At 40.5% G+C, this 124169-nt stretch overlaps 1 protein-coding gene and 1 long non-coding RNA gene across 2 annotated transcripts; both read right to left on the bottom strand.

Annotated features, from left to right (window-relative positions):
* Nucleotides 1–5186: 5186 nt before the first annotated feature.
* Nucleotides 5187–6175, bottom strand: LOC124794939. The gene is made up of 2 exons (XR_007016630.1): nucleotides 5587–6175; nucleotides 5187–5471 (listed from the first exon to the last, which is right to left on the bottom strand). It is a non-coding gene; the product is annotated as an uncharacterized LOC124794939 (long non-coding RNA).
* A 10-nt stretch (nucleotides 6176–6185) lies between these two features.
* Nucleotides 6186–61204, bottom strand: LOC124794938. Its single transcript, XM_047258652.1, has 4 exons — nucleotides 60314–61204; nucleotides 40886–41062; nucleotides 13685–13813; nucleotides 6186–6878 (listed from the first exon to the last, which is right to left on the bottom strand). Exons 1-4 carry the CDS (start codon nucleotides 61183–61185, stop codon nucleotides 6713–6715), a joined length of 1344 nt encoding a protein of 447 aa, XP_047114608.1. The 5' UTR covers nucleotides 61186–61204; the 3' UTR covers nucleotides 6186–6712.
* Nucleotides 61205–124169: the final 62965 nt, after the last annotated feature.

The following is a 124169-nucleotide window of genomic DNA, read 5'->3' as shown; positions in this document are numbered from 1 at the left end:
ATACATTTATCATGCAGCACAAACTTTTATAATGTTGGTGGCAAACGGGTGTAAAATATGCACCTCATTTTCTGCTACAAATTTAACCACAAATTCTAGATTATGCAAGTCAGGCATTAGGATGAGTAAAGTTTATCAGACAACACCTGAACAAAGTGGATATGAATATAATTTCCTTGTGCTGGTACACTGCCATATCACTACAACTAAACTTGGCATTTTGTGACATGAGAACCATGCAATATCTTCTTTAGATGTCAGCTGTAGGTAAATGCAACCAGTTTTATTAACAATGTGAAGAATGAATCATCGACAATCTCATACAACCTTTACAAAGCTCTAGGTGCATACATTACTATGTGAAAGAGAGATCCTAAATGCAGGAAAATTAAAGGAGCAAAGAGAAGTAGCCCGACAAACATCAAGAGCTAAGATGACAAGTCAGTTCTACTACTACTACCACCACCACCACCACCACCACCAATGACGAAAAGGCTGAAAGATGGAATGAATGTATACAAGTGCTACATAAAGCAAAGGAACTAGAAGACAATATCGTAGAAAGGGGTGAGGACATGGATGAAGATGAGATCCTGGCAAAAGAATTTGGTGATATATATGAGTTACACTAATGAATGCAATAATTGCAATACCGAAGACAGCAGGTGCTGACAGTTGTATTACCAAACCATCAGTATAATGTCATGTTTGCAAAATAGTAACATCAGTTATTTACTAAAAGATGGTAGAAAGCAACCTAGATCAGTTTGGCTTCTGGAGCAATGTAAAAACATGTGAGGCACACTGGCTATATGACTTATCTTCTAAGATCATTCACAGTAAACGAGTCATAGGACGTGAAAGGAATTCTGTAGTTGAGAAGGCCTGTGTTACTCAATTTTTCCATCGTGCAAACAATTACAGATACCTCGCAGAAATTTGGAAAGGGAATTAATGTTCAGGGAGCAGAAATAAAAACTTTGAGGTTTGCTGATGATGATATAGCAGTCAGAATAACAATGGACTTTAAATATATGTGGAACTGATGGTTTCTTGAAAGGAGGTTATACCGTGACACCAACAAAATTAAAACAAGGGCCAAGTGTGTTCGAATTAAATTTTATAATACTAAGAAAATAGACTAGTAAACAGAGCACAAAAAGTAGTGCATACGTTTTGTTATTTGGGTAGCAAATTAACTGCGTATAACAGAACAGTACATAAAATGAAGATGGGCAATAGCAAGAAAGGCTTTTCTGAAAAAAAGAGAACTATGTTAACATTGGAAATACAATGACAAGCCCCAGCATTGTGACCATCTGCTCAACAGTGTGTTGGTCAACATTTTGAATGCAATACAGCAATAACTCCGGATGACATTGATTCGAGAAGTCGCTGGTGGGTTTGGAGAGGTCTGTGGCACCAGATGTATATGTACAGGTCACACAATTCCTGTAAATTATGGCCAGTCATTTGTGGGTGCAGAGCTGGCACCCAATAGTGTGTCATCAGGTTCAAATCAAGGGAACTTGGTCGGAATGCCATCAATGTTCATTTTCCTGCGCCTTCAGCCAGTGTACCACAGTTCTCACCTTGCGGCACAGACAGTTACCATGCTATACAATGCCGTCTCTGTCAAGGAAGACAATAAGCCTGAAGAGATGTAGGTGGTCTGCAATAATGTTCATGTAGTACACAGCTGTTATGGTGTCTTTGATTAATATCACAGGTCCCATGGAAGCACAGCAGAACATCCCTTACAGCATATTACTGCAAGCACGCACTTCTGTCCGTTGCATGGTTCCACATTTCAAATCACCATTTTCCCAGGTGAAGGAGTACGTGGACGCAACCACTGACATGGTATAACAAACCACGCAGATTCATCTTCTGATACAACCAAAAACCTTATAGAAAATCTCAGGTACTTGTAGGCACATTCCCCAGTCAATGTAATCAACAGTGGTGATGTTAATCATCCACACTCAACTGGAAAAATTAACAGTTTTGTGATATGACAAGATATCCCATGAAACATTTCCAAATGCTTTCTTTGAAAACTACCTAGAACAGATAGTTCAGAAACCCACTCATGATGCAAATACACTGTTGGAGAAAAAAAAAACAATCTAATGGCAACAAATAGACCTGACCTCTTTCAGAATATCCACATTGAAAATGGAATCACAGACCACAGCACAGTTGTGGCAACAATGATCACCAAAGTACAACTAGAACAAGCAGAAAGATATATATGTTCAGTACATTAGATAAAAAAGCAGTAGTATCATGTCCGAATGAGGAACTTTGAATGAAAGCTTTGGATCAAGTTGGTCAAGTAGATGCATTATTTCTTGATTTCTGAAAAGCATTTCACTCAGTACATCTACACTTACTGTTGAATGTACGATAAAATGGTGTAGCAAGACAAATCTGTGACTGGATTGAGGAGTTTTTGGTAGGGAGGTCATAAAAGTTATCTCGGATGGAGAGTCATTGTCAGATGTAGACGTAACTTCAAGTGTGCCCCAGGGAAGTGTGTTGGGTCCCTTGCTGTTCATAATGTATATTAAGTGATCTTGTGGAATACAGTAACCTCAGATTTTTTCAGATGATGCAGTTATCTATAATGAAGTACTGCCAAACAGAAGCTGCATAAATATTCAGTCAGATCTTGATAAGAATTTAGAGTGGTGCCAAGATTGGAAACCTGCTTTAAATGTTGAAGAAAATATAGTATCATATGATTTAATATCAATGAATCAAAGTTTAAGTCTGTCAACTCATATAAATACCTGGTTGGAACACTTTGTACAGATATGAAACAGAATGAAAACTTCCTAGCAAATGAAAACTGTGTGCCGGACCTAGACTCAAACTCGCAACATCTGCCTTTTGCAGGCAAGTGCTCTTGCCTGCGAAAGGCAAAGTTCCGAGTTTGAGTCTTGGTTCGGCACACAGTTTTAATCTGCCAGGAAGTTTCATACCAGCACACACTCCACTGCAGAGTGGAAATTTCATTCACGAGACAGAAAGATCACATAGGCTCAGTTGTAGGAAAAGCAGGTGGTAGATTTCAGTTTATTCACAGGATACTTGGGAAATGCATTCGGGCTACAAAGGAGAGTGACTCATGCAACCCATTTTACAATACTGCTCAAGTGTGCAGGACTTGTACCAAATGGGACTTACAGGTGATATTAAACAGAGAAGGGCATCACAAATGGTCATAAATTTGTTTCACCAGTGGGAATGTGTCACGAAGATGCTGGAAAAAAAAAAAAGGAACCTGAACTGAACTGACAGGTTTTTGAAGATAGACAAACTATACTGAGAAAACTTACTTGCAAAGTTTCAAGAACCACCTTTAGTTACAGACTATGTACATATGAGTACTACAACCCCCAATATATCACTTATACATGAATTGTGAGGAGATTAGATTCATTACAGCACGTACAGAGGCACTTAAACAATCATTCTATCCATGTGTCATACATATAGGAAGAAACTTAATAACTGGTACAATGGGGCATACCCTCCACCATGAACTTCAGAGTGATTTGTAGAGTACAGATGTAGATGAAATGTGATACATCTGACCAGGCGATACATTTCTATTAACCACAGTCTGATCTTGACAATCCCACGCCCACTGCAATCTTAACTCACAAAATCATTGGGCGGACATGGGAAAATATAGGGTTCATCTGCTGGTCACTTATGTCACTGTATTTCTCTGCTTGTGTACGGTATTACTACCAGTAACATTATCACCATTCATCTCTGCTCCACTATGTACTTTCCTTACTGCCAGTTGCATGCTCTGCCCCCACGCAGCAGCCATTCTCCCACTGAGCAGTGGTTGTAACAATTTTGCCTCAAGAGTGTAATTTATATAATAGGAAGTCTTTCCTGGATGTATTTGTCTTGAAGAGTAGCCCCATATGGAACTGAAATGTGGATGATAAAAAGTACAAATAAGAGGAGATGAGATGCTTGGAAATGTGGGGGGGGTTATGGAAGAATGCTGAAAATTAGGTGGGTAGATAGGATACGATAACTAATGAAATTACCACAATATGGCTAGAAGAAGGGATAGGTGTACAGGACACATCCTGACATATCAAGTTACAGTTAACATATGGTGTGTGTGTGTGTGTGTGTGTGTGTGTGTGTGTGTGTGTGTGTGTGTGTGTGTGTGTGTTTGGGGAGGAAGGGGGGGGGCAATTATTGTAAAGAGAGATCAAGGTTTGAATATAGTAAGAAGGTTCAAACTGATTTAGGTTGTAGTAGTTCTGCAGAGACCAAAAGACTTTCATACGATACTCCAGGGTGGAGGGCTGCTTCAAACCAGTCTTCTAACTTAAGACTATATAACAACAAGACTTATTTCATTCCTTTTCCTATCCGATATAAGACTGGGTAAACAAAAACCTGGCAATGCCACTATTCAGTTAGCCTTTTAAAACAACAGCTGCAGCTATGTCAATTAAGGTCGCATTTATTGAAATGGTCTACATAACTAGACATCTATGTATTAAGTGAGAATATTACTCTTCAAATAGTTTAAAGCACTGAAATGAGCTTGAGCTGTTTGCCAAACTGTTGCTGAGCTATACGAAAAATGAAGCGGACTACACAAATCAGCTGGGGTATAACACTTCCCACAAAATAAGCGGATATGTATGATGTTCTTGGTCCATATTTAAACATACTGATTCATTTACTTTGAACGAATTTAATAGACTTATGTTATTTACAATGTGATTTCTGGATGTAGACTGAGTGGAGCATAGAACAGGTTCAATATTTAAAGGAAAGCAGGAATGGTAACGCCAGTTCACAGATACAACAGATCCCCAATGGTGCAGAACTGCCATTCATTTACCAACTAATTAGTGAATGAGTATTTTTCAGTTCACTTTTAAGAAGTTTTGAAGATTTCTGTACTTAGTTTGTAAAACAAGCAGATTAAAATAACTCCTGTGTGAGATGGCAGCCACAGTACTATATCTTCACTCAGAGAAAGGTATTGCTGAGGTGGCATATGGGAGTAGCAGAATCACTAGAAACTGAAATTAGTTGACTGTCTCCAAATGCTTGCCAGCCGCTATCAACTTCAGTTGGCATACAACACAGAGTATTATGCACCTAGAACATCAATAAATAAAACTATTTTGAAATAAATTACAAAAACATTCAGCAGTCATTTATTTAACATGTCACTTCTGTTTTCACAAATGCAAAGCCACTAAAAACAGTTTGTCTGTTGATTCAGTTTGGCATCAAGCAGAGTGTGCTGGTACTGATTACCAACTTATGTCAGTCAATTTTTACTGATTCAACTATTACCATCAGTCAACTCGTCAAGAATCTTCTTCGAGTTTTCATATGGTCAACAGCTGTAGGTTGTAGTTTGCTCTCAAGCCCATGACTGTTTTCACACAACATTCATTATAGTGTCAGCACTGCAATAAAAACCAAGGAAAGTTTTTTATCAGTTTTTATTGACATGCCCTCTTACAAAAATATTAGATAATAAATAATGAAACATAAAGCAATATGTAGGAAGCGTGTCATTACCTGTTACCTTTGATGGACAGTCCTGTACAACTCTCATTAGAACTGACTCCCATGTCCAACGATTACAATTCTTGAACTGTTGTACAACATGACATTTATAATTCTGCAACTTGCACTATTAATGCGTACAGAAAGTGCAAGACACACAAGTTCATATTTACACATTTACGTCAACACTTTCTGTAGTTATATCTTCTATCACTTTCAGAAATTTCAACCAGCAGCTTGATATTTCTAACTGTAGGCTATTGCACACATTTGTAAAATATGTAGTCTCTATAAATTGGTCTTTTGTTAACAGTTTTAATACTCATACACTTAAATAATTTAATCAACAAAATATCAAGGCACTGTCATGTATGACTGGTTCAAGAAGCTGATATCTTTTTACTACGATAATCGAATATATGAATAAATAGATCCCTATATAAAGTTTTTTCTGATGCAATTGTATTACAAAATAATTCCTAAATTATAAAAGAAAAATCTACTTACATCAACATGTACAAATTTTATAACAAACAGAGCCAATGAATCATTTTCATCCATCTTAAATAAAAACAGATCAAATATGCTCCAAGAATTATGAAAAAAATAGTAAATAAAAAAAACAAGAAATATTTTACTTTGTCATTTTAGCGCCTATGTCTTAAGGTGCACAAATCTGAAGATATGGCATTTGTGATCTTTTGAAATTAACAACTAAAACATGTGTCAGTATTTTTCTACACAAATTGGTAATGTCAGTTTCTCAATGGAGAGGAGTATACATAAGACCATGGCACAGCCTGGCTTTACAAGCAACTCCCTATGCATATTATATTTTTCATCTCAGTCATGGAGATACGTTAAAACTCCAGGTTACATTAAAGTCACACAAACAAAAGAGCTATTTACAGTCCAATACATTGCAACTTGCCTTCATCTGGCTTACAGCTGTATATTACCTAGCTATTGTACAAAAATAAGCTACTAAAATTTATAATACATGCAAGTCCAGACAAAATAACTGATGCACAAAAATATCTCTGCAGTACGCAGAGTTCATTCCAGCAATAAAAAAACAGCATCAGGCTTGAACTGAGAGTTGTGTCTTCACTACACAGTACAAACACAATTGACATAATCATTCTAAATCACCATCCTCATAGTCAAGTGAGATAAAATCATCAGCTCCAACATCTTCTGTGCTTCCAGAGGCAGAGGATGCAGTACAAGAATGTATTCTCCTCTTGTATGGCATAGAACTCACATCCACGGACACATTCAATTCGGGCAGCGTTGTGGACTCCCTGTAAAATTAATTTAAACGTAAACATTTTCTTCTCTAAATAAATATACGGAGGTTGTCCATGAAGGAAGTCAAAAATATGCTCTGTACATAATGGTTTTAAGATAGTCCATACACAGTTATTTTATTCCTATTTTTAACTGAACAGCTAGCGACGTTCAGTAGCCATACGGAATGCTGCACTGAACTTCCAACAAGATCAAGCTCTTCCACGTTCTCCCATGAGTGTAAGACTATACCTCAAATGTACCTTCCCTAATCAGTGTTCGCTGTAGGGCCATTTCTTGAAAACTTAAACCAAGAAGGAATTTTCTTTCTGTAAGTGAAGGTCAGTATGTGTTAAATTTGAAGTAAAATGGACCTAACTCTGTGAAATTGTATAAACAACATGTGGAAACACTGTTACATATTTATTATTGTTATATTACTGCATGGTGACAATGATTACAGAACAGCAACGTCCTGTGTGAGATTAATGATTTAGTCAAGCAATTTTATCAAAGGCTCCTGGGAAGAAGGATACTGTGACAATAAGAGCAAATGAAGAATAGAGAAAAATTTTAGGAGAGATTTATGTACAAGACTATTTCAGAGGCATATGAAATATTTAAAAAGGTAAACCCTGACAAGAAACTGGAGAAGTAAAAATCCTTTTCACTGTGACCAAAACTTGTCCTTCGAATCAGTGAAATACCTCACCACAGTTGCTTGTGTCGCTATCATGAGAACATCAATTTGCTCTTGACTGTTCTATGTGGATATAAGGAGGATTTTCCTAAAATGTCATCAGAACTAACCCTACATTAGTATGCAATCCTGAAAATCATATCTCCATGTCAAACACATGTGGTAGTTGTGGTATCAGAAATCTGCTGTCACCTTAATTCCTTAACAGTTGATACAAATGACTTAGCACGGTTTGTTTGGAAAACTGTTACTGGAAAAACTGAAAAGTTCCGGAGGAAAACACTGTCTCTGAAGTATTTGAAGAACTTGTTGAAAAAATACCCCAGTTCTTAAAACACTGCTTCTTGGTAAAAACTCAGGGTACATATCTTCCAGACAACAAAGGTGCTGTAGATGGTAAAGCAATCTTAGTACAGATTGATTTCGCCAAAAACTACACTGCCAGATTTCAAATCAAAATTCAATCTGCATACTGGAACTCTCAACAGTTTACAAATCTTCAGATCAGTTGCCTGGACAAGTCCTGAAATGGTACAAAGCTATGCAACTGTTGGTTATGAAATATCACATGATAAATAGGCTGACTGCACATTCCTTCGAAGACTGATTTCTGTGATCAGGGAGACTTCCCCAGAGGCATCAACAAAAAATTTTTTTTCAGACAGCGCTGCAAGCTACTTTAAACAGTGTTATTCTCTCTGTAATTTAACTCACCTTCAGGAAGAATTTGAAGTTCTGTTAAGATGGAACTTTCTAGCTACAGGTCATGGGAAGGACAGTGTTGATTGTGTTGGCAAGGAACTGAAGAGATTAGTAAGCATTCAGTATTAAGTGGAAGACATCTGGTTACCGATGCAGATCCATTTTACTAATGTGTCAAGAAAGTATCAAAATCACTGGAGATGATATTTTGTTCTAAAGATGAAATGGATCAACAGAAACCACAATTTGATGCCAACGTTAAAGACATTAAAGTGATACCTGCACTCACTCTAAACACTACACTGAAATTGTATCCCCATGTAATGTGATTGACAAAGAGCATGCTTTGTCCAAAAACATGTTTCAACTTTAATTTTATGATAGGCAAATGTGTCCAGATTGAAACACTGGAACTACATTCGAACATTCAAGTATGTGCTTTTATAGTGATGGAGTTTATGACAAAAAGACAGCTAAAAATGTCATAGGACAAACCTTAAAACTTGACAATACTGAACGTGAAATCCGTTTTATGAGAAAAAACAACTCTGATCTCAAATTTGCACTCAAAAGTAATGAATGTCATCAGTTCAACTTTCTGACACATTGAAAGTACTTCCGGTTCCTGGTATTGATAATCGCCAGAGGTCTTCATTTCCTGGTGTAGACATAACTTATACATCATAATGTGAGTTCCGATAAAGAATACTGACACTGTGACACCAGTAATATAATTATTTTATATAAGTTTTCATCTGGTATCCGTCCCTTTCTGTCACACTGTCACCTTCCACCACACAAACAAAAAACGATAACAAAAAAACCAATGATTTCCGTATAATTCTCCATACATTAATACTTCATATGTAGCTATTAATTACTGAAATCACGAGACAGCGCATTTCTATAGTTTCATAGAACTTCAGAGATGTTTTAACTCAGACGAAAATTTCATTTTGTATGACTCCCTTTCCGTCACAGGAGTAGTATTTCAAATTTTTAGTTCAGTTAACAAGATATTTTACCTTTTACACTTCTTGTATCAGCCTTAGGATTGAAGTTACCTGTTAGGAATAAAACATTTATAATGTGTTTTAAGTGTTATTTTTGTAACAATACAGAAGGAAAAAAAACCATCCAAATGTCCCATACCGTCACATGGAAAGGCCCTGTAAAACCATTAGCTGGATAACACAAAATCTTCGTAACTACAACCATTAAAATGTACTGTGATCTGTTGCAAATGTGATGTATACAGATAAAGCATATAGAAAAGTAACACAATGCAGATTGGTAAAACCACTGACATTAAAGAATACTCATTTAATCTTTACCATCAAGAAGTAAGAATCCTCATATATAAAGGACAAAATTTGAATACCAATAATGGAAAACTAAATGGTAAATGGAAGGTCAAAACATGTCTTTATGAGAACATTACACAGAAATGATTGAATTTAACAGGTACATACATATGACGGCAAGTTAATATCCTACTTTAGAAACAGTAAATGTGGAAGTGGCATTGTACACAAAAACTGAAGTCAAGTCCCAGACTCTACCGGTTAGCAATATAGTGTTGAAGAGCTCTCAAAGTGATTACAGAAATTTTTTCAGCACCCAACTCATTGATGGTACGTTTCCACGTATACCACCAAACTGACCATTTCATATTTGTATGCAACTTTTTGACGAGTAACCAAACCACTTTCTTCAAGTTTTTTTAGTGGTAGTTTTGTGTGCGCTTTCTGCTTCGATTGTTGAATTACTTGTAGCGCTACAGAAATAACAAGTCAGTCATTGAGTATTGTGTCCAAACAAGGAATAGTCTGGCTTTCAGAAAATCCAGAAGGATACCATCTGCTCAACTGAAATCAAATTATTGTAACCATTCAGATTTAATGACCTACGGAACCTTAATCTCTAAGACATGGTTGAGGTGTGTGTTCACTAGTTGGCTCTGGGAATAGCATCAACAGTGGAGCATTGGAATCTATTTCCATTCAACTGATCATCTTATGGAGAGCAACAAGAGTTTTTGTTCCCTCTTGTGCTGCTAACTAGTTTGCCTGTTTGTACCTGGTTATTTTCAAGTTACCTCTGACAAAAGTAATGTTAACCAGTACTAAGCAGAGTGTAAATTGTCTACTTGGATGTGATTAATGCCACTATATACTTCCAAACACTAGTTGAGGAATAAATATTTTATATATTTTATATGCAGCTTAAAATTATTTGCTTGAAAAAACAAAACAAAAAAAGTCATAACAATGGGAAGGACTATACTATTAAACTGGCAACTGGATTTAACACACTCATACCATCACAGTGGTTGCTCCTTGAAGTGAATGTTAAGTATGTGATCTCTTCTACTACATGATCTTTGATTAATGTTGTGCACTGAGAGCCTGATATTTAATCTTCCTCAAAAATTAGTAAGATAATTTTGCAACAGAAACTCCAAAACAATAACACAGGCATCCATTAACAGTATTTAGCATTTTAAGAGATATTTTAAGAAATTTTTAAGGTTATCCTTTTTGTATTGAGACAGATAATAAGAATCATTTCAAGATACCCTACAAAATAAAACTAGAATTTGAAAACCACATCAAGTTCAATAGCAGCATTCTTTTCAGGAAGGGAAACAAATAATCTTCCTTGAACAGATTTAAATTTAAACAAAAACGTAATGGAGTCTTCGACTGAACTGTTAATTCACAGCTCACTACATCAGCTTGAAAAAACACAGCTACTGAACTTTGCCAAAGTTACTAAGTTGTAACCAGCAAAGTCAACTGAACAGGTTGGGGAAGTCAATATCAAAATGTTATTTCCAGGCAATTCACAAGGACAAAGCAAAATATCAATAATCAGTACACAAATTGTTGTGCAGGGATAACTGCGGCTGAGATTGGGAAAAACAGGTCGTAAATATAGATCCTCTCAGATGATTGTCAAACACTGTAATCATCAAATGTTTATTGCACATGGAAATAGTCACACACTGAGTTTCAGAACTCATTTCTTAAAAAATGATTTCTACCCACAGCCTAAGTTAATACAGGGAATGACCCATAGCAATTTGTTACTATTTTAAGAAGTAGATTAGGTGATACATACATACTTTATTTTACACTCTTGTGCATACAGCAATATACTAAGCTTAAGACCAGGAAACTGAATAGTGCAAAATAGTGAGCCAGTAACTGTTGCTGAACAACAACTTAATACAAATGTAAAAAAGAAAGGAACTGTAGTTATGATGGTGGTGGTGGTGGTGGTGGTTTGTGGGGCGGCACTCAACATCATGGTCATCAGTGCCCATACAAGTTCCCAAACTTCCCTTTTCCAGTCTCACCATGTCTCGAATGATGATGAGATGATGATGACAATACAGGTGATGAAAGGGAAAGCCACACCATACTTGGCAGGGTGCAACACAAATAAACCAGGAATGTGCTGAACTGAAGCTTGCCAATAACACAGAATGTGTTTGGCAACTGTGTGATCATTGAGTTACTTCTCAGATGGCACATAATTATGCAGCAAAATTCACCTGATATTATATTGTCATTTGAACTGAATAATATGAGTGATTTTCACTGAAAATCTGACATAAGGTTATCGGTTTATGAGTTTGATTCCAGTAAGATCATTCCACACAGAAATTGACCCATTTTTGCAGAAGTTTATTGAACATAAAATGTAAAAGAGAAATTAATCATCAATAGTTTATTCTCCAACACTGTCCAAAACAGTCTCATTATGCTCAGGTAGTAACCAACTCACGCTTGCAGGAACATATTGGTTCTGAATTAAAAATGTCATCGAGACAAATTTTAAGGCCCCCCAGAAAGAGGACTTCTTGATGGTTAATCGATAAGGAAAGGCTAGCATTTGAGGGCATAAGATCAGGAGAATAAGTGTGTAAGGGATGACTAAACCAAACGAACTCCTGGATACTTTTGTTTTTGAAACCAGCACAGTGTGTTGTCATAAAGCAACAACACATGCTGCAGTTTTGTTAAGTCATTTTTCTTACACAGCAACTGAAAAAGGTCTCAGCTGTTGGCAATAAATACCAGCTGCTGTGGATATACACCTGGGGAGGAGTTTGTGGTGTACAAAACCCTTTCTTGAGCCATCAAATGCAAATTATATTATCTGCAGACACTGGCCTTTGCTTGGGAAGATGTCTTTTGTTTGAGTTCGGCCATTTCTTCCAAAAAACTTTAATATTAAGGCACCATAGTTTGTCACTACTAACAATATTGCACAGGAATACTCAATGAATGAACAGTGACTTTAAAGAAGAACGCAGTAATAGTCGCCACTTTGATTTTTTGTTGCTTTTAATTAGAGCATGCAATACCTCTACACGCAACTTATGAATCTGCCTACTGAAAGGAAATGTCACACAAAGGTTGAATAGTTACTGTTATTCATCGAACAGTCACATTCATTATTAAAGTTTTTAATTTCTAAACAAAATAATATTCAATATGCCCCTTATCTTTTCATATAATCTGACCCTCCTTCATACAGATAATAACAAGATTTTTGATGATAAGTACTGTAGCTACTGACAACATTCCTATAGACACATCAAGATTGGTAAACAAAACTGTGTACATACTTGAAGTTAAACTGTAAGGTTAATGAATGAAAACTGAATTTACGGTTAATAAAAGAAATATGAACTGTATTAACAGAGTGGAAAGATGTACACAATACACTCGCCATCAGTGATAAATTATTCTGTAAAGTAACCTACAATTCCCAAAACAAGTATTTCGAAACTAGTTCAAATGTAAGTATTTGTAGGGATATAGTGATACACTGTGACTGCTGCTAAACATAGCAGTTCCTTTTCATAGCAGATCTTTTTAACACAGTGCCATTTGTAATATTGGCTGAAAAACGTCACATGTGATGGTTCGCTGCCATCTGCTGCTTGTATGCGGGGCACTTAAGAAAAATCAGTGGTCTTCCTGTGTATTTATGGGAAAACAGCTATCAGAGTTCCTCACAGAGACATGAGATTCTCTGATAGTCCCCTGCAAAGTTGCCTGAGACCTAGCATTTGCAGGATACCTAAATGACAACACATTTCAGTTATGATTAGGCTGAAACAGCTGTAACCTGTACAGCTGTTCACACTGACATTTTTGGCAATACATTACTTTTAAATGTGATATTTGTCAAAAATAGGGAAAAAAATTATTTAAAAAATAACCTTAAATGATAGTTAAAAGCCTGAGATGAGAAATATACAGCTTTAGAAAAAAAAACATACCATCCTTAACCTAACATGTAAAATGTTTAGTGAAGAACGAAATGCTCAATCATTTCTTGAAACTTAAAACTCTGGGAGCACAGCTTATACAAATATTACAAGTGCTATCTGAAACTTACTTGTCATCAGGAGTAGGGTCCCAAGCATGTAACTGTTGTCTCCAGATTCTCACCATGCCGTCCCAGGCACGTCGGCTATATTTTACGTGCTTAGGTGGAGTCCGTGGATCCCTGTTGGTACGCTTCTCCCTAAAGAGAACAAAGAAACAGAATCAACGCTCAAGGATGTGCTTTCATTAACTGCTATAAAGTGAAACTTCCTGGCAGATTAAAACTGTGTGTCAGACCAGAACTCGAATCTGGGACACACGTCTTTCACAGTCACGTGCCCTACAAGGGAAAGTCATTTGCAAAGGCAAGGGATCAAAGGAACAGTCTGATAAATGGAGTGGAAGGACAGAGAAATGACGTCTAAGAAATGGTCATTCACTGTTCCCTTCAGGTCGGTCTCACTCCAGTTCAACCATTCTTGCTTCAATCTCGTTCTTTTCTGTGTGGACACTCATTCCTCATTCAGAGTTTACTGTTCGTCATTCATTTGTTCTCCCTTTCATTTTCTTCTGGGTGGACTCCACAGCCTCAATAAATTTGAGGACATTATTCCACCAGGCTGTGTTTCACTCACTGTGTTCACGCTTTCTTGTTTTATTTTATTTTATTTTTTATTTACTCATCAAGTTCTGTAGGACCAAATTGAGGAGCAAATCTCCAAGGTCATGGAATGTGTCAGTACATGAACTTACAACATAAAAGTAATAACACATAAAAATAAATGTTCATGAATCTGAAAAAAAGTTGTCCATAAGTTTAAGTAAACGCTATCAGAAATACAATAAGAATCAGCTTAATTTTTCAAGTAACTCCTCGACAGAATAGGAGTGACCCATGAGGAAACTCTACAGTTTCGATTTGAAAGCGCATGGATTCCTGCTAAGATTTTTCAATTCGAGTGGCAGCTTATTGAAAATGGATGCAGCAGTATACTGCACACCTTTTTGCACAAGAGTTAAGGAAGTCCGATCCAAATGGAGGTTTGATTTCTGCCGAGAATTAACCGAGTGAAAACTGCTTATTCTTGGGAATAAACTAATATTGGTAACAAGTAACGACAATAAGGAATATACATATTGAGAGGCCAATGTCAAAATACTCAGACTCGTGAACAGAGGTTGACAAGAGGTTCGTGAACTCACACCACTTATTGCCCGAACTGCCCGTTTCTGAGCCAAAAATATCCTTCTGGAATGGGAAGAGTTACCCCAAAACATAATACCATACGACATAAGTCAATGAAAGTAAGCAAAGTAGACTAATTTACTCATCGAAGTATTACTCACTTTTGATACCGTTCAAATAGTAAAAATGGCAGTATTAAGTCTCTGAACAAGATCCTGAACATGGGCTTTCCATGACAGCTTACTATCTATCTGAACACCTAGAAATTTGAACTGCTCAGTTTCACTAATCATATGCCCGTTCCGTGAGATTAAAACGTCAGGTTTTGTTGAATTGTGTGTTAGAAACTGTAAAAACTGAGTCTTACTGTGATTTAATGTTATGTCCATTATAATTATCTGGGCTGTTATGCCGTGGTCGGTTGATGAATTTTGTTACTTAATGTTAGTTTATTTTCTACACGCCATGAACTGAGGTCATGTACTGCACTATTTGAAACCGAGTCAATGTTGCACACAACATCCTTTACTACCAAGCTAGTGTCATCAGCAAACAGAAATGTTTTAGAGTTACCCATAATACTACAGGACATATCATTTATATAAAGAAGGAACAGGAGTGGCCCCAATACTGATCCCTGAGGCACCCCCCACTTGACAGTGCTCCGCCCAGATCCCACATCACAGCTGTTACCAACATTGTAAATAATGACCTTTTGCTGCCTGTTGATAAAGTAAGAGGTGAACCAATTGTGAGCTACTCCCCTTATTCCGTAATGGTCCAACTTCTGGAGCAATACTGTGAGATCAACACAGTCAAATACCTTAGCCAAATCAAAAAATACGCCAAGCGTTCGAAACTTTTTGTTTAGCCCATCCAGTACCTCACAGAGAAAATAGAATATAGCGTTTTCAGTTGTTAGACCACTTCTAAAGCCGGACTGTACATTTGATAGCAAATCGTGTGATATAAAATGATCAATTAACCTTACATATACAGCCTTTTCAATAACTTTTGCAAATACTGATGGCATAGAAATAGGTCTAAAATTATCTACAGTATCTCTTTCTACCTTTTTATAAAGCGGCTTTACTAGTGAGTACTTTAATCGCTCAGGAAACTGACCATTCCTAAAGGAAAAATTACAAATATGGCTAAAGACAGGGCTAACATGTGCAGCACAATACTTTAATATTCTGCTAGACACTCCATCATAACCATGAGAGTCCTTAATCTTCAGTGATTTAATTATTGACTCAATCTCCATCTTGTCTGTATCACAGAGGAGTATTTCAGACATCAATCTCGGAAAGACATTTGCTAAGAAATTTATATGATTTCCTCTAGAAACTAAATTTTTATTTAATTCACCAGCAATGCTCAAAATAATTTTAAATACTGTACATATATCTGATTTATCAGTAACAGAAATGTTATTACTGTGAACTGACGTTCTATCATCGATCTTGTGCTGCTGACCAGACACTTCCTTCACAACTGACCATATGGCTTTGATTTTATCCTGTGAATTAGCTATTCTATTTGCATACCAAATACTCTTTGCCTTGCTAATAACATTTTTAAGCACCTTACAATACTGTTTGTAATGGGCTACTGTAGCTTGATTGTGACTACTTCTAACATTTTTATATAATTCCCGCTTTGTTCTACGTTATATCCTTATCCCACTAGTCAGCCAACCAGGCTGTCCATTACTGCTAGTACGCCATTTAGAATGTTCTAATGGAAAGCAACTCTCAAAGAGCATGAGAAATGTGTTATGGAAAGCATTGTATTTATCATCTATATTATCGGCACTATAAACATCTTGCCACTCTCGTTCCTTGACAAGTTTTAAAAAACTCTCTATTGCTGCTGGATTAACTTTCCTACATAGTTTGTAATTAAATATGACATTGATTTGAGTACAAAAGCCTTTTAGTGTTAAAATTTGTGCATCATGGTCTGAAAGGACATTCATCCTTTTACTAACAGAATGCCCATCTAGGAATGAAGAATGAATAAAAATATTGTCTATGACTGTGCTACTGTCGCCCTGCACCCTAGTTGGAATAAACACAGTTTGCATCAGATCATATGAATTTAGGAGATCTGCCAACATCCTTTTTCTTGCACAATCATATACAAAATTAATACTGAAGTCACCACATATAACTACTTTCTGGTACTTCCTACAAAGTGAATCAAGAACTCTCTCTAGCTTAAGCAAAAATGCTCTGAAGCCGGAGATAGGAGACCCATAAACAACAACAATTAAAAGTTTAGTTTCACTAAATTCAACTAATGCTGCACAACTTTCAAATATCTGTTCAGTGCAGTGTCGTGATATGTCTATGGACTCAAATGAAATACTATTTTTTACGTATAGAGCCACTCCCCACCCCACAAGGAACTCCTTGAGAAACAGCCAGCTAATCGGTAGCCTGAATTATCAAATTATTTAAGTGGTGCTCTGATATACCAATAATTTCAGAGTTAACATCTATTAGCAGTTCACTAACTTTATCTCTAATACCTCTTATATTTTGATGAAATATGCTAATTCCTTCTCTACTTGGAAACATTACATCCTCTGACGGTGAGCCCTTTGTTAGAGGAACTTCCTTTAAGCAGGTATACCTATCAGCTGACTTCAATATAAAAAAGGTGCAGCTCTAACACCAACTACTACAGGAATTTTTCCATGAGTGACACCACTACCACCACCACCCACTACACTGTCACCTATAAGCTTAGCCAGCCTCCCCTTCCCATACCTATTGAGGTGCAGGCCATGCCTAGTGAAACCCCATCTACTGATGGACCCAACTGGCACCACTGAGATGTGATCCATGCCCTCCGCCATCAGTGCCCTCGCCAGCCCCTCATTAACATGCCTAACAGCCGCATTAAGGTGAGGCCGATCATGACGCTGAAACAGTTGCATGAAATGCACATTAGAGCCACCAGTTTGAGTAGCTATCATAACCAAGTCACCACTGCCATCATATTCCCCATACCTATCGAGACTGTTCCCTGCTCCACCCACTATCACTACCTGATCCTCCTTCATAAAATTCTTACATAACTCCCCTATGTTTTCAGTCACCTGAGCCAACCCTGCACTAGGCTTCACAATGCTGGTGACCTGGTACTCACTCCCCAACACTTCCTGCAACTGCTGGCCCACATCTCTACCGTGGGAACTACCTAGCAGCAGAACCTTCTTTCTGCTAGGCTTTGCAACTAACCTAGGCCTCCTAATTGCTGAGGACTGCTGCAAGTTCCCTACATCTACAGCTACATGAGGCTCCTCTCCACTCAACTCTGACAGTTGGTCGTATCTATTGTATGTATGCAAAGTAAAACTGTCTTAATACCTCCTCTTCCTACTTCTTGCCAACTGCCAGTTCCCATTCCCCACCACCCTCCACCCTCCTCAGCCAATCTAGTTCCTCCTTTGCGCACTGTAACTGCACCTGAAGGGCGCAGATCTTACGCTCCTGCTCCTCTATTAACTTGCTTCTACTACAGATTCCACATTCCCAGGAGAGGATCTCCCTAAAATGACCACTGGCTACCCCACTGCATTCCCCCAATGAAAATACTTTGAACAAATCCCACACCGTAATCCACTACTCACAAACCTATGACAGAGCCCACACTTTTCATTCACGGTAAAATTTTACAGTTACTGAAAAAAAACTATAGTCTATGTTACCAAAGTTCAGTTACACCAGTAGAACTATTTAAGAACTAACAATAATGGTCTTGAAATTCTCTGCCTACTAAGAAAGCACCTACTTGTATTAATACTACTACGACACAGCCAATACCAATACCAGCAAAAATTCACAAAATTACTAGCTAAAACCAAAAAGTTAAAACGGCCACTGTAACACTAAGTGAAGTTTTATTTTACTAGAAAGAAAAATAAATGTTAGTTGAAAACTAAAGCACGAAATTTACTAAACGACTTCAACACAATGAAAACTCTAAAAAACACAGCGAGTGATTAAAAAAGTTTATTAAGTCATTATTTCGCCACAAACGGCATGCAACACCGCTGAAATCTATTAAATTTAATAATTGTATTACAGAGCACAAATAAGTTTGTCACTACTTAGCTTATAACCGCTACAGCTGCAGCGTACGCCGCAAAATGTAAACACACTACTGAGGCGCGAGGCTTAGACGAACGACGAAAGCACACTCACAAATAATAGACCACTCGAGTCAATAACACAGGAAGAAAGACTGAGATTAATGAAAATCCACTAATAAGTTACTTTTATGGCAAATATTTACACAAATAAACGTTAAAATAAGTAAATGAAATCTAAAATTTATAAAATATTAACGAGCTATTTCAATAGCAGTGCAGCACACGTGACATCACACCAAAGACTATTAATTCATTGCATATCCTGTTCAGCATCAATGGCTGGTAATTTATAACTTTGCTGTACTTACACATTGTATTAAAATTAACACACACACACACACACACACACACACACACACACACACACACACACACAGAGAGAGAGAGAGAGAGAGAGAGAGAGAGAGAGAGAGAGAGAGAGAGATAAATTTTGGTAATCCTTTCAAGGGATTACAGGGTAGTCAGACTACTTGGAGTCCATCATTCCACTCACAAATTTTAGTCTGAATTTCTAATACCACTTGAGTTTCACATATATACAATGTTTACTTAAGAAGGGAGCTTTACGGAGTAGCCCTCTTCAAAATTCTTGATAGTTTTTGGAAGTATGGTGGAGTTCTCAAAAAGACTGTGTAGTGATTCGGGAATTTCTGTGTAAATTCTAGAACCACTCAGCCTTCTACAATCTCGAACACAGGATATTCTAGATATAAGTGTGGGATGGTAGAATCCTACCTACTGTGCATCACATGTTTGTGTATGCAGGTTTACAATCAGTCGCGGAAGAAAGTAGACGCGGCTGTTGAAGGGCACCAACAAGTAGGTGTCGAGCAATCCATAAATGTGGTAGTGATTGTGTACGGAAGAACCATGGAGTTTATATGCAACTCTGTGCATATTGTGTCACTGACTATTGTTATGCGAAACAAGAATAGTACTCTTGTAGACTCTTGACTGCCTTGTTACAGGCAAGATGTATTTTCAGACTCTTTTTCTGAAAGTCATGGTGTCCAAGCAGACTTTCTTTTGAATGTAAAACAATTTGTTTCTAAAGCACAACTGTACGAGAGACTTGCTGTAAGTTACATATTTTGTTGAAAGTGAGAATTTGTTATTGTGCTTGAAAGTCAAATACATCGTTGATTGATGAAAAGTAAAGTTTATATGTCTACTTTCACACTTTAAGTCGTCAAAGCATTAGAACGTGGCGACCTGTGTGAAAGGACCAAAAAAACATGAATTTTCAGTTGAAAACGAGAAAAAAAGTAGTTGTGTGTTGCCATAGCAACCAAACACAATAAGACAAGGGACTTACCCTGAGACATTGGAATATGTTCAAGTATCCTATGGAGCAAAATTTGAATGTAAAATGGTGAAGACTTGAAAAATTCACAACAATAAAAACAGCAAAGAAGATTTTGACGTATTTGTCTAAGAAGAAGTTCGACTAGAACACTTCAACCAAAACAATCCAGTGTGGGGAGTATACAGCTCTCACACACATTGCGGGGACGCAGACACGGAAACCAACCTACATCAGACGCTGCCGGCACCAGCTGCTGTTCACTGGTGCTCACCTGCCGCCACATCCGCTCACCAGCACAATGAGAATTCTACGCCAGGCGAGTGTGAAACAAAACTCTATTACTTTAGTACGAAGTGATACGTACTGTTGAGTGAAAGTTTATTGTGTGATTATAGTATTTAAAGTTAGTTTTAAAGACTTACAAGGGGTAAAGCATACAAGAGTATGGAAAACATACAACTGGTTGGAGAAACTCAAGACCCAGCTACAACAATGAAAGTTAGCAAAGAAATACCTGACTCGGCTGAGTTGGTAAATTTAATCAAAGCTCAGGGTTCGACTCTAAGTTCGGTAAATTCTCAGCTAAATCCTCAGAATGCGACTAAGTAAAGAACCAGGTCTGTTAAACGCCAAAGTCGACTCTCAAAGTAAAGAATTTAGTAATCTATGCTGTAAGTACTAAAAAAAACGAAGTCATGGGTGCTTTGAAGACTGAGTTCAATGCTGTAAGTACTAAAGTAGAAAATTTAAAAATGGACTTAAAGAACGAGTTGAGAAATTCTTTAATTACTCATATAAATCATATGTTTACCGACCTTAGAATCAGAATGATACCTTTCAGGATTTATTAAAAAGGTTATAACTTAACATTGAGAACAAATGTAATAATGCAGAATCAGAACTTATTGAACAGTTAGGATCTTTAGAAAATGTGTACAATATTAGGTATAATGATGTAAGGCATGGGTTGTACACTTTGCAAGAGAGTGTAGATAAGCAGAATGAGTTAATGCCAATCATTCAGTCACAAATTACAGGTGTCAATACACGGGTAGACAATGTAGAAAGGAATTTCAAAGAGAAAATAGCTAACTCTGATATTGTAAATGTAATTAGTTTTGAGGAACAATTTGGGGAAACTATAGATTGGAAAGTTACCGAGGGACCGATGACCGTAGCAGTCTGGTCCCTTTAATCCCCACAAACCAACCAAAGTTACCGAGAGAATAACATCCGGGAATGTAGCGCCTATTCCTTCTTCTGAACTTAATGATACCAGGAAGGGTATAGATGACCTGTGGAAAGAGGTTAAGCTTATCCAAGATGAAGTAGAAAAAAGGGTATCTTTACCTAATGTTGTATTAACCAGTGAAACTGTGACTGATTTACAATGGGGAGCTAATTCAGGGTTATCCAGACAATTCCCTAAATTCAAGCCAGAATGAGATCTACATCTGACCTATTTTTTAAAAAGATGTAACCAAGCTTTATAAAAAAAAATTGGGAAGATTTCAAGAAGATCGAATTTGCTGTGGGGTACATTTTAGGGGAGGCCTCAGAATGGGGAACAGTAAATATTGAGAATTTTTCCTCTTGGGAAGACTCTCAAAAGAAATTTAAAGAAAGTTACTGGTCTGCCAGTGTTCAAGAAATGTTAATATCAGATCCATGGACTTGGGCAGAGTCATCTATCCCCCAGGGATGTTAACATTCTGAGTTAATGGGCAGAGTGACGACCGTTGGATCCTGAGTTGTTTTCGGTGTTTTTCAAAACAGTTTCCTGCAGTGAATTCCTTTAAAATCTAGAACTATCCTGTAATCTTATTACCCGGAAAACCAGATATGACTACAAAATAGAGAACAACATAAGAGAATCACAGAAATAAAGTGATATCTAAATGAAATAAACTGAATAGAGAATTATATTTGTGGAAAATCTAATAAGATGCGACTAGCTGAACAACTATATAGATTTTCTATTTTGTGTAGAGTATTTTATAACTTTTATGAGATTTGATATAGATGGTAGGGTTTGTATAACTTTTGAAAGGGGTGGGTATTGTAGCTAAAAGCATGATTTCCTTCGGGGACCTCAAAGGGTGAAGGTGGGACAAGTCCATTCTGTAGGAGACGATTTAACACCAAACCTCCTCCGGCATCTCACTCAAGTGCCTGAGAGGTAGGGATCCCGGGGAAGGGGGGTGGGAAGGGTTTCCTGTTTTTGGGGCTATCTTCTTTCTCTTCTTCGATCCTAGCATCCATATCTTTTTTTCCTTTCTTACTCATCTTGAGGACCTGTATATCTTTTCCCTCTTTCCATATTCATAAACTTCTATTGCTGAAGTCCTTACTTATTTCCGTGGTTACTAATAACCTGCATCTTATCTTTAGATACGAAGGCCGAAGAACCAGACTACACAAAAACACATCCACATATACACAAATATACACTTCTACGCAAACATTAAATTATAAAAGACAAAGCCTGTCACGATGTAAGAACCGCCAGGTGTTGTAGGAGAAAAGGTGTGTACATAGGGAATTATGCACACATATATGGAGAGTTGTGATGGTTCTACATTGAATATACATAACACATACATAACGAATAACTATCAAATAGTAATGAGTAATGGATAAAAAAGAAAAAGGCATGAGCAATGTCAGTGCCATAAAACCTCTGATGAATTGAAGGATAGTGGGATGTAAGTAGTATATATACAGATGTAATAGCTATTGAAAGTGTAGAAGTAGATACGTAGAGGAGGACTGTAGGGAGTAAACGATATATTAAAGAAAGAATGCGAAGTTTAAGATAGATCTATAGCTTTACCAGAAGATACTTAATTATGGTATACAAAGAAATGTATACTAGGGTAATGAATCGTGAGACCTACTCAGAAAGGATAAGGGGGGCGTACCTGGCATTCACTAGGTATAAAGGGCAGACGTACCTATGTGGAGATAGGACGATCTGTGGCCTAAAGAATAGAGATGTTTTGTAAGGGGCGTGCGTACCTACCAGAACGGAAAGAGGAAGTGCTCTCATAAGGTCAACCCACAAGCAAGGAAGAAGTGCTGATTCTAGGAGAAGGGGACAGTATCGCGACAAAAGTCACAAATTTTATACGAATTATTCTGTTAAGTGTAAATTCTATGAACAACTAACATTATTATGTTTCATGAAAGTAAATGAATGTCAAAAGAACACTTTCATTTCAATGGTTATGATTATGTAACCATTGTTTTGAATCTCACTATTAGAAAGGTTTTTTAGTTTCATTTAAATTCCACATATATTAACAAATGGAAACTTTAATTTACAAATACTGAATTGCAACTTTTTAATAAAAGTAACACCTCTTTATTTTTAATTACTGGTCATATGAAAGTAAATTAAAACTTAATGCAGACGTACACTATTATATAATTAGAAAATTGAAGGAACAGTGAGTAAAAATGAACAAGTCCCAAAAGGGGCCAGAAACCAATGAACTAGTTCCCAATTACAAATGAGTTTGCCTGTCTCGACTAGTTTACCGACTGAGCCACCCAGGCACAGCTTAAATTGCGCCCTCACAGCTAACCAGTTGGAACCTGGAACACACTCGACTCATTCTTGTGTGTGTGTGTGTGTGTGTGTGTGTGTGTGTGTGTGTGTGTGTGCACGCGATACAATAGAGAAATGGTGTAAGGTGCTTTTCTTGGTATAAAGACATAAAAAAAAGACAAGAGTGTTAAAATAACAGCATAGGGAAATGTGACTGGCTGACCCAATAATAAAAAACTTTGTTGAGCCAGTCACGCCGTTACCACATTAAGAGCACCTCCCTAAAATTTTAGGAAACATGCTGGGCATATCATATTCATTCGAATGTCACTTAAAATAGTGGGCAGATCTGTAGACAAATCTTCCAATTCTCACTGGTCTGAAAACAAAACACAGTCTAGTAAAAGTGGCGCACAGTAATCTGTATGACACACCTTAGTGGGTCCTCTCATCAGAGGACGAAGCTGTGCAACATAGTGCTCTGGCCTATGTGACGACAAGTAAGGAGGACATCATCCCACCTGCGTGGCTGGCTGGAGAAATGCCACAGCCACACTGTGGGCAAAGACACAGGTTACTGTCTGCCACTTCATCCACTCTCATTTCCATCGACACATGACTTTGTACCTCAACAGTGAGGTGATAACATGTAGGGGGATGGCTCACTGAACTGAGGATCACGACATGACCTCTTGGCTGCAGTATTACGTATCGGTTGAATTATTGATTCATTATTTTGAGAGAACTCAGTCTGTGGGAGCAAGCAAATGAAAACAATCAAGTGAGTTGTTGTTTTACCTAGTGTTCCAATTATTATTCATTCACTTCTTTTGAGTGAACCCAGCATACAGGTGTAACTGAATGAAAACAGCTGATACATTTGTTGCACTTTTGCATAGGGACTGAATTATTGATTCCTTCTTTTTCAAGTGAAACCAATCTTAGGTTTTTTCTGTCGGTTGAACCACATATTTGTTCCTTTAAACTGAAACCCCGCTTTAGGGTTTCAGCTAAATAAGCTATTCACTCATTCTTCTGAGTGAAACTAGCCTTAGAACTTTTATTAGTTTTAACTAAAGCAGTGGCATACAACCGAGGTACATCTGGGAGCATGCCAAAGTTAAAATAAATATTACACACATTTATTTAATTATTTACTGAATGGACTAATTCTTCTTTTCATCATTTAAAACTGGTTAATGTATTGCTGTAGTTGTATCAGATGTAGTTAATTAAGCCAAAGTGTCATTGGGGCTGCAATGCTGAACATTAAAGTTCCCTTAGGAGTATTGTATTTGTGTAAGGATAGGCCAGACTTGTTTGTTAGTTTTGGATTAAAAAACTATGGTGCGCCATATAATTGAGATTTTTCCCGTCAGATCATAAATCGTCAATTTGAAAATGACCATTACACATATCTTGTGGGTTGAAATTAATGCCATTAGAAATTACTGCAGTTACTTTTGTAAACCATCAAAGACTTAAGAAGAAAAAAGCAGAAACACTTACACCTTGTTCATAAATACAGCAGCTTTTAAAAAAAAAAAAACAACAACTTTGTTTCGCAAAATCACATCAGCTTGTTTGTTGCTACCCAAATGACCCATCAGCATCCAATTCTTCACCCTCACTAGATGATCCACAGTGCTGCTCGAGTCACTGTCACAAAGGCAGTCATCTTCAATCCCATCAAGATTCTTGGAAACTTTTTTTTTTTTTTTTCCCCATGACTAGCTCCTCTGATAGTGCCCCGCCAGTCAAAATCCAACAGTAGGCTTTGACACAGATGCACCTGGCATTTAAGTAGTTTTGTTCATGATGTAATTTCTATAGAATCGGTGGTTCATGGTGTGGGTTCCTGTAGTCATGTCCTAGTTCATGAACCACGGGCAACGTATGAGTGGCCAAGTAAGTGGTCCCGACAGTCGGGATACAGTTATACAGTTACTTTGGAATCAGGCTGGGCATCTCGGACATATTCTGAGTCGTGGTCACCTTTGTGCTCATACGGCAAAGACTACCAAATCCACCGGTTAGTCCCTCAGCCGTTAGGGGTAAAACCCAATGGGACTCAGGGCAAGTAAGGCTAGCAACCTGCTTCCCTTGTACTTTAAATATGATGCTGGCAACAATCAGCCTCGGACCTTTGGAGGTGACGGAGTCCCACCTGTAACTGACAAACCAGGGACTCCTAAGATACGACTTGGCAAACAAATGGTAATGAGATGGGGAGCTATTAATATCAATGGGGGCTACTCTTGGAAGAAGGTAGAGCTGGCAGAGGCTGCAAGTAAGATGGGGCTGGACGTCTTAGCTGTTAGTGACATTCGGGTAAGGGGTGAGAAAGAAGAAGTGGGAGAATACAAGGTCTACTTGTCAGGAATCAAAGCAGGAATAGCACAATGGGGTGTAGGGCTTTACATCAGGAAAGAAATGGAACCCAGCGTAGTTGCAATAAGGTATGTAAACGAACGACTGATGTGGATAGATTTGACAGTGTCTAGCAAGAAAATTAAGATTGTGTCAGTATATTCGCATTGTGAAGGGACTGATCAAGATAAGATGGATAGTTTTTATGAGGCACTCAGTGATGTAGTTGTTAGAGTAAAGGACAAGGACAGTGTTCTGCTCATGGGTGATTTTAACGCCAGGATTGGAAATCGAACAGAAGGGTATGAAAAGGTTATGGGTAAATTTGGAGAGGATATGGAGGCCAACAGGAACGGGCAGCAACTCTTGGATTTCTGTGCCAGTATGGGCTTAGTAATCACAAACTCCTTTTTTAAACATAAGAACATTCACCGGTATACTTGGGAAAGCAGGGGAACCAGATCTGTCATTGACTATATAATAACAGATCAGGAATTCAGGAAGGCTGTGAGGGACACACGTGTATTCAGGGGATTCTTTGATGACACTGATCATTATTTAATCTGCAGTGAAATTGGGATTGTGAGGCCGAAAGTGCAGGAGGTCAGGTCCATATGTAGGAGGATAAGAGTGGAGAAACTTCAGGATAAGGAAATCAGGCACAAGTACATAACAGCGATCTCAGAAAGGTACCAGTTAGTTGAATGTAGTCAATTATAGTCATTGGAAAAGGAATGGACAAGGTACAGGGACACAGTACTAGAAGTGGCTAAAGAATGTCTTGGAACAGTAGTGTGTAAAAGTAGGAGGAAGCAAACAGCTTGGTGGAATGACACAGTCAAGGCAGCCTGTAAAAGGAAAAAGAAGGCGTATCAAAAATGGCTACATACTAGAACTCAGGTAGACAGAGAAAGTTATGTTGAAGAAAGAAACAAAGCCAAACAGATAATTGCAGCATCCAAGAAGAAATCTTGGGAAGACTTTGGAAACAGGTTGGAGACATTGGGTCAAGCTGCTGGAAAACCATTCTGGAGTGTAATTAGCAGTCTTCGAAAGGGAGGTAAGAAGGAAATGACAAGTATTTTGGAGAGGTCAGGAAAACTGCTGATGAATCCTGTGGATGCCTTGGGCAGATGGAGGGAATATTTTGAAGAGCTGCTCAATGTAGGTGAAAATACGATCAGTAATGTTTCAGATTTCGAGGTAGAATGGGATAGGAATGATGATGGAAATAGGATCACGTTTGAGGAAGTGGAGAAAATGGTCAATAGACTGCAGTGCAATAAAGCAGCTGGGGTGGATGAAATTAAGTCGGAACTCATCAAGTACAGTGGAATGTCAGGTCTTAAATGGCTACACAGGATAATTGAAATGGCCTGGGAGTCTGGACAGGTTCCATCAGACTGGACAAAAGCAGTAATCACACCAATCTTTAAACATGGAAACAGAAAAAATTGTAACAACTACAGAGGTATCTCTTTAATCAGCATTGTGGGTAAAATCTTCTCAGGTATTGTTGAAAGGAAAGTGCGAGTATTAGTTGAGGAGCAATTGGATGAAAATCAGTGTGGGTTTAGGCCTCTTAGAGGTTGTCAGGACCAGATCTTTAGCTTACGACAAATAATGGAGAAGTGTTATGAGTGGAACAGGGAATTGTATCTATGCTTTATAGATCTAGAAATGGCATATGACCGGGTTCCTAGGAGGAAGTTATTGTCTGTTCTACGAGCTTATGGAATAGGAGGCAAACTTTTGCAAGCAATTAAAGGTCTTTACATGGATAGTCAGGCAGCAGTTAGAGTTGACGGTAAACTGAGTTCATGGTTCAGAGTAGTTTCAGGGGTAAGACGAGGCTGCAACCTGTCTCCACTGTTGTTCATATTATTTATGGATCATATGTTGAAAACAATAGACTGGCTGGGTGCGATTAAGATATGTGAACACAAAATATGCAGTCTTGCATATGCGGATGACTTAGTTGTGATGGCAGATTCGATTGAAAGTTTGCAGAGTAATATTTCAGAGCTAGATCAGAAATGTAAGGACTATGGTATGAAGATTAGCATCTCCAAAACGAAAGTAATGTCAGTGTGAAAGAAATATAAACGGATTGAGTGCCAAATAGGAGGAACAAAGTTAGAACAGGTGGACGGTTTCAAGTACTTAGGATGCATATTCTCACAGGATGGCAACATAGTGAAAGAACTGGAAGCGAGGTGTAGCAAGGCTAATGCAGTGAGCGCTCAGCTACGATCTACTCTCTTCTGCAAGAAGGAAGTCAGTACCAAGACTAAGTTATCTGTGCACCGTTCAATCTTTCGACCAACTTTGTTGTATGGGAGCGAAAGCTGGGTGGATTCAGGTTACCTTATCAATAAGGTTGAGGTTACGGATATGAAAGTAGCTAGGATGATTGCAGGTACTAGTAGATGGGAACAATGGCAGGAGGGTGTCCACAATGAGGAAATCAAAGAAAAACTGGGAACGAACTCTATAGATGTAGCAGTCAGGGCGAACAGGCTTAGATGGTGGGGTCATGTTACACGCATGGGAGAAGCAAGGTTACCCAAGAGACTCATGGGTTCAGCAGTAGAGGGTAGGAGGAGTCGGGGCAGACCAAGGAGAAGGTACCTGGATTCGGTTAAGAATGATTTTGAAGTAATAGGTTTAACATCAGAAGAGGCACCAATGTTAGCACTGAATAGGGGATCATGGAGGAATTTTATAAGGGGGGCTATGCTACAGACTGAACGCTGAAAGGCATAATCAGTCTTAAATGATGATGATGATGATGTCTTACATCAGCTTTGAATGGATGACGATACACGCATTCAAAGGCTGCAACATCCATGTCATGCTGACAGGAAAAATCACTAGGTACAGTTTCCTTCTTTGATTTTTTTGTTTCACTTGAACACCTGTGGGCCCACTACAAGTATCAACAAAAGCATTTATTTTTGAGTGATGAAGATCTTCTAGCCACTATTCCACTCTGCTGAAATCCAGTCTAGTATTAGTTCCTTTGTTATCCACCCACTGTCACGAACTATTGCAGAATATAAGCTGGGAAGCTTTCTCTCTTGGGAAAGGTTTTCCAACTAGAAACCATGTACGGGGCAATTTTCGCCCATCAGCTGTCATGCTCAGAATTACTGTGCACTGTTGTTTTGCATCACCGCTTGTACGTACTTGCACACAATGTTCCCCTACATTGTTTACTGTAACATTGTTCAGCAAATCAAAATAGACCAGTGTTTCGTCTGCATTTCCTATTTGAGAATGTTAATAAACATTTTTGCATCAAAGTTGGATCACATGAAGCTGAAAAGATATCATATAGTGGAGATGCTGAGTCCCAAATAGGCACAATAAAAAGATTTTCACGCTTAAAGCTTTTGGCCAATGGCCTTTGTCAACAATGGACACACACACACACAGGCACACACACACACGACTGCAGTCTCAGGCAACCGAAACCACACTGCGAGCAGCAGCACCAGTGCATAATGGGAGTGGCGACTGGGTGGGGGAAGGGAGGAGGCTGGGGTAGGGAGGGAGAGGGATGTATGTTGGGGATGGCGGACAGTGAAGTGCTGCACGTTGGGAGGTGGGCAGTGGAGTGGTGGTGGTGGTGAGGGTGGATAATGGAAAAGGAGAGAAATAAATAAAAAAAAAGCCTTGGTGTGGTGGTGGAATGACGGCTGTGTAGTGCTGGAATGGGAGCAGGGAAGGGGCTAGATGGGTACGTTTGTCAGTGGCATTCATGCGGACAGATAGCTTGTTGGTTGTCATGCCTACATAGAATGCAGCACAGTGGCTGCTGCTTAGCTTGTAGACCACATGACTGGTTTCACAGGTAGCCCTGCCTCTGATGGGATAGGTGATGTCAGTGACCAGACTGGAGTAGGTGGTGGTGGGAGGATGTATGGGACAGGTCTTGCATCTAGGTCTATTACAGGGGTATGGGATATGAGGCAAGGGAATGGGGGCAGGGATTATGTAAGGCTGGACCAGTATATTGTGTAGGGTTGGTGGGCGGCAGAATACCACTGTAGGAAGGGGTGGCAAGGATAGTGGGCAGGGCATTTCTCATTTGAGGGCACGATCATCCTCCCCAACACCAGCTTTTCTGAACTGCGCAGGTGGGAACTTCCCTGCAATACATCCCAAGTTCCCATAACCCTCTTCGTTAGTCGCTGTCCTCACCTATCCAATCTCTTGCCTGGTCCCATTCCAGCACTACACAGCCGTCATTCCACCACCACACCCAGTCTCTTTTATATTTATTTATTTCTCTCCTTTTCTGTTGCCCCCCACCCACCAATCCACTGGAATGACGGCTGTGTAGTGCTGGAATGGGAGCAGGGAAGGGGCTGGATGGGTACGTTTGTCAGCGGCATTCATGCAGACAGATAGCTTGTTGGTTGTCATGCCTACATAGAATGCAGCACAGTGGCTGCTGCTTAGCTTGTAGGCCAATCCAGCACCTCACTATCCACCATCCCCACCACACACATCCCCCCCCCTAGCTTCCTCCTTTCCCCCACCCACTCACCTCTCCCATCAAGCACTGGTGTTGCTGCTCGCAGTGTGGTTTCAGTTGCCTGAGACTGCAGTCGTGCGTGTGAATTGCGTTTGCGTGAGCCTCTGTGTGTGTGGGTGTGTGTGTGTGTGTGTGTGTGTGTGTGTGTGTGTGTGTGCGCGCGCGCGCGCGCGCACACACACACACACACACACACACACACACACACACAAAAATGTTGACAGAGGGCATTGGCCGAAAAGTTTAAGTGTGACAATCTTTTTGTTGTGCCTATCTGTGACTCAGCATTTTCGCTAGATGGTGAGTAGCAACTTTCCTTCTCATAATATTGTTACATTCTATCCTGGATTTTCCATTGTTTGAAAAGATATCAAGCTGTTAGCGCAAACTTGAGGCAGTTTTTGCACAACAGTAATTCTGTGACAAACAGATTATTTCATTGCATAAATTTCTGAAACACCCAAATGAAACTTTGAATTCCACTGGTGAAATGTTACTGTTTTATTTTGCAGTCTTCAATCTGAGTTATTTCAGCTGTCACAGCATATCCACATTTTCTGTTTTGAAATACAAAATCAAGCAAGTCTTTTCCCACATCTGGATACCTGCATGTTTGCCCTTGAAATGAACTTCGACTTTTTGAATTATTTACACGTTTCTATTCACTTGCACACCTCAGTGAATATTTTCTTCATCAACATGAAACCTGCATCCAGCTTCACGCTTTCCATGTTCTTTCACATAGCTGATATCTTGATGAAATTTTGCGATGTAACTGGCAATCAAAGAGCCAAATGATTAACTTTTCTCTCACCCTCAACTTATACTGTCTCTCAAATTAATCATGTCACCAGACCTACCAACACGCAAAACCTGTCCTGCTGATGATGAGTCATCCTCTGTTATAAGGTAGGTGAAGGGAGGGAGATAGACAGGCCCTGAGAACCATAAGGGCCTAAAGCACACTGTTCTTGTTTTTGAGATTGTAGCATGTATGCATGCTCCTGACATTGGTGAATCTTAAGGTGAACAAACTTAGTCTATACTGCTGGTCCACATTGTATATATGAACATTCATGAAAATCAGTCTCACAAATTTCTCTGATACTCATTTCCTCATGGGTCAAGGCACAAAGCATAATGTTGTTGGTCTGCATTGTTCAACTGTTACGGAGGATTGCCAACAAAATTAAGTGTCTGCATCATGTTAGTTGTAGCAGCACTTCATAATTGGAGGTATACTGTCAGTTTTATCTGAATATCAAGCCACGGAATGTGCTTGGTAAAAATTATAATGAGGACCATGAAGTGTTGGAATAGGTCATAACTGTGTGTCTGGTATGTTTAGTATCTGTTCTTTATGTTCTGATTCTAGTTTCTCATTAATTACAAACTTTACAACTGTCAAAACACACTACAGTCACTAGCCTTTATATGGAAATATTGTGAATTAAGAATAATAATAAATATAATCCTAAATATTAATTAATAATTTCATAACATGAAAGGGTACTTCATTTTTTCATAGCAAACAAAGGAAGTTGACACTTGGCTTTAAAAAAACGTATGAGAGGTGGTTTGCCTACAAACTTTATTTTCACAAACAGTTATTTTCCTCAAAAATTCATGTCTGTGCTTTGGGTCCTTATGGTTCAGTGCCTCAACTCTTTTCTATTTGAACTTACTATTTAAATCTGTCCTTTTAGTGATGACTCACCATTAGTTATGTGGGAGATGAAGAAGGGTGGGAGAAAGTACTATTTAATTGAACTTTTACGTAAATTCATTAGTGTGGCTTATATTCGAGATTTATTTTTTATTATAATCTCGTGTCAAAAATTTAGGTATGGCCTATATTCCCATGCAGCCTATATTCACGCAAATATGGTATGTGAAGAAGAAAACAACAGCGTCTGACTTTAGTGACTGTTTGCACTCTGTTTTCCTGAAGAGGTGTGATGGTGTCCATTAATTAAAATCCATTTGAAAGTAGCCTTCAACCAGTTATTCAACAATTTGTTTGTGTGGAAGGAAAATACTTTATGCAGAAAATTATGCTACTGGTTACATATATAAAATTACACTCATTCACACAAACCTATTTACATTTTGCAGTGTTTGGAAAATAGCAGCGACAGTATTTCATGGATATTCAAAAGTACAGGTACCATTCATATTCATATATCGGTCCTTTAATTTCAAATTTTGACACCATGCTTGCACATCTCTGGACTGCTGACAGAGATGCGCTATGTCACTGACCAGGGCAGTGAAGAAGTTGTGTGTTTTGTCTGCTGCCTGTTAGCAGCAGGCACTCACTACCTCCTATGTTTGCTTGCTCTTCTGGATGACCAAACGGCCATGCAATCCGTTTGGCACGACATGCGTGCAAATTGCCAGAAAAGGGGGAATGGGAAAGTGTGAGTATTATGTAACCACCTCCTCATACGACGCGGCTCTCAACATATCTGTTGGTGTTCACAGCTCTTACAGTATCCAATAGTTGTCTACCCAGAATTCCTGTAAAATGACGTTTTCTGCCAAAAAACTAATACATTTAGAAACATACTTTTTAGTTACCTCTCCTTGAAATACGATATGATACTTGTCTCTAATAAACATGGCAACCTAGCCACGGTTCATAAATAACAATGAAGACTTCAAAATGTGTACGTGGAACCACTCAACTCAAGAGAATGAGTTAACACTCATATTGCTGGCAGGGCTACAGAGTCCTTTCATTCAATCAAAAAAACTGGCTGAACGAAAAAGCAATCAACTAACCAATTGTTTGTTAAAACCAGTTGGTTGTCCCATCACAACTATCACAACTCACAGTTTTACTTCAACCAATACCTCTCTCCTACTTTCTGAACAGGACTGAGTCCCTGCCTGACACACAGTTTCAATCTGCCACAAAGATTCAAATGCACACACTGCTGCAGAGTGAAAACTGATATAGATACACACGCTTTCATAAATTTAGAAGCTGCATTTGGGGAAGGAAAGAAGATTATAGCAGCATGTCCAATCCTCAATAGTCTTTAATGAGACTGGACAAGAATAGGAAATTGGTAAGTGCTTCTTCTCTGCTTGCATCCTAACATTTGCCTTAAAAATCTGTTTGGCCAACCAAGTATTTCTTTCCTACAACGTTATCCAATTTGTTATGCAACTGAATTATAAGAATTGAACACCTTTTCTGTTTCTGTTGGCATGTACAATTTAATAATCACTGAAACTGGAAACCAAAGTAACAAATATGTGCAAACATTCCATTTACTGTGATTCATTAATTCCAAGACTAGCTTCTGAACTCCTGGGATGATTCTCCAGCATGCACTTGACTCTCACCACCCAACGAATCATTATTTCTACCATTTTCTTCCCCTCAGTGCATCAATCCTGTTCCACACCTTCCTTACTTCCATCTCTATTTACGTTTTGCACTGTATTTCTTTTGCTCCCAACCAGTCTCTCTCAATAATATTTATCACTTTCAAATTATACTTCCCCCCATCACCTTTCTTCTTTCACTCCCTCGCACCTCTTATCTCTCATTTTTTCTCCTGCTTTACGTCCCTTAGGTTTCCTACATTTATTTGTCTTCCTTGACCAATTTATTAATAATATTCTAGATTTGAATGTCTGCTTCTGTAACAGAGGAGGGTTCAATTTCCAATACTGCCAGTGATTTTTCTTCTGTGGTAGGACTGGAGCTTTTTTCCCTTTTGCAACCATATATTTACCTATTTTATTTCCTGATTCTGTTTCAGTATGGAACAGGTGCAAAAAAACATGTAAATATCATACAGCAATACAAACCAAGATAAACAGCATTAGCTTTCATTATGCTCATGTGTGTGTGGTTTTTAAGCAGACAGAAATGTTCAGTATCTGAAATGTTACACTAGTTAAAATAACTGGTGACAACTTCATCCAGATGGCTCTCCCTAAACTTCTTAAAACAATGGTACACAAATATTTTAGGTTCATGAAATATCACTGTTTAATTATCTTTGTCAAATTGTGCAAAATAGAATTACACTTCACTTTAGTTAGAAATAATTAAAAAAGATGCTAATTTTAAACACTGACACTGATGCCTGCTCAACCTAATGAAAAACTGTCTAGCAGATTTGTCCAATTTTGTTCTACCTATTCAACGTTATTATGGTTGCACCTTTACCTCATCCTAGTAATATTTTGAAGAATACAGTTTTACTCTGGTACAGTTGTTGTGGTGGTAGTGGTTTGATGAAGCTCTCCATGCTACTCTATACTGCACAAACCTCTTCATTTCTGGATATATACTGCACCCTACATCCATTTGAACCTGCTTATTGTATTCATGCCTACATCCTTCTCTACAGGTTACCCTCCACCGCTTCCCCTTCCATCACCAAAGTGACTGTCTCTTGATGCCTCTGAACATGACGTATCAACTGAGCCCTTCTTTTAGTCACGTTATGTCATAAATCCCCCCCATGAACCATGGACCTTGCTGTTGGTGGGGAGGCTTGCGTGCCTCAGCGATACAGATGGCCGTACCGTAGGTGCAACCACAACGGAGGGGTATCTGTTGAGAGGCCAGACAAACATGTGGTTCCTGAAGAGGGGCAGCAGCCTTTTCAGTAGTTGCAAGGGCAACAGTCTGGATGATTGACTGATTTGGCCTTGTAACAATAACCAAAACGGCCTTGCTGTGCTGGTACTGCGAACGGCTGAAAGTAAGGGGAAACTACGGCCGTAATTTTTCCCGAGGGCATGCAGCTTTACTGTATGATCAAATGATGATGGCGTCCTCTTGGGTAAAATATTCCGGAGGTAAAATAGTCCCCCATTCGGATCTCCGGGTGGGGACTACTCAAGAGGATGTCGTTATCAGGAGAAAGAAAACTGGCGTTCTACGGATCGGAGCGTGGAATGTCAGATCCCTTAATCGGGCAGGTAGGTTAGAAAATTTAAAAAGGGAAATGGATAGGTTAAAGTTAGATATAGTGGGAATTAGTGAAGTTCGGTGGCAGGAGGAACAAGACTTCTGGTCAGGTGACTACAGGGTTATAAACACAAAGTCAAATAGGGGTAATGCAGGAGTAGGTTTAATAATGAATAGGAAAATAGGAATGCGGGTAAGATACTACAAACAGCATAGTGAACACATTATTGTGGCCAAGATAGATACAAAGCCCACACCTACTACAGTAGTACAAGTTTATATGCCAACTAGCTCTGCAGATGACGAAGAAATTGAAGAAATGTATGATGAAATAAAAGAAATTATTCAGATAGTGAAGGGAGACGAAAATTTAATAGTCATGGGTGACTGGAATTCGAGAGTAGGAAAAGGGAGAGAAGGAAACATAGTGGGTGAATATGGACTGGGGGAGAGAAATGAAAGAAGAAGCCGCCTGGTTGAATTTTGCACAGAGCACAACTTAATCATAGCTAACACTTGGTTTAAGAATCATGATAGAAGGTTGTATACATGGAAGAACCCTGGAGATACTAAGAGGTATCAGATACATTATATAATCGTAAGACATATTTAGGAACCAGGTTTTAAATTGTAAGACATTTCCAGAGGCAGATGTGGACTCTGACCACAATGTATTGGTTATGGCCTGTAGATTAAAACTGAAAAAACTGCAAAAAGGTGGGAATTTAAGGAGATGGGACCTAGATAAACTGAAAGAACCAAAGGTTGTAGAGAGTTTCAGGGAGAGCATAAGGGAACAATTGACAGGAACGGGGGAAAGAAATACAATAGAAGAAGAATGGGTAGCTTTGAGGGATGAAATAGTGAAGGTAGCAGAGGATCAAGTAGGTAAAAAGACGAGGGCTAGTAGAAATCCTTGGGTAACAGAAGAAATATTGAATTTAATTGATGAAAGGAGAAAATATAAAAATTCAGTAAATGAAGCAGGCAAAAAGGAATACAAACGTCTCAAAAACGAGATCGACAGGAAGTGCAAAATGGCTAAACAGGGATGGCTAGAGGACAAATGTAAGGATGTAGAGGCTTATCTCACTAGGGGTAAGATAGATACTGCCTACAGGAAAATTAAAGAGACCTTTGGAGATAAGAGAACCACTTGTATGAACATCAAGAGTTCAGATGGAAACCCAGTTCTAAGCAAAGAAGGGAAAGCAGAAAGGTGGAAGGAGTATATAGAGAGTCTATACAAGGGCGATGTACTTGAGGACAATATTATGGAAATGAAAGAGGATGTAGATGAAGATGAAATGGGAGATACGATACTGCGTGAAGAGTTTGACAGAGCACTGAAAGACCTGAGTCGAAACAAGGCCCCGGGAGTAGACGACATTCCATTAGAACTACTGACAGTCTTGGGAGAGCCAGTCCTGACAAAACTCTACCATCTGGTGAGCAAGATGTATGAAACAGGCAAAATACCCTCAGACTTCAAGAAGAATATAATAATACCAATCCCAAAGAAAGCAGGTGTGAAAATTACTGAACAATCAGTTTAATAAGCCACAGCTGCAAAATACTAACACGAATTCTTTACAGACGAATGGAAAAACTAGTAGAAGCCGACCTCGGGGAAGATCAGTTTGAATTCCGTAGAAATACTGGAACACGTGAGGCAATACTGACCTTACGACTTATCTTAGAAGAAAGATTAAGGAAAGGCAAACCTACGTTTCTAGCATTTGTAGACTTAGAGAAAGATTTTGACAATGTTGATTGGAATACTGTCTTTCAAATTCTAAAGGTGGCAGGGGTAAAATACAGGGAGCGAAAGGCTATTTACAATTTGTACAGAAACCAGATGGTAGTTATAAGAGTCGAGGGACATGAAAGGGAAGCAGTGGTTGGGAAGGGAGTAAGACAGGGTAGTAGCCTCTCCCCAGTGTTATTCAATCTGTATATTGAGCAAGCAGTAAAGGAAACAAAAGAAAAATTCGGAGTAGGTATTAAAATTCATGGAGAAGAAATAAAAACTTTGAGGTTCGCCAATGACATTGTAATTCTGTCAGAGACAGCAAAGGACTTGGAAGAGCAGTTGAACGGAATGGACAGTGTCTTGAAAGGAGGATATAAGATGAACATCACCAAAAGCAAAACGAGGATAATGGAATGTAGTCGAATTAAGTCGGGTGATGTTGAGGGTATTAGATTAGGAAATGAGACACTTAAAATAGTAAAGGAGTTTTGCTATTTGGGGAGCAAAATAACTGATGATGGTCGAAGTAGAGAGGATATAAAATGTAGACTGGCAATGGCAAGGAAAGCGTTTCTGAAGAAGAGAAATTTGTTAACTTCGAGTATAGATTTAAGTGTCAGGAAGTCATTTCTGAAAGTATTTGTATGGAGTGTAGCCATGTATGGAAGTGAAACATGGACGGTAAATAGTTTGGACAAGAAGAGAATAGAAGCTTTTGAAATGTGGTGCTACAGAAGAATGCTGAAGATTAGATGGGTAGATCACATAACTAATGAGGAAGTATTGAATAGGATTGGGGAGAAGAGAAGCTTGTGGCACAACTTGACCAGTAGAAGGGATCGGTTGGTAGGACATGTTCTGAGGCATCAAGGGATCACCAATTTAGTATTGGAGGGCAGTGTGGAGGGTAAAAATCGTAGGGGGAGACCAAGAGATGAATACACTAAGCAGATTCAGAAGGATGTAGGTTGCAGTAGGTACTGGGAGATGAAGAAGCTTGCACAGGAGAGAGTAGCATGGAGAGCTGCATCAAACCAGTCTCAGGACTGAAGACCACAACAACAACAACAACATGTCATAAATTTCTCTTTTCCCCAATTCAGTTCAGTACTTCCTCAATTGTTATTAAATCTAACCATCTAATTATCAGCATTCTCATACAGCACTGCATTTCAATAGCTTCTATTCTCTTCTTGTCTGAACTGTTTACTGTCCATATTTCAGCTCTGTACATGTCTACACACCAAACAAATAATGTCAGGAAAGATGTTCTAATGCTATCCAGTGTTAACAAAAAATGGTTCAAATGGCTCTGAGCTCTATGGGACTTAACATCTGTGGTCATCAGTCCCCTAGAACTTAGAACTACTTTAACCTAACTAACCTAAGGACATCACACACATCCATGCCCGAGGCAGGATTCGAACCTGCGACCATAGCAGTCGCGCGGTTCTGAACTGAGCGGCTTAACCGCGAGACCACCGCGGCCGGCCCAGTGTTAACAAATTCCTCTTTTCCACAAACACTTTCACACTACTTTATAGCTTCTCTGCTTCATCCATCAGCACCAAAATCCATTGACTACTTTTAAGCCTCATTTCCTAATCCATTTCCCAAAGCATAGCATGATTTAATCTGACTATATTCTATTGATATCATTTTGCTTTTGTTGATGATCATCTAATAAGCTCCTTTCAAGGCACTCATCTTTGTGTGTTTCCCACGCTGGTCGCATCATAAAATCATGGCTCAATCGTTGAAAACCTAGGTAGTTATGATTCCAAGCTCGGATGCAAAAAGGCCTAGGTTTTATTCCGCTATATTCAAAAGTTTTGTAGATGCGCTTCTCAAACCATTCTTGGAGATTAAACCTTTCAAAGTTAGCACAATGGTGATGTAAAAAAAAAAAAAAATCAGCACTCCAAATTTAAGTTACACTTCCTTTTAACTGCTTTTATTGCAATATCACATATCACAAAAACATCACTTCACAATACAAAACATACTTGAAAACATCTTCCTCACATTTTATAAGCCAACTACAAAATGCATCTTTCCAACATGACGTCCAAGACTTGACTTTCTCAAGGTTTGACTCTCTAACAACTCAACAACTGACTAACTATCGCTTACGCGCCCAAAAATCAGAGTTACAAGTACGTCAAAGATCATAGTGACAAAAGAAAGAATACACATAAGAATAATATCATTGCAATATAAACATATCGATGTATCACAAATGAAATCAAATCTGAATGTTGTCTCAGAAATATGTCAACTACTTTACAGAAACACAGTAGAATATTACTAGTATCGAGAGGTTCAGGTGAGGTGCCGTAATGGTTACGTAATTCAAGTACCATTAGAACTTGCACTTGAAATGCAGCGAACAGTTGAAACTAGCCAACAGTGTGAAATTAAACACTTCGTTTCAAACAAATTGACTGCCTCAGCGCAAAAGATTAATAAAAGCCAAATCTCTTTAGCAAACCGACAAAAATAACTTCATTGTCCTGCAAGGCGATTAATGCTTGACTGTCAGAAAGGTGGAAATAAAACCTGAAAGTAACAACATATTTTAGCCATCTGTAATTATGCGAATGTATTTTAATTCATCTGGTAGCTCCTGGCCACAGAAATCCGTTTTGTTTTCATTTAATGTGAGAGCAATAAACGAAGAGGAAACAGCAAAATCACTGGAGACTACCCACCTCCCCACTACAACTCAGACTGCTCTGTGCATCAGGTCTTTAAATATGTCTGCTTGTGTCTGTATGTGTGGATGGATATGTGTGTGTGTGCGAGTGTATACCTGTCCTTTTTTCCCCCTAAGGTAAGTCTTTCCGCTCCCGGGATTGGAATGACTCCTTACCCTCTCCCTTAAAACCCACTTCCTTTCGTCTTCCCCTCTCCTTCCCTCTTTCCTGATGAGGCAACAGTTTGTTGCGAAAGCTTGAATTTTGTGTGTGTGTTTGTGTTTGTTTGTGTGTCTATCGACCTGCCAGCGCTTTTGTTCGGTAAGTCACCTCATCTTTGTTTTTATATATAATTTTTCCCACGTGGAATGTTTCCTTCCATTATATATATATATATATATATATATGTGTGTGTGTGTGTGTGTGTGTGTGTGTGTGTGTGTGTGTGTGTGTGTGTGCGTGTGTGTGTGTGTGTGTGTGTGTGTGTGTGTGTGTGTGTGTTAAATAAGGAAGTCAACACAACTGCACGGAGACTAACAATAACACGCCTCTTAATTAAAACGTAAAGGAACGTTTGTATAATCTCTGATACTATGTCAGAGAAATTGATCCTGGGTCTGAAAAGGATAAATTGAAAAGAAATACTCCTCTGAGAGTCTTATGTCACTAGGCACACAAATATGACTAGTTTTACAGATATTTAAAAAATGTTACCCATTATGTTCAAATCCTGTGTATATTGTATTGCCTATGAAGTACTTACTTCGGTACTAGCTGCCTGTAGCGATCATAGCCTATTGTATTCTTCCCATAATCAATTTGTTTCTGCCTCCTAGCTAGAATTTCAGGGTCATTTTCGTACTCAACTGGCTTCTTCTCTTTACGAGGTGTCGTAGCATTGCTGCTGCGACCACTGCTACTACTGCTTGCAGATGGATCCCTGGAAATGAGGAAAGATTGATATTATTACAGTACATCATGCAACAAACTGCATCAGCTGTTAAACAGAAATCCTGGATCAATACACATGAAGGGTATAGGGGAAAAGCAATCAAAGTTTACTTTTGGTGAAATATGAGATCCTGGTAGCAATGGATTCCATGCTTGTAGCACTACATTCATGAAGCTTCATATGAGGAAAAAAACCACACATAGCCCTTAAGAAATTAGCATATAAAAAAAAGCATTAAAAAAAACAGCATTAGAAAAAAAGTATCTAGGGGAAAAACAAGTACTCTGAGAAGTGGAAAAAGTCAGAGTCCACACGCATTTTAAATGAAACTAATTCTGTACTATTTCAGGAGAGTTTATTGTTTTAAATGTCAGTCAGCTCGGGTTTTTTTGAATTTGTTACATACCTATGCATTATTGTGGCTTATATTTTTACTGGTAGCAAACTGCATTATTGTTCAATGAAGTATTTGCCTGTGAAATGAGGAAGACCACGGGAACCAGAAGGACTAAAAGTTACTGAAATTGTAGTTTGTTGCAATGCCTCCATGAGCGTTCACAGGTTAAAAAACCAGAATATGTTAACACTCAAGAAATATCTTTCTACTAGTGGTTATGCTCATACTGACTGGTGAGGTACATTCTACTTGACCAATGAGAAACGACACCTGAGGCCGCTGAAAATTTAACGAACCACATCAGTTCGCTGCAAGGCTATCCTTCTCCCTACAGCCCTCATGATGCATCTAAAATTTATCTACCTGAAAAATTAAACATTATAATATTGCACCAAGAGACATTTCCAGTATTTTCTCATTTCTTAAGAATTTAATCAGAATACGTGACAATATTATGATAAGATTGCTACTCACCATCACTTCTGAATTAGACAACACACACACACACACACACACACACACACACACACACACACACACACACACACACACACAGGCACACAGGCACACGACCACATCTCTGGCTATTGTCATTATTCCTGGATTTTTTGCTTTTTGATTTTGCCTTATCAGGATATATTTCAGACAAAATTTAATATTGCTTTTGGGTAACTCACGTCAGATACTTGCTCTGCTTGCAATGAATTCAAAGTAAAAAAGCAGTTTCTTCTTGCAAGGAAACTTAAATATACTGTGTGATCAAAAGTAGCTGGACACCCCCAGAAACAAATGTTTTTCATATTAGGTGCATTGTGCTGCCACCAACTGCTGGGTACTCCATATCAGCGACCTCAGTAGTCATTATACATAGTGAGAGAGCAGAATGGGGCACTCCGCAGAACTCACGGACTTCTAACATGGTCAGGTAATTGGGAGTCACTTGCGTCATACGCCTGTATGTGAGGTTCCCACACTACTAAACATCCTTAGGTCCAATGCTTCCAATGTGATAGTGAAGTGAAGTGAAAACGTGTAGGGACACGTACAGCACAAAACTGTACAGGCGGACCTCGTCTGTTGACTGACATGAAACCGCCGACAGTTGAAGAGGGTCATAATGTGTAATACACAGACATCTATACAGACCATCAAACAGGAATTCCAAATTGCATCAGGATCCACTGCAAGTACTATGACAGTTAGGAGGGAGGTGAGAAAACTTGGATTTCATGGTCGATCGGCTGCTCATAAGCCACATGTCATGCTAGTAAATGCCAAACGATGCCTTGCTTGGTGTAAGGAGCATAAATATTGGACGACTGAACAGTGGAAAAACATTGTGTAGAGTGATGAATCATGATACACAATGCAGCTATCCCATGGAAGGGTGTGGGTATGGCGAATGCCCATGAACGTCATCTGCCAGAATGCGTAGAGCCAACAGTAAAACTCAGAGACGGTGGTGTTATGGTGTGGTCATGTTTTTCAAGCAGGGGGCTTGCACGCCTTGTTGTTTTGCATGGCACTATCACAGCACAGGCTTACATTGATGTTTTAAGCACCTTCTTGTTTCCCACTGTTGAAAAGCAGTTCAGGGATGGCAATTGCATCTTTCAACACGATCAAGCACCTGTTCATAATGCATAGCCTGTGGTGGAGTGGTTACACGACAATAACGTCCCTGTAATGGACTGGCCTGCACAGAGTCCTGACCTGAGCCCTATAGAGCACCTTTGAGATGTTTTGGAACGCCGACTTCGTGTCAGGCCTCACCGAGCAACATCGATACCTCTCTTCAGCGCAGCACTCTGTGTAGAATAGGCTGCCATTCCCCAAGAAACCTTCCAGCACCTGACTGAACGTATGCCTGCAAGAGTGGAAGCGGTCTTCAAGGCTAAGGGTGGGCCAACACCATATTGAATTCCAGCATTACTGATGGAGGGCGCCATGAAGTCGTAAGTCATTTTCAGCCAGGTGTCCGGATACTTTTGATCACATAGTGTAGCAGTAGTGCAAAAGAAGTTAATGAAGAAACTAAGTGGCTGTAAGCTCTTGATTTATTACATAAGAAAAAGCTTTAAGTTTTTTACCAGGAAAACGTGAAGCCAAAATTAAATCTAGGCAAAATGATGAAAATGGGGAAATATGAATAGCTTTCATGAAAAATCTTCCGGTACCTAATATTACCTCTAATGATGTATACTGCAAGTGACAACTGTCTTTTTTTACACGTTTAATGTGCATGTTTTCACTTCCAGAGAAGTATACTTTTATGCCTATGATGAGACCATAGCCAAAAACAGAGCTGACGAAGTGTTGTTTGACTTCTGCTTTTATATTCTGGGCTCTTCAGTTCAACATTTGCACTTCTTACCCTTGCCAGAATAAAAATTGTGGTTATTCACCTCATCCATGCTATGGTTCATAACTACAACAGATCTGAATCAAAGTACCTTTCCCACTGAAGGGCACAGTACATGGAATGGGTTTCATAAATCAGAAAGCTCACATTTAATCAACCAGCAACTGGAATGAGCAAATGAAAAGATGCTGCATAAAACCAAGCCCCTTCAATGTCATCGAATGTTTCCAAGACAGGTTCAAGTAAAGAATACAGAAAGAAATGTCCAATGAAGGTAAGACAAATATGAGAAACGGAAGTTGCCAGAACTTTTTCTAGAACCACAACAGTCACACCACTTACAATGGCTCCCAGGAGCCCTACGTTATTGGTGGTGTTTACATTTTTCTATGACAAATAGCTATGTATAATGTAATACATTCCATAAAGTAAATAGACTGTGGTTGTTTTGTTTACAAACGTGTGCCTTGACTTTTCACTGTTAATTAACAGGACCCAATAACACATGACACTGCTAGAAAATATTAAAAAGTTGACCTTGATTCTTTACCCCTTGCACCTTTCACATTTAAGGGAAATATCCAAGCCTTGTTGAAATGCAAAACCTATTCAGAAGAATAATCTGTATTATGTCCTGAAACTGTATTATTTCTAGGGATTGTATTTGATTATTCGATGTTGAATAAATATTATTATTATTATTATTATTATTATAAAATAGATGTGTCACACTCAGTTAAGAGTATGGAGCTGAGGAATTTTAGGAAATGTGCACGGAATTCATTAATCCAAAACTGTTTTTGTATCCTGGAAGTATTCTATAAGCATAGTTTTTAATTACAGATTAATTATATTACAACTGGAAGCCAGGATGAAGTACAACAATGTGTATTATAGATAGATTGATACCCACCATGTAGAGGAGACAAGTTGCAGACAGTCACAACAGAAAGATTGCTACATATTTAAGCTTTTGGCCAAAAGGCCTTCTTCTGAAATAGAAAATACACACAGTCACACAAGCACCACTCACATTCATAGGGGCACTGTGTCTGATCGCTGCATATGTCTTTGTGTGTGTTCTACTTCAGAAGGAGGCCTTTTGGCCGAAAGCTTAAATGTATAGCAGCCTTTCCGTTGGGTGACTGAATGTCTCCTCTATGTCGTGAGTTGCAATCTATCCTTTTCAAAATATTGTTAGACTAATGATATATGTATTCATTGTTTATTTTTGCATGTGCATTTATAGACATTGCTTAGGCAAGCTTTATACTTGTGCAAATGTTTTGTTTTTAGGGAATAAAATCAAGTCACTTCTCTTATAATTTCTCGCACTGTCTATCTCTCCCATTTCAAGTATATCTATATGATGCCTTCTTCCTCGTATGCAAGCATAAACTCATTGGAACAACAGCACTTGTGAACACATTGTCTCACTGTTCACACAGTCTGCTACGCAACCACTTCTTTGTTTGGCAATTTGTGGTGTGTTGATTGTGATGAAATGTGACAGAAAAAGACGGAAGTGGCTGTGAATAAAATAGTTTCTCAATAAAAGAGGTACTATGTGCGAGAAATATAAAGTGACAGCAATGTTTTTTATTTGCAAATTTCAGAAGAATATTGTGGCAAGATTTTGACTTTGTGCTTCGAAAACAGTGAGAGTATCTCTGTTTGATTGTTATGCAAGGCTGCTATGCTTAATGTATTGTCTGCAGCTACAAGGAAGGCAATAATATTCTGTTATCTAATAACCAGCAACTGTCATACCCATTTGAGCTATTTATTTCACATTTTAAAACAAATGCATTTCAGTGGTTATTCCTGAAACTGCAAAATACTTAAGGAATGTTCTTAAACAGGCATTTGAAGGTTGAATGGCTTTCATTGCATAATTTTATTTTAGACAAAAAATTGTTTTCAAAACTTCAACAAAAAATGATAATAGATTAACATCGGACATTACAAATTTGGGAATGGCACAAACCACTACAAATGATGTCTTGCTATCAAATGTGAATAGTTTGCTTCCCCCTCCATTTCAATTTCTAATAGTCTGTTGAGCTGTTCCACCTGTGTCATCTTTTTCAGTTGATCTGATGGCAGACTCCTCAACTATTATGCTGTAAGTCAGCAAAGCACGAATATTTGTCCACAGTTTTTACATGCACTTTACATAAATTTGTAGGCTGTTTCTTACGGTTGTCTGCTTTGAGCCTTATTTTATTCTTCGATATACTTCGCAGAGACTTTTTATTCTTAGTTTCTATTAAGTCAAGCACATAGTTAGAACTCAAGCCACTGCATCTCAAATTATTGTTCAAATAATCTTCGAAAGCAGACTTCCATATTACTTTTCTTTTTTTTGTTATCTGTACATGTTATACACTACTGGCCATTAAAACTGCTACACCACGGAGATGACGTGCTGCAGACGCGAACTTTAACCAACATGAAGAAGATGCTGTGATATGCAAATGATTAGCTTTTCAGAGCATTCACACAAGGCTGACGCCAGTGGCGACACCTACAACGTGCTGACATGACGAAAGTTCCCAACCGATTTCTCATACACAAACAGCAGTTGACTGGCGTTGCCTGGTGAAACGTTGTTGTGATGCCTCGTGTAAGGAGGAGAAATGCATATCATCACGTTTCCGACTTTGATAAAGGTCGGATTGTGGCCTATCGCGATTGCGGTTTATCGTATCACGACACTGCTGCTCGCTTTGGTCAAGATCCAATGACTGTTAGCAGAATATGGAATCGGTGGGTTAAGGAGGGTAATACAAAACACCGTGCTGGATCCCAACGGCCTCGTATCACTAGCAGTCAAGATGACAGGCATCTAATCCCCATGGCTGTAACGGATCGTGCAGCCACGTCTCAATCCCTGAGTCAACAGATTGGGATGTTCGCAAGACAACAACCATTTGCACGAACAGTTCGACGACGTTTGCAGCAGCATTGACTATCAGCTCAGACCATGGCTGCAGTTACCCTTGACGCTGCATCACAGACAGGAGCGCCTGCGATGGTGTACTTGATGACGAACGTGGGTGCACGGATGGCAAAATGCCATTTTTTCAGATGAATCCAGGTTCTGTTTACATCATCATGATGGTCGCATCTGTGTTTAGCGACACCGCGGTGAACACACATTGGAAGCGTGTATTCGTCATCGCCATACTGGCGTATCATCCGGCGTGATGGTATGGGGTGCCACTGGTTACACGTCTGTCACCTCTTGTTCGCATTAACGGCACATTGAACAGTGGACGTTACATTTTAGATGTGTTACGACCTGTGGCTCCACCCTTCATTCGATCCCTGCAAAACCCTACATTTCAGCAGGATAATGCACGACCGCATGTTGCAGGTCATGTACGGTCCTTTCTGGATACAGAAAATGTTCGACTGCTGCCCTGGCCAGCACATTCTCCAGATCTCTCACCAATTTTTTTACCAATTGAAAACGTCTCGTCAGTGGTGGCCGAGCAACTGGCTCATCACAATACGCCAGTCAACTACTCTTGATGAACTGTGGTATCATGTTGAAGCTGCATGGGCAGCTGTACCTATACAGGCCATCCAGGCTCTTTTTGACTCAATGCCCAGGCGTATCAAGGTACTGATTTCTCACGATCTAAGCACCCAAATTGCGTGAAAATGTAATCACATGTCAGTTATAGTATAATTTATTTATCCAATGAATATCCGTTTATCATCTGCATTTCTTCTTGGTGTAGCAATTTTAATGGCCAGTAGTGTAAATTGAAGCCCCCACCTGATTTTCTGTTTCCAAATTATGAATAACCTCAGGTATTACTGTAGGGATTTTGATATGGTTTTCATTAGCAGATAGACTGATTCATAAGGAAGGTTTATGTATATCACCACTTATTACAAACAAATCATCTGGCCGTAGATATTTAGTGCTACCCCGGTGAAGTCAGGGCAGGTCACTAGCCACCTCTGAATTTCAATGTACTTTCTTAAAGGGCCAACAGCCATCACTGCACATAATGCACCTTACAATATAACAACATAGAACACAATGAAACACACATGGCCACCAGCAGCCTGTCATCTGCTGAACAATGAAACACATTCCCACCAAATACAGGAAGTAATATGCCAAAAGGCCCACCTTCCATTTAAAACAATTTCTGTGTGCGTACTTACAGTCCTACAATTGCTGTTTGTCTCAGTTGGGAAAGTCTCGCAGCATATACGGTGTGGATTGGTCGGTTTAAAAGAGCAGAAAGGGGGGGGGGGGGACACGACCAAACTGCAAGGTCATCAATCTCTTGTTCCCGGTAAAATAATTACACAAGGGAAAGAAGAGAAAAGAAGGAGATGTACAGTACAATAACAGGAGAAAGGAAGAACCAGAAGAATGACAGGACAACCAACAATACTATGGACAATGTACAGGAAAAGAAACAAGTAGACGGGGTAAAAATAAGAGAGCAGATGAACACGAGAATAAAAAGGAAAATCCAGCCACTCTGCGACACATTAAATTATCCCCCCTAAAATAATTAGAGTGGAGAACACAAAGGGACAAAGGACATGAACTAAAACTTATATAGAATGATAATACCCACCGTCATGTATACAACGTACATCTAAAATAGCCGATGAGGCTTTGTCAGCTAAAATTAATGGCAACGAGTCCTGTAACTGAAGAGTCCGCCACAGGACAGACAAAGGAGGACAATTCACCAAGATAAGGGCCACTGTCAGCCAGGTGTGGTACCTACACTGAGGTGGGTCATCATAGCCATGTGTCACGCAAGTGTGGCCAATGCAGAGCCAGCAGAGAACCACAGCATCCCTGCAAGAGGCCCGCATGGAGGACTGCCATGCCACTTTGTCTCCCAAAGCCGCAAAACCCTGCAGCATAGTGCTGAACGCAGGTCAATTGCAGAGAAGCCGATCTCCACAAGCGGTTTCTGTGTAGCCTGTTTGGCCAGCCTGTCAGCAAGTGCATTGGCTGGATTCCGATGTTACCTGGGGTCCAGACAAGCACCACTGAACGACTGGACTGTTTCAGGGCATAGATGGACTCCTGGATGGTCGCTACCAAAGGATGACGAGGGTAGCACTGGCTGATAGCTTGTAGGCTGCTCAAGGAGTCAGTACACAGAAGAAATTACTCCCCAGGGCATGAACGGATGTGCTCAAGAGCACGAGATATATCCACCAGCTTAGCAACGAAAACACTGCAGCCAGCGGGCAAGGAATGCCGTTTAATATGTCCTCCATGGACATACACGAAGCTGACGTGAGCATCAGGCATCTACTCACTGGTGTAAACCACTTTGTGGCCTTGGTACATATCAAGAATAGAGAGGAAGTGGCAGCGGAGAACCTTGGAGTTAACGGATTCCTTAGGGTCATGTGAAAGGTCCAGGGGAAGCCATGGTCTTGATGTACACCATGGAGTTGTACGTGAATGGACCTCAAGTATAGGTGGTAAAGTCAAGGTCTCCAGTTCGGAAAAAAGGGATCGGACACTAACTGAATTTGGAAGCCCAGACCTGGGTCGCTGATGCCGAAGATGAACTGCCTGGTGTGGGAAAAGGAGACGGTGATTCGGATGCGCAGGAGATCTACGAACATGAGCAACATAATTGGCCAGCATTTGTGCACGCCTAACCTGCAACAGAGGAACTCTGGCCTCCACAAGGCCGCTGTTCACCAGACTTATCCCAAAAGCTCCTGCTGCTAGGTGAACGCCACAGTGGTTCACTGGGCCGAGTAAACGCAACGCTGAGGGCGCCGCCTAACCATAAACATGACTCCCATAGTCAAGGTGGGATTGAACAAGTGCCCTGCAGAGCTGCAGCAGCATAGAGCGATCTGTACCCCAGTTGGTGTTGCTTAGGCAGCAGAGAGCATTGAGGTGCTGCCAGCACTTTCGTTTAAGCTGACGGTGAGGAAGCAAAGTCAATCAGGTGTCGAAAACCAGTCCTAAAAATTGATAAATCTCCACTACAGTGAGTGGATCGTCATTCAGGGGAAGTTCTGGTTCTGGATGAGCGGTAAGACGCCAACAGAAGTGCATAACACACGACTTTGTGGCCGAAAACTGGGAACTAGGGGCTAGAGTGCATGACTGCACCTTGTGGATGGCTCTCTATAGGTGCCGCTCAGCAACACCAGTACTGGTGGAGCAGTATGAAATGCAGTTGTCTGCACACAGAGAAGGTGAGACGGAAGGCCCTACAGCTGTTGCTAGACCATTAATAGCCAATAAGAATAGAGATACAATCAATACAGAGACCTGCAGGACGCCATTCTCCTGGTTATGGCAGGAACTATGGGAGGCACCGACTTGTACACGGAAAGTACGAAGCAACAGGAAATTTTGGATAAAAATCGGGAGTGAGCCTTGGAGACCCCACTCGTATAATGTCGCCAGGTCGTGTCATATCCTTTTCATAAATAAAAAAAGACAGCAACCAGGTGTTGGCGTCTGGAAAAGGCTGTTCAGATGACAGACTCAAGGGACACAAGATTATCGCTGGTAGAGCGACCCTGGCGGAAGCTGCTCTGACATGGAGCCAGTAGGCCACGTGACTCCAGGACCAAACCCAACCGCCGACAAACCATACGTTCCAGCAGCTTACCAAGGATGTTGGTGCTCAGCCAAGTGCTTCGCAATTGCTTTGGCATCGGTACATAACATGCCATTTACGTTAGCACTGGGAATACCTGTTTGGGTCTGGTACCCAAAAACACATCTGATCTTTGCCCAGGCTTGGGAAGGTGACTTATGGCACACAATGGTCAACACATCTCTCTCCCAACGCTCCTGCTTCTGATGTTTGAGAAGTTGGTAAACGCGGGCACAGAGCTGTTTAAAGGCTATGAGGTGTTCCAGGGAAGGGTGCCACTGTAGTGCTCACCGACATTCTGTAATTGATTCAGTGACTTCCAGCGAGCACCATGGGACTGCCTTTCACCGGGGGGGCGGGGTGCAGATGTGAAAGTTTCCCAGTCTGCCTTGTTTAAAGCCCATCTGGGCAGGCGTCTGTGAGCAGTGACAGGAAGATGGGGAAGTGGTCACTACCACACAGGTCATCACGTGCTCTCTGGTGGATAGATGGGAGAAGTCCTGGGCTGCAAACTGATAAATCAGTGGCCAAGTAACTACCATGAGCCATACTGAAATGTGTGGCGACACCAGTATTTAAGAGGCAGAGGTCGAACTGAGACAGTAAAGTTTCAACATCTCTGCCTCGGCCAGTAAGCACGGTGCCACCTCAAAAGGTGTTATGGGCATTAAAATCTCCCAAAAGTTGGAAAGGTTTAGGGTGACGATCAATCAGTGTCGCAATTCCACTGGAGGATGACGTAATCGTGTGACTGGGAAGGCATGGAACATTCAATGTGGCAGTTTACACCTCAGGGTCACCTGCTGCCACCGACTTATTGCCTGAGCAGTATATATCCATTGTGTCTGAGGGTCCGGAGATATCCAAGCCCTAAGTGGACGCCAGAATCTCCACCTCATCTGCAGACGAAGAGGTTGCAGGTAGCGGTGGTGTGGGTGCCAGTGCAATTGCCTTGATCTTGGGGACATTATTTTTGGATTTCTCTTGCTGCTCCCTGGGTTTCCCTGGCTGGGAGGACTTCACTGATTCAGTCTCTGGGACTGAGAATGACTGTGAAGCCCTATGACCAGCTGCTTTTGGGCTCTTCAGCCACTGGCGGGTGTCATCTCTCCCACTAGCAGAAACCAGGGAAGGGAATGACTTAAGGGACCCATTTCTAGCGAGAGGAGCCAAAGAAGACTTATGCTTCTCCGGCTCAGAAGTGGGAACTGATATCCCTGATAGTTGGGGGGGGGGGGGGGGGGGAAGGGGGGGAGGGGTTGCTCCTGATGTAGGTGGCGCGGGAGAAACAGGGAGGGAAGTGCCACCCACCATCAAAGGGGTGGGTGTACGTCTTCTGGTTCTGAGAGGAGACAGGAATACGAGGAACCAAAGGGGCGACAACTGTTCTCGTAGCAGCAGCAGTGGTTGTCATAGCCACAGAATGTAGGTGCTCAAATTTCCTCTTAGCCTGTGTAGGTCAGTTGGTCCACAATCTTATATTCCATGATTTTCCTATCTTTCTGTAAAATCCTGCAGTCTGGTGAACAATGTGAATGATGCTCTCCGCACATAACACAGATGGGAGGTGGCGCACATGGAGTATTGGGATGTGGTGGACGTCCACAATCTCGACATGTGAAGCTGGAAGTACAGCGGGAAGACACATGGCCGAACTTCCAACACTTAAAGCACCGCATCGGAGGAGGTATATGTGACTTGATGTCACAGCGGTAGACCATCACCTTGACCTTCTTTGACAATGTGTCACCCTCGAAGGCCAAGATGAAGGCACCAGTGGCAACCTGATTACCCCTCGGACCCCGATGGACACGCCGAATGAAATTAACACCTCACCGCTCTAAATTGGCGCGCAGATCCCTGTGGAATATAATACCCCGGACCATATTTAAGCTCTTATGGGGTGTGATGGTAACAGAAACATCCCCCAACTTGTCACAAGCCAGTAATGCCCGTGACTGGACAGAGGAGGCTGTTTTTATCAAGACTGACCCAGAGCGCATTTTGGACAAGCCCTCCACCTCCCCAAACTTGTCTTCTAAATGCTCCACAAAAAACTGAGGCTTCATGGACAGGAAAGATCCCCCATCAACTCTCGTACATACAAGGTACCGGGGTGAATAAGCTTCACTGCCATCCTTAGCCTGGCGCTCCTCCCATGGTGTGGCCAGGGAGGTAAACGATTTGGGGTCATTTCTTAGCATTGAAGTTAGACTTTGCCCACTTAGAGACTGCTGGCACCGGACCACTAGCAAGAGATGATGTACTACACTTCATGGCGTGTCATCTGCTCTGATGCCACCCATTCCGACCAGGGGCTCTCTCCACGGGCACCACCCAGCTGCAGCAAAGGCCACCTGGCAGGATGGCCATTGCCGGGAGTCCCGATGCCCCAGGGTGACGGGCATCTACTCCATAGCATATGTGGGAGTTAACGGTGCAGGCATCAGCAGAGCGATCCCTGTGTAGTCAGGCAGCTACAAACCAACCAGGGTACATGGCGGCCCCAACGCAACAGACTGGCTGCCGTGCTGGATATGAGGTGCAAAGAATTCCATGGTCATCGTCAGCGCAGAAAAGACACTGGATAGTGGGTGGAGTAAAACACACCCAGGAAGGTGTCCTTGCGCATAAGATGCGAGGATGAGCAGAACTGCAATGCCTCAATGAGAAATCTGGGGTAAAGATCTCAATGCATGACGGACACGAAGCACATGTAAGGCACCCTTCCCCAATTGGCTCGTTCTCTGGGAAAATTTTGAAAAATGGGGGTCAAACCCCACAGAGGACCATCATATAACGGCCGAAAGGTGAGAGACTCGTTTTAGTCGCCTCTTACGACAGCCAGGAATACCTTGAGCCTATTCTAACCTCAGGGCCCACAGGGGGGCTGCGTGGAAAAAAAACTGCAACACTGTAGTGTTATCTTTGCACAGTACTGCAGAATGTGACATAAGTGTTAAGGTTTCATATTTTCCAGCCGTACTTTGTGGCAATTCTCTCAAGTGCCAATTTTTTGAGCTATTTTATTGTATGGTCTGACGCATCTGTTAAGATAATCTTTAAAACTGGTCTTCCGGAATAAGCTTGTAGCCAATGTCGAATCTGAACACACATTCTTTATTTCTGCAATGCATCAGCTAAAGAGACAAAGGAATAATCCTGTAGCACCTATTTATTTTTCAACTGTTTTTCTAAACAAATCTTCATTTTATCTTCTTACATCCTCTAACAGGCAGTTATGAATAGTTTTGTTCAATTCAACAATTTCAATTATGACCCTGTTCTGTTTTGATGAAAACTCTCCTCACTTCTTTAATAGTTACCTAACTCAATGGAGATCTCCAATCATGTGATGTTTTTGTATACACAAGTATCTATAAATCTCCCTAACTATTTACTAAAGTCTTACAATTAACATATATGAATTCTGGTCTCACAAATTCATTTCTTTCCCAACTTTATATCTTTCTTTCTGTCTGTTACTTGTCAGTGGTCACAGTTGGTAGCCCTGTGCCTGCTATACGGACGTCTGAGTCACAGCTCTCGTACGAGATAAGTAATTTAAGTAGTAATAAACTGTTCTTAACACTTTAAACTAATTTATTACGTTAATTATAGTGCTCTTCAAGCGTACCATTAAAGGTTTTTGTCTTACTTGCGTATTTTCACAGTAATTACATAAAGTTCGTTTTGTTTACATATCGCGGCCAGGCCAAACTTTTGAGCTTTCAGATGAAACTTCATACCGCAATTTTAAGTGCATTTACTGATAGTTTAGTGTGCTAAATACGTTTGCTGCCCCTTTATATCTGTAGAGTATCATCATCTCTTAAGTAATTTCCAGTAATAAACTTCTGAACCATTGTTTACATTGTCGCAAATAGGTCTAATTTTTCGTACACGTATTTTCATTGTTTTCTGGTAACTTAATTGTCTTTCTGTCACTAAAATCGATTTGTACCATGAGTGTAAAGTGCCTGACATGCCATAGAATCGTTAGCTCCAGGGTCTGGTGTGATGGATGTAGTAACTTTTTTCATTGGGGCGATTGTAGTGGCGTGGGAATTGGGAAAATGAGTGAGACTCATCAGTGGTTCTGTAGGCTATGCATTAGAGATAGAAAGATTGTGGAACAGGAGGGGAAAATTGCTGCCCTTCAGGCTGAGTTAGACGAAGCTAGGCGAGAACTGGGCAGGTTAAGGGGGGAGAAGGGTAAACAGGGGTGGGAAGTGGCAACAGGCATAAGGAACAGGCCAAGAAATTCTTCTGACAGCTTTGTTATTAATGTACAAAATAGGTTTGACCTGTTGCCTCAGTCAGAAACTGATGAGCCTCTCACAGAAGTAGATGTAGACAGGGCTCAACAAGCTTTCAGCAGCAAATTGAATAAGAAGGTAGGGAAGTCTGCAAAGAGAAAGAAAGTCTTGTTGCTAGGTAGTTCGCATGCTAGGGGTGTGGGCCAACTTCTACAGGATGAATTAGGGTCAGAATACCAGGTCACAAGTTTTTTTCAAACCTAGTGCTGGACTGGGGCAGGTTACAGAGGATTTAGGTTCACTATGTAGAGGCTTTACTAAGGAAGATACCGTGGTTATTGTGGGTGGGCCGGGCAACAGTATTGACAGAGATCCGGGGTACAGCATAGAGTGTGACCTGGCAAAGATTGCATTAACATCGAGTCATACCAGTGTTGGGTTTGTGTCGATTCTGGAGTGCCACGACCAGCCTCATTTGAGCTCTTCTGTCAGGAGAGTTAATTTGGAGTTGGAATGGCTACTTGGATCTGGTGCAGGGTCACACATTGGTGTGGTTCCTGTTGATTCACTCTGTAGGTGGGACTATACTAGACATGGCCTACACCTCAACAAGAAAGGGAAGGGTAAACTGGCTGGGCTGATAGCAGGAAATTTAAAGGGGGGAGGAACTACATCTCATGGTGGAACCTCTTTTTTAGTGTAAGATCAGTGTCCAGTGGGAAACTCAGCCAGGCAAGTACTAAAGATGTTAAAAAAGTTCAAGATACTCACAAAAGTAAAGTGAAAAATAACATTAATATATTTCATCAAAATATTGGGGGATTGAAGAATAAAATTGATGAGCTTCTGCTTTGTTTAGAAGATATAGAAACTGAGAATGTAATAGATGTACTATGCCTGTCTGAGCATCACATTGTCACTGATACGCAAAAGGTTAGCATCAATGGGTACAAATTAGCTGCACATGTAAGTAGAGATAATATGATGAGAGGAGGAGTTGCCCTATATGTCAAAAGCTTCCACAGTGTAAAAAATTTAGAAACTAAAAAATTTTGTGTAGAGCAACATATGGAAGCATGTGCCACTGAACTAAAACTAAATGACGGCACTTTCATAATTTTAACAGTGTATAGGTCCCCCTCAGGGAATTTCCAGCTATTTCTAGAACACTTGGATGCTTTGTTGTGCTATCTGTCAGACAGGGGGAAGCAAATTATCATTTGTGGGGATTTCAATGTTGATTCCCTGAAAGAGTGTAATAGGAAGAATGACCTTGTAGTATTACTCAGTTCTTTCAATTTGAGCTCTGTCATTGATTTTCCTAATCAGATAACAAAGACCAGCAGGACATTGATAGATTACTTTTTTTATAGACCAAGATAAGTTTAAGGACAATGGTCTTTCAGATCATGGTGCACAGCTAGTTACAGTACATGACATAGCTCCATGCAATATATCAAATCAGAATTTCAAAGCAGTGCGTTCAATTAACAATATAAATATTGCAAACTTTAGGGAAAGCCTAAAGCAGCTAGACTGGGATGAAGTGTATAAGGAACCCGATGCAAACTTGAAATATAACTTATTTCACGATACATTTTTAAGGGTATTTGAAAATTGTTTTCCCAAGAAAATGATTAAACATAATTCCAAGAAAACATATAAAAAACCTTGGCTAACTAAAGGAATAAGAATATCTTGCAACCGTAAAAGAGAACTGTATCTAACAGCAAGAGGGAGTACTGTCCCCGAAATTGTTCAATATTGTGCGGTACTAAGAAAAGTTATTAAAAAGTCCAGAAGCATGTGTATCATGTCTGAGATCAGAAACTCTGATAATAAAATTAAAGCAATTTGGAATATTATTGAAAGGGAAACAGGGCAACCAAGAGCACAGGAAGACTTTAGTGCCATAAAACTGAATGACAAGTGTACTAACAAACAATCAGAAATTGAAAATATTTTCAATAATCATTTTTTAAATGTTCTGGAGAAAATAGGTTCTAGATCTTCACTAGAAGAGGCAAGGCTTCTAATAGAAGAGGCCATACCTGTGCAGTTTGAAACAACTGTATTTCCACCAACCTCTCCCTCTGAAATCAGTAAAATAATAAACTCACTGAAAAGTAAAAGCTCTTACGGAATTGATGGCATTTCCAGCAAGATACTTAAAGCTTGTTCCCCACAGATAAGTAGGATTCTCAGCCACGTATGTAATAGCTCTTTGGAGCAGGGTGTTTTCCCCGATAGACTGAAATATGCCATTGTAAAACCACTGCATAAAAAGGGGGATATGTCGGATGTCAACAACTGTCACCCAATCTCTCTCCTGACAGCTCTATCGAAATATTTTGAGAAAGTAATGTATTCAAGAGTAGCCTCCCATATTTGTAAAAATAAAGTGCTAACAGAATGTCAATTTGGTTTTCAGATAGGCTTTTCAACAGAAAATGCTATATACGCTTTCACTGATCAAATATTAAATGCTCTGAATAACCTGACATCATCACCCATTGGTCTTTTTTGTGATCTCTCAAAGGCCTTTGATTGTGTAAATCATGGAATTCTTTTAGATAAGCTAAATCATTATGGTTTGAGGGGGGCAGTGCACAAATGGTTTAATTCATACTTAACTGGAAGAATGCAGAAAGTTGAAATAAGTGGTTCATGTAATGTTAAAACAACAGCTGATTCCTCAAACTAGAGGGCTATCAAGTACGGGGTCCCACAGGGTTCGGTCTTAGGTCCTTTACTGTTCTTGATATACATTAATGACTTACCATTCCACATTGATGAAGATTCAAAGTTAGTTCTTTTTGCTGATGATACAAGTATAGTAATAACATACAAAAACCAAGAACCAAGTGATTTAATTGTAAATGATGTTTTTCACAAAATTATTAAGTGGTTCTCAGCAAACGGACTCTCTTTAAATTTTGATAAAACACAGTATATACAGTTCCATACAGTAAATGGCACAACTCCAGTAATAAATATAAGACTTTGAACAGAAGTCTGTAGCTAAGGTAGAATTTTCAAAATTTTTAGGTGTGTCCATTGATGAGAGGTTAAACTGGAAGCACCACATTGATGGTCTGCTGAAACGTCTGAGTTCAGCTACGTATGCTATTAGGGTTATTGCAAATTCTGGTGATAAGAATCTCAGTAAATTAGCTTACTATGCCTACTTTCACTCACTACTTTCGTATGGCGGCATATTCTGGGGCAATTCATCGTTGAGTAGAAAAGTATTCATTGCTCAAAAACGTGTAATCAGAATAATTGCTGGAGCCACCCACGGTGATCCTGCAGACATCTATTTAAGGATCTAGGGATCCTCACAGTAACATCACAGTATATATATTCACTTATGAAATTTGTTGTTAATAATCCAACCCAGTTCAAAAGTAATAGCAGTGTGCATAGCTATAACACCAGGAGAAAGGATGATCTTCACTATGCAGGGTTAAATCTGACTTTGGCACAGAAAGGGGTAAATTATGCTGCCACAAAAGTCTTTGGTCACCTACCAAACAGCATCAAAAGTCTGACAGATAGTCAACCAACATTTAAAAATAAATTAAAAGAATTTCTAGATGACAACTCCTTCTACTCATTGGCTGAATTTTTAGATATAAATTAAGGGAGGGGGAAAAAAACCAACTTAAAAATTTATGTCATGCAATATTTTGTGTAATGTAATATCTTGTACAGACATCTTTTATTAACCTGACACGTTCCACATCATTACGAAGTGTCGTATTCATGATCTATCGAACAAGTATTAATCTAATCTAATCTGCAATTTGAAAGTAGTTTAGGACCATCCTGTAATACTTCTTTATTGTGTGATAAAATCAGTTGCTTATTTAGGTGTCTGTGTTTGCCAAGTCTATTTTTTTTCTTCTAGAACAATTTCTATATCTACATGGATACTCTGCAAATCACACTTAGGTGCCTGGAAGAATGTTCACTGAAACAGCCTCACAGTAATTCTCAATTATTTCAATCTCGAACAGCGCACGAATAAAACGAACACCTGTATCTTTCTGTGTAACCTCCGATTTCCCTTATTTTATTATGATGATCGCTTCTCCCTGTATAGGTCGGTGTCAACAAAATATTTTCACATTCGGAGGAGAAAGATGATGACTGAAATTTCGTGAGAAGATTCTGCCAGAAAGAAAAATGATGTCAACCCCAAATTATGTATCATGTCAGTGAGACTCTCTTGTTTGTTAAAGTAAAACATGCCCTTCATGGCAAATTCTGTGATCTTGGGAAAATAGCATCATTTCTGTTTTCACACCTTTTTTTCCAATGAGGAATCATTCTTTAGTTTTTGTTCCGTTACTGTACTCGAAAACCCCTTTATTGTCTCGCAATGGGATCGGCTGTTATTTACCAGTTCCTGTAACTACATTATCAGAATTATAACATCTTGTTGCATTGACCTGAATTAATTCCTTAGAATATCATTTATTCAGTCTTTAAACAAGTCCTGTTATTATGTTGAAGATTCCTTCCATATATGTGACAATAATTTTAGTTTTCTTCAAATACAATATAGCCTGCACATTAGTTTCCTCCTTGTTCAGTTCTTTTGTAATAAAAAAGATCTAATTTTAATTACATTCTGCTCTACTATTCCCTCAATAATTATAACTATACTACATTCCAAGGTGCATTTCTAGGAGTCAAGTTATTGTTTATTCAGCCAAACTTAAGAACAGCGAGGAGGGTGTGGTAATTGTTGGGAGTGCCTAATGGCTTCTAAGGCACTACTGAAGTTTCAGTCTCCGAATCTCAATAAATTTTCTCTTGGGGTGGAATCCAAATTTCACAGGAACTAGCAAATGGAAGGAGGGCCAATGACAAGATGCACTTCTCTACCATGGTTCCTAGTGTTTGGTGAGAAATGTGAACAGCACTAAACCCTGTCTGGGCTAAGCTCACAGCAATCTCTATCAAAAACGAATTCTTGTAAATGTCACAGCATAGGATCGATACTATCACTTTTCTTGTTTATCACTTGATAGCATAGACCTCTGTTAATACTGTCACTTAGCAGTGTGTCAGCATATCATGCTTAAAATGTTGCAGACACTGACTCACCACACTATGATCTACATGGTTGATTAATGAGCAGTCCATCTATATTTATTCCCCACTAAGCAGTGCTACAAACTGACTACTTTATGGGTAATTGGGGCCTGAAGAGAAGGGCTCTACCAACTGTTCTTAGAATTAAATTTTTACAGCCAGAATCATGAAATATTTCAGAGGGTCCCCTCCCCAATACTGGAAATGGACTATAACATGATGAAGTGGTATCTGTGTTCCTGATTAGTAAGTGTTCAAAAATTTTACTTAATGTGTTACACGCGTTCAGTCCTAACTGAAAAGTATTTGAAAGCACTCAAAACCTTTTAGGCATTAGGCCCCTAATGCCTTAAACTTTTTTTTTTTTGGGTACGTAAATGGTGCTGTTACTTTTGAATAGTTTTTAGCATAATATATGGATGTGGAACATATTTAACAGGAAATTATTAATAAAAGTAACTAAATTAAACCAAAGAAATTATTACCACCAACCTGCAAGAATATTTCCTCCTGTTGTTTCCTACATTGGACGAACTTTTCCTTTTACGAGTATTTCTATTTTTCCTTGGTGAAGTCTGTGTGCTAGTTGAAACATGTCTCGTATCATCCATCTTATCAGAAGCTTTATGATCACCATTAACCATTGTTTCTGGGTGTACAAATGTGTGTGTTTCAGTTTCCTTAGCTACACTATTTGCACTGCTCTCTACAATGAGACTGTCTTTACATTTCATAACAACATTATCTTTTACAGAATCACTAATGCCAACTTTTACAAAATCACTAACCCTGTCTTTTACGGAATCACTGTTTTCCTCTTGTACATTAAACAGCTCATTTTCCATGAGATCCAGTTCTTTTGAAATTCGATCATTATCATCATCAATTTCCTCAACTTCACTTTTTATCTTTATAGTACACACATTTGTCTCTTGCTTGATGCCAGCAACTAAAGCATCCCCATTGCATCTAGTGTGAGTGCCTGGCTCAGTCTTGATTTTATCATTTGGCAAAATAGCTTTTGTAGACAACTCATGGGTTGAAGAAGCTTCCATTTCTGTTTTCACTTTAATATCAGAAACTTCAAGTTTTCCCTTCAATTCAGTTCTGGAATGCTCTTGTACATCCAAACAGCTTTCTTCATGCAGCTTTTGTTCTTCACTTTTCTTAGTCACCTCATCAGCATCAAAATTTTCTTTTTTAGCTTCTAGCCTTTCTCCCATGGTATCCAAGTCGTCCTCAGCTAGAAGCCTCTCTTCCTCGGATAATTCTTTATCCCGAGATTGTAGTTCTTCTCCTGAGGTTTCTTCCTCTTCCTCCATTAACTCAACCCAGCTTTTGCCTGTAATATATTCTTTGGCCATTTCTGGAGGTGAATGACTGTTTCTGAAAAGAAAGATAAATCAAAATTCTTCAAGCATAACACAATACTTTCATTACAGACTGAACAGGTAGAATGATAAAGACTTTAAAAGTCCATAATGATCACAATACATACTTATCAGGAGAACGTATCTCCCAATGTATCTTAAAATGAAACACAATTACAGTTATTAACATGTAGGCGAGTGTTGTTATTTTAAAAAGTAACTTAAGTGGTAAATGAATATCAAATTTTTATTTAACTTCAGCAATCTCCCAGACCATGTGACAGATACTGTCAAAAGTACACTTAATGCCACAAAAATAGGCCAGAGAATATTGCTGCCCCAATTGAAGTCCAGTCCAATACAGCAAATTTATAATGGGGCACCAAGAAGAGGTAACAGTTCTTGAATATTACACATAATTTGCCTGTCACTATTCTACAGATACTGAACTGAGGTGGCAAGTGTGTGTGGTAATTTGTCTGTTGCTAGTGGCCTACAGCTGTATGTTCAACATCCAAGCTTTCGATAGTGCCATCTTGACTACAGGTTACAGTACCTCTCATCCCTTTTTGTGTACAAAGATAAACTTCCTTCTGATTACACAACTGCACATCTATGATGTTCTTACACATCTGCATCAAACACAACCACTGGATACGATGACATCCAATTAACATCTCACAGCATATGTGGTAATGATTATTTGATTATACAGCAGTTATTTCAACTAATTTCCAGAATGAGTGGATCAGTATTAAATGTGTGCGTAGATAGTGAGTCAAGTAAGACTCAACACCTCTTCCGGTTCACTAACAGTGCAAGATGTCAAAGCAAGGTTTTTTAGCAAATGATAGTATGCAGAAGGGCGTGTAATTTTGTTGCTATTTAACCATTTAAACTCTTGAATCAACTGTGATATCAAAGTACATATATATTTTTTTTATTAATCAATATACTACATTAAAGCACTCAATCTCTTATGATCAAAGTGATTGTAACTTGTTCATGTTGGTGTTGGAACTTTCTGCAAAAATATCTAAGAAATGTACCAAAACTGAAAAGAATGGCAACAAACTACACTCTAGCCCTATTTTTTTATCCCACCGAAAATGAATGGATCAAGATAAATAGATGGTGCAAGAATAATAACAAGACCCGATGACATAATCCTGAGAAGATCTATGGAATTTCATCCCAACTGCCCACCAAATGGCAAAAAAAGAGTGACTTTATTTCTATGTCTCAGACTGTTTCATACATGATGCAAATGGACAGTGAAGTTGAAGACCGTTAAATGACATATTAAGTAGTGAATAATGACAGGCTATTCCCATTTGTTTATTTATTCATCCAGGGATCATCTTACAATGATACTGGAGACACTGTAATACAATGAAAATTAATAACTGAAGAACATGCATACATACAGTATATATAAATATGCTTTGTAAAGATAGGACAGATGGTCGGCCTTTATGATGGAACTGTCCTAGCATTTGTCTGGCATGATTTATGAAAACCACAGAAAACCTAAATCAGGATGGCCAGACAGTGTAAATGCCAACCTCACAAATATGAAGTCATTGCTTCATTTGGTAGGAATCTACAGTACAATGTTCTTTGATTTACACACAACCTGCTCGAGACAACTTATAACATGAAACACAGTTTTGCTCTTCATTACCGAACACCCACGGGTGAGTCCTGAGACATGCCACATGAACTAATTCTACTCTGCTTAGAAAACTGATTCCATCCCTCTGCACGTGTTCACGTCCTCCCCTCCATCAATCTGAATGTTTGAGTCAGCACCCCCCTGATGAGAGAGACGGTGAACTCAGGAGAATTACAAGGGATTACTATCATGCACTATTCATCATGGCACATGATTTTCTTGTGAAAGCAGTAAACAGTTATCATAAAGCATAATGTGACAAGGTGTTGTAGTTATATCCTTTCATTACTAACAAATACTCTGAGTCCTCTAAGTAGTCTTTAACTTGGTAGTATGCATTACTTACAAAGAATATTTTAGCCGTATTTTTAAACACATGTATTCTAGTAACTTTTTTCATCTTCTTGGGTAGTTTATTGTAAGAAATTTTTGAGAACACTTCTTGTGGAGAACAACAGCCTGGCAAAAAGTAAATTAAAAATGAGGACAGTCTCGGCCACAACAAACATTTACTTTGTGGTAACCAGCTTCGGTCAGTTTTTGAAATTCTTCAGACCTCATACCATGATGGCAGGCAGTGGCAGTGAGTGGAGCTGTTGTTATAACTTGACAAGAGTCAACTGATGTTTTTATTGCGCGTTTGTGTCATTAAAAAATTGTGTGTGTTTTGTGCCTTCAGTGCCCGGAAGAGACTTTCACAACTTAGAACTGAGTGTATGTAGGAATATTGGCTGTTACAAACTTATGATAGAATGCTAGGAGCAAAACACAGTGATGACATTATTTTTGCCAGTACATTTGTTTGTTCATTCCTTATTAACTGACAATATTCATCTTTAAAAGCTATATGTTTGTCACACAACCTAGAGGTTTATCATGTATGCCTATTGCAGTAGAACTGTTTTCCCTTTTCATGCCGAAGTGCATACGGTTTGTTTTCTTAGTGTTCAATGTTAATTTATTACATGCCGCCCATCATGAACATCCTTGAGGGTTTTATTTGCTTTTCCTCATAGGAGTTCTGGTATTTTAACAGTGACTATGGTGTTACTGTCATCAGTAAAAAGAACTTTTCCCCTGTTTATTATAACTCCCTGGAAAGTCGTTGACATATATTAAGAACGGAAGTAGACCCAATACACTATCCTGAGGGTAAAAAATATCTTCACAAAAATTGTGAGAACTTTTATCTGTTCTTTTCATACCTGCTGTAGATTAAATAAAACAGCACAATAAAACCAACATTTTAACCATATCAATATTTTTACTAAACAGCCAAGTAACACACATCCAACCTCCTGGTCTAACAGCTGTTCTGTTCTCGATTTCAATTATTCCACTGGACTCTGTAATCATACACATCAGATGATTACTTTTTAGAGTACTGCACTAAATCCTGTAAAATGATTATCCCTTACATACCATCATAGCATTACACTACACATAGTAAATATTTCAGACTTGGAACAAATTTTCTGCTGTCAAAAAAGTGCTTCCATTAATGGATTAAATGGGTAACAAATGTGAAAGGATATCCAGTTGCTTAGAATCAATAAAACCGTGAAAAATGCAATATTAAGTTCCACCACTTACATGTTAAAAACAACATATACACTATGAGATAAACACAATTAGTTTAACATAGAAATCTAATTTAAAAACAAACATAAGGAGAACAGGAAAGGCAGCTACTGGGATCACCCAAAGAGATGCTCAAGAAAGTTTTTCTTTTTTTTTCAGGTGAAGTGCATATAGAGAAAAATTAGCAATGATTTGCCAGATCATGAGGCACAAATATTAATGGGAAAGAATAACATTAGGAATAACATCAGTCATGTCCCAATATGGTAAATGCTGTATTAATGTGGTTGCTGTGGTCTTGAGTTCAAAGACTGGTTTGATGCAGCTCTTCTTATGGGTCGCGCGCAAGCCTTCATCTCTGGTTAACAACTGTAACCTACTTCCACTTGAAACTGCTTACTGTAATCACCCCTTGACCTCTCCCCACAATTTTTACTCTGAACACTTCCCTCCACTACCAATACGATTCCTTTGCACCTCAAGAGGTGTCCTACACACGTACCCTTCTCTTAGTCAATCTGTGCCATAAATTTCATTTTATCCCAATTTGATTGGATGCATCCTCATTCATTACTTGATCTAACCATCTCACCTTCAGCATTCTTCTGTAGTTTCACAAAGATTATATGTCTACTTATCTGAAATGTCGTCCATGTTCCAATTCTGTACAAGGCCTTACTCCAGACAAATAACCTCAGAAAATGATTTCTAATCCCTAAATTTATATTAAATGTTTGAAATTCCTCTTTTTCAGAAGTGCTGTCCCCTATAGTTTGAGCATCATCAGTTACTTTGCCGTCCAAATAGCAAAACTCATCTATCACTTTCTGTGTCTCCCATTTCCTATTCTTAATTCCTTAACCAGTACAAGATTGAATTCCACTACATTTCATTACTATTGTTGATGTTCATCTTGTAACCTCTTTTCAAGATAATTTCCATTCCATTCAGCTGCTCTATTAAGTTTTTTGTCGTCTCTGACAATAACAATGTCCCTATATTTTAATTCCCTTTCCTAATTTCTCCTCGTTTTTCTCCACAGCTTGTTCAAGGTACAGATTGAACAACACTGGGTATAGGCAACAAAACTGTCGCCCTTTCTTCTCAACTTCTGCTTCCCTTTTAAGTCTTTCGATTGTTATAACTGCAGTCTGGTTTCCGTAAAAGTTGTAAATAACCTTCCACTAAGCTATGTTGTCAGTTGTGAAAGATATATCAGTGTAGAAAGTTACTGTTCCACACACCTCTTTTTTTGTGGGTAAAATCAAACAATGGAAAGTCCTGGTTGGAATATCAACAATTGCTAGTCACTATAAAAATGACACAGTGAGTTGTAGACAGGCACAATGAAAAGACTGTTCACACCACGCTTTCGGCCAATGCATTCCTCAGAAAAGAAAGGAATCCCTATCTCCTGCTCCTCTGGCCAGGCTGTGAAATCCTGAGTGGGGCAGGGAAGGGGGAGAGATACCAGGGTACGGGTGGGGAGAAGAGCAACGTCTGGCGGAGCGTGCAGGAACTGGGAGGCAGGAGAAGACTGCCAGGCACAGTGTCGGCAGGTGTTGGGGGAAAGGGGCAGAGGGGGGAGGGAGCAGGGAAGGAGAGGAGCAGAGAGGGCAAAAGACTGGTGGGTGTGTGGCAGAGAGCAGTGCACAATGAGAGTGAGGGGATGTGAAATGGGAGGAGGTGAGAGAAAAGAGTGGGCAGAAACTGTTGGGTGAAATGTGTGAGGAGTCATCAGTTTCCTGAGCAGCAAGATAGGATTCCTTTCTTTTCTGAGACTGATTCTGGCCGAAAGCTCAGTTTGTAACAATTTTTTTGTTGTAACTTCCAGGAACTAAATGTGTCTACTTTTGAGGGTAAATATAATTATTAGTCAAGTACCACTAGAGCTGTGTAATACAACCGATAATCAAACCAATATTAATTTGTCTCTTCTCTAATAGCCTTGTCCTCCGAATATACTTATGAATAACTTCTGCACTGTCACATATACAATGTATTCTTCAAAGTGAACTGTTTACAGACAAATTAGAAAATAGCAAAATGTAAAACTATAAGAGAAATTTATAGAGTTTGGACAATTATTGGTAAATTTACATACCGCCAGCAGTTTCAATTTTACTGAAAGGATTTTGTGTAGGTAAACAATTAAGTACCCTGTCCTTTGCACATTATACTCGTGCCCTGATGAGCCAAATACACTCAAAGACAAAAAAGTGATGCAACACGGAGGAATTATCTGAACAGGATGTAAATCGATAGATGTGACATACACGTAAAGACAAACAAATGATTATGATTTCAGAAAAATTGGATGATTTATTCAATAGAAAGTGCTTCACAAATCGAGCAAGTCAATAATGTGTTGGTCTACCTCTGGCCTTTATGCAAGCAGTAGCCAACTTCAAACCGATTGATAGAGTTGTTGGATGTCCTCCTGAGGGATAACATGCCAAATTCGTCCAACTGGTGCGTCAGATCGTCAAAATCCTAAGATAGTTGAAGGGACCTGCCCATAATGCTCTAAACATTCTCAGTTGGGGAGAATACCGGCAATGTTGCTGGCTAAGGTGGGGTTTCACAAGCACGAAGACAAGCAATAGAAACCCTTACAATGTGCAGGCGGGCATTATTTTGCAGAAATTAGAACTCGAGATGTCTTGGCAAGAAGGGCAACTAAATGGGTTGGTTGGTATAAAGAGGGTGGGGGAAGGGACCAAACTGCGAAGTCATTGGTGCCGTGTTCCCAGTAAAGTAATCATACATGGGAAAAAAGAGAAAAAAGGAAAATGGAAGAACCAGAAGAATGACAGAACGACAACCAACAATACTATGGACAAAACAGGAAAAGAAAACCACAGAGAGAAGCAAGAAACTGGCAGAAGAGTAAAACCAAGAGAGCAGATGACCACGGCTGGCCGACCACGAGAATAAAAAGGAAAAGCCAGCCACTCCGCAACACATTAAAACATCCCCCCTAAAAGAATTAGAGTGGAGAACACAAAGGGGCAAAGGACATGCGCTAAAACTTGATAAAACCCACCATCACATATAAAATGTACAACTAAATTAGCCAATGACGTGTTGTCAGCTAAAATTAATGGCAACGAGTCCAGTAACTGAGGAGTCCATCGCAGGGCACACAAAGAAGGACATCTCACAAAGATATGGGCCACCTCCAGCCAGGTGCCGTACCTGCACTGAGGTGGGTCATCATAGCCGTGTGTCACCCAAGTGTGGCCAATGCAGAGCCGGCAGAGAACCACAGAGTCCCTGCAAGAGGCCCGCATGGAGGACTGCCACAAATTCACAGTTTCATTAATGGCATGCAGCTTGTTGTGTGTGCTGAGGTTATGTCACTTCGTCTCCCAAAGCTGAAAAACCATGTGGCGTAGTACTGAACGCAGGTCAGTTGCAGAGAAACCGATCTCCATAAGTGGTTTCAGCGTAGCCTGTCGGCAAGTTCATTACTTGGGATTCCAATGTTACCTGGGATCCTGACAAACACCACTGAACGACTGGACCATTCCAGGGCATAGATGGGACTCCTGGATAGTCGCTACCAAAGGATGACAAGGGTAGCACTGGTCGATAGCTTGTAGGCTGCTCATGGGGTCAGTAATACACAGAAGAAATGACTCCCCAGGCCATGAACGGATGTGCTCAGAAGCATAAGATATAGCCACCAGCTTAACAGTGAAAATACTGCAGCCAGCGCGCAAGGAATGCTGTTCAATATGTCCTCCATGGACATATGCAAAACCGACATGACCGTCTGCCATCGAGCCATAGGTGCACAACACTTTGTGGCCTCGGTACATGTCAAAAATCGAGACGAAGTGGCAGTGTAGGGCCTTGGGGTTACCTGAGTCCTCAGGGCCATGTGAAAGGTCCAGGCGAAGCTGCGGCCTAGATTTACACCATGGAGGTGTACATGAATGAACCTCCAGTATAGGTGGTAAAGTCAAGGTCTCCAGTTCGGAAAGAAGGGATCGGATACGAACTGCAACTGGAAGTCCAGACCTGGGTCGCCGATGTGGAAGATGAACTGCCTTGTGTGGGAAAAGGAGATGGTGATTCGGATGCGCAGGAGAACTAAGAACGTGTGCAACGTAGCTGGGCAGCATTTGTGGACCCCTAAGCTGTCACCAGACTCGTCCCAAAAGCTCCTGTTGCTAGGCAAACTCCACATCGGTGCAATGGGTCGAGTAAACGCAACACTGAGGGTGCCACCAAACCATAAACCAGACACCCATAGTAAAGACGGGATTGAACAAGGGGTCTGTAGAGCAACAGCAGTGTAGAGTGATCTGCAGCCCAGTTGGTGTTACTCAGGCAGTGGAGGGCATTGAGGTTCTGCCAGCACTTCTGCTTAAGCCCACGAAGGTGAGGAAGCCAAGTCAATTGGGTGTCAAAAACCAATCCTAAGAATCGATGTGTCTCCACTACAGTGAGTGGATCGTCATTAAGGTAAAGTTCTGGTTCTGGATGAACAGTAGGAAGACGACAGAAATGCATAACATGACTTTGTGGCTGAAAACTGGAAACCATGGACTAGAACCCATGACTGCGCCTTGTGGGTGGCTCCCTGTAGGCGCCACTCAGAAACACCAGTAGTGGTGCAGCAGTATGAAATGCAGAAGTCGTCTGCATACAGAGTAGGTGACACGGACGGCCCTACAGCTGCTGGTAGACCATTAACTGCCACTAAAAATAGAGAGACACTCAATACAGAGCTGTGCAGGACCCCATTCTCCCGTATATGGTGGGAACTATAGGAGGCACCTACTTGGACATGGAAAGTACGAAGCAACAGGAAATTTTGGATAAAAATCAGGAGTGGGGCCTCAGAGACCCCACTCGTATAATGTGGCAAGGATATGATGGCGCCAAGTCGTGTCACATGCTTTTCGTAAATCAAAAAAGATGGCAACCAGGTGTTGGTGTCTGGAAAAAGCTGTTTGGATGGCAGACTCAAGGGAAACAAGCTTATCAGCGGTACAGCGAACCTGGCGGAAGCCGCCTGACATGGAGCCGAGCCAGTAGGCCACGTACTCCAGGACCCAACCCAACCGCCGACACACCATATGTTCCAGCAGCTTACAAAGAATGTTGGTGAGGCTGATGGGCCGATACCTATCCACACCAAGCGGGTTTTTACCGGGTTTGAGTACCAGAATGATGGTGCTCTCCCGCCATTGCGATGGAAAGACACCATCACACCAGATCCAGTTGAAGATGACGATGTTGCTTGTAGTCAGATGAGAGATGTTTAATCAACTGACTGTCGGTCCAATCTGGCCCAGGAGCTATGTCAGGGCAATGTGCAAGGGCACTGAGGAACTCTCACTCTGTAAATGGGGCGTTGCAGGATTCACTGTGGCGTATAGTGAACGAGAGGACTTTCCCTTCCAGCCGCCATTTGAGTGTGCGAAAGGCTGGGGGGGTAATTCTCCGATGCAGAGGCTCAAGCATAGTGTTCAGCAAATTGGTCGGCAATCAAGTTTGCATTGGTACATAACAGGCCATTTATATTAACACCAGGAACGCCTGTTGAGGTCTGGTACCCGAAAACACGTTTGCTCTTTGCCCAGACTTGGGAAGGTGACATTAAGCACTCAATGGTCGAGACATATCTCGACCAACACTCCTGCTTCCGACGTTTGATAAGTTGGTGAACATGAGCATAGAGCCTTTTACAGGCTCTGGTGTGCTCCAGGGAAGGGTGCCACTTATGCCACTGTAGAGATCACTGACACTCCTTAATTGCTTCAGCAACTTCTGGCGACCACCAAGGGACTGCCTTTCACCGGGGCACCCTAAAGAGCGAGGGATCCTGTTTTCTGCCACAAAAACAATTTTTGTAGTCACCTGCTCAACCATCACATCAATGTTGCCGCCTGGGGGAGATTCAACAGTGATAGTAGAGGTGAAAGTTTCCCAATCCACCTTCTTTAAACCCCGTCTGGGCAGGCGTCCGTGGGCCTGACGCCGGAGCTGTGACAGGAAGATGGGAAAGTGGTCACTACCACACAGGTCATCATATGCTCTCCAATGGATAGATGGGAGATGTCCTGGGTTGCAAACTGATAAATCAATGACCGAGTAACTAGCATGAGCCACACCGAAATGTGTGGCAGTCCCAATATTTAAGAGGCAGAGGTCGACCTGAGACAGGAAAGTTTCAACATATCTGCCTCGGCCAGTAAGCACAATGCCACCCCACAATGGGTTTATGGGCGTTAAAATCTCCCAAAAGTTGGAAAGGTTTAGGGTGTTGATCAATTAGTGCAGTTAATTCATTCAGGGATACTGCACCATTTGGAGGAAGATACACATTGCAGACAGTTATTTCCTGTGTCATCCTTATTCTGACAGACACAGCTTCAAGAGGGGTTCAGTTTCACTACAGACTGAGTTTAGGACATAGTCAGGAACCATGTTTCCTGGACGGCAATGCAGAGGGCAGATGTAAAGCTTAACAGTTGCCTTAGCTCAGTCAGGCTAATACCACTGGAGGATGATGTCATCGTAAGGCTGGGAAGGCATGGAACATTCAATGAGGCAGTTTACGCCTCAGGGTGATCTGCTGCCACCGACTTATTGCCTGAGCAGTCTATATCCATCGTCTGAGGGTCTGATGAGCTCAAGTTCCTCAGTGGACGCCAGAATCTCCACCTCATCCACAGATGAAGAGCTTGTAGGTAGCAGTGGTGTGGGTGTCACCGCAAATCCCTTGGTCTTGGGGACTTCCTTTTTGGATTTCTCTTGCTGGTCCCTGGATTCCCCGGCTGGGAGGACTTTACTGATTCAGTCTCTGGGACTGAGGATGAGTGTGAAGCCCTACGACCAGCTGCTTTTGGGCTCTTCAGCCACTGGCGGAATGACTCAAGGGACCCCTTTCTAGCGAGAGGAGCCAAGGAAGACTTATGCTTCTCCGGCTCAGAAGTGGGGACTGATATCCCCGATGGTTGGGGGGGGGGGGTTTATGCTCTTGAAGTAGATGGTGCGGGAGCAACAGGGAGGAAGTGCCCCCACCATCAAGGGGGCAGGTGTGGTCTGCTGGTTCCGAGAGGTGACAGGAATGCGAGGAACTGATGGGGCGACAACTGTTCTTGTAGCGGCAGCGTAAGAGGAGGTCATAGCCACAGGATATAGGTGCTCAAATTTCCTCTTAGCCTCAGTGCAGGTCAGTCGGCCCAGGGTATTATACTACATGATTTTTCTCTGTTTCTGTAAAATCCTGCTGTCTGGCAAGCAAAATGAATGATGCTCTTAGCAGCTTAAACAGATGGGAGGCAGGGCACATATATATATATATGCCTTGACCTCACAGCGGTAGACCATCACCTTGACCTTCTCGGGCAATGAGTCACCCTCGAAGGCGCAGATGAAGGCACCAGTGGCAACCTGATTATCCCTCGGACCCCGATGGATGCGCCAGATGAAACGAACACCTCACCACTCTAAATTGGCATGCAGCTCGTTGTCAGACTGCAAAAGAAGGTCCCTGTCGAATATAATACCCTGCACTATATTACGCTCTTATGGGGCGTGATGGTAACAGAAACATCCCCCAATGTGTCACAATGAGTAATGCCCATGGCTGGGCTGTTTTCATCAAGACTGACCCAGAGCGCCTCTTGGACATGCCCTCCGCCTCCCCAAACGTGTCTTCTAAATGCTCCACAAAAAACTGAGGCTTCATGGGCATGAAAGATTCCCCATCAACTCGCGTACATACAAGGTGCCGGGGCGAATAAGCTTCACTGCCATCCTTAGCCTGGCGTTCCTCCCATTATGTGGCCAGGAAGGGGAATGATTTGGGGTCATATTTCTTAGCACTGAATTTAGACTTTGCCCGCTTAAAGACTCTGGGTTTGTATGCAGACCGTGCACGGTCATCAACAGTAACTGTTCTTTCAATAACAAGTTACTGTCTTCGTATATATAGTTAAAGTCTACCCAGCCATTGACCTTCGTCTGTGCGTATGCGCACAGGTTGCCCGAACTCTTACGGGAATCGCCAAAGCGTGCGCGAGTAATGAGTGGGTGGGCAAATGTCTATAAGGTACAATTCGTATGTAGAATTGTGGACAGTTGGGAATGTGAGTCTCACGGGAAGCGTGCAAGGGATAAGTTCCTGCAATCGTGCTATTCATCTGTGTCCTCGGTGGCTCAGATGGATGGAGCATCTGCCATGTAAGCAGGAGATCCCAGGTTCGAGTCCCGGTTGGGGCACACATTTTCAGCTGTCCACATCGAGGTATATCAACACCACCTGTCGGCAGCTGAGGTTGTCAGTTAGTCATCATTTACACCAGAAAAATGTTTCTGCGTAGGATCTGGCTGCTTGTAGCTACTGCTGATACAGCTCGTGTCTAGTTACCTAGGATACAGCTAACAGCCGCACTTCAAGTAGCCAGAAGTGGGAGAGGTGTTGCTCACACACGACTCAACTGCGAATGCGCGTAAGCCCACTGGCAACTGCTCAAACGAACCTAATGTTAACCGTTGTGACGTCACGCCCATCGGAAGCAGTTTGTTGTTATGAAGTATTGCATAGTCTTCGCCCTAAAGCCTTCGACACATTTTGCTGTTGGCAGATGCTTGTGCACACGCTGTGTATTGTTGCTGTAAATGACTCATTTCCTTTACAACTTAAATTTTATTTTTTTTCCTCGTTTATGTTTTATTGCTGCAATATTACAATGCAGTAATGGGCTAAAGTAAAATTCTTTATTAGGTCTCAGTTCTTGCCAGTCAAAACTACAAAAATTTAACTGAAAGCTAAAACAACGAGAAATTCCCCAGAAGTCTTAAAAACTCCAGGGTTTTTCCCTGTTTTCTCTCGGATGAAAACATTCCCCATTTTTCCCAGTTATCCTGGAGTGTATACACCCTGAGACGGGTGGCGGCAGACCACCAGTAAGATATGATGCACTATGCTTCATGGCGTGTAATCTGCCCTGATGCCACCCACTCTGACCAGGGACCCCCCCCCACGGGTGACACCCAGACTCGGCAAGCATCACCTGGCGGGATGGCCATTGCCGGGAGTCCCAATGCCCCAGGGAGATGGGCATCTACTCCATGGAATACGTGGGGAGTTAACGGCACAGGCATCAGCGGAGTTATCCCTGTGTTGTCAGGGGGCTACAACCAACAGGGTACATGGCAGCCCCACAACAACGGACTGGCTACCGTGCTGGATATGAGGTGCTGAGAAGTCCATGGTCATCACTGGCGCAAAAAGCGACACTGCACAGTGAATGGTGGAAAACGCACCCAGGAAGGTGTCCTTGCCCAAGATATGTAGAATGAGCGGGACTGCAATACGATGACGAGAAAGTGGGCTAAATATCTCAATGCACGATGGACACGATGCACCATGTAAGGTGCCCTTCCCCAATTGGCTTGTTCTTTGGGAAAATTTACAAAGATGGAGGTCAAACCCAACAGGGGACCATCACATAAAGACCGAAAGGTATGAGACTCCTTTTAGTCACCTCTTACAACAGGCAGGAATACCTTAGGCCAATTCTAACCCCTGGGGCCACAAGGGGGAACAAAATGGGGTATAGAATAATGTCAACTTACTGCTGTGCTGTATGGGTGCCGTGTTTGACAACCAAACGGGTCCTACTGTGAACTGAAATGGCACCCCAGATCATCACTCCTCGTTGTCAGGTCACAAAGGGGGTAACAGTCACACTGGTATTCCATTGCCGCCTATGGTTGTCTCCAGACATGTCTTTGTTGCTCGGTTCGCAGTGGGACTCATCCCTGAAGACAATTCCACTCCTGTCAATGAGATTCCAGGCCCTGATGACCAGCCAAGATGTGCCTGGAGACGGCCTGGACGGTGGTGGGATACCAACCTGACTATCACTTGATCTAACAGCTCAACAACCAGGAGTGATGGTCTTGGGTGGCATTTCATTTCATAGCAAACTCTTTTGGTTGTCATCCTCCACAGCACCCTTACAGCACAGTGGCACGTCAACGATATTCTATGCCTCGTTTTGTTGACCCTCATGGCAAGCCATCCTGGGCTTATATTTCAGCAAGATAATGCCTGCACACACACAAGGTAAGAGTTTCTACTGCTTCCCTTTGTGCTTGCAAAACCCTACCTTGGCCAGCAAGATTGCCAGAGCTTTCCCCATTGAGAATGTTTAGAGCATTATGGGTAAGTCTCTTAACCACCTTGGGATTTTGATGTTCTGATGTGCCAGTTGGACAAAATTTGGCACAATATCCCTCAGGAGAACATCCAACAACTCTGTCAATCAGTGCCAAGCTAGATGACTGCCTGCGTAAGGGCCAGAGGTGGACCAACACGTTATTGAATTGCTCGATTCATAAAGCTCTTTCACTTGAATAAATCATCCAGTTTTTCTGAAATTGTAATAATTTGTTTGTCTGTGCCTGTGCATGTAAGTTACATCTACAGATTTCCATACAATTTGGATAAATTCCTTCACGGTGCATCAGGGTATATTAAGACCGTCGGTTTAATAACGTGATTCATCTTTGGAATGCAGTATATCAACATTTCTGTGTAGCATGGATTTGGTCGCATCAGATTACCATCTTTCTTGCTTTCCAGAATAGGTAGGCCTCTGACATCCACATTCTGTGGTGAGGTATGGACACCTTGTCGCCTACTAGCAGTTTCAGAAATTTTGGTTTTATGAGGTACTTTCGCAAAACAGGATTGACTTTTTGGACACATCTTATATGACATAGTTTTCCATGTAACAAGCTGACAAATCATATACCATTATAAAATTATACTTGGATGAATAAATTACTAACAGATATAATTTGTGAATTTGCTGCAACATAATACAGTGGATACAATTTCTTTCACCAAATTCCCACAAAACTGAAATTAGATTACTGTAGAATTATCAAACAATAATTAGAAAATTTAAATTCTTTAAGCAGAAATTAAATGAAAAATATTTTGCAAGTGCCATATTCAGGACCATACTCAAAAAATAGCTGGTGCTGCACAGGGCTCCTCTATTACAGAATCATGAAAACTTTTGTACTTTGCTTATTTCCGCTCTCTTCTGTCTTAAAGCATCATGGGGCAACTCATTATATTCACCAACAACACACTTAGCTCACAAAATAATGGATCTGAAAGATATTGGTGCCCGTTCATGAACTTGCCAGTTGTTCTCAAAACCTTCATATTTAAATCTGCATCCCTGAGACCATATTCTCCCCACTGGACTTGTGCTTAATGATATGGAATTATACAGACGGAAACAGCAGCATTTATTCAGTGAACACTAGACAAAAAAACTGCATTTGGTAAACACTTCCTTAAGTTTTGTAAAGTAAAGTGTGCACAATTCAACAGCATCCATTTACAATGGGTTTTCAATAAAACAGAAAAACATGAGCGACAAACTAGATCTTTTGGTGTGAACTGAAAACTAACTATTTAAGACTGTCCTCCTATTCTGTATAGAACCTCTAAACACACAGTTTTGATGTTTTCATCATAAGGCATTACTTATTTATGTATGTCATCCCTTTTATCCACTACCCATATTTTTTCCCAAACTTCCTATTTGTTCCTAACACCTCTGATAAGCATTCTATGAACAGAGTAGTGATTCGCCTCACAATGAAAGCTGCACATTTGGCGCATATGGTCTCTTAGAAACAGAAGGGTGACCCGATAGAGAAATAGAGAGTGAGAATTGGGACTTCCATGACGGTGGTACTGGTATAGGCAGTCTTTACACAAAAAAAGTATGCTAAACATACCAATACTTTAAATTAAAACCAACCAGAAAATATTAATATTTTAGGATTTGTGAGGACCTCAGTCATGGCCTTTCAAAAGAATTATTTCATCATCCACTTTAAATGATTTAGGAATATTACAGAAAACCTAAATGTGGATGGAAGGACGACTCAAATATGAAGCCAGGGTCTTGCCATGGCACAGCCTCATTTGTTGGGAGCATGGTTCAAATATAACCGAACTTAACTGTGTTGATTAGGTCTTGTGTAATTCCCTTAATGTCACGTGAATTCGTTAAAGTTATGTAGTCACATGAATTCGCAAAAGTTATGTAGTGGAACTCCTTGCATTTTATGTAGTTTATGGGAAGTACATGTGCATAACACACATCGTAATACTAGAGTATTGTATGTTTTCTGAATTTACCTTGATGCTTCATTTTTCGTGATGCACAGTGTGTTTAAATATGGCGTGCGCACCCACAAATTAAGCCATGCAACAGGTCAGTCTATTACCACAACCTTTATTTATAACATTCACATTCGTTAGCTTTGCCAACTCTCAACAAAATATCACCTTCCCCTCTTTTCCAATAATGTTATACTCTATGCCGCGTGTGTGTGTGTGTGTGTGTGTGTGTGTGTGTGTGTGTCTGTGTGTGTGGGTGGGCGCGCGCGCAAGTTGCATGTGTATGAATATCTCTCTCTCTCTCCTGTGTGTCAGTCTCCCTCCGTACAATGCACAATGTGGTGAAGTGGTTAGCACACTGGACTCACATTTGGGAGAATGATGGTTCAAATCTTTGTTCAGCCGTACCAATTTAGATTCTCCGTGATTTCCCTCAATCGCTCCAGGCAAATGGGAAGGCAGTTACTTTGAAAAGACGCGGCCGATATCATTCCCTGTCCCTGAAACAGTTCTGCACCACCTCTAACAACTTAGATGTCAACAGGACATAAAACCCTGATCATCCTTCCCTCTAACTATTTTCCAGCTGTGTATAGTTTTAAATGCACCTGCCTGTTGCTCAATGCCTTTTCTTTCAGGTAAGCATCAGTGCCATTATCTACGGACGGTACAGGCCTAACAGTATAACACTAAACAAATGTAAGAATATTACGATATATTAAACTAATACTCATTTAAATATATCTACAACAATTTTTAAGATAATGACTTATCATAATTATTCCAGTAAAATTATTATTTGTGATACTAGAAGTTTCTGCAAAACATAAAAACAGTCAAACTGTTTTGGATTATGAGTAACCTCTGAGGTAATCAATACTCATTCACCTAATGTGACTGACAATAACATGTAATCAATCATAATTATGTGGACCATATTCTTCTTTGCCATTGTAGCCCTTGATGAGCCTTGAATTCCTCAATAATCTGCTTCTATACCTGTTCTCTGCTTTTCTCTTTCATTTTGCTACTGTCACCCAACATGCTATATTGATCTCTGCTGGTTCTTCTGGTTCAATAATAGTCTAACTAAACACTGATCACCTACAAGTCTTACAGCATTTCGGAACAAATTTCTACTGTTCCCACCTACCAGTAATTAACAGTCACCTGTGAACTGTGGCAAGACGAAGTACTTAATAGATGCTATGAATATTAAGTTTTCTGTCACTGATACTGAAATGCATAAAATACTAGTTTGCTTGTAATGAGATTTTTTGCTTGTGTTTATAAAGGAACACTGTACCAGTGGAAGTACCACTAAAAAATTCCTTTTGTTGTTATACAACTTACAACTATTCTTCAGTTTTGCAGATTTACTTCGTTATGGTAGCATTTCTGCATCCTTACACAAATAAAAACTATTACTACATAGTTCATTTTACACTCATCAATACTTATGTCTGTCACATAACTTAAGCTAATATAATGTAATTGCCACACACTATGGTCAATTCCGGGATAATGCTGAAAGGATAAAAATGCCTTTATAACGCTAGTTTCTTACTTCATACTTCTTTGCTCTTTACTAATTATTCCTTGTCTCCGTACAGTAGCAGTTTCCTATATGGTAATGCCTAAATGCATCCTAACTTAACTACACTTCGCCCATCTATGCTGCAAAATGTTTTAAGTTATCCATTTCTGTACAACTCAGAAACATTTGTTCCAGTATGTTATCAATTGCCATAAAAGTGTCATGAGTTCAAACGACGATGGTAATTAGCTCTCCCATGCAGTGGGATCTTACGAACGACGTCAAGAAAGGTACTGATGTGCCCCAAGTAGATAGTATGTAAACAAACAATAATGGCACAATGAATCCTTACTGATGTTTTGTGTCATGTCTGTCGTATTGTACCACGAATGTTGTATCTGATCGCACGTGATATCAATGTGTAGTCGCAAACTTTACATTAGCGTACTAACAGATTTTATAAAACGACTAACTGTGCCACAAAATTATAATTTTTAGTCTTATTCTGATTTCTCCCAATGGACAATTTATTATATCTATAATTTACGGCGGTCATATATCGACTTTCTGCAGATTCGTTTGTGATGCTGCAATGTCGTTATCAAAACATTAGTTCAGGGGACTCGACTACAGTAACAGAAGTGCTATACACAATGGGATATTAGAGGTAACGACGTCATTATGAAGAACAAGTCAAATATTTCAAGTGTAAAATTAAAGACTCACACGAAACACCACAGAAAAAAACCTGCAAAACAATTACCTTAAGAACTTCTGGCAGTACTACTACATTAGCCCTAGATGTCATAAAATTAATAAGGTCTACAGTTACCTGCAGAATATATCAACAATTCACGTGTACTGCTGCACAAGACACCACGTCGTAAATATTATTACATATTATAAGGATACTGTTTGACGTAATTCACTTTGTTTATGGTCCGATTTCTCAACTCCAATTTGGCGCGAAAGAAGTCAGTCTGCTCCTTGTTCTAATCTTTGATAAAAGCTGTATACAAAGATTTTACATTCCGATGTGAATCAGTAAATACGGAAGTGTGTACGAGGGCCAAATAAAATGATAAAAAAGTAAATACGCAATTTGCGTTGCTAAAGTTCAAAAGCGCTAAAGGTTAATTATTTAAAACTTGATGAATAAAAAAGTTTCATCAATGACTGCCTTCCCACACACACATTATGGACCCATTATATTTGGTCGTAAAGTCGAGTTCATACACGCAACTAAAGTGTCACCTACAGTTAATTGCATGCTGCAGTTGCATGTGTGAACTCCCAGTGTTCAGTGGCGCAAATCACGAAACGCAATTTCTGTCATGTCGCTGTAAAGTGCAACTTGGCTTTACTTTATTACGCCGTTTTCCATCCTCGACTCCTCCCTAGTAGCTCTATGCCGAAACACGAGTATTCTGTCTCAGTTATCTTGGTGTAATTGCTGCTGTACCTACTCGATTAGTATGTGTTTTCATTTTATTACTAAGAAGATCAAAACATACACTTTCGCAGCTTCTGGAACGGCAAGAAAGACACTCTAAAACCAGTTTTTAATTTTCTGTAACAGTGTGTGTGTGTGTGTGTGTGTGTGTGTGTGTGTGTGTGTGTGTGCCCAATATTTGCAACCTGATGATGTAGGCCCACCCCGCAATCTTGAAACATTTTTGGATAAATAAATAAATATACTTAATAAGTAACTAAAAAAGCGACTCGTAGAACTTGGTGAGTTGTGAACCAAGCACTATATAAATTGTTGATTAAATGGGGTTATAGCCCTCGACTATGTTGTGGCAGCTGTTAAACGAAGAATTAGTTATTCGAAACGCCTCGAGCAAAGAATACAATAAGATTCTAAAATCTTAGAAGAGTGGCTTGTCTGTAGATTAGATTTACATGTCAGCTGTTGGTTAATCTGCCATAGCAGACAGCATTTTCGTCTTCGAGTGTTACTTTTTTGTAAATGTGTTTCTGATCCCCGATTTATCCTTGAGTGAAATCTATTTTCTAATCTAACATTTTGGTTTAGTTTCCCTGGTATTTTACTCTTGTCACGGCTCTAATACCATAAACTGCATTTTACCTGCCCATATGATTTCAGCTGACCAGTTGACACCATGCTGAAAGATGTGCAACAATGTAGAATTTGTAGTGTCCTGTGTGGATGTTGGTTCATGGTGCCTCTACAGATAACCACAAGCTGTAGTGTCACATTAGTTGCATGTGTGCACCCACCTTAATGTTCAGTTTCTCTTAATCACATGATATTTACTATTATACACTTGCATGAATAGTCAGCTTTTGTTATGCATCAAGAATGTTATTGTACATTGTTGTGAACCGGTTTTGTCTGCAGCATCCTCTGGTAAAGTTTAGCTTATGGATTCAGTTCACTAGTTCACTTTGTTTCAAAGTTCAATGTTTGTTCAGGTATGTACCCCTTCACTTCTCAAAACTTTTAGATGGGTAAATACGCCTTATGATATTTATACTTCTATGTTTGGCTACATTGCACTATGTATCTTGAAGGGTAGGGGGAAAAAATCTATCGAAAAACAAGCACCTCCATTTGGGAAAGGTTCCTGGAGAAACCTGAGCTAAAGACCTGGACAGAGTTGCAAGACTTATAGTTCACATTTACTTTACAATGACATACATAATCAGTTATTCATCGAAATTTTTATTTTCAGATAAGTTCTATTTAAAAGAGAATACTACATCAAGAAAATTGACTTTGTATTACATTTTGATTGAATTTTCATTAAATTGCATAAAATAAGATTTTTTTCCATGAGCGTCCATAAGCATAATTCTATTTTCTTTTAGTTTCTGGTTATGTTGTTCAATTAAAAGTTCATATGGCACTTTTGACACTTATGTTAATTATGCATGGATAATGTTCAGTTACTTAGGTATAACACAAACTACTATTCATTCAAAAATATTGGCTAATTAAAAGCCTACACATTAACACTTAACAACGATTATACACATTTTAAGGATACTCATAAAATCAGTCACAAAATCTGTTCTCATACATGTATATTATGCTTACTTCCACTCTACATTACAGTATGGAATCATATTTTGTAGATATATTTTCAAAATTCAAAAAAAGGCAATATGTAACCTAAGACATAACGAATTTCAAAACAAATGGCTTTATGACACTGCCCTCTGCTTACATTTATAATATCGTGTCATTTGTCAAGTCATACCTGTTAAGCAATGACTGCACATTAAAATTCAATGGAGATATTCATAACTATGCAACAAGGCGGCAATCTGACCTACATATGATTCAGTCCAGAACTACCTGCTACCAAAAAAGTGTTTTAAATGTTGGGATACAAATATATAATAATTACCAAATGAAATCAAAGCAACAAAGAACCCATGAGCCTTCACACATCAGTTAAAAAAATATCTCTTGCCTATGCCGAGAGCCAGAGGCAGTAGGTTAGCCAAGAGGTAAAAGGATTGCACATGTATGGAATATGTCGTCACGCAGGGGCAATGACCTGGTTACACACAGCAGGCGAGAGTGAATTGCTTAGCACGCGGGTTTGTGTTAGACAGAGACTTTCGTAGAGTGTAAGACAGAGGTATAGTGTCAGCTGTACTGCATTTCACAACTTCGCATAAGTCTGCCGTAACAACACGTAACTCTGTCGCAAGGACACCTAAGGGGCGAATACGACAGACGAATCAGCAGTATAAGTGGAACGAATGCGTTCATTACAAACGAGCATGACGTCAGGACGTCGCTAATGCTTCCTTAAATACGCCAGCTTTATTAGCAACAGCGCACTCGCAGTTAGACTTGCAATTATATGTGTACTGGGTCGCTGCGTAGCGCTCAGCTTGGTGATCAACATGTTAATCTTTATTAAGGAGATGTTGCAGTAAGGCCAGCCCATCCAGCAGCAGAAGTGAGGGGACAGTACCAGCTCAGGTCCTCTCTGCTGCCGCTGTCAATCATCAACCCAGGATTAGCAGACATCGCGGCAGACTCGCTCGCTGCCAATGCTGACCACATGAGTGAGCCGTCGTCGAGATTGTGCGGGGCCTAGGCCCTGTGCATCCGCCGTCACAACCGGGTGAGCTGACGATGCTGGGGGACTGCAGCCCGTTCCGCCCGTCCACCACAGACCAACCACCAGGAGGAGCAGGGAAGAAGACGGGGTGGGATAGAGTACACTCAGCACTATGAGAACGCCTCTCATGCCGATAGTGCCAGGACTCCAACCCGGAGCTCCCCATGTGCAGCGGCTTGCTGTCAGCAGCCGATCCGGCTGGCCAGCCGGGTGCCACCAGCCACGGGCGGCCGAAGTACGAAGTAAGGACATTCCTTCACTACGTCACAACACGCGACGATGCACTAGCAAGACTGTGCGGCCTGGAGCTGGTGTCATCGCTACGAGCCAGCGAGGACTCGGGGAAGGTCGTTGATATCACCAAGCTCAGCCAGCCTGTGTTACGTGGGCCACATTGTACTCGGCAGGAATAAAGGTGTTATGAATTAATAATGTTTCTTTGGCGTTTCTGACGCGTCCACAGTCATTTCCTAGCAGCCTGACAACTGGAGAGGTCACCGCTCGGCCATCCAGTCCACTGTAGGCGACTAGGACCACCGGGGCGCCTACAGTTCTCTTGACCTGTGCAATATCATATGTACCACCGTACAATTCTATGATTTGTATTGACTGTTTCGTTTAAGATAGATAATTTCCTTGCAACAAAATAATGTAAAAATCAATTTGTAAAAATTACTTGTAAATATGCTCTCTTGACCTGTCCAATATCATATGTGCAACTGTACAGTACTATGATTGCCTGGAACAATAAAATACAATACAATACAATACAACACTTGTATTGCGGCAAAGAGCTCAAGACAATCTATGACTGGTAAGTCGGAGATATTTAAATGGTACTCAAGTTACTAAATAAAACAGTTCACAACACAAAACTTTAGTACTCTCCCTTATTTAATAACTTAAATACTCTCATGTTATTGCACAGCTATCATAGTCAGGCAGCAAATAATGGTTTAGTTAATATATAGACAAACTGATTCTCTAAACTTAGTCTTGAAATACTAATTTCACCTACTATAACTAACCCTCAATATATTTTGTACGCTGGTGAAATTTAGGATTTTGTGCGAGTCAAACAGCAACTTCATTGTCCACACCTAGGCAAGGTTTCGAATCCCATAGTTGGTAAAGTTCAGTCACTAGTCTCTTGATCCAATCAATTTCTTGTGCTGCTTCACCAGCCACTACAACTTCAACTTCTGTAGTAGAGATTGCCACCAAAACTCTGTCACTGTCCTACTGACAGGGGAACCAGAGTATAGTGGAGGTAGATCATCCAATCCCTAAATCACCTTTAAGACTGACACCACTGTAACATTCAAGAATGCCTTTGTCTTCGCCACTTTTGCAAAAAAAAAGTCCGTAGCCATATGATATGCCCCATTGTGAAGGATTCTTTTTACTCTTATAAAATCATGTGTTGCAGATTCTCAAGGCTTTTAGATTCTACTACAACAGTGTATGCTATGTCTGGTCTTGTCCCAGATATCAGGTATATTAGATTCAATTTTCGTTCCATAGACCCAAAAATGAGATGATTCTTGTAGGTGTGGAGCATGTCAGGAATCCAGCTGCTCACTGTAAGGATATTCATTGTTGATAGGGATTTATTCCATGCCATTATCTTTGATCATTGCATTTATAACAGTTCCAAAATTACTCATGCCAAAGTGCTTCAAAATCTTCTTTGTGTAGTGACTCTGACTGATTTGAATGGATCCATCTTCTTTTCTATCAGTTTTCAATCCTAGGAAATACAACGCCAAGTTTGTTTTTATTTTGAGTTCTCTTTCAAGATCTTAAATAAATTTTTTCTGTCTCATAAAAAGTAAGGGATCAGCTTCACTTCTCTAAAATCATAATTCCATAATGTAATTAGTGAATCTCTCATTTCAGCAATGGGGTGCCTGTTGCAGGCCATATAAGTTTTTCATTAATTGATATGCCTTCCTAGAGCCGTCATTATAACCCATGGACTGTGTCATAATATCGTTTCCTTCAGGACACCATAAATAAAAGCAGTAGTCACATCAGTTTGTGCAATGTTCATCTTCTCCTTGGTGGCAACGATGAGTAACGTCTGAATAGTCGACATCTCGCCATAGAGCTGAAAGTTTGTTTGTAATCAATCCCTTTCTTTGGAGCAAATTCTTTGATGATTAAACTTTATTTGAATCTGTCAACCAATTCATCAGCATTTTCTTCAGTTTGTAGATCCACTTATGCAAATCGAAGACATTCGCGGAAAAACTGGCTGACCCACAGTACGAGGTGCATTCAAGTTCTAAGGCCTCCGATTTTTTTTCTAATTAACTACTCACCCGAAATCGATGAAACTGGCGTTACTTCTCGACGTAATCGCCCTGCAGACGTACACATTTTTCACAACGCTGACACCATGATTCCATGGCAGCGGCGAAGGCTTCTTTAGGAGTCTGTTTTGACCACTGGAAAGTCGCTGAGGCAATAGCAGCACAGCTGGTGAATGTGCGGCCACGGAGAGTGTCATTCATTGTTGGAAAAAGCCAAAAGTCACTAGGAGCCAGGTCAGGTGAGTAGGGAGCATGAGGAATCACTTCAAAGTTGTTATCACGAAGAAACTGTTGCGTAACGTTAGCTCGATGTGCGGGTGCGTTGTCTTGGTGAAACAGCACACGCGCAGCCCTTCCCAGACGTTTTTGTTGCAGTGCAGGAAGGAATTTGTTCTTCAAAACATTTTTGTAGGATGCACCTGTTACCGTAGTGCCCTTCGGAACGCAGTGGGTAAGGATTACGCCCTCGCTGTCTTAGAACATGGACACCATCATTTTTTCAGCACTGGCAGTTACCCGAAATTGTTTTGTTGGCGGTGAATCTGTATGCTTCCATTGAGCTGACTGGCGCTTTGTTTCTGGATTGAAAAATGGCATTCACATCTCATCCATTGTCACAACCGACGAAAAGAAAGTCCCATTCATGCTGTCGTTGCGCGTCAACATTGCTTGGCAACATGCCACAAGGGCAGCCATGTGGTCGTCCGTCAGCATTCGTGGCACCCACCTGGATGATACTTTTCGCATTTTCAGGTCGTCATGCAGGATTGTGTGCACAGAACCCACAGAAATATCAACTCTGGAGGCGATCTGTTCAACAGTCATTCAGCGATCCCCCAAAACAATTCTCTCCACTTTCTCGATCATGTCGTCAGACCGGCTTGTGCGAGCCCGAGGTTGTTTCGGTTTGTTGTCACACGATGTTCTGCCTTCATTAAACTGCCGCACCCACGAACGAACTTTCGACACATCCATAACTCGATCACCACATGTCTCCTTCAACTGTCGATGAATTTCAATTGGTTTCGCACCACGCAAATTCAGAAAACGAATGATTGCACGCTGTTCAAGTAAGGAAAACGTCGCCGTATTAAGTATTTAAAACAGTTCTCATTATCGCCGCTGGCGGTAAAATTCCATCTGCCATATGGTGCTGCCATCTCTGGGACGTATTGACAATGAACGCGGCCTCATTTTAAAATGATGCGCATGTTTCTATCTCTTTCCAGTCCGGAGAAAAAAAATTGGAGGCCTTAGAACTTGAATGCACCTCGTATTTAGAAATGGAGAAAAATGTGATTGTGTAAATGAGGCTAGAAAAAATATACCAAACTATTTTATTCTTACTTTTTAACGGAAATTCTATAGTGTGGACCAGTTACTGTTTCTAATATGTCACATGCTTTATATTAGAAAGAAACACGAAAAATAATAATTAACAATGAAGAACAATAATATCTAAAGATTTGTTTTGTACCTTATCAAGCATCCACAGCCACAGCCACTGTAGTAAAGAGTCCTGTAAGAGGGAAAATTGGCGATAAAACATCTCGTATGGCTGAAGAAGATCTAGCCAATGGCCACTATCATAGTCTGATGTCACAAAAAATGGCACCCATTGATGAAAGCAATGACTATAACAGATTTACAAGTTTTTAAATATTCTGAGTCAATTTTCAGATTTTCATAGGCAGTGATAGCCTGCATAAAATGGAAGTTAAGTTTTTCGTCTAGTTGTTTCTTTTTCTGACCGTTTTTCTCACAGGAAATTTGAGTCTCTGCCACTACGTGGTTCTATAAAGCCAGTAATGAAAAAATGATAAAATATTTTACAATACATGCCAACACTAAGAGGTACCTTGTTGCTGTCTTTGCACTTATCTTGATAAAGACCGTACATCTTGCTAATGTTTCGATCTGCACACAGATACGTCGTGTTGAGATTCTTCTTCCTGGAGTAGTGACTTGACTGCGTAGGAGAACTATTTAGTTGTACACGAGTCCATGCAAATTCCTGGTCCTTCTTGCCACATTTATTTGGGCAAGTGTTACGTCTCCCCACTTATCCACCTTATATAAAATATTTAGCTTTTAATGTCATGTTACAGATAAATCTACTGTTGTGAAAGTACACCTAGTGTTTTGTTGCTTGATGATACACAGCAACTAACTTCAAGAGTTTCAGATTTTTCTTTTGTTGACTCACATGGGATAGGTCTCTGTTGCTTGTACTGAATACTGCTAGAAAGAATTTCACACAAATCTGAACGTCTGCTTCACCTACAGTAACATTGTAAATGTTGATTGTATGCCATCTACACTTCTCTGCGTCTTCAGTATATCTCAGCTTGACTCGATTCATATTTCTACATCCAAATATATAAGAATTTTCAAGATGATTGTTATTTAGATTTGGGAAATCACAACGTAACTTCTCCCATGTGCTAATAAATACATTATCGAAGCCTTTTCTCGTATAGGTTCAATCTGCTTTTCCGCTATACCCTTATAATAAGTTTATTCTTTATCATTGTTTCCTTGTTTATCTCAACTTCTTTGCACCAGCTCTGTGGATTACGCTTCCTCTTTCGATAATTTCCGTATATTTTTCACACTTTCGTCAACTTTTCCCATTTCTATATCCACAATTTTCGTTACCGGTATTTGTATTCTGTACTGAATGAGCCAACTGAACAGTCCAAAAACTCTAAACTAGGTTCATAAAGCGATTAATATTACATATTAGAGAAGGATTATATATGTCATGTTTACACTTTTATTAATTCCAATGTAATCTACCTCAGCCCCCAAACCTTTTCAAATTACAGTCAATTATCTGTTGCCCGTTTATTATATGGCGCAGTACTGGCCATCCTGCTTCTTAGCTATTCAGGTTCTTTCCACTGAAGGTAAGCCAGAGTACAGTGGATGGTTAGCCAGTTTTGGACATTATAGAAATCATATCAAGTGAAACGTAAGAAATTCTCTGCACTATGTTACACCCTAATGTTATATTTAGGAGTGAGACCAATGTCGGTTTTGATAGTTCCTGTATCCAGCATAAGATGGCAGCCCTTATCTCTAAGTTTTTACATTAGAGGGTTAGCCCATTTTTCTGCGCATGTCAATTCCCCTTTTTCCAGGCGATGAGTCCAAGTTACATTTTCTTGATATGCCACGATTTCTTAGACCATTGCTGCTTTCCAGTCATCTCATTAACTCATATTCATGGGGTCACAGTAAGATTCTGATTCCTCAAATGTCATTAGCCTCAAAGTCCTTTTTAGTGTTAAATGTTCACATAGCTATGGATCAGTCCTGTCATCATCAGACTCAGTGTGAATTTCTCTTTCATTCCATCCATTTGACTGCAGAGTGTATGACATAGTGAAATGCTGGATTTTTTATGCCCTCCTTCTGTAGTACCATCCTTTTCTGTTTATGAACTATCCTCCATTTTTGCTTAAGACACTTGTAGTTACACGCCCAGAAGTCCTTATTTTGATTATAAATTGACTTATTTTATTAAGAACTTCTGACTTTTCCACGATTAAGTAAACATCTCGAAATTTACTGTAACCATCTTTGAACAAAACAAAGCAACGATATCCTGACTTAGACTTTCAAAACGACCACTGACATCTGAATGAATCAGCTCTCCCAGTTCAGAATCTCTCTTCCAGGTGCCAAATGGAAGTTGGTGTGCTTTATGATACATGTAGCCTTCACAGTGTCCAGGGTACAATTCCAAGTTTATGCCTAAGATCTTGTAGATTAACATCTTGGCATGTCTGTTACTTTGATGTGCAAATATTAATTCATGATACATCTTTAGTTAAGTTTTCTCGACTGATTTCATTTGCTTCAGCAGGAACAGGAGGTTTGATGATTCTCATCCTCAATTTATATAGTCTTCCATAACGATCAAGACTGCAGCTAGTTTTGTGACTTCACCATTTTTAAAATAACCCCTACCTGTTGTGGATAAAATTGTACTTTTTGGGTTTTTATCTTATGCCACTAAAACAGAAAATAGATTCTTTTTAATTTTTGGTACATTCCATATGTCCCTCAAAGTGATTTTGTCCAACTTTCCGTTTACTTCTGCTTCGATTTCTAAGGTGCCCTTGCCAACAGTCTCAATACTATCAGCATCTGCTGATATAAATGTATGTGTTGAAGTAAATGGTTCAAATGTCTTGAAAAAAGTTAGTATTGTGATGTGACTCGTTGCACCATTACCTACAAAGCAACTGCCAGTATCACACTCAGATGACAAAGCAACCAACATTTTAGCAAAGAGAACTATTTCCATATCTGAAATTTCAGCAGCTTCCAGCACATCACTTTTCTGAGGCTTCACAATCCACATTTGGCATTTCTTGATCACATGATTTGGCTTCTTACAATAATGACTACAATTTTATTTCTCCACTGTGGTTAATAAATGAGTTACTTACAAGTGCCTCTTGAGATGTAGAATCTCCTCCTTTACTCGACAAAGCTTTCTCATAGGCACAAAGTTGAGTTGTCAAGTTATCAACAATCCTATCACTTTTTGACATAAGCATTTAACTTGATTCGAATGAAAAATACCCATCTGGTAGTGACCTAAAATTTTACAAATTAAAAATAAATTGGGTAATTCTGGATTATTTTCTCCCTCTTTGGCCATTTCTTGCTTTAATAGTAGATTATTTTATAAATCTAAAAAATCTTAAACAAAGACTTATAACCTTTATCTTCAGAAAAGCTGTAAAATAATTTCTGCAATTCTGCTCATACTTCTCATGATGTATGAATATGAACTATTCTCTTCAAGTTTCCTCTGTGATTGTATTAAAATACAATTAAAGCTTTGCTGCCAGCCTTAAGATAATTATTTAGTTTGTTCATATATGCCTCTTTTACTCAAACAGTAGCATCTTCCACAGTTTCTAAAGATTTAACCAACCGCCCTTCAATAACATCAAGCACTATTTGCTTTGTATTTCGATGTATTCCAATTTGACTGTCCTCCCATTAAACCAATCCTTAACATTTTTGTCAGTTCCATAGTCGAAATTCACAAACTGACTCTAGAAGTTAGTCCAACATACAAAAGTCGCAATAAGCTAATTTCAAAATTTATACTTCGTTTGTGTATGAAATTTACTACTTACGTTTCTTCAGTTCACTTTAAATTATGCAATAGCACACTGGGCCCATAACCTGTTTGATTATTGAGGAATAATACAAGTTTTCCTTCGTTCAAAAACACCGAATTATTAAAAGTCTACACATTAACGCTTTACAACAATAATAAACACTTTCATTGTGGTGATTGTGTGGTAAGACAGTGATATTTAAATATCATGCAGGTTATTAAATAAAACAGTTTGCAACACAAATCTTTAGAACTTAATGCATCATTTGATTAAAGAAACTGAAAATTATGTAGGAAAGCATAATTTGTATGGGAAACAATAATTACCAAACTTAAACAAGCTTAGTCATCCAATTTTAAATAACTATTGATTAGTAATCTTAAAAAATGCAGTACATAATTAATTTTGGATTAAGAATGTTGAAAGCAAGGTGTTTCACACTCGTGCTTTCATCATTCAAGGGGGCTGTGTGGCGTCTCTTTTCTAGATTTGTTATTTTTTTGCATTTTTATTCATGTTTTCTTTCCTATGAAGAAGAAATCATAATTAATGAAGGGGTAAGGTGCATGAGACAGTAAAGTTACAGAGAAAAGAACTGTAAGTTAACTAGGTGCAAATGGTTTAATTTGTAAAAATGTAAATGTGATGAAACAACACAACAACTAAAAACATCCATTCCTCTTTCAGTTCTTACTGAGATTGCTATTCTTATTGCTCATTGCTGGTTCATGTAAGTATATTGAAGTTGAAGATATAATTTCAAAGCAAAATGTTATTAAGAGTCATGTGCATTATTTGGATATCCTGAGTCATGTCACATTTTCAAATAATTAGTAAAAATGACCTTCAGGAATAATTGAAGCTGATGTAGTAGAAAGTTGTAGTTGGCTTCACCAACAATCAATGAGTGAATTTTATCAGCAAAACAGGATCTGCATCTCTTCGAAATGACATTAAAAAAGTCCCATAGAGTTAGTGCAGGAGACACTGTGATTGTTCATTCGATAATTTCAAAGAAATACCACATAACAAGTTTCCTCAACTTTAGCTTGGGATTGACCTATTAGGAATAAAAGTCCATAACTTTCATAATTCTATGTATAGAAATACAGTATGAAAACAATGATTACTACTCAGAACTGTTATGTATTTTTTATTTCGTTAAGCTTTAAGTAAGAATGGAAACAGCACAGGGTTTAGCAGTATCTCCACCATACTGTCAGAGCTCTAACCAAGTGACCAATGAAAAGTCTGAGTGGGAAGGCCATCGAAAAGCGCATACTTCACTCACTTACAGGTTTATATTTTAAACTAAGTTACACAAGCTTTATATTCTCTCTTTGATTTTCCTGTTGTGTCTCGCATCTAATTCAGCATGATTAATTTTAGTGATAACATTGTGGATGAATAAAAGAGTGAAACAACTTGAATGAGTGGATCTCGTGAATCACAAGATATCTGCAACAAACAGCTAAATATTTGTGACAAAGAAGAATATAAATGTCATTTAAGCTGTGCTTATCAGTTCGCCAGTGCACATTCTGTCTATGGAAAAGTTTTTCAATATTCTACGTTTTTCGCCGTTTCTACTAGATACTAATGGGTAAACATTTCAGCATATATCTATCCTTTAACAGTAAGGTCTATGTTTAATGATTATGATTAAGCCATTTGATGCAGATGTTTCGTTTAGTAATTATTCCGTTAGAAAATGTAGGCTTTAGTCACGTAAACTTGACCCCCTGAAATTGTTTAAATTGGATCCATTAATTTTTCATGTTTAAAGTCTGCTGGTATTAGAGCACACTCTTATTCTCTCGGAATTCTCTTGCTAATTTCAAGAGGAAAGCAGGGAGAATTGCTCAAAAAAGTCTATTTAAAATGACTAAAGCTGTTGATGCAGTTCAAACACAGGTAAGTTGGAAGGAGGTCAATAAACAGTTTAATGTTCCAAAATCAACTCTTATAAGGGTGTCCAATATGAAGTACAGTACACCTGAGCAAGCAGCAACAACAAAAAGAGAGACTCCTTCAACTTTGGGGCAAGATCGTGAAGAAGAGTTTGTTTGGTATTGTCATGCTATGGAAGCTTCTTTCTTTATGCTTACTCGCAATGACTCAGAAGAGAGAAATGACAGAACTCCCTTCAGAAGACGAAATTACTGGGAAAATTTGCATCAGTTACAAAACCAAAATGTCAGGAAGGACTTCTACAGTTACATCACACAGCAGAAGTCTTGGTCTCAGCGTGTAGCAGGGCTCTCCGGTTCAGGAAGGAAAAGGCAGAGGAATTTTATAACCTTCTGGTAGGTGTTGTATTATACCTACTTTGAAACTAGATAATGTTTTCTCTGATTTAATACCTTTCTTCTAATTTTGTTTACTGTTATTTTGATTACTTTTGCAAGGAGTCCAGTTTTGACAGTCTTTACTAAGCTCACTAAATGTAAAGTTCTTTTTTAAAATAATTTTTCGTAATAACTTTTTGGTACACTTTCTTTTACTAAAATATAAATGGTGCATGACATTGTAAAGTAAAATTACATGCTTTTAAAACGTACTATTTTACAATTTACTATTGTAACAACGAAATAGGCGTCTGCTTTTAGGCACTTTCCTTCATAAATTTAATTGCTGCTCGTTCACTCACAGTAATTTAAGCAGTACTCTTAGATTCTTGCCTCGCCACACCCATGGAAATCTCGACATAGTCGGAAAAAGCCTTCAAATATTTGTGACAACACAAAAATCATTGCTAGTCTCAGACTCTGTCACTAATGTGAAAGTGAAAAAAATGAAGTTTGAGCCTGCAACTTTGAACCTGTTTCTTTTGACATGGAAGTATGATTCTTTTAACCACATGGCCACACCGAACAGTGTGGGATTGTAAGAAAGTTGTCGCTCATGCTAGGATCTCCTGATGACTTTAACACCGATGCATTGTCAAGTCATATTTAACTGTAAGAAATCCTACCAAGTGTGACACATCTGTGATAAAACTTCAGTGTTACAAAAACAGCTTTAGTAATAGAATGAATATAAACCTGCATCCTGACGAAATATGGCGCTTTTCGATTTGTCTTACAGTTCTGACTTTTCACTGATCGCTTCGTTAGAGCTCAGAGAGTGTGGTGGGGATACTGCTAGATCCCGTGTTGTATCTGTTCTTGTCAGTTTTAGGATACCCAGAGATCATATTTACACATAAAAGAATAAGTGGTACATAACATTATAAAGTAAGTATTACATACTTTTAAAACATACTATTTTACTATTTTCTATTTTCTAAAAAATCAAAACCAAACAGGTGTCCACTTTTGGGCAGTTTCCCTCATAAACTTCATTGTTGCTAGTTCACTGACAGCAATTTAAGCTGTACTCTTGGATTCCTGCCTAGCCACAGGAAATTGATATAACTAAATAAAATATCTACAGTCTCCCACCACACAAGACATTTAAGAAGTAGCATAATAGTATGTTATTTTAATTTTACTTAGTTACAACACATGCAAGTGCAATGCAACTGCAATATGCCACTAGTCGTGGCGACACTTTTGTTGAGTGTGTGAACCTGGCTTTAGTCTTCAACTAAGTAAAAGTGGCAAAGTGTCCCTAAACAATGCGTTAGGAACATCTTTCTTACATTAAGCAACTCTTTATAATCACTCATTCCTAACACAATAACACAACACTATTTGAACTGATGAAATGGATTAGAAAGTATTGTAACTGAGATTATGAACTTACCGAGGTTCATAATACTACAGAACAGTCAATACTGTAAAGGTATTTTTTTAATTTCAGTATAATGAAAATAATTTTTTTCTTTAGTCATTGAGTGTGAAAATCATGTAGAAATGAAAATTTATTTGTGTCTTTGGAGATTTAAAACTAGTCTTGATCCTCATTGAAGCCCTATGCAAACATAATAGTGTCCATATTGGCGCTGTCATTGAGTAACGACTGTTCTACACAGTGGTATGAAGCTTGGTTGCAAAATTAAGTAATGCGATGGTGAAACAAACCTATATTTCCAACACCTGTGACCTGTCAAAACCTGGACTAACCCAGAAATAAAAACCAAACTAAACTGTTCAGACAAAAACCTTACTTTTATGTACCTTCAGTGTATTGTACAAAAAATAAAAATTTAGGAACCATGGTCTTCAATGTGCATTATATATATTACATTGACTCAAGTTGCTAGATATTTTAATGTTACTTGTAAATTAATGTGAGTTGGCATGGCATCTTGCATAAGTGTATTAGACTTTTGTTCAGAGCCAAAAATATGGCTCAAAAAGATTTCAAAATTGCTTTTACTCGTCCTCAGCAGATAACTCCCTTTTGCTAAATTACTGCACCAATAATTTCGCTTGTCGCCATACCGAAAGCCGCGTAAGTAGTGTTTCCAACTTCGACATGTCGAAATGCTAGCGTGCATGTAAGTGTAGTGGTGGAAGGATGTATGTGTAAGGAATTCAAGCTAGTGTCGGAAGTTTAATGCGGCTTTTCGCGGATGATGCTGTAGTATACACAGAAGTTGCAGCATTAGAAAATTGTAGCGAAATGCAGGAAGATCTGCAGCAGATAGGCACTTGGTGCAGGGAGTGGCAACTGACCCTTAACATAGACAAATGTAATGTATTGCGAATACATAGAAAGAAGGATCCTTTATTGTATGATTATATGATAGTGGAACAAACACTGGTAGCAGTTACTTCTGTAAAATATCTGGGAGTATGCGTGCGGAACGATTTGAAGTGGAATGATCATATAAAATTAATTGTTGGTAAGGCGGGTACCAGGTTGAGATTCATTGGGAGAGTGCTTAGAAAATGTAGTCCATCAACAAAGGAGGTGGCTTACAAAACACTCGTTCGACCTATACTTGAGTATTGCTCATCAGTGTGGGATCCGTACCAGATCGGGTTGACGGAGGAGAGAGAGAAGATCCAAAGAAGAGCGGCGCGTTTCGTCACAGGGTTATTTGGTAACCGTGATAGCGTTACGGAGATGTTTAACAAACTCAAGTGGCAGACTCTGCAAGAGAGGCGCTCTGCATCGCGGTGTAGCTTGCTCGCCAGGTTTCGAGAGGGTGCGTTTCTGGATGAGGTATCGAATATATTGCTTCCCCTTACTTATACCTTCCGAGGAGATCACGAATGTAAAATTAGAGAGAGCGCGCACGGAGGCTTTCAGACAGTCGTTCTTCCCGCGAACCATATGCGAATGGAACAGGAAAGGGAGGTAATGACAGTGGCATGTAAAGTGCCCTCCGCCACACACCGTTGGGTGGCTTGCGGAGTATAAATGTAAATATAGATGTAGATGTAGATGTAGACTTAACAAAACTGTAACTGTCCCAATTTATTATTGGGTGATTACAGTATGTCACAATCATACTGTACCTTATGTACAAGTTACATCAGTAGGTGTGTCTAGTGGTCGGTAGAAGGAGCCAGTTAGAATTTTATGCCCACTCTTGGTACCAAGTCTTGCCCAAACAAACTCATATGCAGCTTCAATTTCTATATCAGTGGATTTGAGTTTCTTGTCTACTGTGAAAAATACATCACCTCAATTTTCCATTAGCATGTCCATTCGATATACACTTAAAATGTTCCCAAAATTCTCACTGCTATCAGCTTCAGGTTTTAACCAGCTTTCTGTTCCTAGTGTTTAGTGGTAGACTGTGACAAGACATCCTGTTAAACATTACTAAGCTCCTTCTCTGAGAACCACTTAGAACAGATAGTTCGAAACCCACTTATGATGGAAATATACACTGAAGCCAAAGGAAACTGGTATAGGCATGCGTATTCAGATAGGGAGTTGCGTGAACAGGCAAAATACGGCGCTGCGGTCGACAAGACAACAAGTGTCTGGCGCAGTTGTTAGATCAGCTACTGCTGGTATAATAGCAGGATATCAAGATTTAAATGAGTTTGACTGTAGTGTTATAGTTGGCGCACGAGCGATGGGACACAGCATCTCTGAGGTAGGGATGAAGTGGGGATTTTCCCGTACCACCATTTCATGAGTGCACCGTGAATATCAGGAATCCGGTAAAACATACAATCTCAGACATCGCTGCGGCTGTAAAAAGATCCTGCAAGAATGGGACCAACGACGGCTGAAGAGATTCGTTCAACGTGACAGAAGTGCAATCCTTCCGCAACTTGCTGCAGATTTCAATGCTGGTCCATCAAGAAGTGTCAGCATGTGAAGCATTCAACAAAATACTATCGACATGTGCTTTCGGAGCCAAAGGCCCACTCATGTACCCTTGATGACTGCACGACACAAAGCTTTACGCCAGTCTTGGCCCGTCAACACCGATATTGGGCTGTTGATGACAGAAACATGTTGCCCAGTCAGACGAGAGTCGTTTGAAATTGTATCGAGCGGATGGACGTGTACGGGTATCGAGACAACTTCCTGAATCCATGGCCCCTGCACGTCAGCAGGGTACTACTCAGGCTGGAGGAGGCTCTGTAATGGTGTGGGGTACGTGCAGTTGGAGTGATTTGGGATCCCTGATACCTCTAGATACGACTCTGACAGATAACATGAACGTAAGCATCCTGTCTGATCGCCTGCATCCATTCATGTCCTTTGTGCATTCCAATGGAATTGGGCAATTCCAGCATGACAATGCGACACCCAACACGTCCAAAATTGCTACAGAGTAGCTCCAGGAACACTCTTCTGAGTTTAAACACTTCCGCTGGCCACCCAATCCCCAGACATGAAAATTATCGAGCTTAAATTGGATGCCTTGAATGTGCTGTTCAGAAGTCTCCATGCCTTCGTATTCATGGATTTGCGGACAACCCTGCAGGATTCGTGGTGTCAGTTCCCTCCAGCAGTACTTCAGATATTGGTCGAGTCCACGTAATCTCGTGTTGAGGCACTTCTGCATGCTCACATGGCCCTACACGATATTAGGCATCACCTCAATTTCCCATTAGCATGTCCAGGTTGTCGACGTGATTATGATCGCACAACGGTAATTAACAGACTTTGAGAAGAAAGTGGTAGTTAGAGCTAGACACATGGGACTTTCCAGTTCAGATATCGTGAGGGAATGCAACATTCCGAGATCCTATTTGTCAATACTGTGCCGAGAATACCACACTTCAGGCATTACCTCTCACCACGACCCCATTCACTTAACGACCAAGAGCAGCAGCGTTTGTGTAGAGTTGTCAGTGCTCACATACAAGAAAAACTGCGTGAAATAACCGAATAAATCAATGTGGGACGTATGACGAAAGAATCTGTTAGGATAGTGTGGTGAAATTTGGCGTTAATGGGCTATGGCAGCAGACGACCGACGAGAGTGCCTTTTTGTAACAGCATCGTATCCCCTGCAGCGCCTCTCCTAGGTTCGTGACCATATTGGTTTAACCATAGACGACCGGAAAACCATGGTCGGGTCAGATGAGTCCCAATTTCGTTTGGTAAAAGCTGATGTTAGTGTTCGAGTGTGGCACAGAACCCATGAAGCCATGGAGCCAAGTTGTCAAGTAGAAACTGTGCAGTCTAGCGGTGGCTCCATAATGGTGTGGGCTGTGTTGACATGAACTGGACAGGGTCCTCTGGTCCAAATGAGCCGATCATTGACTGGCTATATTCGGCTGCTTGGAGACCATTTGTGGCCATTAACGGACTTCACGTCCCGAAACTACAATAAAATTTTTGTGGATGACAATGTGCTATGTCACTGGGCCACAATTGTTCACAACTGGTTTGAAGAACATTCTGAAAATTAGAGTGAATGATTTGACTACTCAGATCACCCAACATGAATCCCATCGAACTTTTATTGGACGTAATAGAGAGATCAGTTCATGTACAAAATCCTGCACTGGTAACACAGTTTCGCAGTTATGGACAGTTACAGGGACTGCGTGGCTCAATATTTCTGCAGGGGACGACTTGTTGAGCCCATGGCACTTCAAGTTGCTGCACTATGTGAGAGGTTGGTTGGTTGGTTGGTTGGTTGGTTTGGGGAAGGAGACCAGACAGCGAGGTCATCGATCTCATCGGATTAGGGAAGGACGGGGAAGGAAGTCGGCCGTGCCCTTTGAAAGAAACCATCCCGGCATTTGCCTGGAGCGATTTAGGGAAATCACGGAAAACCTAAATCAGGATGGCCGGACGCAGGATTGAACCGTCGTCCTCCCGAATGCGAGTCCTGTGTCTAACCACTGCACCACCTCGCTTGGTATATGTGAGAGGAAAAGGAGGTCGGACACGATATTTTTTTGGAGGTTTCCTATGACTTTTCTCATCTCAGTGTATTAGATCTAATGGCAACATACAGGGCTGACCTCTTTGAGGATGTCCTCTTCAAAACTTGTACGAGGGGCGTTTAAAAGGTCCGTGCAAAGTCCGAGAGATGGCATCACCGGTGCGTATCGAGGTCATGTTTAGTTAGTAGCATCTTTGGAAAGAACTCACTCCAAGTTTCAGCAATATTGGTCTAGTTCTTTGCGTTTGGCATTCGCGGGAATGAAGGAGGTCGAGTGATTGTCAAAAAAATGGACGAAAAAGAATTTCTTGTGGTGATTAAACATTACTTTATGAAAGGCAAAACGCCTCAGGAGTCTAAAGAGAAGCTTGATAAACATTACAGTGACTTTGCACCTTCGGTTAGAATAGTTTATAAGTGGTTTCAAAATTTTCGGAGTGGCCATATCGGCACAAGTGATGCTGAACATTCTGGACGCCCTGTGGAGGTTACGACTCCAGATATCATTGATAAAATACATGATATGGTGATGGATGACAGAAGAGTTAAGATGTGTGAGATTGCTAGTGCTGTGGGCATCTCGAATGACCAATTACATAATATTTTGCAGAAACATTTGGACATGAGAAAGCTATCCGCAAGAGGGGTTCCGCTATTGCTCATGCTTGACCAAAAACGGAATCGTGTGAAGTGTTGCAAGGATGGTCTGCAGCTGTTCAGGAAGAATCCGCAGGATTTTAAGCGTCGTTTCGTCACTGTGGATGAAACATGGGTACATTACTATACTCCTGAGACCAAAGAACAGTCTAAACAATGGGTTACCAAGGGAGAATCTGCACCAAAAAAGGCGAAGACCATTCCTTTGGCCGGAAAGGTTATGGCGACTGCCTTTTGGTATTCGCAAGGGATAATCCTCATTGACTATCTGGGAAAGGGTAAAACTATTATAGGTGCCTATTATTCGTCGTTATTGGACCGTTTGAAAACCGAGTTACAAGAAAAACACCGGCGATTGGACCGCAAAATTGTCCTATTCCATCACAACAATGCACCAGCACACACCTCAGCAGTTGTGGTCGCAAAATTAATGGAAATAGGGTTCCAACTCGTTTCACATCCCTCCTATTCTTCAGACTTGGCTCCCTCAGACTACTATTTGTTCCCTAATTTGAAGAAATGGCTTGCGGGACAAATATTTTATTCAGACGAGGAGGTGATTGCAGCAACTAATAGCTATTTTGCACACTTGGACGATTCCTATTATTCGGAAGGGATCAACAAAATTGAACATCGTTGGACGAAGTGTATAAATCTAAAAGGAGACTATGTCAAAAATAAAAGAATGCTTACCCCAAACACGGACTTTTCAAATGTCCCTCGTATCAGCGACTGTGAGGTGGTTGTGGTAAAAATCGTTACCAAAGTACAAAGGCCAAGAAAAACAAGCTAGAAGCTACATAAAATGAGGAAAAAAATTGCAGCATCAAAAAATAATTAAAGTAGACTAATGAAATTTCGGGATTACATTTGTCTAGGTAACATATTGAAATGATTAATATTGCAAGATCACAGGTTAATGTAAGTGCGAAATGAACTTTTGCAACTGAGAAATGCTGGTACACTAATAACCAATGTAACTGCCAGAATGTTGAACGCAACCATTCAGATGAGCTTGTGTTGTACAGTTGCTGGAGGTCAGTTTGTAGGATGGAGTTCCACGGTTCTTGCACTTGGTCGGTCATTACAGGAATGGTTAATGCTGTTTGTGAATGACATTGGAGTTTCGACCAATGATGACCCATATGTGCTCGAATGGAGACAGATCTAATGATCAAGCAGGTCAAAGCAAAATATCGATACTCTGTGGAGTGTGTTGGGTTTCAGCAGCGGTATGTGGGCGAGTTATGCTGTTGGAAAACACTCCCTGAAACTCTGTTCGTGAATGGCAACACAACAGGTCGAATCACCAGACTGGAGTACAAATTTTCAGTCAGTGTGCATGGCATAAGCACGAGAGTGCTCCTGCTGTCATACAAAATCAAACCAACATACAGCCATTACTGGCACTGAGACAGAATTGGCTTTCACCAGAAAACACAACAGACCTCCATCTTGGCCTCCAATGAGTTCTCGCATGACACCATTGAAGTCGCAAATGGCGGTGGTTTGGGGACAGCGGAATACATGCTACAGGGTGACTGGCTCGAATCTGTCCTGGAAGTAAAGGATTTGTAATAGTTCGTTGTGTCTCTGTGGTGCCAACTGCTGCTCAGATTGCTGCTGCAGATGCAGTATGATGTGCCAGAGCCATATGCCAAACACAGTGGTCTTCAATCTTGGTAGTGCCACATGGCCATCCAGAGCCCAGTCTTCTTGCGACTGTACATTCTCGGACCACTGCTGCCAGCAGTCATGTACAGTGGTTACATTTCTGCCAAGTCTTTCTGCAGTGTAGCAGAAGGAACATCCAGCTTCTTGTAGCACTATTACAAGACCACGTTCAAACTCAGTGAGGTATTGACAATGACATCTTTGTCATCTTAAAGTCATTCTTGATTACCATCAACTCACCACGTCCATCCTCAAAGGTAACAAACGCTCACGACCGTTAGAGCATGTTTTCTAAGCAAACCTGATTTGCATTCTCATACTGGCGCTATTAGCACCACTCACTCTTATGAGCTATTAGCGCCACTCACTCTTATGGGGCTGGGGTGAAAGTTTAATAGATATCATGTTTCAGATGTAGAAACACGCCTACCAACTTTGGTTTATGATGCATAGCTCTTCCTTGGTGTTGCGCCTCTGGCTGAAGCCATCAAGCATATCATCCACAACGAGCGCCTCGGATCCAAACTTCAGTGACACCTCCATTCCCTCATTGATCCTGAACACATGCCAGACATAGCCCTGTGAGCATTGTGGTTTTAAGATCTCTCATGAGCTGCAACTCCAGCTCTTATCACATGCATTCGAGCCTGACGAGAAAAGCTCTGCTTGGCTGACCAGGCCCTGAGAATTATAAGACACAGGCAGCTTCTACTGGCTATCGCTTCAAGGGTGGGAACATGGTTGGTAACGATGTGCATCCTGACCCTCTGCTTCCTTGATTCAGCAGCAGGACTTTTGTAAGGTCAGCTGCACAACAACAACACAGCGTGCTGCCACTTGGTGGCCACCAGCTCGCGCTACCAGCACCAGAACCCTGACTGCCACTGACTCCACACGAGCAGACACCCAAAAGTGTCATGACTGCTAGGAGATGTGAGGAGGACAATACTGCAGGTACTCCACACTTCTTATAGTATCATCGTCATTAACAGTCAGCTAATACATCCATCAGACCCACTCAACGACTTTTTTTCAGGACCTTGTATCTAGCAGGCACTTCCTTATTGATACTGGAGCAGATGCAAGTCTTATTCTACCTCATCTTGCACCCTCACAACCTCTGCCCACTAAACTGTTATTATGTGCTGCCAATATGTCCCTCATCAATGTGCTTGGCGCTATTGGGCTTCGTGTTGCTTCACGCTTGACAAAATGTTTCAGCAGACATTCCATGTGGCCAACATTAAAGAACTGGTCATAGGCATCGAATTCCTTAAAAACTTTTGTCTGTTATCAGACCTATAAACTGTTACTTTACTATACCATGATACCAGTTCACATATACTGGATCCTTTGGCCACCCTTCAAAACTGTTCCTTCTCTTTGTGACACATTCCTGTCCGTGTTTTCTGAGTGCTCTCTTTGAATCATTGCTTGGGCTCCTTACTTGTCGAGCTCTCCCACAAGCGACTGGAGGTCTACACCCTGTGAGCTCAAAATGGCGAACTCACAGAGATGATCAACACCATGACGGTTAACCTGACATGGGGGTGCCGCACAGTATGCAATTTCAATGGCTCACCCTCCACATGGCATCACCTCACTGACTACTATTTATGCACAGTGGTGGAATCTCAGCCACCGGGCACAAAGGTTTGTGACATTTCCTCTCCCACTCCCGTCTGATCGATAGGTAGCCCCTAGCGAAAACATATTGCTCCATGTGTGTGATGGATGTATAGGTAGGAGCGATCACTGACAGTAACTGCCATAGGATAAACACTATGGAGGGTCTTCTGTGCATCACAGGGCTCGACGCCTTACACGTCACACGTTGCTCCACCCAAAAGTTATTGTTAACAGATTTTATATCTGCTGGGATTGTGCAACCATTAGACAGGAACTGGTCTTCGCCTATTCACTTATGCCTAAGTAAGATGATTTATTCCATTTGTGTGTGGTCTATTGCCAGTTGAATGCCCACACTATCTTTCACAATTATCATATCTCTCATATTTAGGATTTCATGGATCTCCTTCACGGGGCACAAGTGTGCAGCGTACTGTATTGTCGGAAGGTATACTTACAGATCTCCATGTTTAGCAATGACATTCCCAAAACAGCAATCATTACTCTGCTCAGGCCTACTGAATTCTGTTTTATGCCACACGGTCTCAAGAATGTGGCCCAAACCCGGCAACACTTCATTGATTCCATCTTGTTGGGATACTCGCATTGTTAGCGTATCTTGAGGACATCCTTACAGTTTCTTCCTCAATTGAGATAATAAACAACATGTCAATCAGGAATGAGCTGCCCTATCTGCCAACACTGACAAATCTCAGATTTGACGTAGTAAGCACCTACCACTCACTGTCTCCATTCAGGTGGGCCAGAACACTTCAAGAAGTGTAAGGTTCTACAGTCAGAGGAAACCGTTCAGGCATTAGGCAGTCTGAAAATGGCACTAGCAAACACCATCATGCTTGCATACCTGATACGAGTTGCTTCATTTCCATCACAGCCGACGTGAGCGACATGTCGATCAGCGCTGTACTTCCACAACATGTGGGAGACTCTACTTAACCCTTTAGGTTCTTTTCGGAGAAACTTACCTCCTATCAACATCAGTAGTCAGCATTTGGCAGAGAGTAACTTGCAGTTTATAAAGCAGTGAGATACTTCCGCGATGATATTGAGGGACATGCTGTTACGCCGGCCGCGGTGGTCTCGCGGTTCTAGGCGCTCAGTCAGGAACCGCGCGACTGCTACGGTCGCAGGTTCGAATCCTGCCTCGGGCATGGATGTGTGCGATGTCCTTAGGTTAGTTAGGTTTAATTAGTTCTAAGTTCTAGGGGACTGATGACCACAGATGTTAAGTCCCATAGTGCTCAGAGCCATTTGAACCACATGCTGTTACTATTTATACAGATCATAAGTCACTCGTCAATTCAATCGAAAGCCCAGTGCAGGCCCTTCCTCTAAGGACATTTTTGCCCTATAGACCTTATCTGTCAATGCTTTATGGACGTCAAACATATATGTGGGGCAGCCAACGTGGTAGCGGATTATCTCTCCAGGACCAATGCAATCACTAGCTCACTCGACCTGGATGAGATGGTTAAATTAAAAGCTGACGACGACGAACTACAAAATTTGCGCCGATTTGCCAGTTCAGTATTACACTTCGTGTCTCGTCAGCTTCCCGGTTCGCCCTCCCCTGTTTGGTGCAATTCCTCCACTGATAAACTCTACTCATTCGTCCCAGCCCCCTATGCCAGACTGTTGTTTAGCCCTACATGACCTCGCACACCCGGACTTCAAGGCCACTACACATCTGGTTGCCAAACATTTTGTTTGGCCTGGAGTACAGAAGGACTGTCGGTTTTGGGATAGGGCTTGCATTCCATGCCAACATAGTCATGTCAGACTACACATAAAACCACCATTGTGCGCTTTTCACACCACGAAGGCCTGCCTACAAAACGTTTACTTCGATTTAATGAAGCCCCTTCCCCTTTCAGATGGGTAAAAATATATTCTGTCTGTGATTGATCATACTACCAGGTGTGTTGAAGCAGCTCCTCTGGCTGACATTCCTGCAGACTTAGTCGCCCAAGCCTTTGTATCTGTGTGGATTGCACACTTTGGCTGTCCCTCTTCCATTACGATGGAGATTCAATTTGAATCTCTACTGTTCCCAAGCTGTGCACTTCATGTGGCGTGGACAGATTCCATACCATGGCTTATCAGCAACAAAGCAACAGGCTAGTTGAAAAATAGCCTTGTACACTTAAAGGAGCCCTAATGTGCCACAGACGTTCATGTTTAGAGGGTTTGCCCTGAGTCCTAATGGGAATTCGCGCAGCCCATAAAGATGATTTAAAGGCTTTCCTCGCAGAAGTAGTCTATGGCGAGTCGTTCGTTTTTTCCGCCAAATTCGTCTAAGAGACCCCTATACTACCTCAAGATGCCCATCCTGAGTTAGTCAAATGCATTTGTTCTCACATTTCAAACATTGGTACCTCAGCCCCACGTGCACAAATGCTCACACGAGTGTTTGCTCACAGTGACTTAGTGCATTGCGAATACATTATGCTTTGCGACGACACCATTCAGTTGGTGCTTCAACCTCCCTCTTCAGGTCTCTACAAGGTTCTCAGCCGTTCAGCCAACGCCTTAAACATTCTTCTAAACAGAAAGCGTCAAACTATCTCACTCAGTAGAATTAAACTTGCATGGACATTGGATGATGAACGGCCTCTAGGCACAGACACTGCTCTGGAGGGGATGGCCAATGATAATGCGAACTTGTGTGCCACTACTCTACTAGTGATACCCTTTCTCGTTTATGAGTCGAGATCGCCTCTAAGAGTGACACCCCCCTCCAGGGTGTGGAGCTACACAAGTGCCTTTAGACCATTGACTCCCGCTGGCTTCCTAAATACCAGGATGATGGTAGCATCGCAGCCCACTTCACTAAGGACAGCTACCTTCATGTCACCGTCCCATCATGGGCTACTGCACAGAAATGAAGTACCTCGATGGGCCTCTCATGCTCTCGTGTGGGCCAACGTTCATGCCCACCTGTTTGGCTGCATGATTTTGTCCTGGCGGATACACACACATCAGACAACCTCCAGTCTCCGAGAAATGGTCCAGTCATTTCTCAAGCAAGTGCCAGTCCCAGCATGACAGGTTACAGGCACACTGATGTATCGAAAAATGGTCCAGCTGTGCCTTCTGAGTCCGCCTGTTTAGCTGATGGTAACACACTTGCCTACTATGCAGCAGTCCCGGGTGCAGTTCCTGGCCGGGTTGGAGATTTTCTCCACTTGTGGACTGGGTGTTGTGTTGTCCTCATCATCATTTCATCCTCATCACCAGCACGCGAGTCGCCCAATATGGCGTTGACTGCAATAAGACTCACACTCGGCAGCCGAACTTCCCAGGATGGGGCCTCTCGGCCAGCGATGCCATTCGGTCATTTCTTTTTTATGCCTTCTGAAGGAATCACGGCTGGTCAGGCAAACATGCCTCGCCACCTCGCCGACGCCATTACGACTTATGTGGCCTCACTCTGGCCCCAGTTGTACACATCCTTTCCCATGTGCTCTGCGCTACTGGGGGGTGGGGGGGAGGGACTCTCTGGCTGCAATCGACAGTTGATCGACTATCTACGTCGCTAACTCGAGTGATCTCTCAGAGGTTGGCTGTCTTTGGACAATTCTTTCTTGACTGACTTAGTATGTGCGTGCTTTTACTCTGTTCTATAATCCATCGTTAATAAAACATGTTTATCCAAACTGCAGTATTTCTGTTATACATCAACTGCGTATAGTACTTGAATACTCAAGAACACTTAATTTTTATTTATTTTCAGTTGTGCATTTAATAAGTCTGACAGATTCTAAAGTTTATCCTTTGGTGTTAATTTTTTATAGTCAGCTACCCATTATGTTCAACTTCTCATACGAATCATTCCAGTTATTTCCATCATTTTAATATTATGCCATCACAATAAGGTTAGCATTCAAAATTTACCTACCAAAAGTACGTCAGACCCACAGAAAGATTTTCAATCATTCCTCAACATGATCCTAGATCAAAAATTACTTCAACAGATAGTATAAACGCACATTACCCTTTTCTCAAAACCATACACTGCATACTGACATGTTGTTGTTGTTGTGGTCTTCAGTCCTGAGACTGGGTTGATGCAGCTCTCCATGCTACCCTATCCTGTGCAAGCTCCTTCAACTCCCAGTACTTACTGCAACCCACATCCTTCTGAATCTTCTTAGTGTATTCATCTCTTGGTCTCCCTGTACGATTTTTACCCTCCACGCTGCCCTCCAATGCTAAACTGGTGATACCTTGATGCCTCAGAACATGTCCTACTAACCGGTCCCTTCTTTTTGTCAAGTTGTGCCACATATTCCTCTTCTCCCCAATTCTATTCAATACTTCATCATTAGTTATGTGATCTACCCATCTAATCTTCAGCATTCTTCTGTAGCACCACATTTCGAAAGCTTCTATTCTCTTCTTGTCCAAACTATTTATCGTCCATGTTTCACTTCCATACATGGGTACACTCCATACAAATACTTTTAGAAACGACTTCCTGACACTTAAATCTATACCCGATGTTAACAAATTTCTCTTCTTCAGAAACGCTTTCCTTGCCATTGCCAGTCCACATTTTATATCCTCTCTACTTCGACCATCATCAGTTATTTTGCTCCGCAAATAGCAAAACTCTTTTACTACTTTAAGTGTCTCTTTTCCTAATCTAATTCCCTCAGCGTCACCCGACTTAATTCGACTACATTCCATTATCCTCGTTTTGCTTTTGTTGAAGTTCATCTTATATCCTCTTTTCAAGACACTGTCCATTCCGTTCAACTGCTCTTCCAAGTCCTTTGCTGTCTCTGATAGAATTACAATGTCATCGGCGAATCTCAAAGTTTTTATTTCTTCTCCATGGATTTTAATACCTACTCCGAATTTTTCTTTTGTTTCCTTTACTACTTGCTCAATATACAGACTGAATAACATCGGGGACAGGATACAACACTGTCTCACTCCCTTCCCAACCACTGCTTCCCTTTCATGTCCCTCGACTCTTAAAACTGCCATCTTGTTTCTGTACATATTGTAAATAGCCTTTCGCTCCCTGTATTTTACCCCTGCCACCTTTAGAATTTGAAAGAGAGTATTCCAGTCAACATTGTCAAAAGCTTTCTCTAAGTCTACAAATGCTAGAAACGTAGGTTTGCCTTTCCTTAATCTTTCTTCTAAGATAAGTCGTAAGGTCAGTATTGCCTCACGTGTTCCAATATTTCTACGGAATCCAAACTGATCTTCCCCGAGGTCGGCTTCTACTAGTTTTTCCATTCATCTGTAAAGAATTCGCATTAGTATTTTGCAGCTGTGACTTACTAAACTGATAGTTCGATAATTTTCACATCTGTCAACACCTGTTTTCTTTGGGATTGGAATTATTATATTCTTCTTGAAGTCTGAGGGTATTTCGCCTGTCTCATACATCTTGCTCACCGGATGGTAGAGTTTTGTTAGGACTGGCTCTCCCAAGGCCATCAGTAGTTCTAATGGAATGTTGTCTACTCCCCGGGCCTTGTTTCGACTCAGGTCTTTCAGTGCTCTGTCAAACTCTTCACGCAGTATCTTATCTCCCATTTCATCTTTATCTACATCCTCTTCCATTTCCATAATATTGTCCTCAAGTACATCGCCCTTGTATAGACCCTCTATATACTCCTTCCACCTTTCTGCTTTCCCTTCTTTGCTTAGAACTGGGTTTCCATCTGAGCTCTTGATATTCATACAAGTGGTTCTCTTTTCTCCAAAGGTCTCTTTAATTTTCCTGTAGGCAGTATCTATCTCAGCCCTAGTGAGACAAGCCTCTACATCCTTACATTTGTCCTCTAGCCATCCCTGCTTAGTCATTTTGCACTTCCTGTCAATCTCATTTTTGAGACGTCTGTATTCCATTTTGCCTGCTTCATTTACTGCATTTTTGTATTTTGTCATTTCGTAAATTAAGTTCAATATTTCTTCTGTTACCCAAGGAGTTATACTAGCCCTCGTCTTTTTACCTACTTGATCCTCTGCTGCCTTCACTACTTCTTTTACTGTACTTTTTTCCCCCATTCCTCTCAATTGTTCCCTTATGCTCTCCCTGAAACTCTGTACAACCTCTGGTTCTTTCAGTTTATCCAGGTCCCATCTCCTCAAATTCCCAACTTTTTGCAGTTTCTTCAGTTTCAATCTACAGTTCATAACCAATAGATTGCGGTCAGAGTCCACATCTGCCCCTGGAAATGTCTTACCATTTAAAAACTGGTTCCAAAATCTCTGTCTTACGATTATATAATCTGTCTGATACTTTCTAGTATCTCTAGGATTCTTCCATGTATACAACCTTCTTTGATGATTCTTGAACCAAGTGTTAGCTATGATTGAGTTATGCTCTGTGCAAAACTCTACCAGGAGGCTTCCTCTTTCATTTCTTAGCCCCAATCCATATTCACCTACTATGTTTCCTTCTCTCCCTTTTCCTACTCTCGAATTCCAGTCACCCATGACTATTAAATTTTCGTCTCCCTTCACTATCTGAATAATTTATTTTACCTCATCATACATTTCTTTAAGTTCTTCATCATCTGCAGAGCTAGTTGGCATATAAACTTGTACTACTGTAGTAGGCGTGGGCTTCGTGTCTATCTTGGCCACAATAATGCGTTCACTAAGCTGTTTGTAGTAGCTTACCTGCACTCCTATTTTTTTATTCATTATTAAACCTACTCCTGCACTACCCCTATTTGATTTTGTGTTTATAACCCTGTATTCACCTGACCAGAAGTCTTGTTCCTCCTGCCACCGAACTTCACTAATTCCCACTATATCTAACTTTAACCTATCCATTTCCATTTTTAAATTTTCTAACCTACCTGTCCGGTTAAGGGATCTGACATTCCACGCTCCGATCCGTAGAACGCCAGATTTCTTTTTCCTGATAACGACGTCCTCCTGAGTAGTCCCCTCCCAGAGATCCGAATGGGGGACTATTTTACCCAGGAATATTTTACCCAAGAGGACGCCATCATCATTTATCCATACAGTAAAGCTGCATGCCCTCGGGAAAAATTACGGCCGTAGTTTCCCCTTGCTTTCAGCCGTTCGCAGTACCAGCACAGCAAGGCGGTTTTGGTTAATGTCAGTCAATCATCCAGACTGTTGCCCCTGCAACTACTGAAAAGGCTGCTGCCCCTCTTCAGGAACCACACGTTTGTCTGGCCTCTCAATAGATACCCCTCCATTGTGGTTGCACCTATGGTACGGCCATCTGTATCGCTGAGGCACGCAAGACTCCACACCAACGGGAAGGTCCATGGTTCATACTGACATAAACAAGAGTAAAATAAATTTCATACCAGGGGCAAATAAGTCCTCCACATACCTCCTTCGTAACATCAATATAATCATCACAGAATACTTCACAAAACTTCATCTTAATATCTGTAGTGTAATACCGCAGCCGCTTTCGCCAAGTCGCAGCGAGCAACCGTGGAGAAGGAAGGAGCCGGACTCCTTGGGGCGAGCCACCGGGTGCAGTCATTCTGCGAGGACACAGCGGGAAGCCGGGCCGACACCCTCGCCTCACTCAAGAAGGGACACGATGCGAAGGGCCCGTCTGACAACGTGAAGCATGCCGAGAGCTGATGGACATCTGCAGCTATTAGGATGGAACGCCAAGATTGCAAGCGCGAAAGCATCTGAGTTCTTCTGGCCTTGCGGCAGTCATTGTACGTGCCCTAGAAAACAGGGATGTGCTGACAATTCCAGCACCCCACGGATACAGGGAGCAGCATGAAGAAAAGCGCGGGGAATCGGCGCAGGTAGGCGAGTGAAAGAAACCAGCACTCTTAAGAAGATGTTTCCTTGCAAATGACAGACGCCGGCAGATTTTGAGATGGAGCCCAAACATGAGTCTGTCCAGGGCTCACGCAGAGAGAGCGGTGATAAGGGAGTGCTGTGTAGCTGCTCTCCCAACAGCTTCGGAATGCAGGAAAACATCTTAAGAATGGTGAAATCGTGAGAAAGATGCCAATTGACGAGGCACACGCCAGATAGAAAATTTCCACCCTGCATGGAGAGGCGTGGCGATGAAATGGCGATCTGTCATTGGGCTACATTGAAGATTTCGTCCGCCAATGACAACGCCGAAAGGAATAATGTTTCGAAGAGGAGTTGAGCTGCGAGATGGATGAGAAGTGAAAGGGAGAGTGGTGGAGACACCGCGGAAGCGAGAGGACATGGGCGCTCTTCCACACAGCGCGAACATCCGCCTTCCGACACCGTGACAGCACAGCTTCGGCCACGCAACCGACGGTGGGCAGACAACGCGGAGATCGTACCTGGGCCCCGCCGCAAAGCCGCGATTGCTGATGGTAGTCAACCCGTGCAGCACAGCTCCGGCGCGTCGCGCCGCACCGAGGCAGAGCCTGCCGCCGACAGCAGTAACGATGGACGATTACAAGAATGGTGAGACGATTCGTTCCCTCCTCCATCCCCTTAATAACTGAGTCGTGTCCACGTGCAGTGAAATCGGCCCTGAGATTTATAATTTTGTTCCGTTATGTGTAAACAGCACGAAAATAAATACATTTCTTATATTCGTACAGGAACCCTTTAATTTTGCGCCCTTTGTGTTTGATTTCATTTAATTTCTCGAATTCACTACAGTTTTGGCGCCCAACTGGGGCGACCAGTATCTGATGTCACATCAATTGATCTATACCAGGAGTAAATCTAATGATTGTCTCTAACTAGAAGTCTGTAAATGTATGTGTATACGAATCAGCTTACTTTAAATTGATCTAAATTTGTAAATACTTTGACATGTCCTATATCCTTGCAAAAAGAGATCTATGTATGAATAAAGCTACTACTACTACCACTACTACTACTACAAAATAATTTCCCGAGTTGATCACTACATTTTAGGCGCCCAATGTGGGGCGACCAGTATCTGATGTCACAAAATAATTTCACGAGTTCACTACACTAGTAAACTTTATTAGCTTCATCACAATACCATATATACCACAAAATACTTCAAAATATCTCCACAGTACCCTAAAAATCATTGCATTACCCCTAATTAAAAATTGGCTCTGAATATAATTCATATACCTCACCCACGAAACACAGTACTTGTTCCGAACCAACAGAAAACGTACACAGTAACTGACCTATCAAGCAATATGTCATAATTATATAACTTCCAGGTTTCATAATTCATTTTGCTTTTATGATTTTACAAAACCTTCTTCTCAAGTAACATTTTTCTATCTCAATGATGTAAATAGGCACACAATGGATATGTTTTAAGAAAATAGTTTCACTATTTTCATTTCCCACCATCATCTTCCACTCACTACAGTTTTAGATATTTTAATTTTATTGGTAACAGTTGCTGGTTATAATTACTATACAACAAGAAAAATCGTTTTCGAGTCTGACTTCCCATTCCCGAAATATTGGTATTTCATAGCTGCTTATCTTTACTCTTTCAAGACAGAAAAAATACAGCACACTATAACTTCGTTTTAATAGCACTGATCAGAAGTAAATTCTGATAAAATTCTTTTGAGCTTCTAGCTGTGTCAAGTGGTTTAAAATCCATGAGCTTTGGGCTGAGCACTTCTCGGCCATTGTCAAGTGGTGACTATTTTTTGGTTATTGCTCCCATCCTTACATACTCGCACTGCAATCTGTGTCGCTACTGGTGCCCATTTCAATGGTATATATGGTAATGTCTTCGTTGTGCGTCCACTTCGACGTTGTGATGACTGTGTCACAAGCCATGCTTAGCTGTAGGCCACCGTCTTTTATTGAGGGTGTTGTCACAGATTTTTGTCTCAATCGCTTCTTTAATTATGCTATCCCAGAAACTACTAGTCCTCATAATAACTGATGTCTCTTCAAAAGCAATACAGTATCCTTTTTCTAGAGTATACTGCGCGTCCGCAGCTCGTGGTCGTGAGGTAGCGTTCTCGCTTCCCGCGCCCGGGTTCGATTCCCAGCGGGGTCAGGGATTTTCTCTGCCTCGTGATGACTGGGTGTTGTGTGATGTCCTTAGTTTGGTTAGGTTTAAATAGTTCTAAGTTCTAGGGGACTGATGACCATAGATATTAAGTCCCATAGTGCTCAGAGCCATTTGAACCAGTATACTCCGCTACCACTGATTTCTCAGAGTACTGAAGGCGAAAGCATCTCTCCTGTTCTACAAAGTGCTGTTCGATAGTAGACACAGTCTGTCCGACATAGAACTGTCCACAACATGTGGTATTCTATATACTACCGGCGCTCTGAGCTCTACATTGTTTTTCACAGGCCTCGTGAGTTGCCGAATTGTTGTTGGGGCCCTGAAGACAGCTAAGCATGGCTTGGGACCCAGCCATCAGAAGATTGAAGTGGGCGTAGCAGGCGCGCAATGAAAGCATTGCCTTACATGCCGTTGGATCAGGCACCAGTGACGTCACAGAAGTCAGCGTGGCTGTCCATGGATTAAAATAATTTCTAACATTAAAAGTAATAAATATTGTTTCTTTCACTATAACAGGAAAACGTTTTTGGTTTTAGCATCTGTATTTTAAAATAGTATTTTCTGGTACCGTAAGATTATTTTTATTTGTATCCTAAGACATCTAAGCATTCATAACGTAGTTTTTCTACAAAACAGAAGAAAATAGGATGACAGTGGAAGATAATTGTGAAAAATTGATGAACTGGAGGAAAACATGCCATCAGTAAAACATAATTTCTGAAATAATTCTGCACAAGCAATGAAGCTACGGATTTGTTGTCCCTATGTCACAAAAATAGCTTCTGACACATTGGGAGTGTCATTGCTTCGGTTCTACATCAGGTATTTCCTGGTTACCTTTTGTTTCAAATATTGTCACTGATTCATTTGCAAGCCCTATTTGCATCACATTACTGTTAAATACTTTGATCACATGTTGCCTATAACAATACTTAAGCTTTCTTCTTTCAGCATTTGTTCAAAATATGTAGCAAATCATAGTATTAACAGCACTGGCAATATATGCAAAATCCCATTTTCCAACTTTCAAGTTTCTCCAAATATTATCCAAATCAAAATTCTCACAGTAACCTGCTATAGATGAAGTCTTACTAATGTGCATGTTTGTCAGTTTAAAGATACAGACTTCAATTGTCCTACGAACATTTGCCAAACACAGTTCCGCTTTTACTTCACTTTTTCCTCTGATTTTGCTTCTTTTGCTAAATTTATTATTATGGTATAAAGATTTATTACATTCAACCATGTGTACACTCATCGATAATGGGATTGTGCTCATACAGGATTCCTATACAGCAAAAGTACTACTGTATGTTTCAATCACACGTTCCTCTTGTATGACAGGACTGACTTTAGAATTAGTCCCTTCTGTTATCCTATTCAAAGAAGTATTTGTTTCTATTAGTTGATGCTTGTTAGCTCACTACACTTTTTCATCTCATATCTTAGAGTTATAACTGACTACTATTCTAGAATCTAATTCAATTCCGATTTTAAAGAGTCACTGTTGGTTTTCACTGTCGATTCTAACCTCTACAAACTACCTTCTAAACAGTCATAACCGAGCTTCAATGTAGTCTTTATATCATCTAATTGAGATGAAATTGCATTCAACAGTTCACTTTTTATCATTTTTGGTCATGTAATCACAAAATATTTGACCCAACACTGAAATGTTTTGATTTTAGTATATTTATTTTAGTTTCTGTTCCAGTTCATTGTTTGCAAGTACTCTGTTATCCTTTTTTTCATTCATCATTATCCATTATTCTTGAAACCAGCATTGTTTACGATAATGTACTTCCAGTTGAGAGTTTTTACGTTTTTTTTCATGGTGGAATCTCATTTTTTAGTAAATATAACTTTGCAATATTTTTTCTTATTATCTGATACAAAACGGCGTTAGTGCTATCACAACAACAAAGTGCTCCCAGCACAACATCACACATTTATACACCCCATCCCATTAATGTAATTAACAGTCAGATAATAAAAATCATGAAGTGTAACTTTTGTAACATATGTTTGTTAGTACAATCTGACACATAAATGTATGACATTTGATGGGTAACGGCACTGCAGAGATTCAGTTTAAAACGGTTCTTATACGAAGTATAAAACAATGGAGATACTCATCATGATTTTCTTGTAGAACATGTGCTTCAGATGTCATCCAGTAATTTGTTGGGGCATGATCCATTTGAGGCCCAAGCCTGGTAAGTTTCTAAAAAGATATCAAGTTGTTAAAGAATAAATTGTCATAGCTTTTATTATAGCTTCTTCACAGACAATAATTCATTTCTCATTGTTATTGTACAATAAACTGGATGCAGATGGTTAACTTTTGAAAATAAACACTGGTTTCCAAACTGTTTCACATAGTTGATGACATAAATAAGTTAAAAACTGGAAATACGAACTTTTTCACATTATTCAGTTCACAAAATAAAAGTTACATCCATCTTACATGACAGCAAACCACAGACTTGCTTTATCACCTGTACCCTCTACCAGGACTCACCAAAGACTACCATAGTCACCCAACCAGTAAACAAAGATAGCATGACTCATTGGTGCAATGAGCCAGCAACAAAGACTTACAGAAAGCTTAAGTTGACATTTGCAGGAAAAATGATGTTCAAGACGTAAGCAAATTTTATAGAAATAACTTAATTAAATAATCTTGTGCATAATTTTGTAATGAAGCTTTGGTTTCTTAATAATGTTAAATGCTTAAATATCTGCCAGTTACTGATGAAAGAGGAAGATGTAACTTTAAAGGATAATTAACGTTTTTAAAACTTCGAACCCTCCATGAACTAAGGACCTTGCCATTGGTAGGGTAGCTACACAGACAGCTGTTCTGCAGAATCAGCTACGATGGAGGGATATCTGTTTAGAGGCTAGACAAACATGTGGTTCCTGAAGAGGAGCTGCATCCTTTTCAGTAATTGCAAGAGTATGGGTAACTGACTGATCTGGCCTTGTAATATCAACCAAAACGGCTTTACTGAGCTGGTGCTGTGAATGGCTGAAAACAATGGAAAAAAACGGCCATGACTTATCCCGAGAGCTTGCAGCTCTACTGTATGGTTAAATGATGATTGCATCCTCTTGGCTAAAATATTCTGAAGGTAAAATAGTCCCCCACTCGGGTCTCTGGTCAGGGGCTACTCAGAAAGATGTCATCATCAGGAGAAACAAATCAGGCCTTCTACAGATCGGAGGGTGAATGTTAGATCCCTTAATCTCACAGGTAGGTTAGAAAATTTAAAAAGAGAAATGTGTAGCTAAAGGTATTGGGAATTAGTGAGTTCGGTGGCAGGAGGAACAGGACTTCTGGTCAGGTGAATAGGGGGTTATAAGTACAAAATCAAATAGTAGTAATGGAGGAGTAAGTTTAATAATGAATAAGAAAATACGAGTGTTGATGAGCTACTATAAACAACATAACGAAAACATTATTGCAGCCAAGACAGAAACAAACTAGTTCTAAGAAAAGAAGAGAAAGTGAAAGCTGGAAGGAGTATGTAGAGGGTCTATACAAGGGAGATGAACATGAACACAATATTATAGAAGTGGAAGAGGACGGAGATGAATATGAGATGGGAGATATGATATTGAGAGAAGAATGCAACACTGTGGCGCTGGAATGTACAATGGCAGCACTGAGGAAGAGAGAGACAGAGATCGGCACTAAAGTCTCCAGCAGCAAGCCTGTGAAAGACCTGTCGGACATCATAGCCACATCGTCATGTGACAGCTTATAAATAGGGCCTTCGCTCTGTCCTGAACTAAACAAGGCCTAAGCCACCCCCCTCCCCCCTGTACCTCAGGAGGGTGAGGGACTCTTAGCGGATCTTCAACAGTATCCTCATACTAACAAAGGATCCCCAAGCCACCAGCTTGCGGCAAGCCAGAAATGGCGGCATCGGAAGCTTCTGTACAATATGGGGAATGCACAACCCCAAATAGACAATGGCATATCGCTTTCGTTGCAGGATGCCTAGCTGCTGCAGACAGTGAGCACATACCCCTGCTATTATTTGGTTTAATAGACGTCTGCAATTGAGGGCTACATCGGGCAGCCCCTTATCTAAACACGGAGCATGAGATTTTTGGACTATACCCAATGCCGCGCCGTCGGTCGCCACCCAAGCCAATGCTGCACGGACATCATCGCCGCCATGAAAGAAGAGTACAGAGGCAGTGGAACAAAAAGTGTGTGCGTCGATTGTTATCCACGCCAAGCGCTGTTGGAGGCCATTGGAGGCCACAGAGCAGCGTCTGCAAGGTGAAGGCGTACAACATCGCAGCCAGCCCTGTCTCACCGAGCGTTGGATCAAGATCGGCGGCATGACATACCTGTTACACAACACCCTCGACATTGCCCAAAAAAGAAGACTCATCATGATCTCTACAACGGTGTCACAGGCCCCAGTTTGTCGTAGTAACGCCGCCAAAAACGCGTTCTCCACCCTATTAAAGGTCTGACTGAAGTCGATGAAGGCCAAGACGCCAGGCATTTGGCGAGCCTTGGCGGGAGCAATCATATCACGATACCGATGGAGTGCAGTGCGGATGTTATTACCTCCTAACGATGCCTGGTACTGTGAAATGACATAAGAACTGTCCAGTTGAGACGTGCTGCCAGCAGTAAAGCGAAAATGATCATGTCACTGTTAAGTAAGGTCAAGGGGTGATAATAGCAGACCCTGGAATTGTCTCATGGTTTATGTATGGGTACAACAATCCTTCAAGGAAGGCCCCAGGAGCTACACTATAGGAGACAGTAGATCATGGCAGATGACGCTCAGGTCAGCACCAGCAATTGTTCGAAAGCCCAGTAGAACTCCAGAGGGAGGCCGTTGGGCCCTGTCGACTTATGAGTGGATCCCATCTGTATCTCTTCAAGGACCTTAGATCTTCCAAAAGTTAGCTGTGAGATCTCTGCGATCGCCTCTGGGGATGACAATGCTCTGAATACAGCCTAGGGTAGTCGGCATGAAGGGCGTTTCCTATATCACACTGAGTATCTAGGCGCCATCTATCATAGTGATGTAGATCAAGGCTCGTCGCTGGTATTGTCTTTCTGCAATGATATGATACATAGACGGTCCCACATGAGCTACTCGGTCTTCAGTGTATGCCCTGACAATTGCTGCATCGAGGTGGCAGCGTGTGAGTGTTGTGATATGGGCTTTGGAACGACTCACCATCGTCTGCCATGGTGGAGAGTGTGGCAATAAGGAACATTCCTGTAGAACACTGTAATAGAAATCCATGAAAAGTCGCCTTCATGCAGTCAGGACTCTACCATAGCCAATCAAGCTCTTCCAGACAGCAGGCTTGGTGCAGAGTAACCACCATAAAAGGGCAGACTAGTACGTGCTGCATTGGCAAGAGCAGGAGTCCCACATTGCTCCTTGGCTGTCTGGACACATGTCCCTTGCCCCCCCCCCCCTCAATCTGACAGGACAACCACACACACACACACACACATATATATATATATATATATATATATATATATATATATATATATATATGCTGACATAAGGAAAGTTTCCAACCGATTTCTCATACACAAACAGCAGTTGACTGGCGTTGCCTGGTGAAACGTTGCTGTGATGCCTTGTGTAAGGAGGAGAAATGCGTACCATCACGTTTCCGACTTTGATAAAGGTCAGATTGTAACCTATCGTGACATTGCTGCTCGCGTTTGTTGAGATCCAATGACTGTTAGCAGAATATGGAATCAGTGGGTTCAGGAGGGTAATGCAGAACGCCGTGCTGGATCCCAAGGGCCTCGTATCACTAACAGTCGAGATGACAGGCATCTTATCTGCATGGCTGTAATGGATCGTGTAGCCACGTCTAGATCCCTGAGTCAACAGATGGGGACGTTTGCAAGACAACAACCATCTGCACGAACAGTTCGACGTTTGCAGCAGCATGGATCATCAGCTCGGAGACCATGGCTGTGGTTACTCTTGACACTGCATCACAGACAGGAGTGCCTGCGATGGTGTACTCAAAGATGAACCTAGGTGCATGAACGGCAAAAGTCATTTTTTCGGATGAATCCAGGTTCTGTTTACAGCATCATGATGGTCGCATCCATGTTTGGCGACATCGTGGTGAACGCACATTGGAAGCGTGTATTCATCATCGTCATACTGGCGTATCACCCGGCAAGATGGTATGGGGTGCCATTGGTTACATGTCTCGGTCACCTCTTGTTGGCACTGACGGCACTTTGAACAGTGGACGTTACATTTCATATGTGTTACGACCTGTGGCTCTATCCTTGTTCGACTGCTGCCCTGGCGAGCACATTCTCCAGATCTCTCACCAACTGAAAACGTCTGGTCAATGGTGGTTGAGCAACTGGCTTGTCACAATATGCCAGTCACTATTCTTGATGAACTGTGGTATCGTGTTGAAGCTGCGTGGGCAGCTGTACCTATACACGCCATCCAAGCTCTGTTTGACTCAATGCCCAGACATATCAAGGTACTGATTTCTCTGGATCTATGCACCCAAATTGTGTGAAAATGTAATCACATGTCAGTTCTAATATAATATACTTGTCCACGAGTACCCGTTTATCATCTACATTTCTTCTTGGTGTAGCAACACTAATGGCCAGTAGTATATATATATATATATATATATATATATATATATATATATATATATATATATACGAGGGGCAACAATAAAGTAATGAGACTGATTTTCTTTGTAAGATGTAGCAACCCTGCAGGCTTGCGTAGGCACAATATCTTTGACCTTGGTCTATAAGCTGCTTCTAGTCCAAGTGACACGTCGATGCAACTGCTCAAACTGCTCAGTCATGAGTTGTGCTGTAATAAGTTAACACCTGTTTGTGTCTCCCATCACGGAAATGGAACCACATAATATTGCGCAATGGTATGCCATTTCTTTTTTGCGTTAAATTGGTTGAAAATGTAACGACAACTTACAGTCATCTTCAGAAGGCTTTTGGGGAGGAGATTACGTGAAGATCTCAAGTTTTTCGTTTTCATAAAATGTTTAGTGAAGGCAGAACGAATATTGAAGATGAAAACCACAGTGGACAAGCATCAACCTCATGGACGGATGCCAACTAGGCCAGGATGCATGAACTTGTACGATCTGATCGAAGACTATCCGTGAAAATGATTGCAGAAGAACTGAACGTCAATCGAGAAACTGTTCATCTAATAAAAACTGAAGATCTTGGTATGAGAAAGATTTGTGCAAAAATGGTCCCTAAAAATCTCACACCACAACAGCAAGAAACACTGTAAAATGTGGCAGCCGATCTGTTAGAGAAACGGAAATCAATCCAGAATTGTTGAGCCGTTTTATCACTGGTGATGAAAGTTGGTTTTTTCAGTACAATCCAGAGACAAAATGCCAATGTTGACAATGGTGCTCAAAGGGATAACCCAGACCAAAAAAAGCTCGATGTCAAAGTCAAAAGTGAAATGCATGCTTGTGTGCTTCTTTGATTCCAAGGGAATTGTTCATAAAGAGTAGGTACCTCCTGGACAAACAGTTAACCAATATTACTGCGAAGAAAGACTCCGTAAAAGAGTTCTTCGTGTCCGTGCCAGCATTGCTGATACTTGGATTCTGCATCACGATAATGCACCATCAGTACAGCAATTTTTAACCTCAAAACAAATTTAAGTACTACCACAGCCACCTTATTCACCAGACATCGCTCCGTGCGACATTTTTCTATTTACAAGAGTCAAAATGGGGGTCAAGGGACATCATTTTCAAACGCATGGTGTGTTGCAAACCATTTAAACAAGTATATTGTCTCTGTTATTGATAGCATGGGGTTGGCAGGTTCAGTAAATAATGAAATGGAATATCTGAGACCAGTGCACACAGGCAATCTCAGTAAAATGGAATTGACACTTACTTCACCCAAAGAAATAGAATCCATCATAAAGTCCTTGAAGTCCTTGAAGTTAATAAAAGAGTGTTCATGTGAGCTTAGTCATATCTTAAGTTATTTGTGTAATCAATCACTTGTCACAGGAACATTCCTGGACTGGATTAAATATGCTGAAGTTATACCTCTCCACAAGAAAGGGGACAAAGAAATGCCGTCAAATTACCGACCAATCTCACTTTTGCCAGCTTTCTCAAAAATCTTTGAATAGGTTGTGTTCCAGCATCTACTTAAGCACCTTAGTGAAAATAACATACTGTCGAAGTCACAGTTTGGGTTTCTTAAGGGTTCTGATATGAGAAAGCTATTTACACTTACAGCAAAAATGTCCTTAATTCATTGGACAACAAATTAGAGGCAACTGGCATATTCTGTGATCTGTCAAAGGCGTTTGACTGTGTGAATCACAGCATTCTTTGTCTTGCGGTAGCATTCTCGCTTCTCGCGCATGGGGTCCCGCGTTAGATTCCCAGCAGGATCAGGGATTTTCTCTGCCTCGAGATGACTGGGTGTTGTGTGTCTTTCATCATCATTTCATCCTCATTCACTCGCAAGTTGCCGTAGTGGTGTTAAAGAACTTGTGGAGTGGTGGCCGAACCGCCCCGCAAGGGGTCTCCCAACCACCAAAGACATACACTCATTATTATAGCATTCTTCTAAGTAAATTAAAATATTATGGCATCACTGGTAGTGCTGCAAAGTGGTTTCAGTCATGTCTTACTAACAGAAAATAAAGGGTGTCATTATGCAACACTTCAGCAGTAGGCAACCAGACATCATCTGTCTGGGAAGAAATTACATGTGGTGTTGCCCATGGTTCCATACTAGTTCCACTACTGTTTCTTGTGTATATTAATGACCTGTCATCTGTTACATTACCAGATGACAAGTTTGTCTTATTTGCAGATGATGCAAACATTGCAATAAATAGTAAATCAAATATAAATTTAGAAAGCGCAGCTAATCAAATTTTTACTGACATTAATAAGTGGTTTGTAGCCAATTCATTGTCATTAAACTTTGAAAAGACCCACTGTATGGAGTTCAGAACTTCCAAGAGATTTCCTTCTGGTGTGTGTATAAAATATGATGACATGGAGATAGGAGAAGTTGAGAATATAAAATTCTTGGGATTACAACTTGATAATAAATTCAGTTGGGAGCAACATACTAACGAACTGCTAAAGCGCCTAAACAAGTCTGTGTTTGCAATGCGAATGAGGTCAGACACAGGAGATATAAATATAAAAAACTGGCATATTGTGCTTATTTTCACTCCATTATGTAATATAGTATCATATTTTGGGGTAATTCCACAAGCAGAGAAAAAAGTTTTAGAGTACAGAAGCGTATACTAAGAGTAATGAGTAGTGTAAATCCAAGAACATCATGTCGAAATCTATTCAAAGAATTGGGAATATTAACCACAGCATCTCAGTATATTTATTCCTGAATGAAGTTTGTTGTAAATAATACATCTCTTTTTCCAACTAACTGCTTAGTACATAGTATCAATACTAGGAACAAGAACAATATACATAAAGATTTAAAATCACTTACTCTTGCCCAGAAAGGAGTCCAGTATTCAGCAATGCATATTTTCAATAAGTTACCAGCAACCATTAAGAGTTTAGTTCCAGACAAGGCAAAATTTAAACATAATTTAAAAGAATTTTTGGTGGCCAACTCGTTCTATTCCATCCATGAGTTTCTCAACAAGTGCAGTAGACCATTTTAATGAAAATTTATTATACTTTAATTTTTGACAATACTTGGTTGTAACAGACAAGTAACTACCTACTGTGTGAATGATGGATGTACGGAAAGCAGATGTAAGTCTTAAGTCTGCAAATAGTGGAAGTTTAATTTCAAATCTTGTACATAATCGGACTGTTCTTAACTGAGGATCACTGAAATGAATAAATTACTTTAATTTTTGACAATAGTAGGCTGTAATAGCCAAGAAACTAGCAAATGTCTGAATGATGGATTTAATGAAGATGTAAGTATTAAACCTGTAAATATTAGAAGTCTACATCTAATTCATGTACATAATTTTACTGTTTATTGACTGAGGATCGTTAAAATTAATGAAACTCAAGTTTTTCTAATTACATTTTTGTAATGTGTTATCTGACATGTTCCACACCCAGAAGGATTCCCTCTTTCATGGGTCTATGGAATGAATAATTAATCTAATCTCTAATCTAATCTAAACAACACAAGATGTCCATAATGCTGTGACGAGGGTATTGGAGGATATTACAGAAGATGAGTTCCAGAAAAAGTATGTGCAATCAGAAGGGAACTACTTTGAAGGAGACAACACTAAACTTGACAAAAACGGTGAGCAACATTTTTTTCGAGGTATTACTTTATTGTCGCACCTCATATATGAGCGAAGATTACTCTAAGTGCTTTCACTGTGCATGTACCATATCTTACAAACCCCTGAGGGTCTCAGTGAATGCTACAACCAGTGGGGTTAATGGATGGGGGTGCTACTTGCGCATGGCAGGTTGAGAGTTTGGGCTGGATGGAAAGCATGTGCAGATGGTCAAGGTGACTAAGGCAATCATTCTAGAGAAGCGGAGCATCCAGATTCTAGTCTTGGTCTGAAACAAATTTTGACCCTTCACCATTGGTTTATTTCAATGCCTGTGGGAGGCTGAAGTCCTGATTTCTCGTCATGCAGTTTATTTACAGCCACTATACCAGCATTGGTGACTGTTCAGTGAAACATGTCCGACAGAACAGACACCACGTATCTATGAAGCACATAAGTTTGCAAATGTATTTTCTGATGCTGTTTCTCCTCTGTTTCCTGCACAGCTGATGCTGGTGACAATTCCATTTAAGGTATAAACATTTTTGGAGCTGATATGGTGAAACATAGCTCGCAGATGTCGAGTTACCAGACATGCGCACAGGCGTCTTTATGCTAACACTACCAGTGATTGTTACTAAAACTGAGAGTTCTTTTTCCAAGCTAAACTCAATAAAATCTACTTACATTCCACAGTGTGACACGAACGATTATAATGTTGTGGCAGTACTATGAGCAGAAAGGGAAGCAGCACGAAAAACTGGTTTATTTTAAACGAATAGATTATTTTGCAGCTACAAAATAAGAAGAAAAAATCTCATTATCCAGAAATTTCGGTTGCTGAGAAAATACATTTCATCAGCAGATTTTATTATGATGTGGGTATTGAGACTTATTTTGCAAAGCCCCTTTGTTAGAGTGTACACACAGTGTGTGTATGAGCAATGCTGTACTTGCAACGGGAGTATCATGCCTAAAAATGAATTAATCGTGATGATATTCTATTCCAAATTAACTAGGAAATCGATAACTTGAATAGATATCCAATTTGAATGAACACAACTAGATACCAAAAAATTATTTAACTTTCAGGCAACAGAGAAATGAAATAAATGTATAAAATCAATCTCACTCTTAAGACAGATCTGAGACTGGAAGAACGCTGTTTGGTTGATACTGATTACCCCTGTGAAACCGATGATCTCCTCCCTGACTTGTACCGACAGTAAAGAGCTCACAGAACAATCAAATGGAACGCAGGACATTTAATGTGACTGTTTCCCTATCTTCCGTGCTAAGGTTGGTATATCATTGATCACAATGCTGGGAGGCGAGGTTCTGCAGTATAGACTGCTAGGTGTCGTTTGTCGCCGTGCATAGGATGTACACTATGTGACCAAAAGTATCCGGACACCTGGCTGAAAATGACTTACAAGTTCATGGCGCTCTCCATCGGTAATGCTGGAATCCAGCATGGTGTTGGCCCACCCTTAGCCTTGATCAGGCGCGGCTCGTGGTTTCTATACTGGTGAAGGCTGCAGCATTTATCGATCGGAGCCAACATAGACCTCGGGTTATGCTACAGATTAGTCTGACATAAACAACAAAGAATTCAGGGGGAGGGGGGGGGGGTGGGCAGATCACTCTCTACTCATTTTTTACGTACTGTATCTTCTACGCCAACGGCCTTGCCGCAGTGGATACACCGGTTCCCGTGAGATCATCGAAGTTAAGCGATTTCGGGCGTGGCTGGCACTTGGTTGGGTGATCATCCAAACGCCATGTGCTGTTGCCATTTTGCGGGGTGCACTCAGCCTCGTGATGCCAATTGAGGAGCTACTCGACCGAATAGTAGCGGCTCCGGTCAAAGAAAACCATCATAACGACCGGGAGAGCGGTGTGCTGA

Source organism: Schistocerca piceifrons, chromosome 4 (genome assembly GCF_021461385.2).
Source record: "Schistocerca piceifrons isolate TAMUIC-IGC-003096 chromosome 4, iqSchPice1.1, whole genome shotgun sequence".
In the NCBI taxonomy this organism is placed as follows: domain Eukaryota; kingdom Metazoa; phylum Arthropoda; class Insecta; order Orthoptera; family Acrididae; genus Schistocerca; species Schistocerca piceifrons.
The sequence above is the reverse complement of the archived record's forward strand: the minus strand, read 5'-3'. Positions and strand labels throughout refer to the sequence as shown.

What these genes read in the sequence shown, in the direction of transcription:
- LOC124794938 (XM_047258652.1), bottom strand. Translation starts at nt 61,185, where the DNA reads ATGGCCAAAGAATATATTACAGGCAAAAGCTGGGTTGAGTTAATGGAG. An exon ending in AGGAGGAAATATTCTTGCAG is followed by an intron (nt 41,063 to 60,313) that starts GTTGGTGGTAAT and finishes CCTCATTTCCAG; the next exon opens with GGATCCATCTGCAAGCAGTA. An exon ending in TACAGGCAGCTAGTACCGAA is followed by an intron (nt 13,814 to 40,885) that starts GTAAGTACTTCA and finishes TGTTCTCTTTAG; the next exon opens with GGAGAAGCGTACCAACAGGG.